Here is a 144,179-nt window from a genome sequence, read left to right on the forward strand (position 1 = left end):
CTTCCAAATGCATTAATGCATAATTTTTTTATTTTTGGGCTAATGTTTGAAATTCAATATTGTTATTTCAGTTAAAACGATGAAAGTAAAAATTTGCAGAAAAAGTAATAAGGACATGTATATATAAGGATATTGCTATTGTAAAATTTGCTCAAAAGTGCAATAGCTATAGATGATATTGTAGTAAACTGCACATGATTACCGGTAAATGTTAGGAAAGTAATTACATTTTAACTAGCTCAGTGCATAACAACATTGCTGATTAAGTGACAATTGTATAATGAAATCTTCTAGTTATTTGGTAAAAAGTAGATTTTGTTTCCTTTTTTTAACGGGGGGGGGGGGGGGGGGGGGGGTAATTGTGTCATTAAATTGTAAAAAGCAGTCAATTATATTTACATGTTAATCACTTTTTTTTATAATTTAAACTTTTACATTCCCTGTTGAAGATATACATATCATACTAGTGTGTCCTTTTCAAAGATTGCCATATAAGAAATCTAAAGCTGTGATACTTTTTTAACTGCTTAATATTACCGTCAACTAAAAATGTCAGCAATTTTTTAAAGATGTACTATAAATATATATGTACTTGTGCATAGAATTAGAACAATATTTCCCATTTTGCATTTTATATTGCCATCTAAACAATTTTATGGAATACAAATACTTATTACCAATTAACAACAATAATATTTAAATCATTTTGTTTCCATCATGATCGGACAATATTCTTTTATTTGAAACAAGAACAATACTATTTAATATATATTTGTATTGTTGATGTGTAGTGTTTCAAAAATTGTGTTCAATGTCTTAATAATCAGTGGGGCCATGTAGAATGTTGGTTATTATCTGTTGCAAGTCATATCTGTTGTGGGTTGGTAATTTTTGTTTGCTCAAGTCATATCTGTTGTGGGTTGGTAATTTTTGTCTGCTCATCTATAGTGCATAAATATACATAACATGTTTCTGTCATCTTGTCACTGGTTGTATTGTTCATTTAGTTTGTATAAATTCAAATTTTATCAAGGATATTTGTGATAATTGAGGTATGGCCATAAAAACCATAAACACGATTCCATACGTTTTGTAGTATATTTTACGTAATAAATTTGGCACAATGCTACTTGGTTTCTTCCTGATTTGTTTACAAGCAAGTTACACATTTTACGAATATCTACCTTAACAAATACATGTGTGAAACAAGAGCTGTCTCCATCAGAATACACATGCCCGTTTTTTTTCTAAACCTGAACGCAGATTTCGAAACCTTAACACGGACCCTAAATTCAAGGTCAAGGTCAAAATGTTCGTGCGTATGGAAATGCCTTGTCCATATACACATGCATACCAGATATGAAGGTTACATCTGAAGCAAGATAAAAGTTATGAGCATTTTTCGAAACCTAAACATAAAAGTGTGACGGACACAAAGACGGACGGATATACATACAGTCGGACAGTGTGTAGATTTTATGGCTTAACGCATTTGCATGAAGTGTGGCGAAGATCCTATGGCATTTGCTAGAGTTATTGAGCGGAAACGAGAAAAAACACAATTTTTCTATGATTTAAGGGCCGTAACTCAGAAGTGTCTGGGTCAATTTGGCTTATTATCAAACTTGACCTAGATGTAATTGCCTTTCACGTTTTCATGTAGTATTGTGAAGATACAATGACAATTGCTGGAGTTATTGAGCTGAAATGAGAAAAAACTCAATTTTTCGATGATAAAAGGGCCGTTACACAGGAGTGTCTGAGTCAATTTGGCGGGTTATGGAACTTGACCTAGATGTTATTGCCTAACGTATTTTCATGAAATTTGGCGAAGATCCTATGACATCTGCTTTATTGAGTGGAAACGAGAAAAAAAAACACAATTTTACAATGATTCAAGGGCCGTAACTCAGGAGTGTCTGGGTCAATTTGGCCAATTATCGAACTTGACCTAGATGTTATTGCCTTACACATGTTCATGAAGTTTGGTGAAGATCTGATGACAATTGCTCGAGTTATTGAGCGGAAACGAGACTAAACCCAATTTTATGATGATTCAACTTCCATAACTCAAGAGTGTCTGGGTCAATTTGGCTGATTACCGAACTTGACAGAGACGTTATTGCCTTACACATTTTCATGAAGTTTGGTGAAGATCTGATGACAATTGCTTGACTTATTAAGCAGAAACTAATCCGAATGGACGGTGTTCTGGGGGCATAATAAACATCCTTTACACATTTTTAACTCGCCAGAGTACAAAATGCTAATTGTTAGCTTTTGTGGTCACCTTATGTGTGTTGTGTGTTTTTCCTTGTGTGTTTTAAACTTGTTTCTTATTAACACTCTAGAGACCACATTTAAAACTTGGTCAGAACATTGTTCATGTTGATATAACAGCGAGTTTCCCACTCAGAGTAAAAGTGAAAATGGCTATGTGCAAACAACATAAAACCAGAAAAGCCTGCGAGGAACTAGCACTCTGTTTTATGCTGTTTGCAGGCTGCTATCAGTATCTTAGGGTTGAAAATGAAGCCTTTAAAACTTTAATCTAGTAAGAAAGGTCTTCCAATTAAATATGACTTTCCAAGGGACAACAAATCCGTGGAATAACGTATCTAAGAGGGAAAGGGTTAAACAGGGTCACATACTATCGTATATCACACGGTAAAAAAAACGAGAAAGCTTGCAAACATGAAAGAAGTCACATTTGTTTGCACAATATTCATGAAACTTGTTCAGAACATTAGTTATTATGGTATCTCCTGGTGAGGTATGGCTCAGCCTGTCAAAACACACAGCCAGCATGAGCAGGGAAATTTTCCACTAGTGGCTATTGTATAACCATTTGAAAACCCTAGAGGTCACATTTTTTACCCATTCATCATGAAACTTGCTTGGAGCATAAAACTCACTTGATGCCCCCCAACAGCATATCAAGCCAATTGTCAGTAATCCTTATATTTTTTTCAACAAGCTGAACCATGCACATGTTTGACCTTCGGCTTTATTTGTGACCTTGGTGTTTTTATTTCAAACTTTATCTTTGACCTTGACCTTTGCTTTGAGGCAGGGGCACATTTACTCGCGACACATCATCTTCTCAACATGGACATTGGTAGTAAGTTATTTTTAATTGTGAGGAGTAACAAAGTTACAGTACAAACAAGCTGTTACATGGCCAGATTTTACTTTGAATCTTCTAGTGTGACCTTGACCTTTGAGGTAGAGACTAATGTAACACGCGATATGCCATCTCCTCATGGAAGTCCTTTGTGGCAACTTATTTTTAAATTGCATGATGAATGACAAAGATATAGTTCAGAACGCCTTTGTATGGCCAAAGTTACTCCTACACTCAAAGTGTGACCTTGACCTCTGAGCTTGGGAGACAGTTGAATTCAAACAACAACACAGGTCAATTTCTTATAAGTTTCTTTTATCTTATGCTTACAATAAAACAAACCACTGGACAAGTTCTATTTCCTTCACACATGTATTAACCAACAATAAATATAAATTAATCATGAGTGTAATGCCTAACACAAACAATTTGCACATATTTGTTAAACATCTAGATTGGAATCAATCACAATTGAAACTTTTTCCTTACAGGACAATGGGGAGAGCATGATCATCTTCAAAACTAAAAGTTTCATTTAACAAATAGATTATAACAAAATATAATTGAAGTGTGTCTTGCAAAAACCTGCCTTAATGACATCACACAATAATAAAGTAAATTGATGTTATCCAGAGGCAAAATTGACCAAAATTATTGACAAAGATTTGTGTTCAAGACGTATTAAAATGCCTATTTTGTTTATGGCATTGAAATGTATTACAGCTGAGCCAGTCTCTGGGAAAACTGGGCTTAACGCATGTCAACATTGGCTAATCAGTGACCACATTTTCTCCCTAAAATGGGTTTATATATACCCGATCATTCGATCCGGGGGCATAAAAATTCCCTTAAAGCAGAAAGTGTTGTCCCTGATTGGCCTGTGCAGTCTGCACAGACTTATATGGGACAATACTTGTCACATGGGCATTAAGTTTGGTTTTCCCAGACAGCAGCTCAATAACGAATGTTCTTACATGAATATTTAGACATTTTACATTTCATAAACAAATCATGATATTACAAAATGGTAATGAAAAAAATCCATGAAAACAGAGTATATGGAATAGAGTAAAACAGGTAAATTCAATTGGATAAGCAAAATAACACACAAATCCAACATTCCTCAGAAATTAACATTTTGACAAATACCACACAAGTAAAAAACAAGGGACAAAATTGTCACAAAACCAGGTTTTCATTGTGAAAAAAAAATCTGATAAAGGGAGAAAACTCAAACTGAACTTTTGAAATGACCAAAAAAAATTAACCCCCTTTGTATTTAAAAAAAAATAAAAAAATCTATTTTTAGTCGTGGCGACCTTGACATTGGAGATATTGACGTGATTCTTTCGTGGGACACACCGTCCCATGATGGTGAACAAATGTGCCAAATGATTTTAAAATCTCACAATGAATGACATAGTTATGGCCAGGACAAGCTCATTTATGGCCATTTTTGACCTTTGAACTCAAAGTGTGACCTTGACCTTGGAGATATCGACGTAATTATTTCGCGCGACACACCGTCCAATGATGGTGAACAAATGTGCCAAATGATTTTAAAATCTGACAATGAACGGCATAGTTATGGCCCGGACAAGCTTATTCCGCCAGCCCGCCAGCCAGCCAGCCCGCCAGCCAGCCCGCCCGCATTCGCCAATCTAATAACCAGTTTTTTCCTTCGGAAAACCTGGTTAAAAAACACAATTACACGCTGACTAGGTTTTTTTATTAATTAAGAATTAGGTTTAAAAAAAACAAAAAATACAGATTTTTGCATATGTTTTATAGTGTTAAAAAACCTACAAAAAAAATCAATCATATAAAGTGAAGAAAAGTAACTAAATAAGTGAACACATTTTCCAAAGAAACAACAAGAAAAACTTCTGTATACAATGTTACTCTATCAACAAACATGTACTGCATACATTTCATATTATTTGTTTAAAATAAGAGAACTCTGTCTATTAGGTTTATATATATTTTTCACTCTCCACATATCAGAAGTACAATAAATATCAATGCCAAGGCGACCAGAAATATTAATCTGCAGACAACATAAATTTTGCAGATTTTGACAATTTTACATTTGGCTTATTTTCCAGCCATGTACTCTGTGCTAAACATGGTTGTGTATTTAACACAGGAAAAAAAGTTAAATAACACATCAAGGGGGGATCGTAAAATAATTTTACCTGCTTAAAAATGACTCGTTGAAAATATATTTATGGTGGACCAATAAAAAGAGTAGACCTCCCATAATAGACGTGTAATATTCCTTAGTTAAACTAAAACATTTTAAGTGCAAACTCAACATGTGATCCACAAGCAATCTGCACATGATTTCTGCCCTTTACTGATGATGGTACTCTAATTTTTATTCCGACCTCCAACGTTGCTAGGGTCATCACTAAGGTAGGGTCAACTGTCATGCTGTGTGGACACATTCTCCTGCATCTTGCGTATCAACTCCAGAACTTTTGTGTCTTGAAGTTGTTCCTGGCTCTGAGTGGTCTATAAGGAGAAGAAATCATGGTTTTAGGTTTGTTTGCTTGAATGGATTCCACTGCTTTCACTCATATTCTGATGGTCAGTGACCTTTTCACAATGTCTCTGGGTAAGCTGGTTCATCAGGGTTAACCCTTTGCATGCTGGGAAATTTGTAGTCTGCTAAAATGTCGTCTGATGAATTTCTAAAATAAGCATTTTCTTCGATTTTTTTCAAAGAATACTATCAGAATAGCAAACAATTTGGATCCTGATGAGACGCCATATTCTGTGGCGTCTCATCTGGATCCAAACTGTTTGCAAAGGCCTTCAAAATTCGGTTCCAGCACTCAAAGGGTTAACTCATTACGTATTATCAAACATTTGTAGTTCCTAAAGTTAAGTAGTGGGTGTGGGGGACACATGGTTAATGAACTCAATGGAGGTTTATATCCATTTTATTGCAGACGTAGACCAATATAGTCCATGACCGAAAAGACCAGGTTGAAATAAAACCATGAGGTTGGACTTGCGTCCACTAGACAGTCTTGGCAAATGCAAGCGTGGTCAGTAATTTCATAATGAAATCAACAGTTACATTTAAATGACCAATGAAAATCTTGCATCAGATCAATTCATTATTATGATTGGACATAACAACTTTTGCATCAGCCTGCATGGGTGAACAAACACTAGAGAGAGGACAGAATTTCCACAATAAAAGTAAAATGTGTATTATATGAAAAGGGAGATAAAAAATTGACCTGTACTACAGTTAAATTTAATAAAAAACCTTTCTTACTAGATTTAAGTTTTTAAGAATTCATTTCCAACCCTTAGATACTGATGAGCAGCAAACAGCATAAAACTTGAAAAGACTGCAAGTTACTTGCAGGCTCTTCTGGTTTTATGCTGGTTGCAAAAGCAATTTTCACTTTGCTTCTTATGGGGGAGAGGGTTTAGTGCACTGCACATATTAATGCCTGTAACTGACAACTGATCTTCTTAATCTGAGGTAGAAGAAGAGTGACTGTAGACATATTTTCATGACCAATTCCCTACACAAGTTATGTTAAGGACCTGCTACCCTATGCTTTGCAATCCTGCCCTCTACTAACTCATCTAGCCTTCTGCTGTTGTAATAATTGTTTATCATTAATTATAAGGTCCCATTTTTTCAACCATTTGAAATTAAACACAGTCTTTAGTCTTGATTGAAAGTCTAACACAAAAGTTTCAGACCACAGTGAAGAACTGGTACTTTCCAGCCAACTCAAGTGTTTCTATAGATATATTTACACTTATGAACTTAAAATTAAAAAAAAAGACTTTATTTTATGCACATTCTATCTCAGTAAATAATATTTAAACATTTCACTAGCCACCCGCATAAAAACTGTTCATAATGAGAACACATGAGCCTCATTCTGCGAAAACTGGGCTTAATGCATGTGCATTTAGTGTCGTCCCAGATAAGCCTGTGCTGTCAGCATCTAAGCTAATAAATCCATCTTAACTGGATATGTGTTTAGATGGGATTTTTTTTAAAAGAAAATTTCCATAAAACGTACTCACACACCTGGTACACTGTGACTCACATACCTGATATTTATCAATGATTTGCTCTGCAATCCACATGGCACACTGTGACTCACATACCTGGTATTTATCAATGATCTGCTCTGCAGCCCACATGGCACACTGTGACCCACATACCTGATATTTATCAATGATTTGCTCTGCAGCCCACATGGCACACTGTGACTCACATACCTGGTATTTATCAATGATCTGCTCTGCAGTACACTTGGCACACTGTTACTCACATACCTGGTATTTATCAATGATATGCTCTGCAATCCACATGGCACACTGTGACTCACATACCTGGTATTTATCAATGATCTGCTCTGCAGCCCACATGACTGTAACTCACATACCTGGTATTTATCAATGATCTGCTCTGCAGCCCACATGGCACACTGTGACTCACATACCTGGTATTTATCAATGATCTGCTCTGCAGCCCACATGGCACACTGTGACTCACATACCTGGTATTTATCAATGATTTGCTCTGCAGCCCACATGGCACACTGTGACTCACATACCTGGTATTTATCAATGATTTGCTCTGCAGCCCACATGGCACACTGTGACTCACATACCTGGTATTTATCAATGATTTGCTCTGCGGCCCACATGGCACACTGTGACTCACATACCTGGTATTTATCAATGATTTGCTCTGCAGCCCACATGGCACACTGTGACTCACATACCTGGTATTTATCAATGATTTGCTCTGCGGCCCACATGGCACACTGTGACTCACATACCTGGTATTTATCAATGATTTGCTCTGCAGCCCACATGGCACACTGTGACTCACATACCTGGTATTTATCAATGATTTGCTCTGCAGCCCACATGGCACACTGTGACTCACATACCTGGTATTTATCAATGATTTGCTCTGCAGCCCACATGGCACACTGTGGCTCACATACCTGGTATTTATCAATGATCTGCTCTGCAGCCCACATGGCACACTGTGACCCACATACCTGGTATTTATCAATGATTTGCTCTGCAGCCCACATGGCACATTTGGCGTTGACGCTGCGCTGACTTTTGTTGTAGCCTGTGGCTAGATTGCTGGACGTCTGCAAGTGGATGTTGAATTCAAGAAGTTGTTAACAAGCCATTGTGCAAATGTAATCATAACAACTCTTGATTAAACTATGTATGGAAGTGGACGTTGAAGTCAAGAAGTTGTTAACATGTAATTGTTACAATTGAAATAAAACCCCTCAAATTAACCATCATAGAACTTTGTCACAAAGGTGACTTATACCCTAGTCATGATCAAGGGCAAATAACTGGCTTCAATAAAACCTCATGACAGATCTCCATGCATTGTCTTTACATTTGGAGACTAAGACCGAGGAAAGCTAAAAAACAGTTTACACTAGTTGCTCACATTCACATGTACGCAGTAACAGCGTTAAATGGTCTCACCAAAAGAAGGCCAAACTGGGCTCTCATATTGTTGGGGTTGAGTTTACAGGCCTGAGCAAAGTAGGCCCTTGCTATCTCTAGATTCTCCATGCCTCCCTGTGTGTATTTGATCTGAAAAATAACAAGCAGGACTAAATGCAATGCATGTGCTTCTGCACAGGCTTATCATGGACCACACTTTCAGTCTAGACTTGATTTTTGTTTAAAGAGAATAATTTGTAACAAAACATTTCATGAAAGGGGGATGTGTAGTCCTGCGGGTATTTGATCAGAAACATGAGCCACAAAATGCAAAAATGGGTCTTAATGCAATATGCAGACAGTGAATCTCCTGAGCAGTGACATGCTTAATTGGACTTGTGTCATATGCGACCAGCAAAGCTCCAGACCAACGGCATGTTAAAATGGGTCTTATGCCGTGTGCTTTAGCGTCACTCAAGAACAGTCTGGTCAGGAGTCACGCTGTCCCCTATAAAGTCAAGCAAGGTTGAATGATCTAATTAGCCAACAGGGTATCTCCCGACCAGTCTGCCCTAGCGCTGGACTTGAGCCACGCTTGCCACATATAGCATGAGGCCCATTTTTGCATGGTGTAACTCAGATAACAGACACATTATAAACAAGAGATGTGTTTGTCAGAAACACAATGGCCCCTACTGCCCCACTTTAAGTCATATATTTGACCTTTGACCTTGAAGTATCACCTTGACCTTTTACGAATCAAAATGTGCAGCTCCATGAGATACACATGCATGCCAAATATCAAGTTGCTATTTTCAATATTGCAAAAGTTATGGGCAATGTTAAATTTTCGGACAGACGGACAGATTGACTGACGGACAGTTCAACTGCTATATGCCTCCCTACTGAGGGCATAAAAATAATACAAAAAGGATAATGGAAATATACATTAAATTGTGATTAAATACTCCTTGATCTGAAAGATTCCAAATTATACTGACTTAAGGTTGAAATAAGACTTGATATATATTATTATATCATACTTTTAGCTCTGCAAGATCAGAGAGGCATAATAAATATTATAAGGACTTTGGGTTTAAATAATTCTTATTGTAATTGAATACTGTTTAAGCTTAATGCTGAGAAAAATACAACATAAACCCAATTATGCCTAGTGGACTCTCCCATCCTTCTAAATAATATCAATTTATTTCCAAAATTAGGGATGTCTAGTATATTAATTTCTATATTTAGAATATTTCTTACAGAAATTCCTTTAAGCAAACAGTGCAGACCCTGATGAGACGCTGCATCATGCAGCGTCTCATCTGGGTCTATGCTGTTTGCCAAGGCCTTTTTTCTAGACGCTAGGCATAAATGGGTTAAAGGGACTACAAGATATTAAAACATATATAACATGATATACAATACAATTTAGTATGTGAGTATTGTACGTGTAAGAAAAAATGGCTGAATTTTACACTATTTTTTTTTACACACTTTCCTTTCAGAAATCCTCAAAATTGGACAAAAACTGTTTTGTGCGTAAATGCTTTTAAAAAATCAATGTTACTGCCAAGTTAATCATATGAGCCTCTTTCTGGTAAAAACTGGGCTGAATGCTTGTGCATAGTGTCTTACCAGATAAGCCTGTGCAATTCAAACAGGCTCATCAAGGACCACACCTTCTGCCTTCAATGGATTTTTTCTTACAAGAGATTTCCTTTTAACAAAAAATTCCATGAAAACAGAAACCGTTGTCCCAGATTAGCCTTTGCAGTCTCCTTACAACACAGACACTTTGCGCACATGCATTAACCCCATTTTCCCACAGGGCCCAGGTCAAGGGCCAATTATTCCACCCTGCTACCTCTGCGTATTTCTGATGGTACAGATGACTGTGAGGGTTGGACATGATAAGTTCCTCCAGACAGAACGCTGCCTTGCTGTATTCTTGATGTTGCAGATAGAGGTCACACAACTCCATCCATGCGTCAAAGTCTGTCATGAACCTGGGGCAAGAGAATCAAACATGATTCAAAGCGATCTAACAACTTCATCCACACATCAAAGTCAGTCATTAACCTTGGGGAGAAAATCAAACATAACACGCAGAGATCACACAACTCTACCCACACATCAAGGTCAATCATGAACCATGGCGACTTTTCAATTTTTACCTTGAATTGATGCCTCAATAATGAAGCCTGGTTAAAGACAATTCATCAAACAAAACAAAAGTCACTTCTACAAAGGTGTTTGAAAATCCATCAATGCTTGACAAATTATGCTCCAAAAATTTCCTCCTGCCTAACAGCAAACTAGATAACTAGATTTCATACATGTAGCATAAGTGGGAAAGATTCAAATACCATCACTTGCTTAATAACTGGAGTTTCCAACAAATGAGTTATTTTATGACAAGTGCTTCAAACTTTCACTTAACCTTTTCCTAATCATATGCAAATGAAAATTGCTATGTGCAAACAGCATAAAACCAGAACAGCCTGCGAGTAACTCGCAGTCTGTTTAGGTTTTATGCTGTTTGATGCTCATCAGTATCTAAGGGTTGGTAAGGGTTGGTAATGAAGCCTTAAAGACATAAATCTTTTAACAACGGTCTTTAATTTAATTTAACTTTCTAAGGGACTACAAATTTGTCAAAATACGTATCTAAATGGTAAAGAGTTAAAGGGGCCTTTTCACAGACTTTGGCATGTTTTGAAGTTTGTCATTAAATGCTTTATATAGATAAATGTAAACATTGGATCTAAAAAGCTCCAGTAAAAAATCAAGAATACAATTTAAAAAAGGAAAATAAAACTTTTAAAGTAGACTGCATCAGGGCTCAAACCAGTGACCCCCGGAGTCCTCGAGTAAAAACCAAATAGACCGCTCTGCCATCCTGCCAAGTATGTATGAAAGACGTATTTTATACTTTATAGAAGCAATCTTTGTAGTTTCACAAAATTAAACGACAACAACAGAACTCTCCAAATTATTCAATCGTTTTGCGTTGCAACGTTTTATAATTTTCAGGTTTTTAAATCGTCAAAAGATGCATATAATGGCTATATTAGACCATGGTAAATGTTCAGTATTACTGTTTCCTCACAAATATCATAAATAAAACGAAAATTTGGGAATCTGAAACAACTTTTTTCAATTTTGTCAATTCACCAAAACATGAAAAGATCCCTTTAACTCTGGAAGACTGTTTCCAGCCATGTCACACTTACGTTTCTAGGTATTTATTTAGCTGATTGACTGCCTCAGGTAGATCATTCTGTTCTTTAGACATGGCTATCTTCCGCTTTGCAGCAAACTGAAATAGGAGACCAAGACTCGGCTTCAAGCCATTTTTTTCTTCCTTTATAAAGTACCAGAAAACAGCACTTTCCCAATGAGGAAAAAAATACTCTTTTTTTTTAAATAAAGTGCAAAATTTAGTAAGTTTCCCTATGCAATGCAAAATTTAGTTAGTTTCCCTATGCAATGCAAAATTTAGTTAGTTTCCCTATGCAACTCTTTGGCTTGAACCTAAGTAAATATAATATTGACAACTTGACAACATTTTATTATCAATTTTTAAGTATTTTGGATCAAAAGCTCAAATACACCTATTTCCTAATATAAGAACTTCAAGACGCAATTTTTTTCAATTTCAGGGTTTTTGCGCAAAATTTTCTCTATTGGAATGGTACAGGTACTTTTCCCAATCGGGCTAAAAAATCGCTGGCTTCAAGAACAAATATCAATATAAGACATAACTTGATGACACAAGACTAACAATTTACCACCTGGATATTCATTTAAAGACCCTTAGAAAATCAATCAAATTAAATTGAGCACTTTTCTAAAAAAGAATTAAGTTTTAAAGGCTTCATTTTCCAACCCTACAATTCTCATTAGCATCAAAGAGTTACAAGTACTTGTTGGCTGTTCTGGTTTTATGCTTGTTGCGCATTACCTTTTCCACTTTTCTTTTGACAGGGAATGGAATAAGTGAAATATCTAACAAAGCATTATTGTTCAATATGCATGTTTTTTTACATAGGATTACGTGATTTGATGCATTATCTCTTTGTAAATGTTTGTTTTTTACATGAAAAATCAAAGTAACACAAATTCTTAGTGGTAAACAACATAATATTCCACTGTGGACTTATAGCGCAAGATTATTATATAAGCCCATTTCTGAGAAAACTGGGCATACTGTATTCTTTCCAGATTAGCCTGTAAAGTCTGAAAAGGCTTATCATGCATCATAACACTTACTGCTAGTCTCATCATGCATCATAACACTTACTGCTAGGCTCATCATGCATCATAACACTTACTGCTAGGCTTATCATGCATCATAACACTTACTGCTAGGCTTATCATGCATCATAACACTTACTGCTAGGCTTATCATGCATCATAACACTTACTGCTAGGCTTATCATGCATCATAACACTTACTGCTAGGCTCATCATGCATCATAACACTTACTGCTAGGCTCATCATGCATCATAACACTTACTGCTAGGCTTATCATGCATCATAACACTTACTGCTAGGCTTATCATGCATCATAACACTTACTGCTAGGCTTATCATGCATCATAACACTTACTGCTAGGCTTATCATGCATCATAACACTTACTGCTAGGCTTATCATGCATCATTAAACTTACTGCTAGGCTCATCATGCATCATAACACTTACTGCTAGGGCTAGGCTCATCATGCATCATAACACTTACTGCTAGGCTTATCATGCATCATAACACTTACTGCTAGGCTTATCATGCATCATAACACTTACTGCTAGGCTTATCATGCATCATAACACTTACTGCTAGGCTTATCATGCATCATTACACTTACTGCTAGGCTTATCATGCATCATAACACTTACTGCTAGGCTTATCATGCATCATAACACTTACTGCTAGGCTTATCATGCATCATAACACTTACTGCTAGGCTTATCATGCATCATAACACTTACTGCTAGGCTTATCATGCATCATAACACTTACTGCTAGGCTTATCATGCATCATAACACTTACTGCTAGGCTTATCATGCATCATTAAACTTACTGCTAGGCTCATCATGCATCATAACACTTACTGCTAGGGCTAGGCTCATCATGCATCATAACACTTACTGCTAGGCTTATCATGCATCATAACACTTACTGCTAGGCTTATCATGCATCATAACACTTACTGCTAGGCTCATCATGCATCATTACACTTACTGCTAGGCTCATCATGCATCATTACACTTACTGCTAGGCTCATCATGCATCATAACAGTTACTGCTAGGCTTATCATGCATCATAACACTTACTGCTAGGCTCATCATGCATCATAACACTTACTGCTAGGCTCATCATGCATCATAACACTTACTGCTAGGCTTATCATGCATCATAACACTTACTGCTAGGCTCATCATGCATTATAACAGTTACTGCTAGGCTCATCATGCATCATAACACTTACTGCTAGGCTTATCATGCATCATAACACTTACTGCTAGGCTTATCATGCATTATAACAGTTACTGCTAGGCTCATCATGCATCATTACACTTACTGCTAGGCTTATCATGCATCATAACACTTACTGCTTGGCTTATCATGCATCATTAAACTTACTGCTAGGCTTATCATGCATCATAACACTTACTGCTAGGCTTATCATGCATCATAACACTTACTGCTAGGCTTATCATGCATCATAACACTTACTGCTAGGCTTATCATGCATCATAACACTTACTGCTAGGCTCATCATGCATCATTACGCTTACTGCTAGGCTCATCATGCATCATAACAGTTACTGCTAGGCTTATCATGCATCATAACACTTACTGCTAGGCTCATCATGCATCATAACACTTACTGCTAGGCTCATCATGCATCATAACACTTACTGCTAGACTCATCATGCATCATTACACTTACTGCTAGGCTCATCATGCATCATAACAGTTACTGCTAGGCTCATCATGCATCATAACACTTACTGCTAGGCTTATCATGCATCATAACACTTACTGCTAGGCTTATCATGCATCATAACACTTACTGCTAGGCTTATCATGCATCATTAAACTTACTGCTAGGCTCATCATGCATCATAACACTTACTGCTAGGGCTAGGCTCATCATGCATCATAACAGTTACTGCTAGGCTCATCATGCATCATAACACTTACTGCTAGGCTCATCATGCATCATAACACTTACTGCTAGGCTCATCATGCATCATAACACTTACTGCTAGGCTCATCATGCATCATTACACTTACTGCTAGGCTCATCATGCATCATAACAGTTACTGCTAGGCTCATCATGCATCATAACACTTACTGCTAGGCTCATCATGCATCATTACACTTACTGCTAGGCTCATCATGCATCATAACAGTTACTGCTAGGCTTATCATGCATCATAACACTTACTGCTAGGCTCATCATGCATCATAACACTTACTGCTAGGCTCATCATGCATCATTACACTTACTGCTAGGCTCATCATGCATCATAACAGTTACTGCTAGGCTTATCATGCATCATAACACTTACTGCTAGGCTTATCATGCATCATAACACTTACTGCTTTTAAGAATTTTTCATTTAAAAGCTTTATCACTTAGATACATATATTGAAGCATTTGTAATTCCTTAGAAAGTCACTTTTAATTTAATACCTTTCTTACTTACATTCAACTTTTAAAGGCTTCATTTCCAACACTTACATGGAGTTACTGAAGAGCAGCAAACAGCATAAAACCTGAACAGACTGAGAGTTGCTCGCAGGCTGTTCTGGTTTTATGCTTTTTGCACATAGCCATTTCATTTTGCTTCTGAGTGGGCAAGGGTTAAAGAATGTCTATTCTAAAGAAACATCCTGTCTAGGTAAAAAGTATCATCCATGATAAGCCTGTGCAGAACTACTTTAAGCAGATGCATTAAGACCCGTTTTCCCTGTTGAACTACTTGAAGCAGATGCATTAAGACCTGTTTTCCCTGCGGAACTACTTGAAGCAGATGCATTAAGACCCGTTTTCCCTGCCGAACTACTTGAAGCAGATGCATTAAGACCGGTTTTCCCTGCGGAACTACTTGAAGCAGATGCATTAAGACCGGTTTTCCCTGCGGGACTACTTGAAACAGATGCATTAAGACCCGTTTTTCCTGCGGAACTACTTGAAGCAGATGCATTAAGACCGGTTTTCCCTGCGAAACTACTTTAAGCAGATGCAATAAGAACGGTTTTCCCTGCGGAACTACTTGAAGCAGATGCAATAAGACCGGTTTTCCCTGCGGAACTACTTGAAGCAGATGCATTAAGACCGGTTTTCCCAGAACGGTGTTCATATTTACCATGTTTGCTTTGTCTTCCTCCAGAATTTTGTCGTAACATTCATTGGCTTTGGTATACCTAGGAGATTAAACATATATATGTTTAGGTCTGCACAAGTAACACTCGTATTTGAAACATTATTTAAAGCAAACAAGAGGGACACTTTGCTCTACATTTTTTTAAGCCAAATTAACTGCAGAACATAGAAATTATTTTCACAGCAGACTGGTCATCTATTTTTCTATTTAAAAGAAAAAAAAATGTTTGGGGGGGGGGAGGGGGGATTCAAGGGTGGGATGGTTGGACGGTTTTTTGAATATATTAGTGTTTTTCAACCATGTTTGAAAAATAATAAAAAAATTTTGGGGGTGGGGTCGGGGAGAGAGGGGGGTTTAGTTTGAGAGTGTGACTCATTATTAGATCATCTTTCAAAAATAACAAAAAATGGAGAAAAAAATACTTTTGTTCCGGGGGTGGGGGTGTGTGTGGGATGGTTTGGGTGGAGTCTATTGTGGTATGTTGGGTAAGTGTTGTTTTGTCAAAGTCGCAATCCAATCTGATCATAAATAAAGAAGTTATGGCAATTTTAGCAAACATTAATAATTTGACCTTGAGAGTCAATGTCATTTAAAGGTCAAGGTCAAATTCAACTTGCCAGGTACAGTACCTTCATGATAGTAAGAAAGTATTTTAAGTTTGAAAGCAATTGTCTTGATACTTTAGAAGTAAAGTGGATCTAAACACAAAATTTAACCAAATATTCAAAGTTACTAAGTCAAAAAAGGGCCATAACTCCGTCAAAATAACAACCAGAGTTATGCAACTTGTCCTGTACAGTTCCCTTATGATAATTTGCGAGTGTTCCAAGTATGAAAGCAATAGCTATGATACTTTACTCCTAAAGTGGACCAAAACACAAAACTTTCAATTTTCTCTGTATAAAGGGGCCATAATTCTTTCAAAATGCCAGTCAGAGTTACATAACTTTGCCTGCACAGTCCCCTTATGATATTTAGTAAGTGTTGCAAGTATGAAAGCAATAGCTTTGATACTTTAGGAATAAAGTGGACCTTAACACAAAACTTAACCAAATTTTCAATTTTCTAAGTATAAAAAGGGCACATAATTCTGTCAAATGCCATCCAGATTTATCTAACTTTGCCTGCCCAGTCCCCTCCTGATAGTAAGTAAGTGTATTAAGTTTGAATGCAATAGCTTTGATACTTTATGAGAAAAGTGGACCTAAACACAAAACTTAACCAGACACCGACGCAAAGGTGATGATTATAGCTCATAATTTTTTTTCAAAAAAATAGATGAGCTAAAAATGTCATGCCAAATTTGCTCATTTGTAGTAATTAGCTTATATTTTTTTAGGGAAATGCTTAAATAAATCAGGGCTTCAATGGGTAAATTAAACATAAATCTTTCATTACCTACACACATGATTTTTTATTTTTTTTATATGGAGCCTTTTTCAGCTATTTCAACTGTTCAGTTAAAATTATCCCTTCCTAAAGCAAAATGGTACAAAATTTCCAAATTTTAGAAAATAAATATTTATTTATATATAGTTATTTTTAATAAATGTCTAAATGATTATTATATCTCAATTTAATTTAATTACCTCTAACAAAGTATTTAACTATAATTTACATGATTATGTTCTTATACTTTGAATTATTATTAACAGTTATATTAATTTAATCTTTCCCAAATAAGTTGACTTTTTGCACACAAAAACAATCCCAAATTATCATTTTCCCCAAAACAGCCCTGAAAAGGTCTGTTTTGAGTTACTTTGTATAAAACTCCAATGTAACATACTTTCCTTCTGCCTCATAGAACATTCCTTTCAAGCGCAGCACCCTCAGTGACCCAGGGAACTTGGAGTTCAGACAAGAGATGCATTCCTGTAATTGCCATGGACAAGACATGAGGGTGGAGCACCAGAATTATGCATGCATACACTGGGAAAACATTATTGGGTTTTAAAAAATCTAGATACCCAGGCCTCTTTCTTGCTCCATTTTTTTAACAAAATTTATCATAGTTAAATGTATTTCTATAATTTTGGACGGGTTTAATGAAGAAAACTCTGTAGCCAAATTGAAATTTCATCACACAAATTTGCTGATTATTAGCTATAAGCTACTTTGGCGAATGGCACTGTAAGCTTGGAATACTACTATTATTCAAATAAAGGAAATATCAAGAAGAAATGTATAGTCACTACAATTCTTAAAGGCCCTGTAAAGGTGACGATCCGTAATTATTTACCGATTTTTAAATATTTTTTTCATATTTTATTAACAAAGGTTATCAAAAAACAATATATATATATGCTATTGGACATTACCATAAACAAATGAGCAATACAACTTGTTTTGAGCTCAAAATACAGTGTCCTCTAAGTCAATCGTGTTTACAAACAATCAGTTTATTTACATCGCTGTTTACTTGGTTAAGTGAAAGTGACTCAGGTCACCAAAATATATCGTTGATTTTCCGGTATCACTCACAAAGTAGGCCTCTTCTAATTGGTTAAAACGTTTGTAGCGATCTAATAAGTTACTTTCTGCTAGTAAAAAGTTGTTTAAAATAGTATTAAAATTGAATTTTCTGTTGGCTATTTTAGCATACGTTACCGCTTTGAGGCTACACATCACGTTAGTTGTAAACATTTCTTCAAATTATGAAACGGGCATATCTTGCATAATACTTGACAACGTTTCACCTAAGCTGTGTTTTTTAGCATTTTTTATGCAAGAGTACTGATATCCGGTAAAAATTAGACCAGTTTATACGCATAATAATTGGATTTGTCACCTTTATAGGGCCTTTAAATAAACATTTGCTAACACAGTTAAAACAGGAAAAAAAAGACTCAAGTTAGGTTATCACATGAATTAAATTAAACACTGATGTAAGGGGTTTACTGTAACCATATCAGTGTTCCAGTCTGAATGACATTTTATGATTTTATAATCCATGGAAGAATTGCCCCAAAATACAACGAGAAACCCGAGACAAGTGAGACATTTGTATGGTAAAACCAGTCTTAATGCATGTGAAGGATCTCACTTATTAACCTGTGTAGTAAAACACAAGGAAACACTTTCAACTGCATTTAGCTATGAAAGAGACTTCCTTTAAATAAAACATATCATAAAGGTGGAAAATGTTGTCACTGATTAGCCGACTTCACAGGCTTATCTTGGAATATACTTTACACAATTTCCATTGTCCCAGCTTTCCCATACTGCAGCTTAAATTTAGCCTGAAGAGAACATCAAGGAGCATGAACTTACCTGGGCTAAGTCCAGGTTCTGACAATCCAGAGCTCCAATGGTGACTTGTTCTTGTACTGTCCAAACTGAATAAAAATCTCGTATTCGATTAAGTAATATCACACAACATATTGTGATAGGCGTGCTGATATCTATCCTCGGTCTAAGATATCATCTCTACTATAGGTTTCAGGGTGGTAAATTTTCAATCAGGATTTAAATTCTCATGCAGAAAAGCGTTACTAAATATTTTTTGATTTTTCATTAAGACAATGTTTAAATCATACAATATTAATTTCAAAAGCTTAAATATACAATATACAGTTTATTGCAAAAAAAATCTATCCTTTGTCTAAGACATCATCTCAACTCTAGGTTTCAGGGTGGTAAATTTTCAATCAGGAATTAAAATCTCTTGCAGAAAAGCGTTATTAAATATTTTTCGTTTTCATTAACTTAAGACAATGTTTAAATCATACAATATTAATTTTTAAAGCTTAAATATACAAAATACAGATTATTGCAAAAAAAGAGGAAACTCACTTGTAGTTATGCAGAAGAATGCGACATGGAGATAAAGAATTCACTATGCTTAAAGCTACATGTAGTCAAATAAAGGTCACGTCTTATTTTATCTACGAGTGTAAATAACTTCTGAAGCATCTTTATTCTGTAATTTGTCTGGCTGAAACCATGCAATTAATTCATACAAATGAACACTTTTATATATAGGCTTACCTTCATCCCCCAGTTTGTGGGCATAGTTGGACAGAATCTGCTTCCAGAGTCTCACAACACGTGGACCGTCCCTTACTTGGTCTTCACGCATTTTCCGCAAGGCATCACGAGCATCTGAACCAATACACATATGCCTAAATCTACATCAATCTTAAAATATTTATATAGGAGGTTTTTGCGTGACGTCACAAGAGGGGTTTTCCGTTACTAAAAATAGATTGGCCGTCACACCTCTTGATCGCGGCCATATATATTGTATTAGAGTAAAGATCGTCGGAAGACTAAATACTGTTAATTTCACAAAAAACCCGATAAATATCCGTATTCTTTCTTTAAGTAAGACTTAAATAAATGATAATTTAAAAATAATAAAACAAATAATAATTTGATTATAATTATAAAATTAAGTGGTGTGGATGCGATAGTGTTATTTTTCATCAGCGATAGAAATTTATTGTAAGAGGTGCATTGAATCAGTTAAGAAACAAAGCCCTAAAAAAGCGCTATACATTACAATCTTTCAATGTAGTTTTAATTTTCTTTTACATTGAATGAATTTTCGTTTCATTTTACATTGAATGAAAATATTAATAAATTTTAGCATTCAAATGGAGAAAAAAACACCTCCATATTTTAAAAATTGAACTGTTTTACATGTTTATTGAAAACACTTTACTAGTTTTAATGAGCGATAGAAATCTAGCATTTTATGATACCATAAATCTATACATTTAATTTATTTTACGCAAGTATTTTATATCCCTACTATGATCAAACATGATTGCTTGTTTTTATGATGATGTTTCGAACACCGCAGTAACGCACGATCTTTACACGTTATAGCAAAGTTTACATTTGCAGGTATCCGTTAAATACGTTAAGTGTGTAGCAGTAAATTAGTACAATATTTTAAATTTATAGTTCTTAAACACTTTATTGTAATGCTTAAACTGGCTTATATATATACCCTTTACAGTTCCAGTTAATCCATTTATGACATATGTATATTTTTTAAATATGTCAGGGGTTTTTCTGCCTATTTTGGGAAAAGGAGTCTGACCAAATTGGGAATTTTTTATCGACAAAATTGGCCATTTTGGGAATTTTTGCTTCGATTAAACGGCTCATTTGGGAAAAAATTGGGAATTTATATTGCTTAAATAATTCAGTGGTTTAACAAATAAATTTGTTTTTATTTGTTATTTTGTCTTCTTTATATAAACAGATGCAATATTGGGCATGTTCAACGTTTATTCAAGTACTGCAGTTTTGTTTTTCAGTTAGTTACACTCTGAGATAAGAACTGAACAGTCAAAACCTTATAGCAGATATTTTTTACCAAAACAAACACTTGTTAGTTACACAAGTTATTAGACACTTGATTCTTAAAAAAAAAAAAAAAAAAAAAAAAAAAATTTTTTTTTTTTTTTTGAAATTGGGATTTTTTTTTATAATTTCGGTTTGGGATCGGGTCCGATTGCTTTGGGAGTGCCTCCGTTTTGCGGACGCGCAGACAGTGCTGAAAAACCCCTGTATGTTCAAATATTTTATTGAAGCAACTGATAAATATTTGGCTTAAATGACTGCTCAATATGCCAAGAGATGACCTGGAGGTATCATAAATTGTGTTTAATGACCAGACACATGTGGTTTATTCGGGTTTATGACACTCTGTTTTCTTAGTAATTGAATAGACAGTACCCGATTATAACGATTATAACGAGATAGTCGGTTTGTGATGTACAAAGGTGCAATTGAACACTGGGGTCTAAATGCTGAAACAAAGAGTGTCCAAATTGGTGAGAACAATTAAATAAAAACAGTTACATTTATCAAGAGGATTTAGTTAATCTTTAACAAGGTAAGTTTTGACAGGCATATAGGTTCGAATCAGTTTCTGTATGTTGATTACATTAAATCAATCTATTGTTGTTTATTTTCGTCCTTATTTGTGTTCGTTCATTGAATTGAATTTATTCTGAAAGAGTTTCAATTTCTGAGTATTTTGTTGTTCTTAAAAAGGGTCGCAAATATGTGTCAAGTAGAGATTGTTATAATCTAATCACGATGCGGTTCATCAAATGCAAACAATAGCGAAATGGCCACAGTGTTGACGGCCAAAACTAGAGCATGCCCAAACGTGATTTTATTATCGGAATCCCCAAAACCTCCTATAAAATGTGGCTTTAAAAGCTGTGCACACAGTGTTGGGCATTTTTTCTGATGATATAGACGCTTTTCAGCCTTTTGGGTTAAGTCCAAATAATTAGACGTAAGCTACCCCGCTTACGTCTAAACGGCTACCGTCGTTTTCCTATAGCAAATTGAGTTCAACTTAAACTTCAGTTTTTCTCGTTAAATCTTTGCTTATGCATACAATTATCATTAATTAGACATAAATGTGAGCGATTACCTCTTAAATGTGTAAAAATTGTGCTTTTAAACCAGTTATGTACATTTTTAAAAATAAACATACACAACACACGAAGTGTGTTTGTCGTTTATAGAATTACATTGAATTATCTTGAACGAAATTATTTTTTGAATAGGTTACACATAACCAATTGTTGTTGTACAACAAACCACATCACTTTTTAGCTTTCTGTACTCTTTAATTAAATGAAACCTATATGTGTGTGTTAAAACTACCAGTTGTATCGCGGAGTGTATATTGATAAGAGATGAATCGAGTATTTGACCCTTACTGTAGTAAATTCAATCTTATGCAAAAACTATTCATCCGATTTTATTGGTTTATACGTTATCTTGTTGCTTATTAATTCCTCTTTCAAAAAATATACGTTTTAGTATATTCCCGTTGTTATTAATGGATTTATAGCGAGATAAACACAAGAAATACACATTTTATGTTTTACCACCGCGCGTTTTACCGTGTTGTGGCTATCGATCTTGTACAATTAGCGTACAGCGAAGCGCCGAGGTTATACATTTTGATGTACCCACTCACGTCTTTTGTTGAATTATAGTTTCATTTCTCGGCTGATTTTGACAAATTATATATCATTAGAAAGCTAACGTTACGTAGTAAACAGATATATAAATATATATTAAGTTTTTCTTCTGATTTCGACAGCCCGGCGAGTTATAACTTTAACTTTTGCAAATATCATACCGTTTTGGAGTTTAAGAATCCAGATTTACGGTTGACATGTTCGTACTTAATACCAATTTGTAGCGTTTATATTTGGAGTTCAGTTTTAAAAATTAGATCTTGCTTAGGAGAATAGAATTCTGTATACGATAGAAAAAAATGTTTAAAAATGAAAGTAATTAAGGAATGAAGGCGGAAGAAAGTAGCGCGCGTTCCTAACGCACTGAACTGATGCTACGGTCTTGGCGATTATGCTTTTGTTTAGAAACCGGCCATTGAATTTCCTTTGCCATGATTATTATATTTTTTATGGAATATATTGTAGTATTTTGTTCACGAAACATATCAATAAAGCTTATTATAAATTAATCTTAATAAATTAACGATTTCAGCTCTTGTTTATAACACAGAAAGGGTGTTAAATTTATGATGAAACAGCGTATATAGCGGACCCTCTCGATTTTATTCGGCTTTACATGCATACTTGAAATAAAATGGGTGTCAAAAACATTCATCGTTTGCTGTTAATTATCAACGAGGGAATTATGTATAATTATATGAAATGTTATTTACCTTAAATTATCAATTTATTAAAGATTCTTGAAAATCACGGTCGGTGTTACGCGGGTCATTTCGTATTTTGACATCAGGGCATCATGTCCAAATATTCAAAATCAGATTTTTTTTTCACTGGGACGATTACGGCTTAGATTTAGACAGGCAGACAGATAGTTTATTCAGACTTATACAACAATACATCGTGTTCAACTCAAATATATAAATTATTTTTACTTTTAAACGAATTGTTAGGTGATTACACATATAGCAGTGATGATTCTGAGAATGTTGCCATGTTTCTTATCCGTGTAATCTAGAGTCCGTGGTTTGAGCATTTTCATCGCGGTGTTCAATAAAAGATATCTCAATAATCTTGTTTATTGATAGATCTGTGGTTTTATTGCCCCTGTGTTCAGCACAAAGCAATTATCTCGTTATGATCAGACACTGTGCCGACCAATACTAAATAACACTATGGTGTCATACGCCACAGCAGGGACCTATACTTGTGATCATGGAGTCTAAGTGCAAGACTTAAAAAAGTATGTTGTTTTGCTTGCGGTTGTTAAATCCAAAACGGGGCTTCCCAGCTGGCACAGCTGCTGATATTCGAATCTGAATACTTAAACTTATTCAGACCTTATTCTTAACCGTTGCGCGTATTACGATATCGGATTTTAGGCGTGGATACAACTCAGTGAAACTATTCAATTTCTTATACAACATTTAGCATATTAACAGTTATTGAAATTAACAATATCAGCGACATCTTTTTAAAGACTAAACACCTTTTCAAGTATCGAATTTAACATGTCAATAAAATATATTAATACCAAAAAAGGTTTCATTTAATATTGTTCACATTAAACCTTTAAACGAAAGTGTCGCTTTAACTATTTTCAGTGTCTTATTAAGCCGCGAATCGTTTGCTAAAAACAGTTAACAAAAAGGGCTACACGTTTTAATTCTTAATGAAATACAAAAAAAAGTATGACATAATTAATAACGTCCATAAACACACACGGCAAGATCAAAGTTTTAATGGAAAACTAATATGACATTCCACGTAAATTATTATTTTCGTCTAAATCGAATACTATATATATAGAAACAATGTATTTATAACCGACCAATGAGGTAACATTATGCAACTTTCAATTTACACAGTGCTATATGGCAACAATATGGAATTTGAACAGTGGTAGTGTTTTAAGGTCTGGACTATCATTACTTGTAAGTTTGTATAAACATTTTTCTAATGCAATTAGTAAAATAATGTTTATATTTTATGTTTAATAATTTATTGCATGATTATTCTGTGCTGTTATATGAATTTGATGCCGTTAAAGCTTCCGACATGAATTCATGTCGGAACGATGCTATTGCAAAATAACGTTAAACGATATGAGGTCGATGTAAATCGACCTCATATTTATAGGAGTACTTTTGGGTTATGATCCAAATGGCAGTATTTTTTAATTCTCAGTTGATAGTTTGAATTTTAGTTGTTTAGAACAATAAGTTATCATATCAGAAAAAAGACATTCCATATTCGCACTGTCTTCCATCTACATTAGTAAAACCCCATTACAGAACATGACTGTTGAATATCAGTGTTTTGTAACCCACATATTGACCGCATCTGTTTTGTGAGAAAAGTACGAGAAGAACACTAAAACATAATTATTCTTTTGAAGTACAACATGCATCTTTTGATGAATTATTATTGTTTATATAAAAATGATCACATCATAGTTCATAAATTCGACTAAATCAAAAAAATACACAATGTTTACCTTCCCAAGACATGTTCACGTTTAAGTCTCACCGGAAATCGAATGCACGAGAGTTGAGACGCGACTAGAGTTTGCGCATGCTCACTAAGTGGTTACCAAGGCCACAAGTGTAAATTATCTTCGAAGTAAGTTGTGATAAAACTTCACATCGTAACAAAACAACAAAATGATTCCACCAAACGTTTCACTCGTCAAATATGACAACCCAGTTCTTGTTAGCAGAAATATGGATAAGAAAACACCAAAGGTAATGGCTTTCTTAATGCATCCTTTTTTATTTTCTATTTCAACTGTGGCCACAACAGGAGATCAATAAACCACTATGAATATGATATTGAAATTAAAACTTGTGTTTGGACAATATAGAGAATACTAGATCGGTGCCGAATAAAGCAAAGTTTATTTTGCGAGGCATAGAAAATCTGAACCACGAGTCTTGGCGAGTGGTTCAGATTTTCGTTCCGAGCAACATAAACTTTACTTTATTTGGCACCGACCAAGTATTCAATTTATCCCATCAATTTTCTTAGTCGTAAATTATTTCTTTAAAAATAAAATAGGAAAATCCAACTACACGGAAAATCCCAAAGTTATTTTAAGTAAACATTGTTTCATTATTTTAATCGTGCAGAGACTACCAGGCTTCCTGAAAAGGCCGGTCCTCCGGTCTTGTCCGGCAAAATTCTTTATGGTCCGGCGAAGTTTCTAATATCGCCGGTCCTTGTGACAGGCAAAAAAATGACTTAATACTGAAAAGTCATACTAGCCAAAAGAACGATAACACCCAATTAGATTAACTCTTTTCGTTAGTTTCGAGCCTTTTTGTAATTAAGAACACTATTGCGTCACTAGTTCTTAGGAGTGCTCTCCCTTTGTTTTTGTTTTTTGAGAACGTCAATTTGATTGGTCCGATTATTACCATCTATCCATTAACAAAGGTTGTAACAAAAAACTACACATGAACAAAATGTCGTTGCTAACAGACTTCGATGGTGCCAACATATCAAAGGATAATGGCAGACAAATGTACAGTACAGAGTCAGAGGCCCCATCCACCCACCGTGATTCGGATGATTGTGTTGACTTTCAAGACGAAGAATGCAACACCAATCTTGTTATGTCATTTTGTTCCGAGTCTAATTAGAAAGTGTTTTTGGTTTTACTCTATCAAGTGTACTGAAAAACAGGCTGCGCATTGTTTGTAATAAATATGAGTTAAACTTTACTAAATTCTTCAGTTATAAACTCACGCTGTTTGGACAGGTGAATTTTTGTCGGGACAGGCAAACTTTTCCAGCAGCCTGTCCTGTTGACAGGCACCTTTTGGAACTTTTCAGTAAGCCTGACTACTACATTACAAAAAGATCAATAAATAACCTGTTTTTCTGTTTATCATACCTCTATGTCCCCGATTTTTAAGAAATAATGGCAAAAAAACACTAAACAACTGCAGCTTTAGCGTTAAAGAAAATGCATTGTATTGTATGACGTGCTAATAATGACATCAAGAGTACGCGCACTTAATATTTGTAAATAATGTTTTTAGCTTTTTGAGTTGCATTATGTGTTAAAAATATATTACATCTTGGTATCAAATTGTTTGTTTTGTTGAATCTGATTGGATTTTCTAAAAATGATTACTTTATAGTTGATTCTGAGTAATATGACCATTCTCCGCCGCGCGTGACAGCTATATTTCAGCACTGCCGAAATAGAGGAAAATTTATTCCACGGTGGTTTATTTCGACAATGCTCGTCTGATGATGGGATAAAAATACTTCTCAAATAATGAAAATTTTTGATCACATGTAAGTTTAAGCTTGATTGTGAAGTTAACCTTGGGCTTGGGTGAAAATTGAACCCGTTTACAGGCAAGTCCATAAAAACGGCTCTTTGATGGCTCTGGTAGTCCATATGCGCCCATTCATGTACACAACAGCAGTTCTGCACAGCGATAAAGTCCGCATCATTGACATCATTCGTTACCAATTGAGGAAAGCGATGATTAAACTTCAAAAACACATTAAATTTACCTGAATGGCAAGTCTACATATGTAATCCTTTGCATGCAACCTGAAAACCCCTTTTATTCCTGCTGACATTTTTATATTGAAATTTGGAACAGTGCAAATAATCAATGTCTGTTCGACATTGTAATTGATGTCTGTTTGACATCGTTTTCTACTACATCAAACATCAAAATAAAAAAGATTGGTGTACTGCGACCTAACCGATCGCAACACTTTATGTCAGCAACATTAAGACAGTTTTCCAATATGGTAGATAGAGCATACAAAAGAATGAAAAAGTAAATTAAAGCAATTATTTCTTGCTTTAATGGTACCATTTGCATGAACTTGTGCTTTAGACGGGTAAACATTGCTTTTGCAGTATCAGTGTTGCTTAGCCCTTGCAGTGGTGATCAAATTGTGCACCTTAGGACAATAGGCGGTGCATTGCAACTGTCAGCAACCCTTTGGGCTATAAAGCTGAGAGTTGAATTATTGCAACTAGTTTACAGGCTTGAACCTTTGAGTGCAGGAACATTAGCTTGGCACTTTTGTAAATAAATTAACCAGGCAGCTACTTCTTACCCACTCACACTGCATTCCTCCTTTTAACATTAAGGTCAATCTCAAGCAGGGCCCTCGATTTGCACTTTTTACTGCTGAATATCGGCGGCTTCCCCCATGAAAAAAAGTATACATTTTTCCCCTATTTCAGCTAAAAACTCCCCCCTCCTACTTTTATACCTATGTTGCCAGCTGGTATCGTGCTATAAACCTTTGGGGGTCGGGGGCCTTAGAGGGAGGAATTTCGCGTTGTTTTGGGCGAAAAGGGGAATCTTAGAAGATCTTTCACCGACCATTCAACACTTAAAATTGCTATATTTTAATGTAATTTACATAAAATTACATTCAATCAAAATTTAATAGCACGATACCAGTTGGCAACAAAGATATACAAATAAAAAAAGGGGGGATTTTCAGCTGGAAAAAAGGGCCCCAAAACCGGCCAAACGAGGGCCCTGAGTAGCAACTTAAATTTGCATTTAACATCTGATTTATGAGACTAGGGTAGACCAAGCTGGTGTCTTGATATTTGGTGTATTAATAATTTGCCTAAGTTAGTGAGATGATCATAATAAGAATCTTCCCAGAAATTGTATAGGGATCATACCAGGGACCTTCCCGTGTCAAAATGGACACTTATATCCACTATGTAATGTGAACCATAAACTTATACAATTTAAATGTACCTGGTACACATGCACATATGTGTCCCATGTGTTCTTTCATTGGGCATGTCCATTTGAGTGCTATGAAGGTCAGACCACCTGGTTGGCCAGTGAAGCAAGAAGCCATATAAATGCAAATGTAGATCTTGTTAGTTGTACATTTTGTTAGCTGGGTACACAAAGACACTTGACCTTCACTTAATATTGTTGTCCACTTTAGGCCAGAGCGCTGAAAGCAAGTCCAGCACCTCCCACCTCCACTGGGCCGGTTCCAAACCCACCCCAAAAACAGAAACTGGCACCAGTAGATGCCAAGGCAGCACAGCAGACAGATGAAATTCTCAATTCAATTCTTCCACCAAGGTAATGTTAAATGCAGTAAATGGTTAATTTTAAGAGCTCTGAGTTTGTTTTGTGTTATTTTATTCATTGATTAGAAGCCCAAATATATTAGGTAATGTTTATTCTGACCAGAAGTTAATAGCAATAACAATAATATGTGAAGTATGCATTCAAAACAGCTATGAAATTCCAAGATAATACTGAATGCCTGTATACAAATACATGGATTATTTATATTTATATTTATTTATATATATATGAATCTCCACTAGTTTTATATACATCCATTGACAAGGCCCTTTCTTAAAGATTTCTAAATCATGACCTAAATCAATTGGCAAAGAAATGGCGGTTTAATTTAATTCTGTAAGATAGCATATTTTACCTATTTTAAAAAACACAAATAGTCAAAATTTAATGGTGAAAACACTCAATTATCCTTTGTAAAATTCCATAATCATATCAGTCTATAACACTAAGCAAAGACAGTCAGTGGGCAATACGCTTTGAAAGTATTTCCTAGTCTTCTTCCAAAGACTTCGGTCCATAGGATCACTTTGTTACCAGCTCAAGCGCAAAACTCTTTATCAAATAATGTTTCATGTTTAAGACCAATAATAAAATATGTTTCTATAGTCTGGAACAATATTATTGCACAAATGTAAAAAAGAATTACAGTATTAGATAAAATCCAACTGCAACGCCTGTTCAAATGTATACATATCAGGGATAGAAATTAGTGGTTTCCTGTTAGCCTGCGGTGATTTGATTCTGGACGTGGTAACTCAATTTCAAAAGTTGGTAGTCCAGCTTGCCAATAGGTATTATAAAGCTTTAAACAAGTCCATACGATGAATCATTGAACTAAAATCGGCGACTGTGAATTAAGGATACAAATAATAATATTTTTTAAGACAAATAAAATAATTCAATGCAGACATGTGTTGTTGTACTAGTATCTGTTATCTTATCTAAAGACAGTTATAGATGCACATGACATGTAAAGGGTTTTTGGCTCATTTGTTTTTGGCTGGCCTATAAAATTCTAAAAATAGTTTACTGTGAGGGAAACCAATATATAAAGTTAGTTTCTATCCCTGCATATATGTATATATACATGTACATGTAGTTGGATATGAACTAGCAATATTATAGTACTAATCTCTTTTTTTCTATGTCAGAGAGTGGACAGAGAGTGGTCAGTTGTGGGTCCAGCAGGTGTCTAGTACTCCGGCCACACGACTGGACGTTGTCAACTTACAGGAAGAGCTGGACCGTCGTCTTCAACAGAGACAGGCCCGCGAGACGGGAATCTGCCCTGTCAGACGTGAACTGTACTCTCAATGTTTTGGTGTGTTGAATATTAAGAGAAACTTTCTTATGAAGATGCTTGAGTCTTAAGTGTTGGGAGTGATTTTTGTCCTTGGGATGACATGTTAATGTATCCATAAAAGGTCATAATATAATCAGTTTGAAACTTAGTTATTGACAATCGTAACAAAAAATCTTTGTAAAAACAGCTAGAAAATATACATGCTTAATTTAAGAAATGTTTTAATAAAAAAGACGGGGAATTAGATATGCGTACAATTAATGTTTTAAAGAAAATCAGGATAACTTTATTTTTCTAACAATTGAAAAGAAATAGTCTGATGTATTTTCACATGTTTTGTTTGGCAATGAACATGTGTATTTTTGTTGTTGATCATAATAATCAAAATGTTGACTTTGAACAGTCAGCTAATTTGACCTAAGTTGCACAACACCAATAAATGTTGCCAATGCCAGTCACTAGTACTTATTGATTTATTGTTTTACATATCAAGTTGTATTGCCACTTTTTTCTGGTTATCTGTTGTTGTTTTTTTAAATATAAATTGATATGAAAGTTTTTGTGGTCACATTTGCGGACTGGGTAGCCCCTGACAATTGCCCATGCTGGTCTAGAGCTACGCTGGCCTCATATGGCATAAGACCCATTTGTCCAAAAAGCGGCTTATTCTGACATTATTTTCAGATGAGCTCATCCGTCAGGTGACCATTAACTGTGCAGAGAGAGGTCTCCTGCTGTTGAGAGTCCGAGACGAGATACGTATGACAATTGCGGCCTATCAGACGCTGTATGAGAGCAGTGTTGCCTTTGGTATGCGCAAAGCCCTGCAGGCGGAACAGGGCAAGGCAGATATGGAGAAGAAGGTAAGTGAAAAGATACATATGCCCTCGTCCTGGGAAAACTGGGCTTAATAAATATGCGTGAATTGTTGTCCCAGATTAGCCTGTGTAGTCTGCAGATGCTTATAAAGGACAACACTTTTACACTTTTATGGTATTTGTGTTTAAAGAAAGACTCTTCTAAACAAAAATCCAGTCAAAGTCATGTCATGTGCATAAAGTATTGTCCCTGGTAAGCCTGTGCAGACTGCACAGGCTTATTGGAGATGACCCATTATGCGCATGAATTTAGCCCAGTTTTCCTAGAGTGTGTCTCATGTATATTTGGACACACAGTTGACCAGTCTCTTAAATATTTAATGTTAATCTACTTAATTAAGTGTTTTATTTCATTATTTCATTCAGGCCAAGGTTGTTTGAGATACTACTGATCTTGTTTTTGACATAGAACCTGTACTTTGTGTCTTAATATCTGTCAGTAACAAGAGGATGGTTCAGTTACTTTATTTTATTTTAAACAAGAGTCAGAAACGGATCAAAAAGGAATCTGGATTGCATGAAACATAATAGTTCTTGCCCAGTTGGATAGAAAAAAATGTTTTTTTCTCCTATCACATTTCCAACTATTGTGAAACCCCATGATAATTAAGGCTAAATACAAATTAATAATGTTAGTAAAAATAAAACAACTATGTTGCAGTAGAAATACACTTTAGAAGTTAGTAAGCTATATTACAACATTAACTATTAGAGAACATTTTTGATTTTGTTCGATACATAAGACTACATTCTGGAAATAAGTATAGAGGCTGTGAATTGACTTTTCTATAGATGTAGGTGGGTTGGGTCAAGTGAAAATTGGTGTTATACCATATTAGGCAGGCGCCTCAACACCAGTTAAAATACCAGATAAAAATTGTGTGCAGTCTGACTAGTAGCTATGCAGTTTTCTATGATATAGTTGAAGGTTTCATGGTCTCATAAGCAGACAGGTTGATCATGAACACACTGGGTAAATGTCCAGACTGGTCTGGACTCTGGGGCTATGCTGGCTGCATATTGCAGAAGAACAAATACAGTATTTCTCTGTAATATGGATTACTGTTAGTCTCTTGTTAATAATATAAAATAATATAAAATAGTTTCCAAATACATTTGTAAAGCATCAATTAGTTTGAAATGTATAGGCTTCTAAAACGCTTACTTAAATAAGTCTATGCTGTATGCTAAAACTGATATAAACTGTTATAATAATATATCTATGGTATACACTGCTTCAACTTGTAGCATCATAGAATAACTACTAGTATTTCACTTTTGTTAGTTAATTGCATACAATTAAACTCTTATATATTGTCTTAATGAAATTTAAGTTTCATTTGCACGTTGGTTCAGAATGCATGTCCAATTTTCTTTTTTTTTCTTGCTGCACCATTTTAAGATCATAATGGAGTTTTTTTTTATTTTATCACAAGATTTTCATGTTTGCAACATTGTAATCCAGAAATTATATTCAAATTTGTTTTAACCTTTTTGTGGTAAAAATGCTTGTTATAATTATATTTTGATGGATTTCTGTAGGCATTGGAATTTCTATTATATATTTGAACTATTTTGATTTTATAATTTTTCTCATCTTACATGAATGTTGTAACCCTTAGACAGCTGTTGATTTGAAGGTAATGGTGTTATCAGCTCTCAAATGCACACTTGCATTTTACTGTATTGTTGTCTGTGACATCAAAACAACACAGAGTATTGTTGCTTTTCATTCTGGATTCTAAACAAAGTCGATGCATTCTTAAAAGAGTCAGGGTCATTCAGCGAACATAAATAGCTGCTCTTGATTAGATTGCCTCTTAATTATTTATTAACTAATTGAGGATAAAGGTAAGCAAATGTATCATGACAGTTTGTAAATAAGTTAGAAATATGTACTTTTGTTATTCATCTAGCATGAAAAGTATGCCTTATTTCTTAAATTGTATACATTTAGAACACTTAATTGTGCACCAAAGTTCTGTGCCCATAAAAGTTAAGAATACTGTAATATTTTGTATGATGCACTGACATCATCTTTGATCTAATTCTGAAGAATAGTGATTGCATGTGTCCCATTTACTATATTTGTTTTTATTGCAAACAGTCGTATCACTATCACACAAACATGTGAAATATATGTTTTATTGTATCCACCATGTTTAAATAATGTTGTAAGTGCAATAATCGTCAAATCTAAAAACACAATGTTCATTATGCAACAACCTGATACATGTTTGTACACTTGGTTCTTGTATCAGAGATCCCCCTCTATTGAGCAGGGTAAGAACTACTTAAATAAGTCAAAAACAACACAAATAGAATATAATTGAGCCATGCCCTGTGAAAAAGGGGTTTACTGCATGTGCATAAAGTATCATCCCAGACAAGCCTGAGCAGTCCACACAGGCTTATCAGGGACAACACTTTCCACTGGTATGATATTTTTTGTTTCAAGAAAAAAATCTTTCTTGTAAGCAAAAATCCAGGTTAGGCGGAGTGTGTCGTCCCTGATTAACTTGTGCGGTTTGCAAATGCTTATCTGGGAGGACACTTTAAGCACATGCATTAACCCTTACAGTGCGGGAACTGAATTTTGAATGCCTTTGCAAACAGTTTGGATCCAGATGAGATGCCTCAGAACGTGGCGTCTCATCAGGATCCAAACTGTTTGCTATTCTGATAATATTCTTTGAAAAAAAATCGAAGAAAATGCTAATTTTAGAAATTCTGCAGACGACATTGTAGCAGACGACAAATTTCCCAGCATGCAAAGGGTTAAACCCCCGTTTCACGGTGCACATCCAAATTGTAAGCAGCAGCAACAACACCATACTAAAAACTGCTACATAGAATGCTGCAATATGCAAACAAAATATTCATGGTACTTTTTTAAAAACATGCTTCAACATGTTCACAATTCTTTAGAAGAATAAAGATGCTACTACGATAAATAATGGTGAATTTCATTTGTGGAAAAAAAAAACATCCACAGGACATAAATCGATTGCAACATCAAGAAACTCCTGGTTTCTTTTAGTGTCCATTAATTAAGAAATTCCTAGAGATTGCACTAAATGTCATCAATTATTCAAAGATGTCTAAATTGTTCTTGCAAAGTGATATACAGATATTGTTTGTGTCAATAGATGTTTTGTTGTAGGTTTATAAGGCTTCAAATGGTATTTTTTATTTTCTTAAACAAATTGAATGCAATTAAATTAATTGGACATAATTAAACATCATCTAAAATTGTTAAAGTTCAGTTACAACTTATATTCAAATCTATGGGTTTTACTACAGTCAGTGTCAATTAAATTAATTGGACATAATTAAACATCATCTAAAATTGTTAAAGTTCAGTTACAACTTATATTCAAATCTATGGGTTTTACTACAGTCAGTGTCAATTAAATTAATTGGACATAATTAAACATCATCTAAAATTGTTAAAGTTCAGTTACAACTTATATTCAAATCTATGGGTTTTACTACAGTCAGTGTGGTATGGTATTGTGTGTGAAGTATGGTGTAGAATCATTGCTCATTTATCACTTTGGAACGATTCCAAAGGGGGTTTTGGGAACAAATATTGTCCATTATTAAATTGTTTTAAATCCAGGACAAATAGATTTAAATTATGCATGTAAGCAGAAAGATAAGGGTGGTCTCTTAGGTATTAGTTGTCTGCAAACTGTTCAATTTTAATTAATCTTTATAGGAAAAAAGTATTTATCTTAGTCACTTGCACATGTTTGCACATATGTCTCTCCTTTTCCTCTGATATTTCTCACACATTTTTCTTATATTGCTCTAACATTTCTCTAATATTGCTCTCACATTTCTCATTTTAGCTCATGTTCCTCTTTTTGTATCACATTTCTCTATTTTCCTTGCATATTTCACGTTTTGCTCAGGTTTCTCTATTTTGCCTACATTACTGTATTTCTCTGGCATCCCTCAGATTTATTTTCTATTTCTAATGTTTTTCTCTAACATTTCTCATATTTACCTCATGCTAATATTCATCCATTTCAGTAAAAGTTCCAATATTTCACTTACATTTCTTATTATTCTCCTCATATTTTTCTCACATTTGTTATTTTCTGGTTTCTCATGTTGTGGTCATACTTCATTTACATTTGTTCACTTCACTTACATTTCTCATATTTTGCGAATATTTCATTCACATTTCTCATAATTATTTCATTCACATTTCTTAAAGATGTATTTCACAAATATTTATCTTAAACTCCTCAAGTTTACCTCACATTTAGCTCACATGTATACGTACACACTCCTCACATTTCTCTCCTGTTCCCAGATTGAGGAGCTCGAGACTGAGAAGCGTGAGCTGGAGAAGACAGTCAATGAGCTGAAGGCCAAGTGTGAGCAGATCGAGAAGCGGGCACAGGAGCAGAAACTGGTGGAGGAAAAGAAGCACACCGAGGAAATACAGTTCCTCAAGAGGACCAACCAGCAGCTCAAGGTGGGCCAAAGTGAACTGCATTCTGGTGACGCGTTTGAGGTCCCTTAGAAAATCAAATTAAATTAAAGAGTTTTTTTAATAGATTCAAGTTGTAAAGGCCTCCTTTTTAACTCTAAAGATACTGATGAGCAGCAAAAGGCATAAAACCTTAACAGACTGTGAGTTACTCACAGGCTGTCCTGAATTTATTCTGGTCGCCTAAAGCCATATGCAACTGAGTGGGAAAGGGTTCATTGATCCTCATTTTGGTAAAACTGGGCTTAATTCATATGCATAGAGGGACGTCCTTGATCTGGTGCAGACTGCATAGACTAATCAGGGACGGCACATCCCACTTTTGTGGAATGTTTTTGTTAAATATATATTTATACACATATAAAGTTTGCATTTTTTAATGTTTTGAAGAAAAATGACATCATTTAAAATCGAAATAGCCAAAGATCACGACAAAAACTATAGTGTGTTGTTACATTAAAAAAAATGTATGAGGGAAATAAACTGTAGCTTGTCCTCCTGTCTTATCCTGCAAAATTTTGAGGTCAGGTGATAAACAATTGAAAAACTGAAGACAGAATAATTTTAACATCTGTAGTTTATTTTCCAGTAGTCACTACTTTTCCTTACTGTAAGTTTAAAAATAACATGGAACACCCTGTGGATGTGAAATTCTCACCAACATGTTTTGAAAACATTCAGGATGAAATAATGTCAGTTGTAAGTGAATTTCATCTCAGACGTGTTTGTTTTGTTAATTGCTTTCCAAACAATCAAAGCTCAATGTGTCACTCCTTATAAATTGCATGTTGTTTGCTACCTGTATATCATTGTGAGCCTCATATGAGTCGTGTTCTGTGAAAACTGGGCTTATTGCATGTGCGTAAAGTGTCATCCCATATTAGCCTGTGCAGTCGGCACAGGCTAATCAGGGACGACACTTTCCACCTAAACTTGATTTTCGTTAAGGAGGGAGTTCCTTAAAACTAAAAATACCATAAAACGGAAAGTGTCGTCCCTGATTAGCCAGTGCAGACTGCACAGGCTAATCAGGGACAACACTTCATGCACATGCATTAAGCCCCGTTTTCTCAGAGCAAGACACATATGATTATACAGCATGTTCTAGAATTCAAATGAATCGTATGGAAACTGTACAGAGGATGAAATTAATAGCACAAAAACTGTAGATATGGTGTGATTTATCACTGTAAATGTAAAATTAATCTTAAATAAAGACTTGAATCATTACGCTTGGATATCAGGAGTTTTGCAGTTCTATTATATTGTATTTTAAAAATATTGCCTATGATTTAAAAATGAAAATACGAAAAATGTGGATGTTCTTTGATGAATCAAATTTTTTTTTTTTTAAAGCCTTGTATCCAAAATCCATCTGTTGCAATAACTTAACCCTTTCAGTGCTGGAACCGAATTTTAAAGACCTTTGCAAACAGTTTGGATCCAGATCAGACGCCACAGAACGTGGCGTCTCATCATGATCCAAACTGTTTGGTATTCTGAAAGTATTCTTTGAACAAAATAGAGGAAAATGCTAATTTTAGAAATTCAGCAGACAACATTTTAGCAGAAGACAAATTTCCCAGCATGCAAAGGGTTAAATGTAAGCTGTGTTTATGTTTCAGACTCAGCTGGAAGGGATCATAGCACCTAAGAAGTAGAGTTATGGAATTACCGACTTTATGATAATGTATTTACTCTGTGTAACTGTGAGACATCAATTCTTGGGAAGCATTTTACAGTTAAAGTATTACGACGAATTCCGTATTTGATAAATAAAATGAGGATATCTGGACTGATGTTACATGTGGGGTTTTTCTCAATTAGATTATAATTATTTGACTTTCAATATTACAAACTTGAAACTGCTACTTGTTGTCAATTATTGAAACTGCTGTTAAGAAGTAAACAAAAAGTTATGTATGCAATTCTGCTTAAATTATGAAGAAAAATTAGGGCTTATCATTTTTTAGGAATATTGTAAGGGTTATTGTTTATGCAACATTCCGTCCATAATCAATGCTTTGCATTTGTATTTATATAATACATGTTATGTACTGCTGAGTATTATTTTATTTAAACAAAACTGCTGAAATCTGGTATTTTTTTTAAATACTGATGCAAACAAGATATGCACAATATTGCATTTGTTTGTGTTAAAAAACATAATTTTGATTCAGCAATGCATTACAATGTATTGGTTGACTGTGCAAATAAAATAGATATTTTCTTAACCACAACTAATAAAACATGGTTCTGCATCTTGTTTTCATAGTTATAATATTCATTGAAAAAATAAATCATTTAACAAATCTGAATGTTTCTTTGAATTGTTGAATCAACAATAGGTCTGAATTTGTATCCTCGAATGCAGTCATCGGTCTATACTTAATGCAGCCAGTAATCTACATTGAATGCAGTCATTGGTCTATATTTAATGCAGCCAGTAATCTACATTGAATGCAGTCATTGGTCTACATTGAATGCAGTCATTGGTCTACATTGAATGCAGTCATTGGTCTACATTGAATGCAGTCATTGGTCTACATTGAATGCAGTCATTGGTCTACATTAAATGCAGTCATTGGTCTACATTGAATGCAGTCATAGGTTAAAATTGAATGCAGTCATCGGTCTATATTTAATGCAGCCAGTAATCTACATTGAATGCAGTCATTGGTCTACATTGAATGCAGTCATTGGTCTACATTGAATGCAGTCATTGGTCTACATTGAATGCAGTCATTGGTCTACATTGAATGCAGTCATTGGTCTACATTGAATGCAGTCATTGGTCTACATTAAATGCAGTCATTGGTCTACATTGAATGCAGTCATAGGTTAAAATTGAATGCAGTCATCGGTCTATATTTAATGCAGCCAGTAATCTACATTGAATGCAGTCATTGGTCTACATTGAATGCAGTCATTGGTCTACATTGAATGCAGTCATTGGTCTACATTGAATGCAGTCATTGGTCTACATTGAATGCAGTCATTGGTCTACATTAAATGCAGTCATTGGTCTACATTGAATGCAGTCATAGGTTTACATTGAATGCAGTCATCGGTCTACATTTAATGCAGCTATTAATCTACATTGAATGCAGTCATTGGTCTACATTGAATGCAGCCATTGGTCTACATTGAATGCAGTCATTGGTCTACATTAAATGCAGTCATTGGTCTACATTGAATGCAGTAATTGGTATACATTAAATGCAGTAATTGGTCTACATTAAATGAAGTAATTGGTCTACATTGAATGCAGTCATTCATTTAAATTGAATGCAGTCATTCGTTTAAATTGAATGCAGTCATTGGTCTACATTGAATGCAGTCATTGGTCTACATTGAATGCAGTCATTTGTCTAAATTGAATGCAGTCATTGGTCTACATTGGATAAGTCATTGGTCTACATTGAATGCAGTCAGTGGTCTACATTGAATGCAGTCATTGGTCTACATTGAATGCAGTCATTAGTATATATTGAATGCAGCAATTGGTGTACAATAAATGCAGTCATTTGTCTACATTGAATGCAGTCATCGGTCTACATTGAATGCAGTCATTGGTCTACATTGAATGCAGTAATTGGTCTACATTGAATGCAGTCATTGGTCTACACTGAATGCAGTCATTGGTCTACATTGAATGCAGTAATTGGTCTACATTAAATGCAGTAATTGGTCTACATTGAATGCAGTCATTGGTTTAAATTGAATGCATTCATTGGTCTACATTGAATGCAGTCACTGGTCTACATTGAATGCAGTCATTGGTCTACTTTGAATGCAGCCATTGGTCTGCATTGAATGCAGCCATTGGTGTACATTGAATGCAGTCATTGGTCAACATTGAATGCAGTCATTGGCCTACATTGAATGCAGTCATTGGCCTACTTTGAATGCAGTCATTGGTCTGCATTGAATGCAGTCATTGGTCTACATTGAATGCAGTAATTGGTCTACATTAAATGCAGCAATTGGTCTACATTAAATGCAGTAATTGGTCTTCATTGAATGCAGTCATTGGTCTTCATTGAATGCAGTCATTGGTCTACATTGAATGCAGTCATTGGTCTACATTGAATGCAGCCATTGGTATACATTGAATGCAGCCATTGGTGTACATTGAATGAAGTCATTGGTGTACATTGAATGAAGTCATTGGTCTATATTGAATGCAGTCATTGGTCTACATTAAATGCAGTCATTGGACTACATTGAATGCAGCCATTGGTCTACATTGAATGCAGTCATTGGTCTACATTGAATGCAGTCATTGGTCTACATTGAAAGCAGTCATTGGTCTTCATTGAATGCAGTTATTTGTCTAAATTTAATGCAGTCATTGGTCTACATTGAATCAGTCATTGGTCTACATTGAATGCAGTTGGTGGTCTACATTGAATGCAGTCATTGGTCTACATTGAATGCAGTCATTGGTCTACATTGAATGCAGCCATTGGTGTACAATAAATGCAGTCATTTGTCTACATTGAATGCAGTCATTGGTCTACATTGAATGCAGTCATTGGTCTACATTAAATGCATTCATTAGTCTACACTGAATGCAGTCATTGGTCTACATTGAATGCAGTCATTGGTCTACATTAAATGCAGTAATTGGTCTACATTAAATGCAGTAATTGGTCTACATTGAATGCAGTCATTGGTTTAAATTGCATGCAGTTGATGGTCTGCATTGAATGCAGTCACTGGTCTACATTGAATGCAGTCATTGGTCTACATTGAATGCAGCTATTGGTCTTCATTGAATGCAGCCATTGGTGTACATTGAATGCAGTCATTGGTCTACATTGAATGCAGTCATTGGTCTACATTCAATGCAGTCATTGGTCTACACTGAATGCAGTCATTGGTCTACATTGAATGCAGTCATTGGTCTACATTGAATGCAGTCATTGGTCTATATTGAATGCAGTCATTGGTCTACATTGAAAGCAGTCATTGGTCTACATTGAATTTTAAAGGACAAGCTTTCTGTGGGTCATTTTGAATCTTATAAATGTAATCAAAGCGCTGAAGGCACTGAAGATGTTCGCTATTGCATAATTTAACACGCAATTCATTTTGGAAAATCAATCGCAAGTTTGAAAGAACACACGCCATTTAACTTTATAAAGTGTGTGTTATAGCGCATGGGTCGAGTTTTGTGTGCACTTTTTATCATCCTTATTATTTCATAGAAATAACTAAGACAAAATAAAAACAACATGCTTTTTGTAAGTTCTGAAAGCATAGAAAGTATGATGAAAATGGTAATGAGAACTTAATATAAAGAAAATTTGCAGTCACCATCATATTAAAGGAATATTTTTCTAATATCAAATGACTATCTCACCAAGAATATAAATTCATAATGACAGTTCCATGTACAAAACTTTTGATTTTTGACACCATATACACATTCAAAATATAATCTTCGTATCTTGTATATGGAGGAATAAAAGTATACATTGTATAAACATTGCTGTTTATGCTTTACTTGTTACCCGAGCAGTTCACACGGTGTCAACAACGCTAACATAAACATAGGTATAGAGCACTAATGCGCTTTTAGGCGTAGCTGTTTCAGTTTTCATCTTAGTGACTTTAACATAACGCCAACAGACACGCATGAATATTTTCGAATATTTAATAAGCTGATTTGAGATACAACCTCTGAATTTTTGCTACATCACTGCGCATGTGCTCAATTCAAAGGATGTAGCACTGTTCAGTGTATGCTCAAACAACACAAATTGTGGCCCTGTTACAATTGCGCATTACAATCCATCTTGCAGAATTTCACTTTCGCCTCCAAGATGAGAAAACAATCATTAGCGAAATAGTATAGTGTCACGATAAGAGAAAATCGTTTAATTATCCTACCACAATGTTTGCCGTACTTGGTCAGCACGTCTGGAAATCATTACTTAATGTGTGGATAGGCTGCCATTATTAACAAGTTTGCTATTTTGAATTCAATTTTGTATCAAAAAGCATTGTTCTTAAATGCGGCATTTTCAATTCGCAATGAGATTTGTAAGGACCCTCGTCATGCAAAAATGGGTCTTATTCCATATGCGCCCATCATATAAATAGCCCACTCAGCTATCCCTCCTTCTGGTAAGGAGAAACATAACATATTGAGTGATTTTTAAGCGAACAGCATCGCCTATGGCCTGACTGCGAAAAAGCACATGTTGGGTTTAACAAACGCTTGCCGAAACACATAAGACCCATTTTCGCATGACGGCGCTATTGACGTGTGATTTAAATGTGTCGAAAGAAAACTGCGTTTAAATCAAATATAAACATACGATATATTTCGATAGTGAAGAAAGATACTCATAACAAGGCATATGAGGACACATACGAAGTGCTCTCCCGTAGTATATTTTTTATTTACTCACACTAATGTGTGGTTTGACAATGCTAACACACATTTCATGCGGTGAATATGCAGCTTACAAGTGAAAAACACAACACAATAGTTTAAATTTTGTTTAATTGTATTTAATTATTTAGAAAAGTAAATTGCTAACTTTATTTCTAAGTCAGCGTATACGCCAACTACATTTTTAAAAGACATTTATTGTTATAAATATATTTAATATAATATATTTAGTTGTTTTCGGTTTTAGCGATTATAAAGCATTTTCGAGGTTGCCTGTAGTATGCCTGTAGTAATTGATGAACTCATATCCAACTGTCTATGTATTGAGAACTGTGACTATAAACAAGCTAAACCTTCTACTAACCTTCTACTATTGCGTTGCTAGCACCCGTAAATACAAAAGATCGCCGCTATCTGTTGAGAACCAAAGAACGTTTTCCAGAAATACCCGCTGTAGTAGCATGAACGAGGTAATGAAACAGGTCATTCGTATAATTATTATAAAAAATTGTTTGTTATATTCGGGTATAGCGATTATGAAACATTTTTTTTGTTTTTGTCAATCGTATCGCTGAAGTTATTGTTGAACTTATGTTCAACGTTTTATAAATTGAGAATATAAATAAGCGTCAACTTTTCCCCGAATCTCTCAATTTATGACCTGTACTACGTCATTGAGTTGTATGTGAGAGCGTAACCTATTGCGTTGTTATAACCTGTAAACTTTCCTTTGTTTATCGACAGGCGCATCTATTAATAGCCTCATATCATGAATGCCAAAACACCCGCGAAAAAAGAACCACGCGACCAAATAGGACGCTAAACGCAAATACCATGCGACTACGACTTTTATTATGTAAGAACGCTCCGCAATTCCTTTGAAGCCGGAGCCTTGTGATTGCTATTACGTAAAGAATTGACCTCTAACTGAAGTAAGCAAAGGAAAGGCAGCACCCAATTGACCCATTGCTTCTATGTGCGAAGGCAGATTGATTTTTACTAATGTATGGTTTGCCTATTATAACACACATTATAATGCTGTAAATATGCGACTAACAAGTAAAAAACACCATAATTAAACTTTTGTTTTGAATTAAGTTATTTAGAAACCAAAATTCCAAACCTTATTTCAAAACAGCAAGACTACATTTTTTAGAGAATATTCTTGTTATATTTAAATGTTTTTAACAGTTTTAGCGATAATGAAACATTTTTTATGTTGTCTATCGTATCCCTGTAATAATTGTTGAACTCGTGGTCAACGTATTATTAATTGAGACCTGTGAATATAAACAAGCGTAACCTTATACTAGTGCGTTATTCTCAATCGGACTCCCCTTTGTTTATCGCCAGCCGCAGAGTTATGAATGAGATGAGCGAAAATACTACGTCACGCAGACGCAGCAGAAAGTGGACTATTTTAATCATTCATAAACAATCTCCTCCGCGACACGTACAATACGATCATTGTTTTTTATTCTTTTCTATAAAACACCATTCGAAACTATTGCATTTAACACGTTATTAATATAATGTTTCCGTTTGTGAATAAACATAATTGGAGAACTCAAACCTCTTGCATAAATTATTCAACTCTTTCTTGCGCGTAGTAAGCGGGAATAGGGTTAATCATACCTAGGCCGTACCGACCTGAATTTTACACTTAGCACTTTAGACGGTCGCTAAAGCGACCATCTAAAAACTATGTCACACACTACAAAATTTGAATTTTAAATGGGAGAACTTTCATGTAAATTGAAAAAAAAAAAAGTTTTAAGAACAAATTATATCCAAGTTGGCCTGAATCTTGTCAATACAAAGGTGCACACTATTCATCTCAATGACAAGACAGATGAAGTTTCATGAAAATCTGCAGAATCAGGGTGCAGAATCAACAGGGTTATCAGGGGCTTACACATGGGCTGGACAGAATGTAAACACAATGTTGATGTTGTGATGTGTAGAATACAGATACTACTTCACAAACCACTGACTCATCAGCTGGGAACTGCCTATCATCAAGTGTTTCTATCCTTTAATCCCAGGACACTCTCCGGGCAGTGGATCCGTAGTGTTGGCCAAACACTACGGGTCAGTGGTTTAGCGTCCAGCTCTTCTCCTCTCGCATCATCCACAGCCAGTTGGATGCTTTTTCTGCAGCTTGTCCAAGTCTGCCTACAGCCCTCTTCCTGTCACCTCCCTTGATCCCAATGTTGCTGAGCATTCTCCATACTGATTGGGCTGGAAATCCTCTGCACCCTATTTCAACGGGGAACAGTCAGGCACTCCAACCACAACTTTTACACTGTTCTTGTAGCTCAGTGTACTTTCCCATTTTCCGCTCGTAGGCCTCATCACACCTAGTCTCCCAGGGTACAGTGAGTTCTATTATCACCAGTTTCTTGTCCTTGGGAGACCATATAACTATGTCTGGTCTCTGTGTGGTATGGACTATGTCTGGGAATACCAGCTGTTTTCCTATGTCGACCTTCATCTCCCAACGCTCTGATTCATCAAGGATAGATGTTGCTGCGGTTCTTGCCTTCTTTGCAGTTTGTCCTTCCTTGACGAATTTGATTGTTGGTACTGCCTTCTTGTTGGTAGGTCTTGTCTTCCTTCTCTCCCGCTCTAGTATGTCTGCTAGCTCCTTGAGGACTGTGTCGTGCCTCCATCTGTAGCGGCCTTGTGTTAGCGCTGTCTGGCAAGATGAGAGGGTGTGCTGCATGGTTCCTGGTTTGTCGCACAGCTGACACTTTGGGTCTTCCACTAACCCCCATCTGTGTAGATTGACTGGAGATGGCAGCAGATCATATACGGATCTCAGTAGGAATTTGAGTCGTAGTGGTTCGTAGTGCCAAATGTCTACCCATGTCAGGTGTCTTTCTGTGGTCTGCCATTGTGTCCATGCGCACTGCCCTCCCATCCCGACTGCTCTGGCGCGCCCGTCTTCCTCTTCTGAAAGCCTGATCTCATACTGGACCATTTGGCTTCTTTCTTTCTTACCGGCAGTGCTCCAGCGTTGTGGTTTTGAACTGCCCAGGCCTTGTCTTCCTACAGCTGTGGTGCCTACGATGTCTTTGTGTCGTAGCCTGCTCTCTTTCTTGGCGACTGCCTGGCTTGCTGACCACTTTCGCCCTGTGCGTGTCTCGATGCCTGTCTTCCATATCATGTCATCTGATGACTCTTTGAGGGTTACCACCAGTCTTCCTTTGGCAACCTTGAACTCTTCAACTAGTGAGGTCATTGGGAGTTGAAGTTGGTTGGTTCTGCCATACAGTCCAATGCTGGTGAAACTAGGAGGGACACCAAGCCATCTCCGGAGATGCCAGTTGATCACTCTCTCGAATCCTTCTACAGTGGTTGTAGCTATCTCGTACAGCATAAGGGGCCACATAAGCCTAGGTAGTAACCCATGTTGGTAGAGCCATGCCTTAAACTTGCCCGGGAGTCCTGTCTGGTCTATAAGCTTCAGGCCATCTTGGAGCTGGTATTTGACTCTAGTGATGTTGTTAGTGTCCTTCAGGCTGGCGTCGTACCACTTGCCGAGGCACTTGACTGGACTGTCAATAATGGATGGAATGTCTTCCCCTTGCACCTGTAGAGTGAATCTTTTGGTGTCCTTTCCCTTCTTGATGATCAGGCTCCTTGACTTCTTGGGTTTGAACTTCATTCGTGCCCATGTGACCGTGTCCTGTAGGGCTGTTAGTACCCAGCGGGCCTGTACATGTCTGGTGGTAGTGATGGTCAGGTCATCCATGAACCCCCTGCTGGATGAAAGGTGTAAACAACAGGCTGTTTTTAGTCCTCTAGTTTCCCTCTTCGCGGCATTGATGATCAAGTTCATGACCATCACGAATAGTACCACTGAGATGGTGCAGCCAGTTACTATCCTCTTCTCTAACCTCTGCCATGGCGTTGTCTGGTCACAGATTGAGAATAGAAGCTGTATGCCATCAAAGTAGCCATTTATGATCCCCTGTATATGCTCTGGGATATGATAGTGCTTCATTGCTTCTTCAATAAGCTTGTGTGGTATGGAGCCATAGGCGTTGGCGAGGTCTAACCAGACGACTGTGAGGTCATTGGCGTTCACCTTTGCTTCACGGATGATCTGACTGATGGCTCTGGAGTGTTCAATGCAGCCAGAGAAGCCCGGAATCCCCCCTTTCTGTACTGATGTGTCAATGTACTGATTGGTTGTCAGGAACGTGGTCATTCGTCTTGCCAGGACAGCGAAGAATATTTTCCCCTCCACATTCAACAGTGAAATGGTTCGGAATTCGGTCACATGTTTGGAGCCCTTTTCCTTTGGAGTAAATATTCCCTCTGCCTGTTGCCAACAATCTGGGACTTTTCCTTTCCTCCATATCACCTTAAGTAGGGTCCATAGTCTTCATAGTAGCATCGGGCACATCTTGTATACTTTATAGGGTATACCGTTTGGTCCTGGTGCGGAGCCGCTTCTTGCTGTCTTCACTACATCAGATACTTCCTTCATTGTGGGTTCTTTTATGTTTAGTGGAATTGTGGGTTCTGGGACTGGTTCAATTCTTGGACAGCTTCCAAATGGATTATCTCTTGCTGGATCGGAGTGTGTGTCCTTTAGATGCTGTTGTATCTCCTCCATACTGCTTTCAAGCTTCCCAGATTTTTCTTTGTCTAGGAGTCCTTTGGAAAACTTGTATGGATTGGCTATGAACTCAGCACGCCTCTTGGCTCGCTTCTTCCGCTTATTTCGGAGTTGTTGTGCCTTACGAAGATCGTTCAGTTTCTGTCTGAGTTCATCTCTAAGCTGCTGAAGTCCGGGTCTTTCCTCTATATTTGCTTTTTGGTAGGATTTCCTCAGTGACTTCAGCTCTTTTCTAATCTCTGTGATCTGTCGTCTTTTATTTGGCTGTGCAGGGGTTCTGGTGGGTTTCCGTTTCACCTCACCAAATTGTTCTTTGCCGATAGAGTGGACAAGGTTGGTCAGAGACTTCAGTTTCTTCTCTACTGGCCCTTGGAGTGTTGTTTCTAGGATGGTGTTGAGGTCTTCATCAAACTGTTTCCACAGGTTCCTGTCACTTGTCTTGGGCCATGTAATTCTAACCTTCTGAGCTGTGGCATTAGTATTAGAAGCTGTATTTCGGGTGTTGTGCCGTGTGTCTGTGTTTGGCCTCAGGTCTTCTGGAGTACCTAAAAGCTCTAGAAGAGGGTCATCTTCTTCGAAGATGTCGCTGACTTGCGAGACAATATCAGGATCTGCTTAATTGGTGCGTGGCTTCTCAGCTGCGTAGAGGTCCCCAGTACTGTGGGTTGACTCCTAACTAGGATCCTCCAACGTCTCACCAGATGTAAAATCTGAGCGTTGCCGCTGCCTTGCCGTGCTCCCTCATGCCGTTCTCCCTTGATGAATACGCAAGCCTCTAAGGTTCTTGCACACCTTTCCACATCTACACTTCACCTCTGCCTTTGTTCCGGTTAATGTCGATTGGACTAGCCGTGTCGTTGAATCCGTCTGATCGAGTCTCTCATCCTCCCCCCCTCTCGGGAGACTCTGGGGGTATTCTTCTGTATCGGAGTCTGTAGCTTGATAGTGGGTGTCTTCTCACGAAGACTGCAATCTGGGATGCTACCCCGTCATGCCCGGGTCCAGTCTGTTCCTGGTGTCATCATTGAGAACTTTATTTTATCTCAAGTTATAGAAATATATTTGCAAAAATCTTTAGGGCATAAAAGATAGTTTTTCTTGCAGTTTGTGCTTATATCTTAAGATTTAAGAATAAATCCTTTAATACGTGTGAAATCTGTTCCAAAATTTCACGTTGCATGCTGCATAACCATGTAGATATATGCTGTTATAAAATTGAAGAACTTGTTTGCATTACACGCATTTTATCTGAGATCACCACAAGTCATCCATTTTGAATTATATCTAAATTAAAACAACTTTTATTCACAAATCAAGAGCAGGAAGTTTTGTGTTTATTACCGTTAAACAAAAATTGAAAAGGAGTTTGAAAGATAAACATAACAAGATTTCAGCAGTCGGAGACATATGCCCCCCAAACAGGGTTTTGAACCAGTGACCCCAATTTCAATATGGTATCTACTGTCCAAGGCTAATACACATGTGAAGTATCAAGCCAATTGGTCAATTTTTGACGAGTTATTGATCTGAAACAAATTGGTCTACCGACAGACAGACCGACATCCAGCAAAACAATAAACCCACTTTTCTTCGAAGGGGGCATAATTAACAGACCTCCCAACTGACCATCACAAAACGTGACTGCAGTATACCCTGTTTCAAACAGTATTTTTGGGCTCATGCTTTCCATGCCTTGGAATTGTTGGAGAATTTTAGTGAAACTCTACAGAACACTGATTAACATGTGCTATTTAACTGATGGAGTTTGGTATTTTTTTTATATATTTTTTGTTTGGAGAAAAGAGCAATCAACACCAAAGAAGATATAGATCCATTTACATTTTATTCACATCAACAACAAGCATGTATATAATCTTTAAATCAAAGACAGTAATCCATTAATATCTCAAAACTACCCAACATACATGTCATATATCAAACAGTATTTACAAATAACATTGTGTTTCAAAAAACAGGATTTACAAATAACAATTTTAAACATTCACAGACATGCTTGAAGCCATAAAACAAAAGACTTGACTCAAAGGTAATTAGGTTGTGGATAAACCCATTTATCCAAAAGTGCATACAAAGCAGACATATTACCCTTTGCATGCAGGGAAATTTTGGTCTGCTAAAATGTTGTCTGCTGAATTTTTAAAATTAGCTTTTTTTTCAATTTTTGTTTCAAAGAATACTATCAGAATAGCAAACAGTTTGGATCCTGATGAGACGCCACATTTTGTGGCGTCTCATCTGGATCCAAACTGTTTGCAAAGTCCTTCAAAATTCGGTTCCAGCACTTAAAGGGTTAAAAATCTTTTCAAAATCACACAGTGCTCAACATTTTTCATTTGAATGCAACTATCAATAGTGGATTGAAATGAGTCAAACGGTCACCGTGAAGTCATGGGTTCCATCTCCACTGTGGAGCGTTCTTTAGATCTCCCCTAAGGCACCAAGTACTGGTTCTAGGCCTAGGAAACAGACTCCAAAGCATTTCAATAAGCCTGAGGCGATCCATGCAATCAAACTAAAATATATAGGTTTAAACTAATAAGATGTTTATCCAGAAATAGTGACGATCCAGACTACAACAACTTCACACAACAGATGTAGTTTCTATAGCAGTAAAGACAATTTAGAAACTGTATGCAGACAGCTTTTGTGTGCACATACATGTATAACTATTAGAATAGTCAATTAACATCTCATATTGAAACACATATGTTTGAAATGCATATAAGATATAAAATGAATTAATAAATATCAATGTTTATAGCATTAAATACAGGTTACTGTAAAAATTAGGTAACTGTACACATGCAGTATTGTGTGTTCATATATTTGAATTATCTATTTTTTCATCTCAAATAAAAACCGATGACTTTTTTCTGATAAACAACCCAATGAATTGATAAATAGTTATACATTTTGGCTGAATCATAGAACAAAGATATTTTTATTGTTGAACATTCCTATGAACAGTATTAATTTGAATTGCAAAAATCTAACAGAATAGATAAGCCCTGTCCTCAATCTATCCAGAGCTCCATGTGTGTACATGGAAACGATAACTAAGTGCAACTATATAATTAACATATACCGGTACTGCTATGATAATACTGAAAATACCAATAGTAATTTACTGCTTAATAATCTCCTTCAACATGACACAGTTATCAAACATACTACATGTACATAGATCCCTTAATTGGTAAAACTATAGTTTTTCACAAATGTGACTATCATCGTTGCACTGCTTTATATCGTGCATGAAAGGCCACGGCTAAGTAAGAGGGCACATAACTCTGGATAATTCGATCCCTTAAGGGGTAAATTGTAGTTTGCTCCACAAACTTATAAAATTATATTAAGATTGAAATTATCCAGTAGAAGCAGCGTGCATGTGGACGAGAATTGCAACACACCAATATATGGTTATAATCGGACATAATGCTCCCACATAGACGATATTACAAACACAACCAGAAGATTGTATTGGAAACACTCAGTTTTTTAAGCATCATGCAGATCTTTTTGTATTAAAAAAAATAATCTGACCTGCTGTCATAATTTGCAGCAATTAACTGCCATGGATCAGTTATATTAACCATCATATCACATTGGCATACTTTTCGTTGAAACATCAATTATTACTCAGTTTTACCAATATCCCAGGTTTATCACATGTCTTTTCTTCTCATAAATAATATTATAAAATACACACCTGTTTTTAACCTAAACATTTGGATACATCTTCAGGTTGTTGCAAGATCTATGAAAAGACAGGCCCCATGAGTACTAGGCTAAATAAATGTGCACTAAATGTCGTTCCAGATTAGCCTGTGCAGTCCACATACACCATCTTAGAGGGAAGACTTGGTTGCTAAGGCAACCTTAGAATGGGAAGGTCGACCAAGCACCTTGGAGATGAACTGTCCGGCCTCTATCACTTTCTGAATGTCCACACCCTGTGAAGGAAAGTGGGAAAGTAATGACAGAAAACACCAACATTAGAACAAAACATGAAAGAGAACATAAGTATTAGTACAAAACATGTAAGATAACATAAGCATGAGTACAAAACATATAAGAGAGCGTAATCATGGGTAACCCTGTACGAAAAAAGGGAATATAACATGTAAGAGAACATAGGCATAAGTACAAATTGAATTTCACACCCTGAAGAGAAAGAGAATTGAAACATGAAACAAAACATTAGCTTGATAACAAATCAAAAGTTGAAGTTTGCATATAGTTTTTGTCTAACTTTTGATGTCCAGACATTTGAGTTTGTTCTCTTTAAGAACATAAGCATCCATTTGAACTTGTTTCAAGAAAATTTTATTTTATTAATTCTTGCGTTGTTTTATACATCAGTAACTTTTTGTACCAATAATAATAAATACCCATATGATTGCTCTGCTTAACAACATATCTGCACATATTCCAGGATTTCACTTCTCAAATATAAAATTCAATTTACTTTTTATTTGAATAAATAATTTGTTGAAGACAAAAAGCCTATTGCAACATAGTATGATTGAAAGCATGTCTACTGGTAGCTCTTAATTTCTTAACAAGAGTGTCATGATGAACAAACCACTTTACTACAAATCAGCTTCAACAAACTGATAAACTGTTAATACCAGTTCGTCTCCAGTTTGATGAAAGTAAATTCTGCAAATATGCACGTAAAAATGTGGCTCAGACAAGTTTGGTATTTATTCTAATGGTAACCCATTTCTGTGCCTGTTCGGTGAAGATTGTGGCAACAGTACCGGTGTAACACCCCCTCTTCAGCTGTAAGTGAACTTCTGACAAAGTACAGACAAAGCACAGAAAGAAGTGGTTTTTTGTCACAAAATTCCAGCAATTTGTCAGCTTTGTTCGAGGTCCCATAACTTAGAAATGCAAGTGGATCACCAGGCATGACAAAAGTGTCTAGCAAATCTTCACTTCATGGTGATGACACACTAAACGTTTCCTATTTTTAATAGCTTGAGAAATGTTAACATTTTTTGTGGACGAACTGACTGACAACCGACCAAGAGAGTGACTCCAATATACCATCTACCTGTGGAGGAATAATTGGAACTAGTTAGGGGAAAATTGGGTTTTAATACATGTGCGTTAAGTAGCTAATCAAGGACGAAGCTTTTCAGTTTTATGGAATATTTCCTTTTAAGTAACTATTTTCTTAGCGAATAGGCTTAAAGTGTTGTACCTTATAAGCCTAGGCAGACTGCACAGGCTAATCTTGAAGGACACTTTATGCACATGCCTAGGACCCTGTTTTCTCAGACTGAGGTATAACGATAGCCATGTTACTCACTGTCTTGATATTGATTTCTCAGACTGAGGTATAATGATAGCCATGTTATTCACTGTCTTGATATTGATTTCTCAGACTTAGGTATAACGATAGCCATGTTACTCACGGTCTTGATATTGATTTCTCAGACTGAGGTATAACGATAGCCATGTCACTCATTGTCGTGATATTGATTTCTCAGACTGAGGTATAACGATAACCATGTTACTCACTGTCTTGATATTGATTTCTCAGATTGAGGTATAACGATAGCCATATTACTCACAGTCTTGATATTGATTTCTCAGACTGAGGTATAACGATAGCCATGTCACTCACTGTCTTGATATTGATTTCTCAGACTGAGGTATAACGATAGCCATATTACTCACAGTCTTGATATTGAGCCCATGCAGCATGTACACGACGTCCTCTGTGGATATGTTGCCACTGGCTCCCTTCGCGTAGGGACATCCACCCAACCCTGCCACCGAGCTGTCCACTACACTCACGCCCATCTGGAACACAGGGAACCAGCCATAAAAACATCAATAAACTTAGTCTGGCAGTGATTGCTCAAAACTTTAAAGTGCAGTTAAACATACGGTACAGCCATTATTTTTGGATCAAGTTATTTATGTGACTTAAATGTTCACCCTTTAATAAATGTGTTAATTGTAAACAAAATGGTATGCTTGAATAATTTACATATGTTTGATCATAGCGTCGCATTTAAAAATTGATCTTATTTGGGTCTGAAGTTAACAGACTATTACCTTAACTGGCTCTCAAAGGTTTGAGCAACCAAACCCTGAGACCATTAGTAAGTTCAGGGCTTTTTTTGGCCTGATTTTATAGCCAAAATTCGGCTATATTCCCAATTGCAAAAAGTATACGGTACTTTTTTCCCAAAATTTGCTAAAAAATTCCATATTGAAAAAAAAAACGCTAACGACATCGACTGTTTCGCTTTTTAACAAAGCATAGTCCGAACCGGTCTCATACCGGTTTTAGACTATACCTTGATTTGGATAACATCGGCATTATTTGTGTGCACGATATTCTCCGTTTTGTTCAGACGCTTATTATATTTGCGATGTAATTCAAGCGTTTTGTGATTCGGCTGAATGGAAAACAAAGATTTCACACAATTCAAAATATTATGTGAAAAAGATTCCTAAGCAAAAACCTGGCGGCAAAACAACCGTTGATTTTTTTAAGCAAGCGTCATTACATAAACAAACATCGTCACAAAGTACAAGTCTTCCCATTGAAACCCCTTCCACTGATGACTTTGTGTAAGCTTTTTATGTGGAAAACTGTTGATCATGATGGTGTTTGTGATTAAAGATGCTGAACTCATTCTTGTAGTTTTAAATCCCAATTTATTGTCCCACTTTCTTGAAAATGTCGATTGAATTCCAAAGCCATAGGCTATCTTGCCAAAAAGCTGAAAAAAGCCCTGAAGTTGGTGACGCCTGTCTTGTTAATTAAATGTTTCTTCTTTTAAAACAAAAGACAACCAGAGATTGCCATAACTTAACAAGAAATTAATTATTTAATTACAGCCAATATTGTGGATGGGACAACTCGAATTAAGCGACCTTTGTGTTATGCAACCACTTTAAATAGCCCCCAAGCATTTTAAGTCTATTGTAGTAAGCGACTTATGTCTTACACGGCCAGCAAGCACTGATTTTTTATGAAATTTGTTGTCGAAATCTTGGATTTAGCGACCATTCTCACCAATAAAAGGCCTCATTTGTCCAGCGATATACAGCGAAATTGTTCACTTTATCATGCTGATAAACCACTCGTTTAATAGCACATGCTTAGCTCCACCTTAGAATCTTTTAAAGATTACGAAGGTGGAGTTAAAGATAAATCAGCCTCAGCTTGGAAACAGTGAAATGCAGAGTAATTCCGATATACCAACTTCCAGTACATTTTTAAAAAATTGGAAAAGTTTGTGTTCACCAAATTCTTTAGCACATTTTTTATTGTCACTACTTTTTTGTTGTATTATTACCAGTTATCAAACTGCAAGGTAATGATATTTTTAACTACACTCATATCTTGATTATTTAATGTAATTAAAATGTTTTTCATGATAGTTATGTCACAGAATTGGTCTATGATATTAATACTGACGATGATTTTGCTTTCTTGCAGAATTGTCTTTTTTTTAAAGACCATTTTATTGAAAGACCACTTTTGGTTTCTCTCTTGATTGGTCGCTAAATACAAGATCGACTGTATTATGAGTTAACTCAAGTAGTTATGGCATACAAATGAATTAGTTTTCTTCCAAATATATCAAGTTTCATAAATCTCACACAGAAATGAGACTTTTCCGACCTGTAATGCAGCGAATATATTGGCGAGCGACTGTCCATACGTGTCATGACAATGCACTGCAAGCCTGTCCACTGGTACCACCTTGCTAACCACAGAGATCAGCTCACGCATTGCCCCCGGTGTACCCACGCCTATCGTGTCTCCTAGCGACACCTCATAGCAACCAAGGTCAATCAACTCCTGGCATACCTACAGGCAAACAAGATGGTCACAGGCCATAGGCTAAAGACAATTAGGCTAAAGGACCTAGCTGGCTCACCTGAGAACTGAAGGAACTGATTTAAGCAACTTTTGTGATGTTTGTATAATAAATGTGGCTAATATCCTCTATTTCGTACCTCGCCTTAGATATCATGAAAACAAATGTTTAAATAAAGTTGTAACCTTATTGGGCAAAACTAAGTCACTTTTACAGTGTTCACTAAGTTTGACTATAGCCATTAAAAGGAAACTGTCCTGCCCCATAACCATGTTTTTCATTACACTATAGCCATTATCACACTTGGCAAGATATTATTAGAACAAACGTGCCAGGTAAGTTTCATGAGGATTTGACAAAACATGAGACATCTACAGTATTCACAGGGAAAAGTTCTTCCATATAAGGAATATTACTACTCCTAGTGGCCTCCAAGTTTTTTAACACAAATTTTTCAAACTAGCCGATATCATAACAACAAATGTTCTGATTAAGTTGCATGAAAATTTGATACAAAATTTGACACCAGTGTTCAAAGGATCTTTCTTTAATTTTACCTAGTGACCTAGATTTAAACCCTATGAAACCTAGTTTCAAACATGGCCAAGATATCAATAGAACAAGTGGTCTTACAATGTTTCATGATGATTGGGCGATAAATGTCCCCTTTACAGTGTTCACAGGGTAAATGTTGATGATACAGACAACAATCAACAGACAAAAGGCAAATACAACAGCTTATCATTAACATGTTGTGCTCAGGTGAGCTAAAAATGAGAAATTTAAAGATGTTTTGTGTGTTTCTTCGGAATGTTCCACTTTTTCAGTTATAAAAGTTTGCGAGCCCTGCACTGGTAACTTTTAAACATGGATTACTCATATTTTTTGGCTTTCTGGGTAGGCAGATTTACCAAATCTAAGTGCACATTCTTATGCCAGTAATGGCCAACATGAATCAGACATAATGGGAGAATGGCTATACAAGAGATGTGTTTGTCAGAAACACAATGCCCCCTACTGCGCCGCTTTGATTTATTAATTGTTTTTTATCATTTGGCAGGTACAGATAATTATCTCCCTTTGAAGCTTATCACTTCCCTTGAAATTGTTGTTTTTACCTTTGACCTTGAAGGATTACCTTGACCTTTCACACTCAAAATGTGCAGCTCCATGAGATACAGATGCATGCCAAATATCAAGTTGCTATCTGAAGGGACATAGACCTTATGAGCATTTTTCGAAACCTAAACGCAGAAACCTAAATGCAAAGTGTGACGGAAAGACGGACAGACAGACAGATGGTCTGATCACTATATGCCCTCCTTTGAGGGCATAGTAAAAAGAAATTTCAACATTCTACAAGGACCATGATCTAAAATATGGATATATTGTATCTCATCTTACATCGAGACAGGGCTCAACATTAACCTAAAAACCAACTTGCCCTGCCAGGCAAGTACTTAAACAAGGGCTGATTGTAAAACATGCATGCCCCCCATATGGGCTGTCCGTTGTAGTGAGAGCCATTGTGTGAATATGTTTTTTGTCACTGTGACCTTGACCTTTGACCTAGTGACCTGAAAATCAATAGGGGTCATCTGCCAGTCATGATCAATGTACCTATGAAGTTTCATGATCCTAGCCATAAGCATTCTTGAGTTATCATCCGGACACCATTTTACTATTTCGGGTCACCGTGACCATGACCTTTGACCTAGTGACCTGAAAATCTATAGGGGTCATCTGCGAGTCATGATCAATCTACCTATCAAGTTTCATGATCCTAGGCCTAAGCGTTCTTGGGTTATCATCCGGAAACCATTTTACTATTTCGGGTCACCGTGACCTTGACCTTTGACCTAGTGACCTCAAAATCAATAGGGGTCATCTGCGAGTCATGATCAATGTACCTATGAAGTTTCATGATCCTAGGCCCAAGCGTTCTTGAGTAATTGTCTGACAACCACCTGGTGGACGGACCGATAGACCGACCGACATGAGCAAAGCAATATACCCCCTCTTCTTTGAAGGGGGGCATAAAAATCTACTTGCCCTGAACGTAAAGACACTTGCCCAAACATGATATATCACATTAACTGTAAAGCTCATATTTTTTTATTAAAGATCATAATTATATACCACAAAACCTTTTTTTTATTTTTGAACATTTAACAAAATGATTTCAGCAATTAAAGTCTAAATTACATTATAAATGCTCTTTGTTCATTTTTGCACTTTCCCAGGCGGACAACTAGATTATAAAATAACTTGCCCGGACCCAACTTTTACTTGCCAGGGGCAATAGGACAACCATTAATGTTGAGCCCTGCAAGACTGTTGGATAAAAAATGATGGAAAGCAACAGAATTGATATATAAATGTGCTTGCTTAATTTGAACTCTGATAAAGATTGTTGAAAGTATAAAAAGGTTTGGACAAGACATGGATGTGACACAACTACTAGAAGGTTTTATGGTTGCTTTTTTATCAAGCAAACTCATAGTAAGTTTATTTTAATATGCTTGGAAAAAAAATCCAATCTACGTACATGAGCGACTTTCTCTGCCTTCACTTCCCCCTCATATGGGCAGCCAAGCACACAGGATACATACCTGCAAACAAGAAGAGTTATAATAATTGGCAATTGAGCTTACAGAGTGACTATCACAACAAAGGCCAATTCAGCATACAGAGTGACTGTAACAATAATCAATATAATAGACGTGGTAACTATATCAACAACAGCTAAATGCATGGGTGTAAAGTATCATCCCAGATAAGCCAGTGTGTAAAGTATAATCCCAGATAAGCCCGGGTGTAAAGTATCATCCCAGATAAGCCAGTGTGTAAAGTATCATCCCAGATAAGCCCAGGTGTTAAGTATCATCCCAGACAAGCCAGTGTGTAAAGTATAATCCCAGAAAAGCATGGGTGTAAAGTATCATCCCAGATAAGCCTGGGTGTAAAGTATCATCCCAAATAAGCCCGGGTGTAAAGTATCATCCCAAATAAGCCCGGGTGTAAAGTATCATCCCAGATAAGCCAGTGTGTAAAGTATCATCCCAGATAAGCCAGTGTGTAAAGAATCATCACAGATAAGCCCAGGTGTTAAGTATCATCCCAGACAAGCCAGTGTGTAAAGTATAATCCCAGAAAAGCATGGGTGTAAAGTATCATCCCAGATAAGCCTGGGTGTAAAGTATCATCCCAAATAAGCCCGGGTGTAAAGTATCATCCCAGATAAGCCCGGGTGTAAAGTATCATCCCAAATAAGCCCGGGTGTAAAGTATCATCCCAGATAAGCCCGGGTGTAAAGTATCATCCCAGATAAGCCAGTGTGTAAAGTATCATCCCAGATAAGCCAGTGTGTAAAGTATCATCCCAGATAAGCCAGTGTGAAAAGTATCATCCCAGATAAGCCAGTGTGTAAAGTATCATCCCAAATAAGCCCGTGTGCAAAGTATCATCCCAGATAAGCCAGTGTGTAAAGTATAATCCCAGATAAGCCAGTGTGTAAAGTATCATCCCAGATAAGCCAGTGTGTAAAGTATCATCCCAGATAAGCCAAGGTGTAAAGTATCATCCCAGATAAGCCAGTGTGTAAAGTATAATCCCAGATAAGCATGGGTGTAAAGTATCATCCCAGATAAGCCTGGGTGTAAAGTATCATCTCAAATAAGCCCGGGTGTAAAGTATCATCCCAGATAAGCCCGGGTGTAAAGTATCATCCCAAATAAGCCCGGGTGTAAAGTATCATCAAAGATAAGCCCGGGTGTAAAGTATCATCCCAGATAAGCCAGTGTGTAAAGTATCATCCCAGATAAGCCAGTGTGTAAAGTATCATCCCAGATAAGCCAGTGTGTAAAGTATCATCCCAGATAAGCCAGTGTGTAAAGTATAATCCCAAATAAGCCCGTGTGCAAAGTATCATCCCAGATAAGCCAGTGTGTAAAGTATAATCCCAGATAAGCCCGGGTGTAAAGTATCATCCCAGATAAGCCAGTGTGTAAAGTATCATCCCAGATAAGCCAGTGTGTAAAGTATCATCCCAGATAAGCCAGTGTGTAAAGTATCATCACAGATAAGCCAGTGTGTAAAGTACCATCCCAGATAAGCCAGTGTGTAAAGTATAATCCCAAATAAGCCCTGCTGTAAAGTATCATCCCAGATTAGCCCGGGTGTAAAGTATAATCCCAGATAAGCCCGGGTGTAAAGTATCATCCCAAATAAGCATGGGTGTAAAGTATCATCCCAGATAAGCCCGGGTGTAAAGTATCATCCCAGATAAGCCCGTGTGTAAAGTATCATCCCAAATAAGCCCGGGTGTAAAGTATCATCCCAAATAAGCCCGGGTGTAAAGTATCATCCCAGATAAGCCCGGGTGTAAAGTATCATCCCAGATAAGCCCGGGTGTAAAGTATCATCCCAGATAAGCCCGGATGTAAAGTATCATCCCAGATAAGCATGGGTGCAAAGTATCATCCCAGATAAGCCCGGGTGTAAAGTATCATCCCAGATAAGCCCTGGTGTAAAGTATCATCCCAGATAAGCCCATGTGTAAAGTATCATCCCAAATAAGCCAGTGTGTGAAGTATCATCCCAGATAAGCCCGGGTGTAAAGCATCATCCCAAATAAGTAGGGTGTAAAGTATCATCCCAAATAAGCCCGGGTGTAAAGTATCATCCCAGATAAGCCCGTGTGTAAAGTATAATCCCAAATAAGCCCGTGTGCAAAGTATCATCCCAGATAAGCCAGTGTGTAAAGTATCATCCCAGATAAGCCCGGGTGTAAAGTATCATCCCAGATAAGCCAGTGTGTAAAGTATCATCCCAGATAAGCCAGTGTGTAAAGTATCATCCCAGATAAGCCAGTGTGTAAAGTATCATCACAGATAAGCAAGTGTGTTAAGTATCATCCCAGATAAGCCAGAGTGTAAAGTATCATCCCAAATAAGCCCGGTTGTAAAGTATCATCCCAAATAAGCCCGGTTGTAAAGTATCATCCCAGATAAGCCCGGGTGTAAAGTATCATCCCAGATTAGCCCGGGTGTAAAGTATCATCCCAGATTAGCCCGGGTGTAAAGTATCATCCCAGATAAGCCCGGGTGTAAAGTATCATCCCAGATAAGCCAGTGTGTAAAGTATCATCCCAGATAAGCCAGTGTGTAAAGTATCATCCCAGATAAGCCAGTGTGTAAAGTATCATCACAGATAAGCCAGTGTGTAAAGTATCATCCCAGATAAGCCAGTGTGTAAAGTATAATCCCAAATAAGCCCTGTTGTAAAGTATCATCCCAGATTAGCCCGGGTGTAAAGTATCATCCCAGATAAGCCCGGGTGTAAAGTATCATCCCAAATAAGCATGGGTGTAAAGTATCATCCCAGATAAGCCCGTGTGTAAAGTATCATCCCAGATAAGCCCGTGTGTAAAGTATCATCCCAAATAAGCCCGGGTGTAAAGTATCATCCCAAATAAGCCCGGGTGTAAAGTATCATCCCAGATAAGCCAGGGTGTAAAGTATCATCCCAGATAAGCCCGGGTGTAAAGTATCATCCCAGATAAGCCCGGGTGTAAAGTATCATCCCAGATAAGCATGGGTGCAAAGTATCATCCCAGATAAGCCCAGGTGTAAAGTATCATCCCAGATAAGCCCTGGTGTAAAGTATCATCCCAGATAAGCCCATGTGTAAAGTATCATCCCAAATAAGCCAGTGTGTGAAGTATCATCCCAGATAAGCCCGGGTGTAAAGTATCATCCCAAATAAGTAGGGTGTAAAGTATCATCCCAAATAAGCCCGGGTGTAAAGTATCATCCCAGATAAGCCCGTGTGTAAAGTATAATCCCAAATAAGCCCCTGTGCAAAGTATCATCCCAGATAAGCCAGTGTGTAAAGTATCATCCCAGATAAGCCCGGGTGTAAAGTATCATCCCAGATAAGCCAGTGTGTAAAGTATCATCCCAGATAAGCCAGTGTGTAAAGTATCATCCCAGATAAGCCAGTGTGTAAAGTATCATCACAGATAAGCAAGTGTGTTAAGTATCATCCCAGATAAGCCAGAGTGTAAAGTATCATCCCAAATAAGCCCGGTTGTAAAGTATCATCCCAGATAAGCCCGGGTGTAAAGTATCATCCCAGATTAGCCCGGGTGTAAAGTATCATCCCAGATTAGCCCGGGTGTAAAGTATCATCCCAGATAAGCCCGGGTGTAAAGTATCATCCCAGATAAGCCCGTGTGTAAAGTATCATCCCAAATAAGCCCGGGTGTAAAGTATCATCCCAAATAAGCCCGGGTGTAAAGTATCATCCCAGATAAGCCCGGGTGTAAAGTATCATCCCAGATAAGCCCGGGTGTAAAGTATCATCCCAGATAAGCCCGGGTGTAAAGTATCATCCCAGATAAGCATGGGTGCAAAGTATCATCCCAGATAAGCCCGGGTGTAAAGTATCATCCCAGATAAGCATGGGTGCAAAGTATCATCCCAGATAAGCCTGGGTGTAAACTATCATCCCAGATAAGCCCTGGTGTAAAATATCATCCCAGATAAGCCCGTGTGTAAAGTATCATCCCAAATAAGCCAGTGTGTGAAGTATCATCCCAGATAAGCCCGGGTGTAAAGTATCATCCCAAATAAGTAGGGTGTAAAGTATCATCCCAAATAAGCCCGGGTGTAAAGTATCATCCCAGATAAGCCCGTGTGTAAAGTATCATCCCAGATAAGCCAGTGTGTAAAGTATCATCCCAGATAAGCCAGTGTGTAAAGTATCATCCCAGATAAGCATGGGTGTAAAGTATCATCCCAGATAAGCCCGTGTGTAAAGTATCATCCCAAATAAGCCCGTGTGTAAAGTATCATCCCAAATAAGCCCGGATGTAAAGTATCATCCCAGATAAGCCTGGGTGTAAAGTATCATCCCAAATAAGCCCGGGTGTAAAGTATCATCCCAGATAAGCCCGGGTGTAAAGTATCATCCCAAATAAGCCCGGGTGTAAAGTATCATCCCAGATAAGCCAGTGTGTAAAGTATCATCCCAGATAAGCCAGTGTGTAAAGTATCATCCCAAATAAGCCCGGGTGTAAAGTATCATCCCAGATAAGCCAGTGTGTAAAGTATCATCCCAGATAAGCCAGTGTGTAAAGTATCATCCCAGATAAGCCTGGGTGTAAAGTATCATCCCAGACAAGCCCGGGTGTAAAGTATCATCCCAGACAAGCCCGGGTGTAAAGTATCATCCCAGATAAGCCAGTGTGTAAAGTATCATCCCAGATAAGACAGTGTGTAAAGTATCATCCCAGACAAGCCCGTGCAGTTCCCAAAGTCTCATTAGGGACAATATCTTATTCGTAAACTTGCTTTTGATTTAAAAAGAAACAACTTCATGCAAATGCAAAATTCCATAAAAGCTGAAAGTGTTGTCCCTTAAAAGCCTGCCCAGACTGCACAGGCTAATCTGGGATCATACTTTATACCCATGAATTAGGCCCAGTTTTTGAAAAGAGCGGCTTATTATTATTTTTTTTAATGAACTTGATATGCGTGCCTACACCACAAATATTGGTTGTCATAAAATTCGTTTCATGGTGAACAAAACTGTGCTAAAATCCAGGTGCACGTGCTTGAAGGCTTATTAATGTTAGTGTAGTTTCATTTCTTTTGCAACAATACCTGTTAGTTTTAACGTCCAAAAATGTCCCCATTTTTGCTTAAAAGGGTTATCATTATAAAAAGTTGTGCTAACACACCCCAAGTTAACATGGTGATTAATATTTGTGGTCTCCACACAGGTGAATCGGGTACGAAACTTCCCTTTTATGGTATATTTTGTTTGCAGGAAGTCCATTCATTGAGAAATTCAAGTTAAAGCGGAAAGTGTTGTCCCTCATAAGCATTTGTGGACTACACAGGCTTATCCGAGACAACAATTACCGTACTAGTATTAAGCTCCTTTATCCCAGAGCACGGCTCATTTGAGTCCTGCTCTGGGAAAACTGGGCTTAATGCATGTGCGAAAAGTGTCAACCCAGATTAGCCTGTGCAGTCTGCACAGGCTAATCAGGGATGACACTTTCCACCTAAACTTGATTTTTGGTAAGGAGGGACTTCCTTAAAACAAAAAATACCATACAAACGAAAAGTGTTGTTCCTGATAAGCCTGTGCACACTGCACAGGCTAATCTGGGACAACACTTTAACACATGCATTAAGCCAAGTTATCAAAGAGCACAGCTCATTTCTAATTTTGAGCAAACAAAGTTGACAATGCCATACACCTAACCCTCTCATGGGCAGCCTTGCAATCGTTGCAGCCTTCACCACGGCCTAAAACCTGTACTTACCCCCTCATGGGCAGCCTTGCAGACTTTGACACTGCTTCAAACCTGTACTTACCCCCTCATGGGCAGCCTTGCAATCATTGCAGACTTTGACACTGCCTCAAACCTGTACTTACCCCCTCATGGACAGCCTTGCAATCGTTGCAGCCTTCGACACTGCCTCAAACCTGTACTCACCATCTCATGGGCAGCCTTGCAATCGTTGCAGCCTTCGACACTGTCTCAAACCTGTACTTACCCCCTCATGGGCAGCCTTGCAATCATTGCAGCCTTCGACACTTCCTCAAACCTGTTATTACCCCCTCATGGGCAGCCTTGCAGTCATTGCAGCCTTCGACACTGCCTCAAACCTGTACTTACCCCCTCATGGGCAGCCTTGCAGTCGTTGCAGCCTTTGACACTGCCTCAAACCTGTGCTCATCCACTCATGGGCAGCCTTGCAGTCGTTGCAGCCTTTGACACTGCCTCAAACCTGTACTCACCCCCTCATGGACAGCCTTGCATTGTTGCAGCCTTTGACACTGCCTTAAACCTGTACTTACCCCCTCATGGGCAGCCTTGCAATCCTTGCAGCCTTTGACACTGCCTCAAACCTGTACTTACCCCCTCATTGGCAGCCTTGCAATCGTTGCAGCCTTCGACACTGCCTCAAACCTGTACTCACCATCTCATGGGCAGCCTTGCAATCTTTGCAGCCTTCGACACTGCCTCAAACCTGTACTTACCCTCTCATGGGCAGCCTGGCAATCTTTGCAGCCTTCGACACTGCCTCAAACCTGTACTCACCCTCTCATGGGCAGCCTTGCAATCGTTGCAGCCTTTGACATTGCCTCAAACCTGTACTTACCCCCTCATGCAGGTTTTTTTTTACCTTATATAACAGACGCGGAATATCCGCGTCTTCCCCAAGCAATCTAGGCTACTTTTTTCCCCTTTTCGGACCGAAAAATTTCCCAAGCGAAAGCTTTTCCCCTCCATAAAACAGTTCAAAACCATTGAATTTTACAACAAATTCGCTCGAAATCGTACATTCACCATTTGGTACCCGTTCAATTATGGTTCCCAACCCGTACACGCTGTTCTGTACTGTATAAATGTTACAACTATGATTACCTTCCTTGGCCGATTTACGATAACTGTCAACTCGCTTTACGTTAAATGTCACCAAAAAAGGCAAAATGTCGCATAACTGGCAAAATTACCGGAAAAAGCCCCCAAAAATTGCGAATAACACGGTTATTTCAGCTTTCTACACAAAAGTAAGTCCACTGCAGGAGTCTGTTTCTGAACGGTCTGAAACTGGATGCGTTAGTGGAGATGTTTAAAGGACAGAAAAACAGGGAAATGCCTATGTGAAATTGTGTAATAACATGTAAATTAACCACAAATATTGATGTATGAAGAAAATAACAGTCTTTTTTGTTTTATTAACCCAATTAACAGTAAAAGTAAGACCCTTAAAAATTTTCCCCTATAAAGGAAACAACGCGCGCTAATTTTTACCAAAAGTGGAAAATCGCGCCTGAAATTTCCCCAAAAGTGGAAAATCGCGTGTGCAAATTCCCCAACCTAAGGGCTAAAGGCCCCTTACCCTACAACCCAAAAAAAACCCTGTCATGGGCAGCCTTGCAGTCGTTGCAGCCTTTGACAATGCCTCAAACCTGTACTTACCTCTTCACGGGCAGCCTTGCAGTCGTTGCAGCCTTCAACACTGCCTCAAACCTGTACTCACCATCTCATGGGCAGCCTTGCAATTGTTGCAGCCTTTGAAACTGCCTCAAACCTGTACTTACCCCCTCATGGGCAGCCTTTTAGCCTTTGACACTTCCTCAAACCTGTACTTACCCCCTCATGGGCAGCCTTGCAATTGTTGCAGCCTTCAACACTGACTCAAACCTGTACTTACCCCCTCATGGGCAGCCTTGCAGCCTTTGACACTGCCTCAAACCTGTACTTACCCTCTCATGGGCAGCCTTGCAGCCTTTGACACTGCATCAAACCTGTACTTACCCCCTCATGGGCAGCCTTGCATTGTTGCGGCCTTTGACACTGCCTCAAACCTGTACTTACCCCCTCATGGGCAGCCTTGCAGCCTTTGACACTGCCTCAAACCTGTACTTACCCCCTCATGGGCAGCCTTGCAATCGTTGCAGCCTTTGACAATGCCTCAAACCTGTACTTACACCCTCATGGGCAGCCTTGCAATAGTTGCAGCCTTTGACAATGCCTCAAACCTTTACTCACCCTCTCATGGGCAGCCTTGCAATAGTTGCAGCCTTCGACACTGCCTCAAACCTGTACTTACCCCCTCATGGGCAGCCTTGCAATAGTTGCAGCCTTTGACACTGCCTCAAACCTGTACTTACCCTCTCATGGTCAGCCTTGCAATAGTTGCAGCCTTCGACACTGCCTCAAACCTGTACTTACCCCCTCACGGGCAGCCTTGCAATAGTTGCAGCCTTCGACACTGCCTCAAACCTGTACTCACCCCCTCATGGGCAGCCTTGCAATAGTTGCAGCCTTTGACACTGCCTCAAACCTGTACTCACCCCCTCATGGGCAGCCTTGCAAGAGTTGCAGCCTTTGACACTGCCTCAAACCTGTACTTACCCCCTCATGGGCAGCCTTGCAATAGTTGCAGCCTTTGACACTGCCTCAAACCTGTACTCACCCTCTCATGGGCAGCCTTGCAATCGTTGCAGCCTTTGACAATGCCTCAAACCTGTACTTACCCCCTCATGGGCAGCCTTGCAATAGTTGCAGCCTTTGACAATGCCTCAAACCTGTACTCACCCTCTCATGGGCAGCCTTGCAATAGTTGCAGCCTTCGACACTGCCTCAAACCTGTACTTACCTCCTCATGGGCAGCCTTGCAATAGTTGCAGCCTTTGACACTGCCTCAAACCTGTACTTACCCTCTCATGGGCAGCCTTGCAATAGTTGCAGCCTTCGACACTGCCTCAAACCTGTACTTACCCCCTCACGGGCAGCCTTGCAAGAGTTGCAGCCTTCGACACTGCCTCAAACCTGTACTCACCCCCTCATGGGCAGCCTTGCAATAGTTGCAGCCTTTGACACTGCCTCAAACCTGTACTTACCCTCTCATGGGCAGCCTTGCAATAGTTGCAGCCTTTGACAATGCCTCAAACCTGTACTCACCCCCTCATGGGCAGCCTTGCAAGAGTTGCAGCCTTTGACACTGCCTCAAACCTGTACTTACCCCCTCATGGGCAGCCTTGCAAGAGTTGCAGCCTTTGACACTGCCTCAAACCTTTACTCACCCCCTCATGGGCAGCCTTGCAAGAGTTGCAGCCTTTGACACTGCCTCAAACCTGTACTCACCCCCTCATGGGCAGCCTTGCAATAGTTGCAGGCCTTTGACAATGCCTCAAACCTGTACTCACCCCCTCATGGGCAGCCTTGCAATAGTTGCAGCCTTTGACAATGCCTCAAACCTGTACTTACCCCCTCATGGGCAGCCTTGCAGCCTTCGACACTGCCTCAAACCTGTACTTACCCCCTCACGGGCAGCCTTGCAAGAGTTGCAGCCTTTGACACTGCCTCAAACCTGTACTCACCCCCTCATGGGCAGCCTTGCAATAGTTGCAGCCTTTGACACTGCCTCAAACCTGTACTCACCCCCTCATGGGCAGCCTTGCAATAGTTGCAGCCTTTGACAATGCCTCAAACCTGTACTCACCCCCTCATGGGCAGCCTTGCAATAGTTGCAGCCTTTGACACTGCCTCAAACCTGTACTTACCCTCTCATGGGCAGCCTTGCAATAGTTGCAGCCTTCGACACTGCCTCAAACCTGTGCAGGCTCTCCTCTATGGAACAGTTGATGTTCTTCCTAAAGTGGATTAATACATCTAGATGGAGTTTGAAGCCATTGTATCTTACACACAAATGCCATGCTATTACATGTACATAGTCTCACATCCCACCCTTAAACTATTGATCGATTGTTGGGTTTGATCTACTGACTTTAAACTTATTATCAAATCGGTTAAAACCCCCAATTGCATTGCATTGACTGTTACAATGTGGTGGCCCCATTTTTATGTTTTATGTAGCGTAATACATACTTAATTGTATTGTAAAAGCAATAAGTAACTTGCCTTAAATAAACGACCACAAGAGGTTAACCAGAATTTCTCTCCTGATAAATGTTTCGGAGTTTAACTATTCCATAACATTTTATTTTAGAGATCTTGATTTTTTAAAAACTCAAATCATGAAATAAAATCTGATTTGGAATGGTAACCTTTTGGCAGTCACAAGTTTGCAAGGGCATTAGACTTAGATTTAGTGAGATTCATAGCATAGACGCAAGGTAAGAAACATTGTTGGTCATCTTACTGACTGAAGGTTTCTGATGCAGCTCCAAAGATAGCGACTTCATCTGCCCCTGCCGCAAGCTACAAGATAACAGGAGTAAACTTGAAATAAAATATAATGAAATTCATATGAAACATGCTATGAGAAAATATGGCTTAATGCATCTGCGTATATTGTTATCCTAGAGTAGAATGTGCAGTCCACAGACAATGGATTTTGTTTAGAAGAGACTCCATTTAAACCAAGGAATTCATGGAAGAGGAAAGTCAGCACAGGCTAATCTGGGACGACACTTTACGCACAGCAACATGAATTATACCTGGTTTTCCAAAGAGCAGCTAATAGTAAAATACTGATGTTACTTTGTATTAAGTGTGGCATTGTCATCAATGAAACTGTTAATATTCATTCTTTAAAACAAAACAAATTCAGGTACCAAAAATATTTCCTAACAGCAGCTAGCAAAGTGAAAATGGCTTTTGCCACCAGCATAAAACCAGATCAGCCTGCGAGTAACTCTCAGTCTGTTTAGGTTTTATGCTGTTTGCTGCTTATCAGTAACTAAGGGTTGGAAATGAAGCCTTTAAAACTTGAATTTAGTAAGAAAGGTATTTCATTAAATGTAACTTTCTAAGGGACTACAAATGCGTCAAAATACTTATCTAAGTGGTAAAGGGTTGAATACGTATCTAAGTGGTAAAGGGTTGAATACGTATCTAAGTGGTAAAGGATTGAATACGTATCTAAGTGGTTAAGGGTTGAATACATATCTAAGTGGTTAAGGGTTGAATATGTATCTAAGTGGTTAAGGGTTGAATACGTATCTAAGTGGTTAAGGGTTGAATACGTATCTAAGTGGTTTAGGGTTGAATATGTATCTAAGTGGTTAAGGGTTGAATACGTATCTAAGTGGTTAAGGGTTGAATATGTATCTAAGTGGTAAAGGGTTGAATACATATCTAAGTGGTTAAGGGTTGAATATGTATCTAAGTGGTAAAGGGTTGAATACATATCTAAGTGGTTAAGGGTTGAATACGTATCTAAGTGGTAAAGGGTTGAATACATATCTAAGTGGTTAAGGGTTGAATACGTATCTAAGTGGTTAAGGGTTGAATACGTATCTAAGTGGCAAAGGGTTGAACACGTATCTTAGTGGTAAAGGGTTGAATACGTATCTAAGTGGTAAAGGGTTGAATACATATCTAAGTGGTAAAGGGTTGAATACGTATCTAAGTGGTAAAGGGTTGAATACGTATCTAAGTGGTTAAGGGTTGATTATGTATCTAAGTGGTAAAGGGTTGAATACATATCTAAGTGGTTAAGGGTTGAATACGTATCTAAGTGGTTAAGGGTTGAATACGTATCTAAGTGGTAAAGGGTTGAACACGTATCTTAGTGGTAAAGGGTTGAATACATATCTAAGTGGTTAAGGGTTGAATACATATCTAGGTGGTAAAGGGTTGAATACGTATCTAAGTGGTTAAGGGTTGAATATGTATCTAAGTGGTAAAGGGTTGAATACATATCTAAGTGGTTAAGGGTTGAATACGTATCTAAGTGGTTAAGGGTTGAATACATATCTAAGTGGTAAAGGGTTGAATACGTATCTAAGTGGTTAAGGGTTGATTATGTATCTAAGTGGTAAAGGGTTGAATACATATCTAAGTGGTTAAGGGTTGAATACGTATCTAAGTGGTTAAGGGTTGAATACGTATCTAAGTGGTAAAGGGTTGAACACGTATCTTAGTGGTAAAGGGTTGAATACATATCTAAGTGGTTAAGGGTTGAATACATATCTAGGTGGTAAAGGGTTGAATACGTATCTAAGTGGTTAAGGGTTGAATATGTATCTAAGTGGTAAAGGGTTGAATACATATCTAAGTGGTTAAGGGTTGAATACGTATCTAAGTGGTTAAGGGTTGAATACGTATCTAAGTGGTAAAGGGTTGAATACATATCTAAGTGGTAAAGGGTTGAATACGTATCTAAGTGGTTAAGGGTTGAATATGTATCTAAGTGGTAAAGGGTTGAATACATATCTAAGTGGTTAAGGGTTGAATACGTATCTAAGTGGTAAAGGGTTGAATACATATCTAAGTGGTTATGGGTTGAATACGTATCTAAGTGGTTAAGGGTTGAATACGTATCTAAGTGGTAAAGGGTTGAATACGTATCTAAGTGGTAAAGGGTTGAATACGTATCTAAGTGGTAAAGGGTTGAATACATATCTAAGTGGTAAAGGGTTGAATACGTATCTAAGTGGTTAAGGGTTGAATACGTATCTAAGTGGTAAAGGGTTGAATACATATCTAAGTGGTTAAGGGTTGAATATGTATCTAAGTGGTAAAGGGTTGAATACGTATCTAAGTAGTAAAGGGTTGAATACATATCTAAGTGGTAAAGGGTTGAATACGTATCTAAGTGGAAAAGGGTTGAATACGTATCTAAGTGGTAAAGGGTTGAATACGTATCTAAGTGGTTAAGGGTTGAATATGTATCTAAGTGGTAAAGGGTTGAATACGTATCTAAGTGGTAAAGGGTTGAATACGTATCTAAGTGGAAAAGGGTTGAATACGTATCTAAGTGGTAAAGGGTTGAATATGTATCTTAGTGGTTAAGGGTTGAATACGTATCTAAGTGGTAAAGGGTTGAATACGTATCTAAGTGGTTAAGGGTTAAACATCAGCTAGCAAAGCAGAACAAGAGGGAAAGAGGCCTTTGGTTGCTCAACTGGGAACAAACTAAACTGCTATAAGCAGCTTGTGTGATGTTTGTATGATAAAAGTTGCTTGACTTTTACCCAGGCCCATTGTTGAGCTCAGTTGAAATGTTATTACAACAAATGTTTTGATTAAGTTTTATTATAATTGTGACTTCTACTGCGTTAAAAAGGTTTCATTACAGCTATACATGTACAAGGATTCACTGGTTTTGCTGCCTTGTTTTTCAAAGGACCAGAAACATTTTCCAACACAGAAGAGACATCATTTGAACAAAATTTAATTAATGGTCCAAGCAAGTTTTATGAAGATTAAGATTGGTTACAAAATTTGACTTCTAGATATCAACAAGATTTCACTATAGCCATAAGATAACTGCCCTGCGCGCAGCCCTAGCTGTTATTTTCAATGGGCTGGAACCATTTTCGGACGACATATCATGACCAAGTTTCCAGATGATTTGACAACAAATGTAACTTAAAGAGTGTTGACATGTATTAAAATTTATTTGAACTAGTGACCTAGTCTTTAACCACACATGACAAGTCTAAAATTGACCAAAATATCATTGCAACAAATATCCTGATCAAGTTGCATGAGTATTGGAAAAAAATACTTCTAGACTGTTCAAAAGCTTTGCTTTAATTTGACCTTGTGACCTAGTTGTTTACCGAACAAACCAAGATATTGGTGCCCAGAAAAAAAAATATGACCTTGTTTGATCCAGATTGGCCAATAAATTACTAACGTCTCTAGATTTTTCAAAAGATTAATGTTGACTACACAAAAGGCCATCAAAAGAGCTCAAATTAGCCCATTAATCTCTGGTGGACTTAAAACTTACTATTGCATTACTTATGCGCCTGGTTCTCTATCAAGGGCTTTAATGGGCTCAATGATTGACATGTATTACAAACATAAATAAAACAGCTTATCTTTGCCTACCGCCCCTTGAAAGCCTTTCAAGTTTGGTGTCAATGCTGAGTAGGTCACATTGGGGTAGCGGGTGATCCCTTTCAGCACCTCAGAATGGTCAGCCATCTGCAACAATAGGGGCTGCATTCTGGGAAAACTGGGCTTAATACATGTGTATACAGGGTCATCCCAGATTAGCCTGTGCAGTCTGCCAGGGCTAATCATGTACAACACTTTCCGCTTTTTATGATATTTTTTGTTTGAAGAAAGTCTCTTCTGAATGTATAATTATACAGTTTAAGCGGAAGGTGTTGTGTCTGATTAGTCAGTGAGGATTCCACAGATTTATATTAGCCCAAATTTCCTAGAATGAGGCTTATAGGGTTGTTTATAACTTAACCCATTTATGCCTAATGGATTCTCCCATCCTTCTAAATTGGATCAATTTATTTCCAAAATAAGGGATGTCTAGTATGTTAATTTCTATATTTCGAATATTTCTTACAGAAATTCCTTTAAGCAAACAGCGCAGACCCTGAATGGGACGCTGCATCATGCGGCGTCTCATCAGGGTCTATGCTGTTCGCCAAGGCCTTTTTTCTCGACGCAAGGCATAAATGGGTAAAAATTCTCAAACATTTTTTGAAAAAGGAACAACCCAAAAAGAAGACTGAACTTTTAAAGCGGCATACTAAATAAAAGATTTTCCATTTCTATGTCAAATTTGTTTGTCAGATCATTTCAGAACTTAAATTATTTGGCAACAATTTAACAACTAAAACAAGGGACAAAATTGTCAAAAAACCAGGTTTTCAGTTGAAAAAAGTCTGATAAAAGGAGACAATTCAAAATGTGTATTGTTAACCCCCTTGTGTAAAATTGACCTTGATTTCAATTAGAAAAAAAAGTCTGATAAAGAGAGACAACTCAAAATCAAAATGTGCATAGTTACATAGTTGTTTCAAAATCAATCTATTTTTAGTTGTGGCGACCTTGACCTTGGAGATATTGACGTAATTCTTTCGCGCGACACACCGTCTAATGATGGTGAACAAATGTGCTAAATGATTTTAAAATCTGACAATGAACAACAAAGTTATGGCCCGGACAAGCTTGTTCCGCCCGCCTGCCAGCCCACCAGCCCGCCCGCCGACATGGCCAATCTAATTACCAGTTTTTTCCTTCGGAAAACCTTGTTAATGGTTTGATTTGTGTGATTCAGTGTGACATTCTCTCTAAGTTTTTGGGCACAATTATTGTTTTTTTTTAGATGTTTTTATTTAATTTAAAAGCAAAAAGTGCAAAACTGCAAAGCAGCCAAACCTCTTTGATATTATTGTGAACATATATACCAGTACTGAGATTGCATGTAATGTTTTTAACTGAATAATGCATTATACAAATATGTTCACATTAGTCTTACTAATTGTATGTTGTATGGATCCATTAATCAATCTATCTCTCTAAAGTGATTTTTATTAGTAAAATTTATTTACAGGCTTTTGTGCAAGATTTTGTTAATTTCCCAAATACAGCTCTGTAAGTTGAACACTTTGATTCTCAATTTGAAAGAATATTTAGTTGATACAAAACCAAATACCCAATTTTAGTAAACAGAAGTTTGTCCCCACTCAAAAGCCCCTGGCCCCATTCCCACATGGTTAAACAAATATATTGCTGTATTTAAGTGTCATCATTTTAGAACGTTACCACACCTGCGGGACCCATTTGGGAGACACAAAGCTTGTAACTTCAATGGTTGGCAGTCCAGATTGTGACAGCAGATTGATCAGCTCTATCTTGGAATGTGTTGTAATGACTTCCTTCTCATTTTGCAACCCGTCCCTAGGTCCTACCTCTACAATCTTGACATAGGTTGGTAGACCTGCAATCTAAATTAAAGGGATCTTTTCACGCTTTGGTAAATTGACAAAATTGAAAAAAGTTGTTTCAGATTCGCAAATTTTCGTTTTAGTTATGATATTTGTGAGGAAACCGTAATACTGAACATTTACCATGGTCTTATATAGCCATTATATGCATCTTTTGACGATTTTAAAACCTAAAAATTATAAAGCGTTGCAACGCGAAACGATTGAATAATTTGGAGAGTTCTGTTTTTGTCGTTAAATTTTGTGAAACTACGAAGATTGCTTATATAACGTATAAAATACGTCAAGTATGTATACTCGGCGGAATAGCTCAGTAGGCTAGAGCGTTTTTACTTCAGGATTCTGGCAGGACTCCAGGGGTTACAAGTTCGAAACCTGGTCCGGGCAATGTTTTTTTCCTTTATTTAATTTTATTCTTGATTTTTTACTGGAGCTTTTACGATCCAATGTTTACATTTATCGATATAAAGCATTTAATTAATAAGTTGAAAAATGCCAAAATCTGTGAAAAGGCCCCTTTAAAACAAGAGCTGTCTCCATAGGATGACATATGCCCCCGAAAAACGATTTGATACAAGTTATGAGCATACATGTATTTCAAAACCTAAACGCAGATTTTGAAATCTAAACGCGGACCCTAAGTTCAAGGTCACAGAGGTCAAAATTTGTGTGCGTATGGAAAGGCGTTGCATACCAAATATGAAGGTTACATCTGAAGCAACTAGAAGTTATGAGCATTTTTTAAAACCTAAATGCAAAGTGTGACGGACAGTGCAATCAATATATGCCCTCCTTTGGGGGCATAACAAATATTGCAATGATAAAGGCTGAATTAAGTTTGGCAATTGACATTACATGTAAGAGGATTGCCCCAAAGGGAAGGGGGCTCTAACATTACGAACAAACTGAAACTGAATGATCATTGAGGAAGAGTTTCAGTGACCCTGATGGTTTTAGAAATTAATATTCGAATTTGACCATTGCAATTTATAATATGCACACAGCTGTGCCGCAAGACAAGACTGAGCTAAAGTAAAAGGGTAAAAGGGTAGTCCAACACCATTGCAACTAAGGCTGTTGGAAATGCTATTATTTCACTACATATAAGTATTTCATGATTGTTATAATTATTGACAAAATGTTATGCAGACATAGAAATTGTATAAATTTTAATATGAGAAAAAATACTAATGCTTGCGTGATATTTCTTCAGTAATGTTGTAACATAAATTGGTACGAAAGTTAATGGGTACGAACTGTGTTTTGACATCACTGTATAGTGTATTATTTTAAACGATAAATTGTACGTCACAATAATAAACTTACCGATGCTTTAGTGTAAGTTCTAGCCAATGTTTCTGCAAATCGCAGTGTGCGTTTTAATGTATGGAAACGCATGTGTGTTGCAAGAACATTCGAAGTCATCTTCGAGACTTCACTGCGACTAGGTTACACCACACTAAATTGTACAGCAGAGAGCTGAACATTTTCTATTGTTTATGAAATAGGTCTAATCAAACCAGTATAAAAGTATTTATCGCTTAATTATGATATTGATTGTTTTCTGAATTGCTCTGCCTAATTGGAAACGTCCCCAATTGATTGTGATTGCACTAAACCTGTGTCTACAATAGCTTTAGACATATTATCCAAGCACAGTAATTAATCAAGATAATACAGACAAGCTCCTATTGTTATCAAAATTACAGTCTTTTTTTGATAACTCAAATGGCTGTTCCATAAGAGCAGTGGTTGGTACATGTGCTTCAGGCCTGTTATACCCGGGTTCAGTCCCGGCAGCATGGTGGTCACCATACCAGATACGTGGGGTTTCCTCCAGGCACTCTGCCTTCCCCAAAAACCACAAGACCACATCAAAATTGAAAATATCTTTTAGCAAAAAATCAAATGGCTGGAAAGTGAACCCATAATTCAACAAGAGCTGTCCGTAGGACAGCATACTCGACTTTTCCCAGTCTTGATAGAGTAATAAATGCTTGATATTGGAGAAAAATTGAGTATCAAGAAAGACAGCATTTGGCTATTCGCATTTGTGACAGTAAATAAAACAAGAACTGTCAGAAGACAGCGCGCTCGACTATTCGAGTGCTTTACAGTATAACGTAAGCCATCATGGAGAGGGGGTATAATGTGGGTGTGTGGTCATTTAATAGATGATCTTTCAATAAAAAGAAAACCAGATTTTTTTATTTTTTTTTTTTTGGGGGGGGGGGGGGATTCTGGGGTGGGGCGTGGGGGATGGTTTGGGTGGAGTCCATTGTGGTTTGTCATGTAAGTGTTGTTTCGTCAAAGTATGAATCAAATGTGATCATAAATAAAGAAGTTATGACAATTTAAGCAACATTTATTAATTTGACCTTGAGAGTCAAGGTCATTCAAAGGTCAAGGTCAAATTCAACTTGCCAGGTACAGTAACATGATGATAGCAAGAGAGTATTTGATGTTTGAAAGCAATAGCCTTGAAACTTTAGAAGTAAAGTGGATCTTAACACAACATTTAACAAAATATTCAAAGTTACAAAGACAAAAAAGGGCCATAATTCTGTTAAAAAGCCAACCAGAGTAATGCAACTTGCCCTGTACAGTCCGCTTATGATAGTTAGCGAGTTTCCCAAGTCATGTTCTGTAATATCATGTAGATTATACATAAAATGCAATAATACAGGTAATCATATTGGATTGTACAAGCTTATAGTAGAAAGGTATAAAAAATATCTCATAATTCATTGATGATGAGCTTCACCAATAGTGTATGCTTTGTATTTATATTTTCATAAATCTTTATTAACAATAGCATTGATGTTAAAAATACTGCATTTGACATAAATATCTCCAAATCCTGAAAAATGCTAAAATGATATTGATAAATTTATGCAAACAGATTGAGAGATCTAGTAAATATTTTACCTTATTGACCTTCATCTTTTCATTCCAACGTTCACTTCATGTCATGCTATATAGACAGCTTTATGATCTGAGAAGTAAGACTCCAATACTCCACTTTTAAACTTTGGTACATATGTAAGATATCATCCGGAAAACATTTTACTATTTTGGGTCACCATGACCTTTGACCTAGTGACCTAAAAATCAATAGGGGTCATCTGCGAGTCATGATCAATGTACCAATAAAGTTTCATGATCCTAGGCATAAGCGTTCTTGAGTTATCATCCGGAAACCATTTTACTATTTCGGGTCACCATGACATTGACCTTTGACCTAGTGACCTTAAAATCAATAGGGTTCATCTACAAGTCATGATTAATGTACCTATGAAGTTTCATGATCCTAGGCCTAAGAGTTCTTGAGTTATCATCCGGAAACCATCTGGTGGACGGACGGACATAGGGACCGACATGAGCAAAACAATATACCCCCTCCTGTTCGAAGGGGGGCATAAAAAATTTAATGGGTTGTAGTGCTGAGACACATCCTGGTTCATCACATAATGCAGCCTCAGGACAGAAGGACCTAATAAACTTCCAAATACACACACACACTGTAATAACTCTCACCTTAAGAACAAATATGTAACCCACTAGAGCAGACGCAATCTCTATGGAGTTTCAATCCATGTTTCTCAGTTTCTATGCCAACACTCTACCATAAGGCAGTACATGTTTCTGATACTATCATCACATACAGTACACATTCATTCTTTATGTCATATCATTAAATTAAGTTTGTATATGTCACTTCCTATGTTTTTTGTTTTCATCAATACTTCTGATGAAGGCTATGGCGAAACATGTTTAGTATTCAAAACAAGAAATGTGTCCACAGGACACGGATGCCCCCAACTGTAACTTTGTCACTACATAAAAGTATAACTGTGTAAACGCTTGGTAGAAGTTATTAGCTTTTTTCAAATCCTAAACGCAGATTTCGAACCTAAACGCGGACCCTAAGTTCAAGGTCAAGGTCACAGGGGTAAAAATTTGTGTGCGTATGGAAAGGCCTTATCCATATACACATGCATGCCAAATATGAAATTGCTATCTGAAGCGACATAGAAGTTATGAGCATTTTTCGAAATTTAAACGCAAAGTGTGACGGACAGACGGATGGACAGACAAACGGACAGTCCGATCACTATATGCCCTCCTTTGAGGGCATAAAAATGTCTTAGAATATCAAAATAAATCAGAAAGTCACATAAACTAGAGAGCGGACAACATAATTAATCCTTGAAATGCACTAAGTGACCCCGTGACCTAGTTTTAGACCCGGCATGACCCATATTCGAACTTGACCTAGATATTGTCTTAATACAACTTCTTACCAAGTTTAGTAAAGATCAGATGAAAACAACTTCAATTAGAGAGCGGACACCATGCTAAATCCTTGAAATGCACTAAGTGACCCCGTGACCTAGTTTTTGACCCGGCATGACCCATATTCGAACTTGACCTAGATATTGTCTGGATACAACTTCTGACTAAGTTTGGTAAAGATCGGATTTAAACTATTTGAATTAGAGAGCGGACACGAAGTGTGACCGACCGACCGACGGACAGTGCGAAAACTATATACCCCCTTTTCTTCGAAATGGGGGCATAAAAATAATATTAACAAAAGTAACTTGATTGTACGGATTATTTTATTTGATTATAAGTTTCTATAAATTATATAATTCTTAACTAAGTCACACAGCATTACGAACTGCCGTTCTCCCCTAATCTAAGGTAGATTTTTTGTTTTCAGTTATCAGCACAATGGTGAATCATTCATTATAAGGCTGTGGCCATTAGTTACAACTATTTAATGAAGGCAATTCGTTATTTAACTACATGTGGTCAATTAATTTTGGCAACTCATCGTTAGACCCAGGTCAATCATTAATGTTATAAAACTGAACAAGAGCACCGCATAACGGGTGCCACGCTCGGCTGCGAAAGCTTGTCAGAATTTTTTTTTTAAGAGGTCACAGTGACCTTGACCTTTGACTTAGTGACCCAAAATGGGTGTGGCGTGTAGAGCTCATCAAGGTGCATCTACATATGAAGTTTCAAAGTTGTAAGTGGAAGCACTTTGATTTTAGAGGCAATGTTAAGGTTTTTGTTAGTTTTATATTAGAGGTCACAGTGACCTTGACCTTTGACCTAGTGACCCAAAAATGGGTGTGGCATGTAAAACTCATCAAGGTGCAATTACATATGAAGTTTCAAAGTTGTAGGTGCAAGTACTTTGATTTTAAAGCCTATGTTAAAGTTATATATTAAAGGTCACAGTGACCTTGACATTTGACCTAGTGACCCAAAAATGGGTGTGGCATGTAGAACTCATCAAGGTGCATCTACATATGAAGTTTCAAAGTTGTAGGTGGAAGCACTTTGATTTTAGAGCCAATGTTAAGGTTTTAGCACGACGCCTATGGCGTACGGCAGACAAAATGTCTATGACAAAGCTCGGGTTTTCTCAGAAAACAGCCTTGCTAAAAATTGCTGTCATCTTGATATTTATTGAGGTGTATTATTATTTAAATGTAGCCAATTAGCATGAGGTGAATCGTAATAGTAATAAACAGTAATTATGTATTCTAAACATACAGCGGGGATCGCTGTACATTAAACAGTAAGTTAACAGAATTTACAGAAAGGAAGAAAACACAACAAAATGCATAGAACAAGTAGGATTTTATTTACATAACATGTTCATTAGTTGTATATGTATTTTATTAAGGTATAATTCATGATATAAACTTAAATGGTAGCTCATCATCATTTTAATTGTGAGGAAGAAAAACACATAAAAATAAGACAATTCTTCTTATAAAGAAACAATCAATTTTAAAACTAACAGATAAAATGATAAAATTGTAAATACAGTCAACATAGGACTATGAGAACATTTATCAATGACATTATATTGTGGTAAACTTCGGTGAAATTTCTTATATAAGATATTTTAATATTTTCAAGCAGGTTCTTTTTTCAAAATAACATCAATGTGGGAGTGTGAGGAATAGATCGTTTGTTTTTCTATGCCAACACTCTTCCATAAGGCAGTACATGTTTCTGACACTATCATCACATACGGGTATGGCATGTGGGAGTGTGAGGAATAGATCGTTTGTTTTTCAAACAGCAACATTTAAAAATAACAATAACAAAATATCTAACAATCTTATGTACCTTTATTTAAATAAAACTGTCATGCATTAGTTCGTTTTATTGTACAAAGATGTAGCTAAATAACTACATTTTTAATGTGTCCCTTGTAAACTAATGAAATAAAAGCATTACAACTGAAATATTAGTATTATAACTAATGTGAGCTTTATTTAAAACAATATGAATTTATCAAATCTAAAAATAAAATTCATAAAATATTTACATATTAATGTCAATTTACAGAAAAATGATAATCAATATAACAAACACTAAGTACATGTAGCTATTAACATCCAGACAGTATAAAGTATTTATATGGTTCTGATTACTAATAATGAGCCTCTATTTCTAAGGACGATATTGTTTAAAAGAATTATGTTCGAGATAAAATGTAAAATGCTGAATTTGCCAACAATCCACAGACCACTTATTTGAAGTCAATGGTTGATGACAAACAACAGACCACATCTTATGGATGGTTACTGACCAAACTCTTGTATCCCTCACAAACAACAGACCACATCTTCTAGATGGTTACCAACCAAACTCTTGTATCCATGGTTACTGACCAAACTCTTGTATCCCTCACAAACAACAGACCACATCTTCTTCATGGTTACCAACCAAACTCTTGTATCCCTCACAAACAACAGACCACATCTTCTCGATGGTTACCAACCAAACTCTTGTATCCCTCACAAACAACAGACCACATCTTCTCGATGGTTATCAACCAAACTCTTGTATCCCTCACAAACAACAGACCACATCTTCTCGATGGTTACCAACCAGGCTCTTGTATCCCTCACAAACAACAGACCACATCTTCTCGATGGTTACCAACCAAACTCTTGTATCCCTCACAAACAACAGACCACATCTTCTCCATGGTTACCAACCAAGCTCTTGTATCTCTCACAAACAACAGACCACATCTTCTCGATGGTTACCAACCAAACTCTTGTATCCCTCACAAACAACAGACCACATCTTCTTGATGGTTACCGACCAAACTCTTGTATATCTCACAAACAACAGACCACATCTTCTCGATGGTTACCAACCAAACTCTTGCATCCCTCACAAACAACAAACCACATCTTCTCGATGGTTATAACCAAACTCTTGTATCCCACACAAACAACAGACCACATCTTTTCGATGGTTACCGACCAAACTCTTGTATCCCTCACAAACAACAGACCACATCTTCTCGATGGTTACCAACCAAACACTTGTATCCCACACAAACAACAGACCACATCTTCTTGATGGTTACCAACCAAACTCTTGTATCCCTCACAAACAACAGACCACATCTTCTCCGTGGTTACCAACCAAACTCTTGTATCCCTGACAAACAACAGACCACATCTTCTCGATGGTTACCAACCAAACTCTTGTATCCATGGTTACCAACCAAACTCTTGTATCCATGGTTACCAACCAAACTCTTGTATCCATGGTTACCAATCAAACTCTTGTATCCATGGTTACCAATCAAACTCTTGTATCCCTCAGCATTAGTCTTGCTCTAGGAAATACAGGCTTAATGCATCTGCATAAAGTGTCATTCCTGATAAGCCTGTGCAGTTCACAGTTCAGCAGTTTGCACAGGCTAATAAGGGACAACACTTTCCGATTTAATTGAAATTTTCCTTCAACAGAAGTCTCTTCTTTCCGGGATTTGCTAGAGCAGACTTCACAGACCAATCTGAGATGACATTTGACACAAATCAACTAGGCCCAATTGTCCCAGGGCAATGCATATTTCATTCTAGACAGAGCTGATCAGTAACAAATAACAATAGGCTTTCTTGTGAACCTGGCTTTGTTTTTACCCGCTGTATTAGTTCATTTAGAAGATAGGTTAACCCTTTACCACTTAGATATGTATTTTCACACATTTGAATCCCATAGAAAGTTCAATTTAATTTAATACTTTTCTTACTAGATTCAAGTTTTAAAGGGTTCTTTTTTTTGCCAACCCTTAGATACTGATGAGCAGCAAACAGCATAAAACCTGAACAGACTCGAGTTACTCGCATGCTGTTCTAGTTTTATGCTGTTTGCACATAGCCATTTACACTTCGCTTCTAAGTGGGAAAGGGTTAACCAGATGACATGGTATCAAATACAATACCATGGCATAAGGGACATTCAGGCAATTAAACAGGTGTCGTGTTCTGAGAAAACTGGGCATAATGCATGTGCGTAGTGTCGTCCCAGATTAGCCTGTGCAGTCTGCACAGGCTAATCAGGGACGACACTTTCCGCCTAAATTGGATTTTTGCTAAGAAGAGACTTCATTTAAATGAAAAAAGTCATAAGAGCGGAAAGTGTCGTCCCTGATTAGGCTGTGTGGACTGCACAAGCTAATCTGGGACGACACTTTACGCACATGCATTTTGCCCAGTTTTCTCTGAACAAGGCTCATATATCAACATGTTATCAAAACAACATTATGTCCATGTTGAAAGACCAAAGGCAAATTACCAAAATAATTAGTCTTTCTTCATGAATATGGAATCTTGCAACATCAAACAATCAATATAAACAACACCACTTTTTAACAAACAACGATATTTAAACTTTGAATCCATTAAAACTATATACAGCATGTCAAAAGATTTCTACTGGTTATCAACACTACCGGAAATGTAAGAATTTCACAATCCACAATCAAAGGAATGACTGGAACATTTCAACAATAACAGCGATAAGCTTGTTATTCTGCAAAACAATTAATTGTAATCCATGATATTAAATATGTATCTAAGTGGTAAAGGGTTAAATACGTATCTAAGTGGTAAAGGGTTAAATACGTATCTAAGTGGTAAAGGGTTAAATACGTATCTAAGTGGTAAAGGGTTAATAAGAATTACTGGGACTTCAAATGTAAGTTGCAATTTTAATTTGTAGCACGTGTCTGAATAAGTAATTATTGCATGCTCAACATTTTTGTTATCAAGCAAATGATAATAAACATAATACAAGAAGTCCCAAAGGGCCCTGGGTCGCTCACCTGAGAGACTTAGATGGAAAGAAACAAAGATTAAAACTTTTCAGCAAATATTTCAAATTATTAGTATGACAAGACTGACTTTAAAAATAAGGTGTTCCAAAGTATTCACAATAGGACTATATTGAAAATTACCCCACCCACCCTGGCTGCCATGTTTTTAATACCCAGATTAAAAAATATATATATATATAAGGAAAATGCTTCTTACAAACATATAGAGAAAACTGCCCCATCCAAGGAAAATGACCCCCCCCCCTCGCGGTCATGTTACTAGATGGATCAAAACCATTTTTGAACTCCACCGTCGTATCAGGAGGAAACAAGGGTTGTTAACGTTGTTTTGTGAAAAGAAGAGGTTTGCTGTTTCGGCAGATATATACATAATTATATGCGTTATCAGTAGTTTTGTGTGTGTGTTTAATTTTTAAAAAATAGACGTTTGTTACCCATTGCAACAAAGCTTTAATTATTTTGGATAAAAGTAATATGAGGACAGTAATTTAATAATGAGCATCAGCAAAAGAAAATGGAAGAACATTTTTCAACAAATTGTTGTCCAAATTTGAGATCATGAGATAAGCATCTCAGCATCTTATAGGGGATGACTGTTTACAATCTGTTTCGCAAGAACACTTTTAGATACTGAAAACAACCGTATTTGTTCAAGAGATTTTGTTTTTATATAATAGTTTTTGCATAATTAAATAAAATATGTTGAATTGTTTTCATATATCAAAGTCAGTTATAAAAAAGTAAATGAGTATGAGAATATGTACAGCTACTAGAAATTCAATATTGATCTTCTTTTATAGTACAAAACATCACTTGATCTTTCTTATAGTTATAAATGTGTGCAAATATAGAAGTAAACACACACAAGACATTTGAAAACATATCATATCAAAACAACTATCAAACTATTTGTAATTTAAATGCACAAAATATCTGTAGCATAAATATATTATTTTTGCAAAAACAAATGCAAATCAACTTTTCTTCAAACAGTTGTTTGTGCTTCTTAAAAGATGTGATAAGTTGTTGTTTTTTTACTACCAAATTGTTCAAATTTTTGGCAAAGTGTTTTTAAACAACTGGAACAATTTTAGGACTCGCCTTGAATTGATATTTCCAATTGAAAAAAACAATAAAACCTGCTAAAATCACAAATATTCATAATACACACAAACTACTGACTAACTGAAAATTATAAGGGTAAAACATTTCAAGTTGTAATGTCTTATCTACATGTATCTTATGAATGGTTTCCATCTGACATCAACACTAAGGTCTTTGATGAAAGTGACCAGTTAATGGGGGTCCATTTCCAGGTAGGTTACACAATTACCACCTGGCAACAATGCAGGCACAGGTATAAATGAGTTTTATAGAGAGTATCCTAGGATAAGTGAATGAAAAGTCAAATAAGATTCATATGTAACACTTCTTGTTGTTTTATTGGTTTTACCACTATGTTAAATTTCTGCAAGGATATAGATAACAATCATAAGTAATGGCAATAACTAATTTGAGTAATGCAATAATTTTAATTAGATATTTGGGTTTGACATTAATGTTTCTGAATCCATTACCATTATCATCATAATCATCATCATTATCATCATCATCATCGTCATCATCATCATCATTGTGCACCAACATCCGCATTACAACTAGAGTGTTAACATGGTTTTAATATAGTCATATTATGAAAACTACCGCTACCCTGGCGGCCATGTTTTTCAACAAACCGTAACTATTTTTGAACTCAGCCAAGCTATCAATACAACAAATCTTCGGACAAAGTTCCATGAAGATTGGGCTATAAATGTTACTTCTAGAGTGTAAACAAGGTTTCACTATAGCCATATAAGCAAAGCTGCCCTGCCCCCTGACGGCCATATTTTTTAACAGACCGAAACCATTTTCAAACTCAGCCTAGCTATCATAAAAACAAATGTTCAGACCAAGTTTCATGAAGATTGGACTATAAATGTGACTCCTAGAGTGTTAACAAGGATAAACTATAGCCATATAAGCAAAACTGCCCTGCCCACTGGCGGCCATGTTTTTTTTTACTGATCCTAACCATTTTCAAACTCAACCGTCGTATCCAGGAAATAAATGTTCTGACCAAATTTCATGAAGATTGGACCAAAAATGTGACTTCTAGAGCGTTCACATTTTTTCACTATATACATATAGAGAAAACTGCCCCGCCCCCAGGCGGCCATGTTTTTTCACCGATCTGGACCATTTTCGAACTCGTCCGAGATATCAATGAAACTAATGTTTTGACCAAGTTTCATGATGATTGGGCAAAAATTGTGACTTCTAGAGTGTTCACAATGTTTCTATATAGCCATATTAGGAATACTGCCCCGCCCCCTGGCAGCCATGTTTTTCAATGGACCAAAATCATTTTTGAACTCAACCAACATATCATAAAGACAAACATTTTGATAAAGTTACATGAAGATTGGGCATCAAATGTGACTTCTACAGTGTTCACAAGGTTTATCTTTTTTTTGACCTAGTGACCAAGTTTTTGACCCAGCATGACCCAGTTTCGAACTCGGTTGAGGTTTCATTGGGACAAACGTTCTCACCAAGTTTCATGAAGATCAGACAATAAATGTGGCCTCTAGAGTGTTCACAAGGCAAATGTTGACGACGGACGCACAACACACGACAGACAAAAGGCGATCACAAAACATGTAGCTCACCATGAGCACATTGTGCTCAGGTGAGCTAAAAATAAGTGAATTTTCAATAATTGTATAATGAGTAATTGCCATTTTAAAAAACGGTATCCCTTTATAGGTACATGCAGTTATAAAAAAGTACTAACAAGAGCACCGCCTTGTGGGTGCAGTCCGCTCATCTATTTTCTTTTTAAAGGTGAAGGTGAAGGGACTCTTTTCAATCACAAAGGAGGGAGGAGTGGAATGAAGAGGGGTGTATTCAATCACAAAGGAGGGAGGGGTGGAGTGAAGAGGGGTGTATAGTGTGGGGGTGTGGACATTTATTACATTATCTTCCAAAAATGCGCAAAAAAAAATGAAAAAAAAATAAAAATAAATTCGGGGGGGGGGGGGGGGAGGGCACGGGGGATGGTTTGGGTGGGGTCTATTGTGGTATGTCAGGTAAGGGTAGTTTTGTCAAAGTATCAATCAAATCTAATCATAAATAAAGAAGTTATGGCATTTTTTGCATAATTTAATAATTTGACCTTGAGAGTCAAGGTCATTCAAAGGTCAAGGTAAAATTCAACTTGCCAGGTACAGTAACCTCATGATAGCATGAAAGTATTTGAAGTTTGAAAGCAATAGCCTTGATACTTTAGAAGTAAAGTGGATCGAAACACAAAATTTAACCATATATTCAAAGTTACTAAGTCAAAAAAGGGCCATAATTCCGTAAAAATGACAACCAGAGTTATGCAACTTGTCCTTTTACTGTACCCTTATGATAGTTTGCGAGTGTTCCAAGTATGAAAGCAATATCTATGATACTTTAGCAGTAAAGTGGACCAAAACACAAAACTTAACAAAATTTTCAATTTTTTAAGTATAAAGGGCCCATTATTCCGTCCAAATGCCAGTCAGAGGTACATAACTTTGCCTGCACAGTCCCCTTATGATAGTCAATAAGTGTTGCAAGTATGAAAGCAATAGCTTTGATACTTTAGGAAAAAAGTGGACCTAAACACAAAACTTAACCAAATTTTCATTTTTCATTTTTCATAAAAAGCGCACATAATTCTGTCAAAATGCCAGTCAGAGTTACATTACTTTGCCTGCACAGTCCCCTTATGATAGTTAGTAAGTGTTGCAAGTATGAAAGCAATAGCTTTGATACTTAAGGAATAAAATGGACCTAAACACAAAACTTTACCAAAATTTTCAATTTTCTAAGTATAAAAAGGGCACATAATTCTGTCAAAATGCACGCCAGAGTTATCTGACTTTGCCTGCCCAGTCCCCTCATGATAGTAAGTAAGTGTACCAAGTATGAATGCAATAGCATTGATACTTTCTGAGAAAAGTGGACCTAAACGCAAAACTTAACCGGACGCCAACGCCGAAGCCAAGGTGATGACAATAGCTCATATTTTTTTTCCAAAAAATAGATGAGCTAAAAATGATATAAATCTTATCAACTTTTATGTAACATTCATTCATGTTGTTCAAATATTGATACAACAAAAAAGTATTGCATTTCAAATAAATGTATTCAATTACAAATTAATTACACTCGATACACTGTTTATACCAGTTATATAATTGCAAAAAGATCATAATCATGGTATAATCAACTTATTTACATTACATGTATTTGTTTTGTCATATTTGTTCACTTCTTTCTCCTAACAGATTAAAAAGAATTTTTTTCATGCTATAGCTTCATCAGAAAAACAGTTTTTTCCATACAGTATAATCAGAAAACAGTCACCCATACATTACACCAATAACTTGTTAGAAAAATGAAACCATTACTAAAGCATAAAAAACATTATTTCTATTAAAAACAAGTTAAATTTTTTTTTTAAAATGAATTCAAACTTTAACAACAATTTAAATTCATGAGATAGATGTACATATTTTACCTTTGCTAATATTATCAAGTTACACAACCAGCACAAATTATCAACAAGTTTACATACATGTTCATTTGATTGAAAATCAAATTATTAATTGAAAAGTAAATGGTCCAACAAAACCAATATACAATAATTACATTCATCTAGTTAATATGCAGACATATATGTACACATCCTGTAAAAACAAATAACAAGAGGCCCATGAGGCCTGAATCGGTCTACTGCTATAAACACTGTGCAAGTTTGGAAAGAATAAGAAGGAAACTGTGTACTTAATCGCGCAAACAAGGAGAATTTTCTCAAATTCAAGGGGAGATTATTGTGTACTTATTTCTCCGATACTGCTCATATTCAACAGGGTTCAAGTCCTCATTGATATAAAGATACTGTGCAAATTTGAAAATAATTGGATGAAAACTGTGGAATAAATTGCGTAAACAAGCGGGATTTTCAAAATTTTCTCATATTCAAGGGGAAGTCATTCTGGACTTATTGCTTCGATATTGCTCTTTTTAAACAAGGGCTGTTTGTAAAACATGCCCCATATGGGCTGTCAGTTGTAGTGGCAGCATTGTGTGAAAACGTTTCTGGTCACTGTGACCTTGACCTTTGACCAAGTGACCTGAAAATCAATAGGGGTCATCTGCCAGTCATGATCAATGGACCTATACAGTTTCATTATCCTAGGCCTTATTATTCTTGAGTTATCATGCGGAAACCATTTTACTGTTTTGAGTCACTGTGACCTTGACCTTTGACTTGAAAATTAATAGGGGTCATCTGCCAGTCATGAGTAATGTAACTATGTAGTTTCATGATCCTAGGCCTAAGCATTCTTGAGTTATCATCCGGAAACCATTTTACTATTTCGAGTCACTGTGACCTTGACCTTTGACCCAGTGACCTGAAAATCAATAGGGTTCGAGTCCTCATTAATATGAAGACACTGAACAAGTTTGAAAAGAATCGGATGAAAACTGTGGACTTTATCGGATAAACAAGAAAAGTCTAACACACGCACACACACAGACACCATGCCATCCCATAAGTTCTTCTGCCTTTGGCAGTAGAGCTAAAAACTAATATATACAGGTATGTCCACTGGCAACACTTGCATCACCAATGGGAAATAAAAGCAGAACAACATCATTCATTGTATTGTACCATCATGTGACTGCCATTCAAATGATTCTGTCACATGAAACAAATATAATAATCCAATTCAAACACAGATTGAAAAAAGTATATGCACAATTTACACTGCCATAAAAGCGCATAAATAAAAATAACCCAAACCAATGACTCATAAATTCCCTTTATGTTGTCAGCAAAGTCACATTCAAAACATACCAATATTTTAGCCAAGCTCTGAGAAAAACGGGATTCATGAATATGCGTAAAGTTTCATCCCAGATTAGCCTGTGCATTCTGTACAGGTTAATCAAAGTCAAAGTTGATTTTTGTTTGGAAGGGACTTCTTGTAAATGAAAAATACATGACAGCGGATAATATTGTCATTTATTAGCCTGTGCAGACTGCATTTAACCTAATTTTCCCAGAGCGAGGTTCATTTCTTTCCTTCAACTCTAAAGGACCAGTCAAGATCCTTCAACTCTAAAGGACCAGTCAAGATCAAGCACATTGCAAATGCCTGTATTCTTTAATTTTTCAACTTATAAATGTCATTTTAATATCACCCTTCAGTATTCAGCCCAAATGTGCATGCGACATGAACTCCATCAAACAAAACAGCTGAACAATCCTCAATAGTAGTTTACATTTACAGTGTCTACATGTCAAAAGACTCCACTATGCACATCCGGCAATTATATGTTAAAGTGTATCACCTAAATTAATTACCCATAGTTGACTTTTTATTCATAAGCTTTTCTCTCAAAGCAATAAGGTGTTCCTTCTTTTCTCTCAGTATCTCTAGCTGTTCTTTCACAACATTTACACCATCTTGAGCAGTGCTCTTAGTAATATAACCCAATTTAATAGGCACTTGATTTTCCACATTATGTAAATGGGCAAGATTCAAGCCACATCTCTCGCTCAGTATTTGATGTAAGTGATACAACGATTTGTGCCAGAAAATATTCCCGCACGACAAACAAATAGTAGGACCCCTTTTCTGCCCGCGCTGATGGAACCAAGAATGCTTGACCAGCTGCTCCTTGGTCTCAAAATAAAGTTTGATCCTCTGCTTGGTACACATGGTGCACACATATCGCACCTCCTGTTCCTCCTTGCTGAAATGCGACTGAACATGATGGTCGTTTGTTTCTCCACACACACCGCAGATGGCTTTGCTAAAATCAAACAGCATGATCAAATCGGGCACAGCAAGCATTCCAAGGTGGACATGCTTCTTCTGAAAATGCTTCTTAAATTTGTCTCTGTCATCAAACGCCCAATCGCATACCCTACATATGTACATCTTGATTTTGTTTCCAATGCTCCGACCAACATATTCTGAAACTGCACTCCTTGAAATGAATTTCACCTGGACAAAATTATCCAAGGATTTTATCATCTGATATCCAAAGTTTTTACTTAACTGAACACGTGGCAATCTTCGAGATTTGAGACATATATCACCTGGCTTTACAGAAGTTGGTGATGCAGACGTTAAACTAGGGTCCAGAACTTTTCCAGACTGACCAGCGTTCGACATCGAAAAATAGTTCACAATCTTTGGCAACGAAGAGGAGGTTGAATCTCCAACACGTGATAGGCCTGTTCCTGAAGCAGTAAGTGATTCTGATGATTGGATATGATATATAATTCCATTGCTGTAGGAAACAGCAAATGGATGTAGCGGGGGACCACAACCAACAACATGAGCTCTAGACTGGCTGTTCTGGACTGGCCCTGATGTAGGTGCAAACTGGTTTCTAACACCTGATGGGGGCGTATTCAATCTTAGCAAGGGACGAATGCCTGTGGATTGAGCAGCAGATGAGGGTGAAGTAAATCTAAACCAAGGACCAACAATGCTTGGTTGGAGGCTGGCAGGCAGGGGCAAGCAATGTGGAGAAACCAATCCAGTTGTCATGGGTACAGGTGATTTCAGCTCATCTTCCAAAGATGGGGCAGGATCCGTTGGTTCAGTTTTCACTGTGAGTTGCCTGTTTCCCTTCTCCAAAGCAATTCCGCTGGTACTTGGAAGGCAGGCTTCCTCCTCTATGTTAGGTTCAATCTTAACAGTTGCCCCTTGTACCACCTTATTTGGCCCAGAATTTGTAGAAGAGCCGTCACTGGTTGATGTTGTACAAGTTTTCAGTCGCTCTGATAGTTCCACGTTTTCTAGCATCACAAGATTGTGGAGTATGTTCATGTCTGTAGGACCGAGTCCTTGCTTATCTACAGTCAACCTGTTGTAAAAAGCCATGAGCATGTGACCCTGTATACTCAGGATATGCTTTAGAGCCTTGCTGTGCTGATTATCACACTGTTCAGTCAAAATCGGCCCATAACACTTATACAAGTCCGATTTCGTTTTCTGCAACAACCTGTATACCGTCTGAAAAACACACCTCTGCTTTGCAGGGACATCATGCCAAACGGACTTGTTAACATCCACCTTTGAATCAAGGAAAGTTTTCAACTTCTCTACACTGTGTCTATTTTCCACGACTGAATCTACTCCTAGTGAACTACCAGAACTTTGTTTAGGGGACAGTGACAACTCTTTGTTAGCAATGGTCTCAACATCACTGCTGCTTTTGATATAAGCAGCATAACTTGTGCTTTTGTCAGATGCTTCATTACTGAGATTGGTGGCACATTTGTAAGGGGGTTTAAACAATAAAGAACCATCTACTTGCTTTGTCCCTTGAACACCTTTTGTCTGTGTAATGTAGTCAACAAATGCTTTCTCTTGTTTTATTACTCCTTGCATCATTAGAAGTTCTTTTTCTTTTTTTTGTTGCATCAAAGCCTCTTTTTCTTTTCTATTATTTTCTGCTTGTTTCTGCTGCTCCTTATAGACTTCCTCTTGTTTTCTTACTCTTTGCATCATTAGATGTTCTTTTTCTTTTCTTTGTTGCATCAAAGCCTCCTTTTCTTTTCTATTATTTTCTGCTTGTTTCTGCTGCTCCTTATAGGCTAAATCTTCAAACATGTAGATTCGCTTTTGCCTGACTGCCTCTTTCCTGTGCTCAATCTTTTTGAACTTATCTATTACAAAAACCAAGTAGTGTAATGAACTTGCGTCCATAGCAAACTTTATGTTGCTTCCATTCACATTAAAAGTGATGCACTCTCCTTTATTATCCTTTACCTGATTTCTGACAAATCCTGGCAATATTGGATTAATTAAATCATACAGACTGGCCAATGCTACAAAAGTCTCGCCAAGTAAATATTCCAACAAATTCACCCACATATCATTTTCATGGAATATTCTATCCACTCTAATAATCAAATCCAAAATATGTGTCAGGCAATGTCGATATGCAGTATTAGACACAGAAGCATCAATGGTGTTTGTGTTTAGTACCCACATCTGCAACTTTTCCAACACTCTTCCCAGCTTATTTTCAATATTTTCCCAAACACCTCCTGCATTCTCCTTGTGGCAGGTAACATCAATAAGGTTGCTCTTCATGGTAGTAAAAATTGTATCCAAATTCATAATTAAATGAACCACACTATCTGAACGCAAATGAATGAGGTTAGTACAAGACTCTTCTTCAGATTCATGGGAAATTTGTTTGCATTTGCTTTGGGATTTAATAGAAATGCCTTCTGAGTCCTCACCTCCATCTTTATCTACATGCTCTGGATCAGTTTTTTCACCAGTTTGTTCACCTGACTCTTCCACCGCTTCAATGTTTGGATCTTTTATTTCCTCACAGCCTGCTTTTTGACCAACAGGATCAGATGTATCTTCTTCCATGCATTCCTCTTTTACTTGCCTATCACCAACAGCTTCACATTTATTTCCAGTGACATCCATTTTAGCATTTTGAATGTCAGATTCTAAGCAGAATTTTACTGCATCCACATCACTTCTATTGCTAAGCAGGATAGTCCCATGTCCACCTTCAATTTTCCTTTTATGTAGGTCAGTTTTAAATTCAATGTCAAAATTTTCTCCTTTTTTCAGTTCACTTATAGCTTTCTTCCCAATGACTTTTGCATTCTTATTGTCTTTTTTCTTAAGGTCAGATTCAATTATTTCCTTGTCATTTTCAATTCCTGTCCTCATATAAGTTTCAACTTTTTCTTTCTCAGTCTTAACTATTACCTCACCAACTTTGTCCACTGTCTTAAAATCACTCATTTTCATATCATAATTGTTGGCTTTATCCACATCAATTTTAAATTTGCGTTCATTATTGTCCACAATTATTTTATCAGTTTCAAGATTATCATCCTCATCAAGGGCATCTCTTTTCATGTAAGATTCACCTTTTCCTACATTACAACTGTCCAATCTGTTCACATCAGCTACAATTATATCAAGGTTATTCCCTGTATTCCCAACAGTATCTATTTCAGCTTCATTATCATCATTTTCTCCTTTCTCTTTATCCATTTCTAGGTCAATGTCAAGATTTCCTTTAGAGGTTCTGCCTGAAGTTTTACTGGCATGCTCTTCATCACATCTTTCCAAAGAAACACTACACTCGCCAAACGTAATTTTATGCCCTTTGGAGAACTTTGCTAGTATTTCCCGATCTTTCTGTGACAGTTCTGCCTTGCCTGAATTCTCCAGCATTGTAATAAGCCTCTTTTCCAGCTTACTATTCTTTTCCATCTTCAATATCACTTTTGTTTTTTTGAAGCACATTTTAATGATGGTTTTTTCCTTTACCTCACAGTATTTATCTTCTAACATCTTCCTGATCTTTTCTTGCTGAAAATTGAACTCACTTAGTCCTTTTCGCTTTCTTTGGCAAACAGGATACAGTGGCAACTTACCATCAGTGAGTGTCTTCACATTGTTGTTACTTTTATCACTTTCTAGCTTATCAACACCGTCTAACTTAAATGAATTTGCAAGTCTTTTTCTACATACACGCACATTATCACTTTCTAGTTCCATAAAGTTAACCTCACCTTCCCCAGTGTCACTTATCTGCGTATCAGAGTCCACATTTCTCACATCAGTTTCTACAATTACAACATGATCATCATCAAATGCCATATTTTCAGTTCCAGACACATCCTCCATTGTGTCACTCTTAATTAGCTTTTCTTTTTCCTCACTACCTGTATCATTATATTTGATACAATGTTCGACCCCAGGAACAGTCCCATTGCCACCATATTCACTTGTGATGCAGATTTCATCTTTCTCTTTGCCTCGACGTTCAGCATTACCATTGGATTCTTCATTGGCAACACATTCGGTCTTTTCTTTCTTTCTGTCTGATTTTTCAACACCGCAAAGCTTTTCATCTTCAATTCTATTAGACTTTTCAAAACATTCTGTTCTTTCTTTTTCCTCACAATCAATCTCTACAACACATTCTCTCTTTCTCTCTTCGACTGTAATATTTTCATCAGAAGAATTAATCATTTTAAAGACATCACTGTTCTCTTCTACTTCCATCTTTACATCATTCAGAATTTCACTGTCTGTTTGAAGTGGTTTTATTTCTGAATCTTTTATTACAATATTTTCTACACTGAAAACCGAATTTTCATCATCATCTGATCTTGTTGTCCCAGATGATTCCATTATTAAAATCTATAACTATTAGCTATAAGCAAGAATTAGAATGATCAATTAAGTAATTCAAAGATCATAACATTTAAATACGTACAAAAAAAGCATATTGGCAGACAATACCTCATGTTACAAGCAACCATAATAACCACATTAACAATATTAACCAAAACATTCGTACAAAAAATGCACTCACTGAGCAAATATGAAACAACAGGAATGTTTAGAATTTAAAATTTCAATTACCGGTTTACACTCTAAAGAAACAGCAGAATAACCTCTTCTGTATAATAAAAGAACAAGCCAAAGTTTTGTCTCTTTGATGAATGACACACTTTGTATAGAAACCTAATCTTATTCGACAGGTTCGCTTTTCACAAGCGACAAATCCACATCAGTGTCATGTGATGGGATAGACTTGATAGAGTTTATCACAGGGGCTTTCACGCGCAAAACTGTCATCTTTTTAGGCATTCTATTTAAATGTTTAGTTCTGGGTGCTGTTTTCGGACGATCCCTGGGCGAGGATTTTCCAGCTGAGTTGAAAGGTTCTGGAATAACAGGGAGGTCCGAAATTGTGTTACGTGAAAATTGCCCTGAAAAAAAAAAAAATTTTAATTGGCAGTCAATATAGAATGTCTGTTTTTGTAAAAAGCTAATTAAGCTTATTGCAGATTTTTCAATGTAATAAGTTTATTCTCCAAAATTGTAAGTGTGATTTGCTGTTAAGGCTGGTTATTAATAAAAATAAGATTGATTTGGCGATCAAAATAATAAAATATAGGCTTTATAATGTCTCAATCTCACTCTCTAATCTCAATACAAATTGCTTGCACTAAACTGTCCATTATAACGATGACAATATGTAAGCATCTATGCAACAACAAACAACCATCTTGACACTGTGAAGAAAGAACATTCGCAACAATTCAAACAATAAGTCATTTACTTTGTTAGAAACCAGCAGCAGGGGTGCCAAAATCAACTGTCAGTATTGTCCCACAGCAAAAATGGAGAATTAACAAGAGGGCCATTATGGCGAATGAAAGGTCACATTGTCAAAAAGATGTAACCCATTGACCTTGCTTTTGATCCCACTTGACCCAGACTCACATATGGCCTTGATATTGATATTGTCAACATAAATGTTTGTCCTTCTTTCACCATGATGAGTTATAAAGGCTTGCTTCTAGAGCGGTCATATGGTAATTCTAAGATTTGACCTTGTGACCTACATGTAGTTCTTAGACAAACGTAACCCAAATTCATACTTAACATAGATATAGTTCAGACAATCATTCTGGCCAAGCTTAAGCAAGATTGAGTCGTAAATGGGGCCTTTAGAAAGGAAACAACATTTGACACATTTAAAACAAGGGCTGTTTGTAAAACATGCATGCCCCCCATATGGGCTGTCCGTTGTAGTGGCAGCCATTGTGTGAATACGATTTTTGTCACTGTGACCTTGACCTTTGACCTAGTGACCTGAAAATCAATAGGAGTCATCTGCGGGTCACGATCAATGTACCTATGAAGTGTCATGATCCTAGGCAAAAGTGTTCTTGAGTTATCATCCGAAAATCATTTTACTATTTCGGGTCACCATGACCTTGACCTTTGACCTTGTGACCTCAAAATCAATAGGGGTAATCTGCAAGTCATGATCAATCTACCTATGAAGTTTCATGATCCTCGGCGTATGTGTTCTTGAGTTATCATCCGAAAACCATTTTACTATTTTGGGTCACCGTGACCTTGACCTTTGACCTAGTGACCTCAAAATCAATAGGGGTCATCTGCGAGTCATGATCAATCTACCCATGAAGTTTCATGATCCTAGGCGTATGCGTTCTTGAGTTATCATCCAGAAACCATTTTACTATTTCAAATCACCGTGACCTTGACCTTTGACCTAGTGACCTCAAAATCAATAGGGGTCATCTGCAAGTCATGATCAATCTACCCATAAAGTTTCATGATCCTAGGCGTATGCGTTCTTGAGTTATCATTCAAAAACCATTTTACTATTTCTGGTCACCGTGACCTTGACCTTTGACCTAGTGACCTCAAAATCTATAGGGGTCATCTGCGAGTCATGATCAATGTACCTATGAAGTTTCATGATCCTAGGCCCAAGCGTTCTTGAGTTATCCTCTGACAACCACCTGGTGGACGGACCGACCGACAGACCGACCGACCGACATTAGCAAAGCAATATACCCCCTCTTCTTCGAAGGGGGGAATAAAAAGAGATACCAAACTCGATCCATGTCGGTCATTTTAATATTTGGAATACATGTTGCACATTTTAATGAAATCCCTCATTCCATTCCTCAGAAGATATAATAACAAAAAACTAAAACCTAGGTCAGATGAAGATGTTGGGACGAGTAGAATATTTGGAATTTTCTCAGAAAAGAAGAACTAAAAATAGACCAAAGTTTGCTAACTAATTGCTTTGCTTACATATTACAAATAGAGTTTTCAAAATCAGAAAATTGAATCAATGAGATTTCCCAACCTCTTTATCAGTGATTAATAGGTAGGTTACATTAAACTAAGAATTACAATATTACTAATGAGGTTACATTCAAGTATGTTTAAGGCATTAATAAGATGATTACATTCAACTATGGATAATTGATTAAGAAGAAGATAACATTGAACTATATTCGTTCACACTTACTCTGAGAGGAGACTTCAAACTTGTGGATGATTTTACAATGTCTGTTCATAGTCCCCTGGTGGCTGAATGTCTTCTGGCATATTGGGCACTCAAATGGTTGCTCTCCTGAAATTGGGCATGAAAGGTGTGTGCTTGTAATAAATTCCATCTTGTTTGGGAAAAACTGGGCTTAATGCATGTGCGCAAAGAGTCACCCCAGTCTGCACAGGCTAATCAAGGGCAACAATTTCCACTTTTATGGAATTTTAAGGGTCGTCTCAAATAGGCTGTAAGGACTGCACAGGCTATTCTAGGACGACACTTTACACACATGCATTAAGCCCAGTTTTCCCAGAACAATGCTAAATTTAGCATCATATCAAATAAGAGACCTATTTTTGTAGTCTTTTTACAGTGGCCATGACCTTTCGGATTTTGTAAACAAGAGGGCCAAGATGGCCCTAGTTCACTCACCTGAGAGGAGTCGGTTCATTCAATCTTTACCAAATGTAAAACTTGACTTAGATATTGTCCGGACAAACATCCTGGTCAAGTTTCATCATTATTGAACCAAAACTCTGGCAAATGGAGTGTTATTGTTTTTGTAAGATTTGACCTGGTTACCTATATTTTGAGTTGACCCCCCTTACCAAACATCAAACTTAATTGCTTACAACAATAAATATTATGACCAAGATTTATAAAATCTGAAACAAAATTGTGACCTCTAGAGTCTTTACAAGGATGTTGTATAATATAATGAAAATTTGGATAATCTAAGGGCAATAATTATGGCATTAATTATGTGATTTTGCTCATTATCAAACTTGACTGAGATCTTTCAGCAACTTTGATAAAGAATGCTTAAGAAATGTGAATGCTAAAGTGTTTACAAACCAAATGTGGACGGACAGACGGCTGACAAAGACTAATCCTTAAACCTCACCTGAGCAATCAGGTGAGCTTAAGTGTGTTTCACCGATCTGAGCAATTTTCCAACTTGTCAGAGAAATCAATAAAACCAATGTATTTACTGAGTTTCACGATGATTAGGCAAAAAAAGTGACTTCTGTAGTGTTCGATCACAAGGTTTCTCTCTAGTCACATAAGGAAAACTGCCCCACCCCCTTGCGGCCATGTTTTTTTTATCGATCGGGAACATTTGCCAACTCATCTGAGATATATATAAAACCAATCTTTTCACCAAGTTTCAAGATGTTTGGGCAAATAATGTGACTTCTAGAGTGTTCACAAGCTTTTTTTACTATATAAATATAAGAAAACTGCCCCCGCCCCAGCAGCCATGTTATTCAACTGACCGGAACCATTTTTGAACTCAACTCTCGTATCAAGGAAACAAATGTGTTTACCAAATTTCATGAAAATTGGGCAAAAAATGTGACTTCTAGAGTGTTCACATGTTTTCACTATAAACATATAGAGAAAAATGCCCCGCCCACTGGCGGCCATGTTTTTTCACCGACCTGGACCATTTTCGAACTCGTCCAAGATATCAATAAAACCAATGTTTTGACCAACTCTCATGATGATTGGGCAAAAATTGTGACTTCAAGAGTGTTTACAAGGTTTCTCTATAGCCAAATAAGGAAATCTGCCCCGCCCACTGGCGGCCATGTTTTTCAGCGGACCGGAACCACTTTTGAACTCAATGAACATATCATTAAGGCAAACATTTTGACCAAATTTCATGAAAATTGGGCCAAAAATGTGACTTCTAGAGTGTTCACATGTTTTCACTATATACATATAGAGAAAATTGTGACTTCTAGAGTGTTTACAAGGTTTCTCTATAGCCAAATAGGGAAAACTGCCACTATAAACATATAGAGAACAAGATGTGTTTGTGGAACACAATGTCCCCCTATATGACGTTTGACCTTAAAGGATGACCTTGACCTTGACCCTTCACCACTCAAAATGTGCAGCTCCATGAGATACACATGCATTTTAAATATAAAATTGCTAGCTTCAATATTGCAGAAGTGACATTACATGAGCAATTTTGACCCATATATTTGACCTTGAAGGATGACCTTGACCTTTCACCACTCAAAATGTGCAGCTCCATGAGATACACATGCATGCCAAATATCAAGTTGCTATCTTCAATATTGCAAAAGTATACATAAAATAAGCGATTTGGGCCACATATATTTGACCTCTGACCTTGAAGGATGACCTTGACCTTTCACCACTCAAAATGTGCAGCTCCATGAGATACACATGCATGCCAAATATCAAGTTGCTATCTTCAATATTGCAAAAGTACTCATAAAATGAGCGATTTTGGCCACATATATTTGACATCTGACCTTGAAGGATGACCTTGACCTTTCACCACTCAAAATGTGCAGCTCCATGAGATACACATGCATGCCAAATATCAAGTTGCTATCTTGAACATTGAAATACTGCAAAAGTGTACATTAAATGAGCGATTTTGACCCATATATTTGACCTTTGACCTTGAAGGATGACCTTAACCTTGACCTTTCACCACGCAAAATGTGCAGCTCCATGAGATACATGTGCATGCCAAATATCAAGTTGCTATCTTCAATATTGCAAAAGTTATTGCAAATGTTAAAGTTGGCGCAAACCAACCAACCAACAGACCAACCAACAGACCAACAGACAGGGCAAAAACAATATGTCCCCCACTACTATAGTGGGGGACATAAAAATGCCCTGCCCACTAGCGGCCATGTTTTTTCACCAATCTAAACCATTTTCGAACTCGTCCAAGATATCAAACAAGAGTTCCGCGGTCGGAGATGACCGCATTGAAGCCGGATTTTTTATTTAAATGACAGGAAAGTACCTTTCGTGTTTTTGTCAATGCAATACTTAAATTACTGAAATATTGTTCAAAGGTCAAAATGAAATGTAAGTACTTTTCAAGGCATGAGCAAACCTTGTGTTATGTTTTGAATGCATATAACAATTTTAACATTTTAACATTGAAGGTCACAGTGACCTTGACCTTCAAATGAATGACATTGAAATGAGCAGTGGTGATCTTCTAGTACTGGCCAACCTTTATGTCAAGTTTGAAGACTCTAGGTACAAGCATACCAAAGTTATAACATGGAATAAGAACTTTAACATTTTTACCTACCAAAGTTATAAGAACTTTAACATTTTTACATTCAAGGTCACAGTGACCTTGACCTTAGAATGAATGACCTTGAAATGACCAGTGGTCATCTAAGTGTGCTTGCAAACCTTTATGTCAAGTTTGAAGACTCTATGTCCAAGCATACCAAAGTTATAACAATTGTAACATTTTAACATTTAAGGTCACAGTGACCTTGACCTTCAAATGAATGACATTGAAATGACCAGTGGTCATCTTCTAGTACTGGCCAATCTTTATTTCAAGTTTGAAGACTCTAGGTACAAGCATACCAAAGTTATAACATGAAATAAGAACTTTAACATTTTTACATTCAAGGTCACAGTGACCTTGACCTTCAAATGAATGACCTTGAAATGTCCAGTGGTTACTTACTAGTTCTGGCCAACCTTCATGTCAAGTTTCAAGACTCTAGGTCCAAGCATACCAAAGTTATAACAACTTTAACATTTTTACATTCAAGGTCACAGTGACCTTGACCTTCAAATGAATGACCTTGAAATGTCCAGTGGTTACTTACTAGTTCTGGCCAACCTTCATGTCAAGTTTCAAGACTCTAGGTCCAAGCATACCAAAGTTATAACAACTTTAACATTTTTATATTGAAGGTCACAGTGACCTTCACCTTCAAATGAATGACCTTGAAATGACCAGTGGTCATCTGTTAATCCTGGCCAACCTTCATGTCAAGTTTGAAGACTCTAGGTCCAAGCATACCAAAGTTATACCATGAAATAAGAACTTTAACATTTTTACATTCAAGGTCACAGTGACCTTGACCTTCAAATGAATGACCTTGAAATGACCAGTGGTTACTAACTAGTTATGGCCAACCTTCATGTCAAGTTTCAAGACTCTAGGTCCAAGCATACCAAAGTTATAACAACTTTAACATTTTTTATATTGAAGGTCACAGTGACCTTGACCTTCAAATGAATGACCTTGAAATGACCAGTGGTCATCTGTTAATCCTGGCCAACCTTCATGTCAAGTTTGAAGACTCTAGGTCCAAGCATACCAAAGTTATACCATGAAATAAGAACTTTAACATTTTCGAGCACGCCGCCACCCCGCCCGCCCGCCCGCCCGACAACATCAATCTATAAGCCGAGATTTTTTCGAAAAAAATCCGGCTAAAAAACTAATGTTTTGACCAACTTTCATGATGATTGGGCAAAATTGTGACTTCTAGGGTGTTTACAAGGTTTCTTTATAGCCAGACAGGGAAAACTGCCCCGCCCACTGGCGGCCATGTTTTTCAACGGACCCAAAGCACTTTTGAACTCAACCAACATATCATTAAGGCAAACATTTCCACAAAGTTACATGAAGATTGGGCATGAAATGTGACTTCTACAGTGTTTACAAGGTTTTTCTATTTTTTTACCTAGTGACCTAGTTTTTGACCCGACATGACCCAGTTTCAAACTCGACCGAGATTTTATTGGGACAAAGCTTCTGACCAAGTTTCATGAAGATCGGACAAGAAATGTGGCCTCTAGAGTGTTTACGAACAAATGTTAACGGGCGGACGACGGACAAAGACCGGTCACAAAAGCTCACCTGAGCAACCAGGTGAGCTTAAAAAGTATGTTTATAATAACTGGTATGATCATTTCCAAACAAAATTCGTATTTTTCAATTCCTTTCACGATTTCTTTCACATTTGGTCCAAGGTTGTTGGAATGTTGAAAATAAGTGATATGATGCCAGACTTTGAAAATAACAATTAACCTTAAAATATTAAAGTATTCTTTTTAGGTAAAATAATTCACATTTAATCAAACAGCGACTTAATGCATGAATTTATTCAAAACATTTCACATGTTGTAATCAAATGGGGATAAACTGAAAACCAAAACAAGACATGTGCTTGTCAGAAACACAATGCCCCCTATTGCACCGCTTTGAAGCCATAAATTTGACCTTTGACCTTGAAGGATGACCTTGACCTTTCACCACTAAAATTTGCAGCTCCATGAGATACACATGCATGCCAAATATCAAGTTGCTATCTTCAATATTGCAAAAGATATGAAGAAGGTTAAAGTTTTGGTTAAAGTTTTTGATTATTATTTTTTTACCTTTGACCTTGAAGGATGACATTGACCTTGACCTTCCACCACTCAAAATGTGCAGCTCCATGAGATACACATGCATGCCAAATATCAAGTTGCTATCTTGAATATTGCAAAAGTTATGACCAAGGTTAAAGCACGCTCGCAAGCTTTAAATTTAATTTAATCGATTTAAATTGATTTGAAATAAAATTAGAAGAAAACAAATTACTTTTAAAATACCAGCACATTTTCTCTTTATTAACATAGCACCCATCAAAGTAACCTTCTAATTCAAAATTGGCTAAAATTTTCCATTTTATGGATTTAAACAAATATGTACATACCTATGATTAACTTAAATTTAACATCCATTTTAGAGTTGAGTTGCTTAAATTTATTTTTTTCTGCTGCTCTTTGGCAGTCTTAGCAGAAAGTGATACAATTCTTAATTAGAGTGCAAAACAATTCTATAGCTCCCAAGTTTATTTTCCTAGTACCAGCACCATTCCAAAGAAGTGAGGAAAATTCCCTGCATGTTAAATATTAATTCCCAAATTTGTGCCACAATATTCATATCCAAATTTGTGCAACAATAATTGAACCTTAGTATGGGAAAACAGGGTTTAATGCATGTGGAAAGTGTTTAGCTTGTGCAGTCTACACAGCCCTATCAGGGATGACACTTTCTGCTTTTCCCATAATAGTTTTTAAAAGAAGTCCCTTTTTAGCAAAATCCAGGGTTCGTTAAAGAAAATCCAGTTAAGGGAAGAAAAGTGATGTCAATTGTTTATCTGGGACTACACTTTACACACATGTGTTAAGCCCCGTTTTCCCAGTGCAAAGCTAAATTATTGTTGCACAAATTTGGCAATGAATATTGTGGCACAAATTTGGGAATTAATGTTTAAATACAAGGTATTGTCCTCACTTCTTTAGGAATGGTACCAGCACCAGTAAAAAATAAATAACAAGGGACAAAATTGTCACAAAACCAGGTTTTCATTGTGAAACAAAAATCTGATAAAGGGAGAAAACTCAAACTGAACTTTTGAAATGAACAAACAAAATTAATCCCCTTTGTTAGTTTGTTTTAAAAAAAAATCTATTTTTAGTCGCGGCGACCTTGACATTGGAGATATTGACTAGATTCTTTCGTGCGACACACCGTCCCATGATGGTGAGCAAATGTGCCAAAATCTCACAATGAATGACATAGTTTTGGCCAGGACAAGCTCATTTATGGCCATTTTTGACCTTTGAACTCAAAGTGTGACCTTGACCTTGGAGATATCGACGTAATTATTTCGCGCGACACACCGTCCAATGATGGTGAACAAATGTGCCAAATGATTTTAAAATCTGACAATGAACGACATAGTTATGGCCCGGACAAGCTTGTTCCGCCCGCCCGCCAGCCAGCCAGCCAGCCCGCCCGCATTCGCCAATCTAATAACCAGTTTTTTCCTTTGGAAAACCTGGTTAAAAATCCTAGCATTAGTTATGGTACTACATTTGTAATGTTATCACTTTCAGCAATCACTGCATTAAGCCCCCTTTCCCAAAGCAAGGTTTAATAATTTTCATGTAACCTACCAGTGTGCCTGCGATAGTGTTCCTTGAGGTGCCACTTGTTGGTTGCAGCGTAGTCACACAGCTCACACTGGAAAGGGCGGGGCTTAGTCTCAGCGTGTACGTTCTCGATGTGACGTCGCAGCACGTGGACCGAGGAGTAGATCTTCCCACACAGCTTGCACTCGCTCTGCAACTCTCCTGTGAACATTTGAGGCTTGTTCTGAGAAAACTGGGCTTAATACATGTGCCGCAGTCTGCACGGGCTAATCAGGGACGACGATTTCCGCCCAAACTTGATTTTCGGTAAGGAGGGACTTTCTTGAAACTTACAATGGCTGTGTTCGTGAAACACAATGCCCCCCCCCCTACTGCGCTGCTTTGAAGCCATATATTTGACCTTTAACCTTGAAGGATGACCTTGACCTTTCACCACTCAAAAAGTGCAGCTCCATGAGATATGCATGCATGCATGCAAAATATGGAATTGCTATCTTCAATATTGCAAAATTTGACCTTTGACCTTGAAGGCTGACCTTGACCATTCACCACCCCAAAAATGTGCAGCTCCTTGAGATACGCATGCATGCCAAATATAGATTTGATAACTTAAATATTGCAAATTTTGACCTTTGACCTTGAAGGATGAACTTGACCTTTCAACACTTAAAATGTGCAGCTCCATGAGATACACATGCATGCCAAATATCAAGTTGCTATCTTCAATACTGCAACATTTTGACCTTTGATCTTGAAGTATGACCATAACTTTGACCTTTCAATTTAAGAATTGCTATTATCAATATTGCAAAATTTGACCTTTACCTTCAAGGATGACCTTTACCTTTTTCCACTCAAAATGTGCAGCTCCATGAAACACACATGCGTGCCAAATACAGAGTTGCTATTTTCAATATTGAAATTTTTACATTTTTCCTTGACCTTTGACTTTGAAGGATGACCTTGACCTTTCAACACTTAAAATGTGCAGCTCCATGAGATATGCATGAATGCCAAATATTGAGTTACTATCTTCAATATTGCAAAATTTAACCTTTGACCTTGAAGGATTACCTTAACCTTTCACCACTCAAAATGTTCAGCTCCATGAGATACACACGCATGCCAAATATCAAGTTGATATCTTCAATATTGAAAAGTTATGGGCAATGTTAAAGTTTTGGATGGACGGACGGACTGACGAACAGACAGATGGACGGACTGACTGACGAACAGACAGACGGATGGACTGATGGACATTTAAAAAACTATATGCCACCCTTCAGGGGCATAAAAAAGTTATGGCGTATGTTAAAGTTTTCGGACAGATGGACAGATGCCATATATTTCGTCTACTGAATGTAATAACTAGGGTAACTGACATTTTGTGAATTGTTCAGGAAAGCATATTTTCAGACATTTTCCAAGATACAGTAAGAGCACTTACGTTATTTTTTGCACTCAAAATATGTCAGTGTTGAAATAATGGTAACTGCTCCTTTCTTAATTTGTTATTGTTTGAAAAAGACATATCAATTTGGAGTTTTGTTTCGTTTTTCAAGTGTTATTATAATACTAATCAGAAAATTTGAATACAGAAAAATGTTTATTATTTTAATGACACATTTTTTTGCTTCTTCTGAAAATTTATCAAAGTGTCAGTTACATTCATAAAATGACAAGTGTTTGTTATGTCAATTTTCGAAAATTTGATAAAAACATTATTTTTACCAAAAAGGTCGACTTAATATGTAAACAGTTGATGTATGTCACCTCAATAAACACAAAAATGGAAAAAAGTAAAAATGTTAAAAAATGTCAGTTACATGACTTATTACATTTAGTAGGCGATTTGACCTTTGACCTTGAAGGATGACCTTGACCTTCCACCTTTCAAAATGTGCAGCTCGATGAGATACACATGCATGCCAAAATATCAAGTTGCTATCTTCAATATTGAACAAGTTATGGCCAATGTTAAAGTTTTCAGACGAACGGACAGACGCCATATATTTGACATCTGACATTGAAGGATGACCTTGACCTTCACCTTTCATCACTCAAAATATTCAGCTCCATGAGATACACATGCATGCCAAATATCAAGTTCAATATCTTCAATATTTAAAAGTTATGGCCAATATTAAAGTTTTCGGACAGACAGACAGAGGCCATATATTTGACATTTGACCTTGAAGGATGACCTTGACCTTCACCTTTTACCACTTAGAATGTGCAGCTCCATGAGATGCACATGCATGCCAAATATCAAGTTGCTATGTTCAATATTGAAAAAGTTATGGCCATTAAAGTTTTCGGACAGACGGACGGACAGACTGACTGACGGGACAGTTCAACTGCTATATGTCACCCTAGCGGGGGCATAAAAATACCATAACAAGAAACTGTCGGAGACGGGTGATGCTCCCCAAAGATTTTTTTGTCACAATATTGCACTATATATTCAGATAAAAGGAAACTTCTTGAGGACACAGTAGTTGGGGGGACAAGAATAAATTTATATAAAATTTCAATGGGCCATAAGTCTGTAAAAAATCATCCGACCAGAACCCGCTGATAATATGCACATCTCCTCTTAGTAGAGAAGCTTCCTATAAAGTTTCATTGAATTCCGGTAATCAGATGCTGAGAAATAGCCCGGACAAGAATTGCACCATATGTACAGTTAATGGAAAATTTCAAAGGGCCATAACTCTGTAAAAAAATCATCTGACCAGAACCCGCTGATAATATGCAATTCTCGACTTGGTAGTGAGCTTCCCATAAACTTTCATTGAATTCCAGTCATTAGTTGCTGAGAAATAGCCCAGACAAGAATTGCACTATATGTACAGTTAATGGAAAATTTCAAAGGGCCATAACTCTGTGAAAAATCTTCCGACCAGAACCCACTGATAATATGCACATCTCCTCTTGGTAGTGAAGCTTCCCATAAAGTTTCATTGAATTGCTGTCATTAGTTGCTGAGAAATAGCCCGGACAAGAATTGCACTATATGTACAGTTTATGGAAAATTTCAAAGGGCCATAACTCTGTAAATAAAATCATCTGACCAGAACCCGCTGATAATATGCAATGCTCGACTTGGTAGTGAGCTTCCCATAAACTTTCATTGAATTCCATCATTAGTTGCTGAGAAATAGCCCAGACAAGAATTGCACTATATGTACAGTTAATGGAAAATTTTCAAAGGGCCATAACTCTGTGAAAAATCTTCCGACCAGAACCCACTGATAATATGCACATCTCCTCTTGGTAGTGAAGCTTCCCATAAAGTTTCATTGAATTGTGGTCATTAGTTGCTGAGAAATAGCCCAGACAAGAAGTGCACTATATGTACAGTTAATTGAAAATTTCAAAGGGCCATAACTCTGTGAAAAATCATCCGACCAGAACCCGCTGATAATAAGCACATCTCCTCTTGGTAGTGGAGCTTCCCATAAAGTTACATTGAATTCTGGTCATTAGTTGCTGAGAAATAGCCCGGACAAAAATTGTGCACGGACGGACACAAGGACGGACGGACAGACGAAGCGGCGACTATATGCTCCCCACCAAATTTTTTCGGGGAACATAAAAACGGAAAGTGTCGTCCCTAATTAGCCTGTGCGGACTGCACTGGCTTATCTGGGATGACACTTTACGCACATGCATTAAGCCCAGTTTCTCAAAACAAGGCTCATATAGTATAAAAAGTACAGTTAAGGCCAAAAGTATCATCCCTGATTAGCGCCTGCATACTACACAGGCTAATCTGGGATGACACTTTAATGACTTTATGCATGTGCATTAAGCCCAGTTTTCCCAGAGCGCTGTGAACCAACAAGTAGATCTTGCCACACACCTTTAACTCGCTCTGTAGCTCTCCTGGCAATGTACAGTTTGTGAAACACACAGTTCCCAACTGCATCATTGCACGGGGCCTCTTTTTCTTCCCCCAAACCAAAAGGCCCTTCACCCTACAGAAATTTCTTCAAAATCATGCATTTTTCTCTAATTTTTCAGTCTACCTCAGTATTTTTCATTCCACAAAGCCAGAAAATTGTGCCTTTTTTACCCGGAAAAAAGGCTTTGGCCCTTTCCCATAGGTTGATTTGGCCCTAGAAGGGGGGGGGGGGGGGGAACCTCCAATTGAGAATTTTAGTCTGTCATTTAGGCAAAATATTTACTTTTTAAAATTAAGAATTTAACACGCACTCACAACACTGCTATCATACCTGTATGCTTCTTGGTGTGAGACACCAGCTCACTGCCGGAGTGGAAGTGACTAAAGCAGATAGGGCACTGGTACTTGTTGCCACTGATATACAGGTACAAGGGCTCCTCGTCTCTCGATCTAGCGTGCTCACGAAAGAAATGATCTTTCAAGGTTTTCCGGGCTCTATAGAACTTCCCGCACTGTTCACAAACATACACCGGCTCTATGAGTCCTTCGCTTGTTAACGGGAATCCGTTCTCAGTTCGCACTACACCAGTCACGGGTTTTGGCAACGCTCCAACCTGGTTCAGTAAGTCTCTGGCGCGGCGACCGTTCAATTCAGTGGTCGCGTGAAACAAGGCCCGCTTTCCTTTGTCCGCGTATTTGACCTCTTCACACAATATGTCGGAATCTTTAAGAATTGTACTTATGTATTCGTTGATATTTTCTTCAAATGAGTCTACGCTGGTCTCACGCTTGACCCTCTCGATATCAATATCGTCTTCGATTCCTTCACCACTTGCTTTGATTTTCTTTTTAACTTCCCTATGTGTCCCGTCTTTTTTTATTTCACCTTCATCAATTTCAAGCTTAGACTCTGAGTCAGAGTTTTCTATGTCCACATCTTCCTGTTCATGAGATTCAGAACTGTCATCAATCTGAGGATCCTTGTCCTTAACTTCTTCTACAACTGAACTATCATTAATCTTAACTGGAGTTGACTCTACAGAATGATCACTTGCATCATTCAACTCTGCCTCAACGTCTGACACTTTTCTATGAACACGAATCTTATGCCTATTTAGATACCTCCTCAACTTAAAGCTTCTGTTACACAGTTCACATGTCACTGGACCAGAAGAATCCTCAGGTACATCGTTGTTATTTTCGGAATCAGAGACGCCAGTTTCGTGAAGATTATTGACACTGTCTTTAGGGGGCTGAACTGTTACATTTACAGGCTTTGTTGCCGGCTTTAAACTGTTTGGTACAAGAAGACTGACGTAGCTCTGTGTGGCTGGTACAGGAGCTTGAGAAGGTGCAAGAGTGAACCTGACAGGTTTGTCCTGGCTAAGTCCAGTGCGTGCTAGGATAGTACTCTGAGTCAACACCACTGTATTGGCTGCGGCTGGCTTGAGCTCACTACCTTGCTTAGACCCACGGACCAACAAATTGTTGCCAGATATCTGTGAATTAGTAACAATTAGGCCTGATGGTAATGATATCTGTATCCCAGATACAGCTTTACTGCTGTTTCCCCCTTCAGCAGGCCCGTTGGATGTTTTCTCTGTCAATGAAATACTTCCTGCACTGCTGCCACTTTTGTCCTTTTTGTTGCTTTTCACGGAGAAAGACTGGATTGGTTTATTGTTGCAGAAGATCACAATTTTAACATCATTGTTTTCATCCTCTGCAAGTTTACTTTCTAGCGTTGTAGAGAGAGCTTTAGTTAGCACAGAATAATCTATAAGACTTCTCTTTTTTTGTGCGGGTCCTAATATCCTTTTCTCTTGGTTGGCCCCGTTTTCTGCAGTGGGCTTCTGCTGAATATTCACAATGTTTGTAAAACTCACAGCCTTGTCTTCTGCCACGCACACTTTCTTAGCAGCAGGAGTATTTGCTGCTTCTTCGATTGTTTTTCGCTTTAAAACCTCAGTCAAGTTCTCGATTTTTCTGAATTTCTTATTCTCGTCCCGACTGGCATCAGAGAAATCTTTAGATTTCCCTTTACTAGGGAAGTTATAGATGAGGTCACATACGGAGGTGGAGTCTCCGTGAATGGCCGCCTCATAAATATTGTCCAGAACCTCCTCTGGGTCCGGGCTCACACTCCGCTCTGAAACAACATGTCCAAGAAAATGTTTTTTAGAAATTCAATGGAATTCTGAAATGTCTCAACTGAGATAGTCATTATCTGTTTTACATTCAACATGATACTCACAGATTTTTCCTAGACAAGTAACCAATATACAATTCAAAATAAAAACATAGCATGTTAGAATCCAAACAGTATTTTTAGCCTCCATCTGGGACAACAGAGATTTCAAAAAAATGCCTAGTTTCATCCTAGATTAGCCTTGGCTATGCCTAGTTCATCCTAGATTAGCCTTGGCTATGCCTAGTTTCATCCTAGATTAGCCTTGGCTATGCCTAGTTTCGTCCTAGATAAGCCTTGACTATGCCTAGTTTCATCCTAGATTAGCCTTGGCTATGCCTAGTTTCATCCTAGATTAGCCTTGGCTATGCCTAGTTTCATCCTAGATTAGCCTTGGCTATGCCTAGTTTCATCCTAGATTAGCCTTGGCTATGCCTAGTTTCATCCTAGATTAGCCTTGGCTATGCCTAGTTTCATCCTAGATTAGCCTTGACTATGCCTAGTTTCATCCTAGATTAGCCTTGGCTATGCCTAGTTTCATCCTAGATTAGCCTTGGCTATGCCTAGTTTCATCCTAGATTAGCCTTGGCTATGCCTAGTTTCATCCAAGATTAGCCTTGGCTATGCCTAGTTTCATCCTAGATTAGCCTTGGCTATGCCTAGTTTCATCCTAGATTAGCATTGGCTATGCCTAGTTTCATCCTAGATTAGCCTTGGCTATGCCTAGTTTCATCCTAGATTAGCCTTGGCTATGCCTAGTTTCATCCTAGATTAGCCTTGGCTATGCCTAGTTTCATCCTAGATTAGCCTTGACTATGCCTAGTTTCATCCTAGATTAGCCTTGGCTATGCCTAGTTTCATCCTAGATTAGCCTTGGCTATGCCTAGTTTCATCCTAGATTAGCCTTGGCTATGCCTAGTTTCATCCTAGATTAGCCTTGGCTATGCCTAGTTTCATCCTAGATTAGCCTTGACTATGCCTAGTTTCATCCTAGATTAGCCTTGGCAGTCTGCACAGGCTTATCACTGACCAGACTTTCAGTGTTAACACTTTACCACTTAGATACTATTTTGATATATTTGTAGTCCCATAGAGAGTTAAATTTAATTAAAGACCTTTCTTACTGTATTCAAGTTTTAAAGACTTCATTTCTAACTCTAAGATACGGTCACATGATGAGCAGCAAACAGCATAAAACTTGAACAGACTGCGAGTTACTGACAGGCTGTTCTGGTTTTATGCTGTTTGCACATAGCCATTTTCACTTTGCCTCTCAGTGGGAAAGGTTTCACTGAATTTTCCCTAAGAAGGGAGACTTTCTTTTAACAAAAATGCCATTAAAAGCAAAATACATGTATGTCGTCCTTGATTTGCCTGTGCACACTGCACAGGCTTATCTGGGACAACACTGAACACACATGCATTAAGCCCTGTTTTTTCAGAGTGAGCCTCAAATGTACCATTTTTGTTTTTAATGGCCTGTAGAAACCTTCTAGACTTTTTGCATGTCATGTTCTACATTATTAATTACCAAACTGTTGGAAAAATAAGTGCCAGCTGATGTACAAAATTTATATCATCGATCATATAGTTAATACCATATATTACATCATATCTACCAGGATATTTGGCGCCAACAATATATACTGTTTCCATTTTTCAAATCTGTTTGTCCCGTGAATAAACCTATTTCTGACAATAAATGTTTGAAAAGTTCCAAAGTTTACCTGGAAGGCAAGCAACAAATCATACCTTTAGAAGGTGAATTATTTGGAGAGAACTCAAACTCAATAAATTCTGAAGTGTCTTCTTCGTCTACTGCAGCATTCTACAAGTAGAAGCACACAAAAACCTTAAACTGAGCTGCATTAACCCTTTACATGCTGCAAAATTTGTTGTCTGTTAAAATGTCGTCTGCTGAATTTCTTAAATTAGCATTTTCTTCGATTTTTTTCAAAGAATACTATCAGAATAGCAAATAGTTTGGATCCTGATGAGACGCCACGTTCTGTGGCATCTCATCTGGATCCAATCTGTTTGCAAAGGCCTTCAAAAATTGGTTCCAGCACTGAAAGAGTTTTTAATGGGCTTTGGGATGTATAACTCCTAATTTTTCCCCTAGACTCTCTAAATTGAAGATAATAAAACTACAGTTTCTTTTTAAAATTAACTTCTAATGCTCATGAAACTGCAGAATTCTACGTTTAGACTCACACATAAACCTATAACATTGCTTTCTTTAAAGCACTCTCAATAACAGGTTTTTGTTACAAGACTTTGAAATGTCCAGAACTTTTACAATACTGAGAGAGTAGTTCCATCATGGTGAACATAATGAAAGACAAACAAGCTGTGCTCTTGGAAAAGGTGTATGCTGATCAGGACCAACACGGTCAGCTTTTCAGGGTCAGGGTCACGGTCAGGGATTTTTATTTATAAAAGGAAGTCTCTACTTAACAAAAATCCAGTCAAGGCGGAATGTGGCCTCCCTGATAAGCCTGTGCAAACTGCACAGGCAAATCTGGGACAATACTTGACACACACACAGAGTAAGGCTAAAAAATACAGTGTTATGTTTATGTTTACATTGCGTTTGTTTCAGGTAATAATTAACTGTTGTTGTTTTTTAAATACACTTTGTTTCAACTTACAAATGAATTTTGACATAAAGACAAAATTTACATAATTTAAGGACCATTCCACAATTTCTGCGATGATATAGCTTAAGAATGTAAATTCCTTATATGTCATTATTATTACATTTTTTTATTTATATAAAATAAATGTAAGATCAGTTGAAGACTGTTGGACTAAAAGAGGATGAACATGCAGCTTAAGTGTCCCTTGGCCGACTATTCAAGGGCCGAAATTCAAGAATTCTGGGAAATACAAAATTTAATGAAGCGATTAACATGGGCCAGTTGTCACAAGCATCTTTGGAAAACGCAGGGGATTTTTTAAAATTTATATGATTCATGAAATCTCTCACAAGTTAAAAGATTATTTATTGAAATTTGAAGTAAGTAAATATTGCTTAAATTACTTTATTTTCACCTTTTGTAAGCAGAAACAATGAAAGTTGCACATAAAATTTACCAGAAATTTCTTTATATTATCAGTCAAAATGTTCATAAGAAGTTTTGTGAATAGCTGCCCAAACCTTGTGGAAGAGAGTATAATTTTCTATTTTGAGGGTAAATATATAAAAACAAGAGGCCCATGAGGGCCTGAATCGCTCTACTGCTATAAACACTGTGCAAGTTTGGAAAGAATAAGGTGGAAACTGTGTACTTAATTGCGCAAACAAGGGAGAATTTTTCTCAAATTCAAGGGGAGATTATTGTGTACTTATTTCTTCGATACTGCTCATATTCAATATGGTTCAAGTCCTCATTGATATAAAGATACTGTGCAAATTTGGAAATAATTGGATGAAAACTGTGGAATTAATTGTGTAAACACGCGGGATTTCAATTTTTTTTCATATTCAAGGGGTAGTCATTCTGGACTTATTGCTTTGATATTGCTCTTTTTACAAAAGGGTTTGAGTCCTAATTGATACAAAGACACTGTGCAAGTTTGCCAAGAATTGGATAAAAATTATGGACTTTGTCACATAAAACAAAAGGGCCTGAAAGGCCCAAAGTCCCTCACCTGAGATAACAAGATATTATTGGGACAAATCTTCTGACCAAGTTTCACGAAGATCGGAAAATAAATGTGGCCTCTAGAGTGTTAACAAGGTTTTACTATAGCCATATAAGGAGAAATGCCTCGCCCTCTGGCAGCCATGTTTTTCAACCAACCGGCATCATTTTTGAACTCGTCCAAGATATTATCGGGATGAATCTTCTGGCCAAGTTTCATGAAGATCAGACAGTAAATGTGGCCTCTAGAGTGTTAACAAGATTTTACTATAGCTATATAAGGAAAAATGCCCTGCCCCTTGGAAGCCATTTTTTTCAAGCAAACATAATTATTTTTGAACTCATCCAAGTTGTAACCAATCTTCTGACTAAATGTCATGAAGATTGGACAATAATTGTGGCCTCTAGAGTGTTAACAAGGTTTTACTATAGCCATATATATATCCATATAAGGACAAATGCCCCGCCCCTGGTGGCCATGTTTTTAAAGCAACCAAAACCATTTTGGAACTCATCCAAGATCTCATTGGGACAAATCTTCTTACCAAGTTTCATGACGATCGGAAAATAAATGTGACCTCTAGAGTGTTAACAAGGTTTTACTATAGCCATATAAGGAAAATAGCCCCGCCCCCTTGGTGGCCATGATTATCAACCAACCGGCATCATTTTCGAACTCGTCCAAGATATCATTGGGATGAATCTTCTGACCAAGTTTTATGAGGATCGGACAATAAATGTGGCCTCTAAAGTGTTAACAAGATTTTACTATAGCTATATAAGGAAATATGCCTCGCCCCTTGGCAGCCATGTTTTTCAAGCAAACATAACAATTTTCGAACTCATCCAAGATATCATTGAAATCAATCTTCTGACCAAATTTCATGAAGATTGGACAATAAATGTGGCCTCTAGAGAGTGAAGAAGGCAAATGTTGACGTCGAACAACGAACGACGGACAACGGACAAAAGTCGATCACAAAAGCTCATGAGCACGTTGTGGTCAGGTGAGCTAAAAACTGAATTTTCATGTTTTTCTCAAATTCAAGGGGAGATAATTCTGGACTCATAACTCCGATTTTGCTCATTTTCAATAAGGTTTGACTCATCATTCAGATAAAGACACTGTGCAAGTTGGGAAAAAGTTGGATGAAAACTGTGGACTTTATTTTGTAAACAAGCTGTGAGAAATGTCGCTGAGAAAGTACTACGCGTCTTAACCGTTCGATCCTTTATTTACTCTATTTAAATCATAACAATAACAATGACGTCACCGTCATCGACGGCTGACGTTAACGCGCCATGGCGGCAAAGCATGACGTTACATATTCTCAACATTCTGGGGGCCGCGAAAAGTAATAAATAGAAAACAATATAACGTTTGACAAAATCATCAAATAGTTATGTAAATTATCATTTAAAGCAAAGTAAATGGAAAAATCATTTTTAAATCATGCTTTTCGATCATGAATGTTATTTAAGAAATTAAAATCCTGAACATGTCCTTTTCAATTATTTCGAATGCAATCAAAATCACATTACAAATTCAAAATGTGTCTATGGGCACTCAATTGGATAAAGTCTTGTAATTGGGCGCGTCAACACTCCTTGGCTGGAACGAACAACTGCAGTGCGTACACATCTTTCGTTACCAGGAAACAGCTGTTTAACAACCCCGAGTTTCCACTTCAAGCGCGGACCGTTGTCTTGGATATGTTGATTATCGTACCGCAAATCATGGTTAAGGTCGTCGTATTCCGCTTCCTGTCCGTCGTATTCTTCGAGCTTGACGTCGGCGCGCGTGACTTCTTTCTGCAATGGCATCACCCGCGATAGTCCTATCTGAATCCCAGGACTTCGGGGCAGCAACATCGTGTCAAATGCTTCGACATTCCCTTCGATTACCATGCCCTCAGCGTGAGTTATTGACGGAATAGGAAAGAAATCTGTTTGGGTGCTGTCTTCTAAATATTTTGAGGTTTTCTTGCTCGCAATATTGAGATTTTCTTTCTTTTTCTTGTTCAGCTGTTCTGGTTTCCTTAGACAACTGATCTGGGTGGACGGCGTCCGGAGGTTCTGTCGCATAGCCGGCACGGAGTCCGTGTTGCCTTATGCGTTGACGGCGTCAGTGTCGCAAGACTCGTGCTGGGTGCGCGATGTACGGAGTTGCGCTAGACCCCATTCTGCGATAGGTTTGTTGCGCTGCGCTGCAGAGACTTCATTGGAGACTTTGAAGGTTCAAATCACGAAAACATGCATTTCACATTTTGGGAATGGGCTCTTTCTCTTCCCAGAACATAGCTCGTCCGTAGAGAAAATCCAAACTCTTATCTGCAGATTTCATAAGATCTCGCTCTGTATCCGTGGTTGTTTTCTTAACATGGTCCAAGTACTTATTGTCCGTATATAGCTCCTCTAGCAGTCTTTGTGCCTGAGTTCTGAAAGCAGTCGCTTCGATGTATCCATGTCCATACTCTCCATACCGTTCGCCTTGTCCTCAAAGGCTTCCTTCCACGCCCTGGGATTCTCCTTCCGGTGGATGTGCGCAAGGGAGGGGATGCATGGTGGAGGCAGGGGGCATTGTGGGCATGGGCGCGGATAATTCTTCTTCTAGTGCGGTGGGCAAGTGCGTGAGTCTAGCTGGGGTAAACCTAGTATGTTATGGCATTGATGAGGATAGAGGGTTCGGGACGTGAGATGATCGATCTCTCGCTCGAGTTTGAGTGACGGGTTGCGGAGGATCTCTAGCATACCAGTTGCAGTTTAATGAAGACGAATGACCAGTCGGATAAACAGGCTGTCCAGTAGGCGCTGCAGTGGAAGTGTGTATCCTAGAAGGAAACTCAGTTGAAGTCGACTGTAGCTCAAATGGTGTGATCAAGGACGTCAGGGGTACCCAAGATGGCGCCGTGGCCGTAATAGTTGATTTCCCTGATTGCGCGGTTTCGAAACTTTGTAAATGCCATACTGGCATTGTAGCGGAAGTCTGCAGTGACCAAGTCTGCTTGGTTGCAGTGTTTTGCGGTGGTCCAGTAAGTTGAGTAACTACATCAACAGGCGTTGGTTGTAGCCCGTAGGGCGCGTGTGCGGTGGAATTTGACGAAAGTTCATATAGTGCTTCGGCGGATGCTCGTGATACAAGTGTGCTTTCATCAGTGGCGACTGAAGCCGACGACAGACCTGGGAGGTAAACTGTAATTTAATTTATGTAACTTTCGTTAAAGCTGATTTGTGAACGTGGCTGTTTCCGTCATCTCTTCGGGAATTCGCTCAACTTCTGTTTGATTTAAAATTTTCTCATCAATCGCTTTTAACGAGTCCAATACTTCTGAAATGTTGTTCAAAACACACTAGTTTCTGTAAATCTTGTTTCATTGTCATTTTTCGTCACGGCACCATAATTTGTGAGAAATGTTGCTCAGAAAGTACTACGCGTCTTAACGGTTTGATCTGGTGTCAGAAGTGAAAGTACAGAAACAATTCAGCTCGCGACATTCAGTGGTTTGAACAAGCAAGTACAGCATGTTGACACCGCAACTGTGTATCTGCAGACGGACGACAAAGACAAGGTTCCTATCCATGTACTTAAAGTGCCAAAGATTGCCGCCCCTATTGAGAACTGTGTTACTTCTGCAGTTAGACAGTTACCCCATCTCTATGGTTTGAAATTAGCGCATCCCATCCATGAACATAGTCACATGAACATCTGTTTTCTTATTGGTGCTGACTTTTATTGGGACATAGTGGAAGATTGTGTGATAGGCGGAAATGGCCCAACTGCTGTAAAATCGAAAATCGGATACCTTTTGTCTGGACCAATACCGCATGACACTACTCAACGACCTGTGCATTACGTCTTCAGCATCATCAAATGTGATTAATACCACCCTTAAAAAGTTTTGGTCGCTAGAGAGTATGGGTATTAATGATTCCACAACTAAGCGAAATCTCCAGGACGCATTGGAACAATATCAGGACAGCAGCATACAGTTCTGCGATGGTAGATATGTTGCCAAATTGCCATGGAAAGACGACCATCTGGATCTCCCTTCGAACCTTGATATCGCCCTATGAGCACAATTAGGAGACTCCGACATGAACCGGAAATGCTAAAAGCGTACAGCTCAATCATACAAGATCAAGAAAGAAGTGGCTTCATTGAAAAGGTTCCAGACGATTCCCAGGCTCCAGTACATTATATACCTCATAACGCAGTGAAAAAAGATTTGATAACCACCCCTTTAAGAATCGTGTATGATTGCAGCTGCAGACAGTCAAGTAATGATTCAAGCCTGAATGATTGCCTTCAGTCAACCCCCGCCAATTCTTAATGAACTAACTGCCATACTAATGCACTTTAGAATGCATTGGTTTGCTATGATGATGGACATTGAAAAAGCGTTTCTACACGTTGGTTTACATGAGAAAGATCGGGATATGACGCGTTTTTTCTGGCTTGAAGACCCCAATAACCCGTTAAGCCGTTTGATTGCTTACAGATTCAGTTCTATTTGGCGCCATGTGTTCACCGTTTATTCTGAATGCCACGCTTATGAAACACCTGAGTACCAACACCAAAAACGGAGCGTCTGCTATCATACTTCAGGACTTATATGTCAACAATATTATATCAAGTTTCGAGAATGAAGAAGACATGATACATTTCTTTCACAATTGGAGAAAGTTGATTGGAAATGCTGGGATGACTCTCAGATCTTGGACATCAAACAGCATTAATCTGAAAGAAGTTGTCACTTCCGGTTGTATAGAAGAAAAGAATACTGATGTCAAGGTCCTTGGAATGCTCTGGAACACTACTGAGTGCTCATCGACAGCCGACGTTAACGCGCCATGGCGGCAAAGCATGCGTTACATATTCTTAACACAAGCCTTATTTCACAATTTTCTCTAATTCAAGGGGAGATAAGTCTGGACTTTTTACTCTGATGTAACACATTTTCAATAGGGTTCGAGTCCTCATAAGTATAAAGACACTGAACAAGTTTGAAAAGAATCGGATGAAAACTGTGAACTTTATCGTATAAACAAGAAAAAGTCTAACGCACGCACGGACAGACGACAGAAACCATGCCATGACATAAGCTCTTCAGGCCTTCGCCAGTAGAGCTTAAAACTGAGACAGGCCTTTTCAAGTCTGTTTAAGAAAAAAATGCGCTTTCGGAATTGTAATTTGTTCAGTTAAAAGTCAGCTTATTTGGGTAAAACTTATTTCATACCTACCTACCTTGTGTCTTCTAGGGACTTTCAATAGCTCTTACAGCTAGTTGATCCCTTTAAACTTCAATTTAAATTTCAATGTCTCCACTCCGGTCTGATTTTTGTTTGTTGTAAATAAGACAATTTATTTAAATTGCTTTAATTAGTACACTTCTGATATGTCAAAACGCTTATCCAACCATAATTTGTCTAGTTGAGTCTTGAACGAGTTTACTGTATCACATGTCACAATGTCTTGTGGTAAGTTGTTCCAAACTGAGACTGTGCAATGTCCAAAAGAATGGAGCATAACTGACTTGTGCGCTTTCGGCTATGCAAGTTTTAAACAATGGCCTCTTGTCCCACTATTTTCAGCATAATCGAAAAAATTTCCAGCATCAATATCATCAATTTTATGGATTATCTTAAATACTTGAATCATGTCGAATCTTTTACGTCGATAGTCCATTGAAGGAAGAGTAAATTCAGCCAAAGATCTTGATATGATAGTTCACGGATTTCAGGTACTAATCTGGTGGCCCTACGCTGTGCATTTTCAATTATTTGTTTACATTTCTTTGTGTGAGGATAATAAACCAAGTCCCCATAGTCCATATGAGATCTAATGAGCGACTTGTAAAGTGTCAAAAACAAGGATTTGTCCATGTGGGTGAATTTTCTCCTGATTAGTCCAATAATTCTGTTGACTTTATTAACTGTGCTACTTATGTGACTCTCAAAATTCAAATTTGACGAGTATACCAAGGTCCTTCTCAGAATCATCTCTGGTTAGATTTTGAGCATTTCCATCACCATCCAATATGGTATAGTTGAAATGAAATTGTTCATTTCAGTAAGACACAATTTTACATTTGCTAATGTTGAAATTTAACATCCATCCCGAAACCATTTTACTGGTTTGAGTCACCGTGACCTTGACCTTTGACCTAGTGACCTGAAAATTAATGGGGGTCATCTGCCAGTCATGATCAATGTACCTATGAAGTTTCATGATACTAGGCGTAAGCTTTCTTGAGTTATCACCCGGAAACCATTTTACTGTGTCAAGTCACCGTGACCTTTGACCTAGTGACCTGAAAATCAATAGGGGTCATCTGCGAGTCATGATCAATGTACCTATGAAGATTCATGATCCTAGGTTTAAGCGTTCTTGAGTTATCATCCGGAAACCATTTTTCTGTGTCGAGGCATCGTGACCTTGACCTTTGACCTAGTGACCTGAAAATCAATAGGGGTCATCTGCGAGTCATGATCAATGTACATACAAAGTTTCATGATCCTAGGCATAAGCGGTCTTGAGTTATCATCCCGAAACCATTTTACTGGTCCGAGTCACCATGATCTTGACCTTTGACCTAGTGACCTGAAAATCAATAGGGGTCATCTGCGAGTCATGATCAATGTACCTATGAAGTTTCATGATCCTAGGCATAAGCCTTCTTGAGTTATCATCCGGAAACTATTCGGTGGACGGATGGACGGACCGACATGTGCAAAAACAATATACCCCCTCTTCGAAGGGGGGCAGGGGTTTTTCTGCCTACTTTGGGAAAAGGAGTCTGACCAAATTAGGAATTTTTTATTGACAAAATTGCCCATTTTGGGAATTTTTGTTTCGTGAAACGGCTCATTTTGGGAAAAAAAAATGAATTAATCATGCTTAAATAAGTCTGTGGTTTAACAATTTTCTTTATATAAACACATGCAAAACAAACACTGCCCAAACACAAGTTACAGCAACATTTTTTGCCGAGCTAAAATAGAGCCATGGGTATTTCATTTCATACTTTAATGTATTAAATGACGATTGAACTAAAACTTTCTTACAAGGCTCTAAGCATTCAGTTGCCTATTTTGTGATTGACGGCCCTGGCATTACTTCTGTTGCTGTTACATTTTGCTGTGTATCGTCCGAGCCTGTCTGTTCAGGGTTACTGGCGGCAGTAATTTCGGAAGATTCTGAGCGTTTCGAAAACATCTATGATATCGTTACACATCCTTTAGCGTCTATTTTTCGTGTTTTTTTAATGTAATATTTACTATTGTGTGAAGCCATGATTGAAAATAAGCGTCTACAGATATGGTTTAGAATGTGTATTGTGCGGCTCTATATACTTGTATATAATGCGGAACAGTTCGAACATCATCGCTGAGAGTAAATGCATCCGGCAAATTCACCAAAAAATCTGTGTAACTAAAGGCTTTATTACGTCGTGAATGAAGGGAAGTCACTCTTTCTATAAAAATTATGTTTACTTTTTACGATTTTGGAAGATTTTATTTTTTGGAATTGGGAAAAATGCAATCAAAATTCGATTGGGAACGGTTCCGTTTGCTTTGGGAATGCATCCGTTTCCCGGAGGCGCAGACAGTGCTGAAAAACCCCTGGGGGCATAATATAATGAAAAGTACTGGCCCAAAAATAGAATCCTGAGGAATCCCAGATAAAACACTCTGCCAACTGGATTTCTGTCCATCAATAACTACTCTTTGCTTCTGGTTATATAAAAAATCTTTAAGCCAATTCAAAATGGAGCTTGAAATGCCATATCCTTTTACTTTTTTCAGAAGTCTCTTGTGGTACACTATCGAACGCCTTCCTAAAATCTAAATATATAGTGTCAACTTGAAGGTTATTATCTAGGGCATCCGTCCAGTCCTCCAGTACAGCTAGCAATTGTAACACAGTATTTCTATTCTTTCTAAATCCAAATTGACAGTCTGACATTAGATTATGGATAGTGAAATGCTGGACAATAGAGAGTTTAATTATTTTCTCCAGAATTTTACAAACAACCGAAGTTAAAGATACTGGACGATAATTTCCTGGTTCACATTTTTTGTCACCTTTCTTAAAGATGCAAGTTACATTAGCTAGTTTCCACTCGCTGGGCAATGTACCAGTGGATATTGATTGCTGAAATAGATCACTGAGGGATATTTTTAAGTTCCTCTGCACAAGTCTTCAGGAAAAAAGGGTGACAGTCATCTGGACTAGGGCTGTAACGAATACACTAGATGACGAATACGATATGTATCACGAATACAGGGTGGCGAATACGAATATTTATTCGCGAATATGAATTTTAATGAACAAAAGTAATACTGACAACTTGACATGACAAAGTAGTATGAAACTATGAGTATTTATAATTTGATTAATTGAGTAGCATTGCATACTGAAAATATGAAATATACCACTTTGAAATAACAAAACACTGACTAGAACCGCTTAAACTTCAAACACAGTTTTGAAATTTGTCTTTTGAGAAAACATGACTAGTACGGATAAAATCCTTGAGTAGAAGAATTAGGAGTCAACAGTTGAAACATTAGTGAAAGTACCCATTCACATTTTTTAATGAGCATATGCCAGATAGGTGATATGGATGATATTTCAATGTCACATCTTTGACGTATACTCATTTGATATATTGAATAAAAACAATCAATGTCGTAAAGATAAACCAAAAAGAAATTCCATCTGCTAATCCTTTGTGTGTATGTTTGAGCATCAAATCACTCGTATTTACCTTAATAAACATAAAAAACCATCAAAAGATTTTTTTATTCCAATGTCGTAAATATTCAACCGGTGCCCGCCATTTTTGTTGATAATCTCACTGTGTAACATAGTGGGTGGGGTAAACATGATGAAAAATGCCGGAATAAGGAGAAGAACATTTAAATATAGGGGTTTAATTATAATTGTATGAACCTTCATTTGTAAGGTATAAGATAAGATGATTATACTTTCAAACTCGAAACAACGTTGTTTGTATTCGTCAAATATTCGGTTCGGGAGGGGAAGAATAACGAATACGATTCGTCCACAGCCGTATTCGAGTAATTCGAATGTATCGTTACAGCCCTAATCTGGACCACAGGCTTTTGAAGTTTTTAAAGCACTCAAATGTTTAAAAACAGAATCTTGAGAAATCATAATGTCTGACAAGAACTGTGTTTGGTCCAATTTATCTGGAAAGCCAGGCAATGCAGAATCCTGCGTAAGCAACGATGCAAAAAAAGTCATTCAACACAATTGCTTTATCACTACAATAATTTTGATAGTCACCATAACTACGTCTGTAGGTAAACCGTTTCCAGGCTTGATACTTTTTCTTTACCTTCCTAACACAATAATAATCCATCCATTTAGGTTTGTGTATTTCCTTTTTTTCCAAATTTAGAAATGAAATTTTCCTCACAATGTTTAATATGTTTTTGAAAAAACACACATGAATCTTCTACATACATCTCTACCATTTCACTCCAATCCACAACGCTCAAATAGTTCTTTATTTTAGTATAGTCTCCATTGAAATAGTTTGCCCTGCTTATTTGTTGAACATTCTTTTTTCCAATGAAAGGAATCTCAAACAAGAGCACCGTATAACGGGTGCCAACGCTCTGCTGCGGATGCAGTCTTGAATAAATGAAAGCTTTTCAGAATTTTTTTAGAGGTCACAGTGACCTTGACCTTCGACCTTGTGACCCAAAAATGGGTGTGGCATGTAGAACTCATCAAGATGCATCTACATATGTAAGTTTCAAAGTTGTAGGTGGAAGCACTTTGATTTTAGAGCCAATGTTAAGGTTTTATCACGGCGGACGGCAGACACCTTGGGTTTTCTCCCGAGCTAAAAATACTGAAACATGATCAGTGGCACCTAATTTGCTATTTAGTGATAGATTTTCAATTTCTGTTTGATTGTCAGTTAATAAAAATCTCTTTAAAATAATTCAAATAATAAGAATAAAATCATATAAATAAAGAAACATACTTTGTTAGATGTCATTCAAATACAATTGAGATATTATAATCTTTTAACACTTATTTAAAGAAAAACAAGAGATGTATTTGAAGCCATATATTTGATCTTTGACCTTGAAGGATGACCTTGACCTTTCACCACTCAAAATGTGCAGCTCCATGAGATACACATGCATGCAAAATATCAAGTTGCTACCTGAAGCGACATAGAAGTTATGAGCATTTTTCAAAACCTAAATGCAAAACCTAAACGCAAAGTGTGACGGAAAGACAGACAGACGGACGGACGGTCCGATCACATGGGAAGTATTTTTCTCACATTGGAAATTTGTTAACCATTTTGCTTAGGGTATGGGTCTTTTTCATGGACTTGTACATACGCTAGGAAAAGGTCTGAAAAGCCCCTGCTTGTATTGCATAGTACCTGTAGAGCTGGAGGTTTCAAGTCCCTCTCATGGTTGCCAGCAGTCACTGTTTCCATGGAGGCAAGGGAGACAAACCAGGCTGGAGGTCAGCTCTCCACATTGGAGTGAGTCAATAGGACAGCCGGAAATGTCTGCAAAAAGCTGAAATGGTAAACAAAGTTTCAATATGAAATATGATGCGACTGAACAAAATAGAATATCTGGTATTTGGCCAGTAGACAAACATGTATAGCAATGCCTTTTAATGTCTGTCCAAGGGTTTGCAGTATATTATGATAAAACCATAATATTGATTAAATATTTTCTCATACCACATTTTGGGAAATTTGCTTTCCACTATTGTAAATATCGTTCAGTTTCAGGTAGAAAATTAAGGAAAAAAAACAATGTGATACTGACATTAAAATAGCTCATACCCCAGTTTCATATACATGTAGCATGTTGGTTTGAAATCTCAGAGAAAAAAAATCCCCATTGCCAGAAACTTGACAAATAAACAAGAGCTGTCAGAAGACAGCGCGCTCGACTATTCGAGTGCTTGACAGTATAACTTAAGCCAACATGGGGGAATTTGTTCATATTCAATAAGGTAAAGGTAATATAGTCATATTCTAAGTGGAAGAGGACCATAATTGAAACATATTGATTAGCTTATGTTTTAAATTTGTACTTTATAGACGATATTGAGTTCAGATATATTTTCCACATTCTATTGAACATTTGTAAAGACATAAAACAAACTAATAAGATTTTATTTCAAGTTTGATAGCAATAGCTTGGGTGGGATGGTTGGACAGTCCTTCAAAAATAAAATAAATATTTGTGGTTTTTTTACCATGTCAAAAACAATCTTTTTGGGTGGGGGTGGGGATGGAGAGGGGGGTTTAATGTGGGTGTGTGGTAATTTATTAGATGATATTTAAAAAATAACAACAAAAAACGAAAAAAAACTAGTGACCTGAAAATCAATAGGGGTCATCTGCGAGTCACGATCAATGTACCTATGAAGTGTCATGATCCTAGGCAAAAGCATTCTTGAGTTATCGTCTGACAACCACCTGGTGGACGGACCGACAGACCGACCGACATGAGACAAGCAATATACCCCCTCTTCTTCAAAGGGGGGCATAAAATTGGGGGGGGGGGGGGGGGGGGGGATTCTGGGGTGGGGCGTGGGGGTGGTTTGGGTGAAGTCCATTGTGGTATGTCAGGTAAGTGTTAACTTGTTTTCTCAAAGTATGCATCAACTCTGATCATAAATAAAGAAGTTATGGCAATTTAAGCAAAATTTATTAATTTGAACTTAAGTCAAGGTCATTTAAAGGTCAAGGTCAAATTCAACTTACCAGGTACAGTTCCCTCATGATAGTAAGAAAGGTTTTGAAGTTTGAAAGCAATAGCCTTGATACTTTAGAAGTAAAGTGTAGCTAAACACAAACTTTAACAAAATATTCAAAGTTACTAAGACAAAAAAGGGCCATAATTCTGTTAAAAAGCCAACCAGAGTTATGCAACTTGCCCTGAACAGTCCCCTTATGATAGTTAGTCAGTTTTCCAAGTCTGAAAGCAAAAGCTATGCTACTTTAGGAGTAAATGGACCAAAACACAAAACTTAAACAAATGTTCAATTATCTGAGTATTATAGGGGCCATAATTCTGTCAAAATGCATGTCAGAGTTACATACATGTAACTTTGCCTGCACAGTCCCCTAATGATAGTTAATAAGTGTTGCAAGTATGAAAGCAATAGCTTTGATACTTTAGGAATAAAGTGAACCTTAATACAAAACTGAACCAAATTTACAATTTATAAGTATAAAAAGGGCACATAATTCTTACAAAATGCTTGATACAGTTGTCTGCTCGTGTTTATAGATTGGGGTCATGTTGGTAAAAGAAGTACGCAAAATAATGTTGGTAAAAGAAGCATGCAAAATATAAAAACAATATGTCAAGGGACATAGGAAATATTTGAGGTGGTACACAAACTTTAACATTAACGCTCACGGTAACGCTGACGCCGGGGTGAGAGTAGGATAGCTCCAATATATATATATATACACCGTAAAACGCTGTGTATAACGCGCATTTATGTATAACGCGCATCTACTTTTTTAAGCTAAAAAATCGGAAAAAAGTTTTTGAAGCAAAAAAATCGGGGGAAAAATTCCGTATCACAGGCTAACTGAAAATTGTTATATTTACATTGCCGATCTTCCGTGTTCTTTTATTGCTTCAATTATTAATTATTTTAAAGAGGATAACGACACAACTAATTTGTGTTTTTTTTAAATCGTATTATGCGTAAAAATGAATGTTTTGATTTAAATGAATTATGCATGAAATGCACACTTTCCACGAAACCATCAAGGTTTTCATCATATGTCTCCGAAGTAACTGTCCACGATTTTATTGTGGAGGAGTACACATAACGGAAGAATTAGTTATAACTACGAAACTGACATTATCGATTGGTATTGTCACGTGGTTATTCATGCATGACTTATTCACAACCGCGCGTTTATTTACATTGCTGATATCATGCGTTATTTTCGAGTGTCTATAATTGACAGGAGACTTTAACGACTCAAACTTCTCAACACCACTACGACATGACCGGCGATAAACAAACAATTGAGGTGTGAAGCTGTTTGCCGGTTCGCATGTTTTGATAATAGCCCAGCTACACAAAACTTGACAGGTGACGCAAATTGCTCGATAACCACATCCTCAATCTTGACAAGACGTATGAAAACGTGTAAACAAACACAACATCAATTTTATTAACACATTTGAAAAGCAAGAAAAATAATCAAAAATATATCGGGGAAAGACCTTGACGACATGTTATTGTAAATCGACAAGTGTCCCCAAATAAATTTTGTAACCCTAGTACAGTAGGGTATAATATTGTGGGAAAACAATAAAATTTCAATAAAAATGGCTTCCTTGTTTTTCATTCTCTTCTTCAAATTTATTTGATTTCAATGCTCTGTACGTACCTGAAAAAGCTAGAAAATATTTATGTTAACTTTATAATGTTTGTCCATCTTATTCAGATCGTAAATATAACACTATTATTAACATAGTTACAGTTTAAACAACGCGAAACAGAATGATACGAATTACCGCAACTGGTTAACTGACAGGGAAAAAATGTCTTGGCATGGCTGTAGTTGTGCATAACGCCCATTAAGTTTTTAAAATGAAATTTTGGGGTAAAAAAGTGCGCCTTATACACAACTTGTTACGTAATATATGTATATATATATATATAGTCGAGCTAAAAACAAATCCATTTGACACTGAAAATATGTTACAATTCTTAAGTTTCCAGTTATGGATGATAATAAACATTTGTCAGACAGTTCCAAGTCCATATAGATTTCCTCCCAAACTAATTCACTATAGATTTAACCTGCGAATTACACCCACCTGCAAATAATGACCAGAGGTCGCCATTTTACATGGACTTAAGTTAAAGGGGCCTTTTCACAGATTTTGGCATGTATTGAAGTTTGTCATTAAATGCTTTATATTGATAAATGTAAACATTGGATCTAAAAAGCTCCAGTAAAAAAATAAAGAACAAGGGCTGTTTGTAAAACATGCATGCCCCCCTATATGGGCTATAAGTTGTAGTAGCAGCCATTGTCTGAATACGTTTTTTGTCACTGTGGTGGTGGTGATGGTGGTGGCGGCGGTGGTGGTGGTGTTGGTGGGGTAGTAGTGGTGGTAGTAGTAGTAGTAGTAGTAGTAGTAGTAGTAGTAGTAGTAGTAGTAGTAGTAGTAGTAGTAGTAGCAGCAGCAGCAGCAGCAGCATTACAATACCAATACTTAAGAATGATCAAATGGGAAAAGGTAACCTAGCACTGGCAGTAAATATGGGGCTCATTTACAGGTCAGATTTGGAATCTCTGCTGTAAAATGAGATTTTAAATGAATTAAAGGGAGGCAAATGCTGTAATAAAAAGAACATGCATAAACGGTAGTTGTTTCCCTTGTTTGAACCATGCTAAATCCTTAAAATGCCTATTTCCAGTAACTGTGACCTTCACCTGTGACCTTGACCTTTGACCGAGTGACCTCAAAATCAATAGGGGTCATCTGCGAGTCATGATCAATGTACCTATGAAGTTTCATGATCCTAGCCCCAAGCGTTCTTGAGTTATCATCCGGAAACCACCTGGTGGACGGACCGACCGACCGACATGAGCAAAGCAATATACCCCCTCTTCTTCGAAGGGAGGCATAATAAAATTTAAATAAAAGGGAAAAAAAAAACAGGGCTGGAACCACTGACCCATGGAGTCCTGGAGTAAAAGTCTACGACTTAGACCACTCCGCCATCCGTGAGGGATGTATTTTATACTTTTTATAAGCAATCCTCACAGTTTCACAAAATATAACGACAACAAGTCAACAAGTTAACAACAGAACTCTCTAAATTATTCAATTGTTTCGTGTTGCAACGTTTTTGTAATTTTCAGGTTTTTAAATCATCAAAAGATGCATATTATGGCTATTTTAGAGCATGGTAAATGTTCAGTATTACTGTTTCCTAACAAATATAATATCTAAAACAAACATTTGCGAATCTGAAACAACTTTTTTTAATTTTGTCAATTACCAAAACATGAAAAGGCCCCTTAAAGTCCATTTTGATAACTAACTAGTAACAACAACCACCTGAATTATATAAATCAACAATTCCACAACTTTTAATAAAACAATGGCTGAAACGATGCTGTGATAGTCTTGTGATAAAAATCATACCAGTACACGCACCAGTAGCTATGGAGATATTGGCAAGTGACTGTTAACTGAACTCAATAGCTTTTTTTATTTAAAACATATTGCTTATTGGAAGCCACCTGCTTCTTTTATGCATTTGACAGTTTGTCAAAAGTGTAAGAAGTTGGCTTTTTATTTTAGAGGCTCGCAATTAGTGTATTAATTGCTGAAAATATCAACAAACAGTTTGAGTATTACATCAGCTACGTCATTTGTTGTGTTATGACTCTTAAAAACAACAACTATAAAGTCATCGATAAAGATATATCAGTGCCCCAGCTAATTATATGGAATACAGGGTTTTCACCCATTGATTTTGAAAAATAGGGTGATTTCACTCTTGAAATAGGGTGAAATGAGTTATAAAAATGCAAACCTTAAAATCATCGCTGCTTAACTTCAGTTGAAGCTGCACCCTTGTATTGATTCAATAAAACTGTAAACTAATATAAATAACTGAAATAAACTGATGCTTCATAGCGTCTTTAATCCTTGGAACTGTCCATATATAAATATAAACTTTATAAAAAAAACCCTGATGTTTACTGACATCTTTGTAACTGTCAAACATATCGACTGATATTTTGGCGCGACTATCGCGGACGTCTTTCAACCTCTCTTAGACATTTTTATTTCGCATCATAAAGAGAAAATACCGAAAATGAGCAAAGCATTTTCGACGAAGCTATTGTATTGTACGTATTAAGTTTGACGTTTTTTGCGTAAAAGTCAAATTGGTTGCATTTTCAATTCGCATGATATTGTATTTCTTTGCGTTTTTAAACATTTTAATAAGGTGAAAGACGCAGATACGCACCTTATCTGGGGCACTGATATATTTATAAAAAAAATAAAAAATTAAACCTGTTTCTGTTCAGATAGTATTATACCGACTCAAACGATTCCCCAATACATCCGAATCAATCTGACTATTAGTGCATACTTACTTTTCCAGTTTCTTTTCATAACCCGATAATCCTTCACTTTCACTACAGATTATACTTTAAACCACGACAGGTGTTCCCCGGTTATCACTGACCTGAACAATGCAAACAAACGAGTTCCGCAGAGCGGATAAATTGCATTTGATTTAAAATTAAGGTAAAATCTTTGTTGTTATTGATCTTACACACGTGCGGAACAATTTAAATATGAAAAAAGGGACACAATATGTGAAAACGGGGGTCCGTACCTTTAGCAAAACCCCAGTGGTTTGGCTAGAGGTACGAATCCGTACCTCTAGAACCAGATTCAAGATGTACCAATCCCTACCTGTAAACCCTTAGTGCAAATCGTTGTGATCACCTTCACGCGAAAACACATGCACTTCAATGCTTTCTGTACAGCGAGGCTAAAACCTCGTGACCCAAACAATGTGTCGTGTACCTTTACGGTGACAAATTTCTCGTGTAATGAATCAAAACTCTGCATAAAACGATCTGCATACCTAGTAAACAATCCCTGATCAATCCAGTGTCAATAAAACATTGTTAACTATGCCACAATAAATACCAATAAACAACGTGAATCTCGTGCAAAATTTACACTTGGAAACAGAAAATCAATGGGCGCTCCGTGTATATCACTTCCCGTGGCTGTTAGAGCGCGTGTATTGCACGGATGAATGTTTCATTTCACCAGGTTGTATTCAGTACGCGTAAACTTCCATACCAAAGTTTAACCTATGCCATGGAATTTGAAAGGGATGGATTTAAGTTTTAAGCTATATATGAAATTAACTTGTAGCATTATTTTCAAAATGTATTATTATCTTATACTTAAACATGATGTAACACAGCAAAGAAAATTCCTAGACCACAATTGGGCGGACACTCTACCATGTCTCTATAAATAGCTCATATAGCAAGGCAGTATAAGCTCTCCTTATACAGAACTTTACTGCAATTTTATTTCTACAGGCAGAAAAGGCGAAAAAATAAAACTAATTACAAATACATTACCAAAAAATCAAATGATGATATTCCTGATTTAGAAACCATTGAAATATGTTGCAATATTAGTCCATTAATTTCATTAAACGTACTTGTAAATTCATATAATGATAATGATTGTAATTGATTTTATCAACAGAAATATAGATCATGTCCCTGTGTAGATAATATAGTAATTTACGATACATGTATAGCTGGTAAGTTAGTATCCTACTATAATTGGGTTTAGTTAAGTTGCTTCAATTTCTTAGCGACTTGTCTCTCTTTTTAAATTTCGTCAAGGTAGATTTTTTATAACTCTAATCATCAAGGCCAAAGACCTATAAAATAAAATACATGTATTCTATAGGTCTTTGTCAAGGCGAACAGATCCACCACCAGTCCGATTTAGTGTGCAATATTTATCACTTTACACGGGGAACACACCACTTTACACGTACATGTTCCACGTTCCGATTGCATATATCAAGCGTTTCGCAACTACAGACTGCCTTTCGAGCGTTTGTCAAGCAAGACTGACCTTGGCAAGATGGGCATACTCAGCAGAGTTGTTAGTAAGTCAAAATGTTGATGGATTGTGATGATTGAAGGTGTTTGATTTCATTTAGTCATGGTTATCATGAATATTTTTTACTGATTTTAAATGGTTGAACGTGACTTGTTGAGGTGCATCGATTTGTACCCGGACAAGTTCATCCCATATCTTTTGACTTGTTTTCAATATAAAAAATACTTTTTGCGTGTATGTATATCTCTATTAAATGTACACTCACACTCTGTTCTAAGCTTTTTCTAAACTAATCATAACAATCCAGGGTTTTCCTTTGACCCGAGCTCCCAGGTTTTGACGCTTGAAAATTACAGAAGACCCTAGTTTGACTCGTGAGAAATTATGTCATGTGTCACATTTGACCTGGGGGAATATACCGACTTGCGTCAACAAAAGTTGATAAAACTAAGCGATAATTGGCTTGGGGCGGAGTATCTCTTTTGGTAGACGCAAACAGTCATCGCCCGTTTTAATCATTGAAGCAAAAGTCCGTCCAGTAGGCAGAGTTTGGCCCATTGAGAAATCTAGTAATTACCAATTAAAACACTGCTGGTGCTATGACGCGTGTATCAACGTTCCATTATTAATCTGAGCGCTTGTTATCAGCTGTTTGCTGAAGACATGTATTAAACCCACCAAAACAGATTGGACTCACCTGCGTCAGTTTTAATAATATCCAATATATAATAATAACATTCATATCCACAATAGAATGTAAAGCATATTTTAAGAAATACTTCCACAATATGTCAGAATCTAGTTACAAAGCTGAATACACCCAACCCTGTTTTACTTCATGTTTGCTCCGTTCTAAAACGCGCTAAAAGTTATGCTGGCATTTTTTATTTTTTTATGTACATGCTACATGTACAACGTCACATTACACGCTTTGCATCAGAGTTGCTAAAAATAACCATAGAACCGGTCTAGCTGACCTTGTGGCAAAGTGATAGATTTTGATGCTACATGTGCTAATTGATTACACCATAGGCATAATCATTGACCATTTGAGACGGCATAGAAAAACGGCGTGTTTGTTGCACGTCTTCGGTGAAGATGGCAAATGAAATAATTAAATACAGATTTGAGCCGTTCAGGGTTGATTTTGAGTTGAATGTAAATCCGATGAGTTAGTTTAAGGCGGGGGAGGGGCTATTTATTTCTGATTTTTAGCGGTAAGCGGCTTGCACTGGGACGAGCAGTAACTGCCGAAACATCTTCGCTACTTTCCGAAAAACCGTACCATTCTACGAACGTTGCTTATGTCCGCCATCTATAAATTATCTATAAGCAAAGTAAAGCACTGCAACCTTATATTTTAAAACAATATGTCAACCGAATTATATATTGATTGCGTATTTGCTAGGTTACTTATTACTGGCTGTTTTCGGATACGGTATGGTTCGTCGATTTTAATTTATTGTCAACGATCTTTATAACATTTTTATAGAATGATGAATACACATGCGGTGTTACGGATGGTCTGATTGATAACATTTCGCATTGTACTCACAAGAAATTGCACATAGAAAGAAAATAAAAATAAACAATAAGCTAGGGCTCGAGGGGCTCTGCCCTCTATTTTCTATATCTTACGGTCTCAGACTCTCTGCTTAATTTTCCGGATATCGAATTTGGGACAATTGACACCCCTGATATATTTTGTCAGTACCAGTGCGTGTGTTTTATGTCCCCCACCACTATAGTGGGGGACATATTGTTTTTGCCCTGTCTGTTGGTTTGTTTGTGTGTTTGCTCTAAATTTAACATTTTGGAATAACTTTTGCAATATTGAAGATAGCAACTTCATATTTGGCATGCATGTGTATCTCATGGAGCTGCACATTTTGAGTGGTGAAAGGTCAAGGTCATCCTTCAAGGTCGAAGGTCAAATATATAGCTTCATAGCGGCGCAAAAGGGGACATAGTGTTTCTGACAAACACATATATCTTGTTTTTGTATTGATTTCACTATGCTCACAATGTTGGTCACAATGTTTGTTTACATTGTGTCTTTTATTGACTGGAATATAAGAAATAAATGTTAAGATATTTGTTAATTTGTTGCATTTTATATATTATATCTCAGTAATTTGCTTAAATTACAAAAGATCATTGACTCTGCTGCGTTATTATTATGACTCGTACAAATTTGATTTTAACTCTTTAAAATATGGTCCAGAGAGTCATTGAGATTTGAGGTCTAAGGAAAGCCTGTAATCATAAGAGAAAAATTAAATCCTTTTTGTCACATATATATTTACTTATTTAGGAAAGGGATAATCTACCCATGTTGAATGTATATGAAATGTTACATAACTAAAGCCCAATAGGTGATCAACTATGTAAGCAGTTTGAAAAGCTCACTTGGTAGAGACTCACCTTGATAGTGAGAGTTTCTGGGTGTAAGTCCCTTACTGGCCGCACAGTTTTCACTACCTACCTACATACACCCTTAAATGTGCTGTGAAACAAAGTGTTCTCTGATAAGACAGGATATAACTGTGCTAGTTTTTCTTGAATGCTCTGAGCTTTTATAAGGACATAGGTACAGCTCGGAGTTCTTCTTGTTAACAATTTTTTTAACGTAAAAAATATGTCTCACCTATGTCTATGAAATCGAGTTCAATCAACCTAATGCATTGTAACAAACACAATACCTGTTAATACTGACATCAATTTGCAAGTGATTCGTGGAGAAATACTCAAAAGAAAAACTTACAATACAAAAACCATTATCAAACCAAAAGCCACAATACAAAAACCATTATCAAACCAAAAGCCGGAGCAGGGACCGCATTTAACCTATTAACTCACTTGATTTTTTTGCAGGTTGATTTTTTTTATTGCAAAATGAAAAACTTACTTGCAATTCAGGATTTTTTTATATGATTGATGACAGTTTTTGATCGTGCAGACGTAAAGATTTTTAGAAAGTCACGATCACTGAGACGCTTATAAGCCCCAAGCGCCTAGCATACCATAGCATATTACAAGAGTAGCTTCCCTTGAATCTAACAACAAGAGCAACAATGGCGGCCGAATGTGTTTATGCAATTCTTTAACACTTTAATCGTTTGTTTTAAGCAAGATTTTGATCTTGAAAATGGGAGTTGTGAATATAGAAAGTAATTATGTCTCAATTATGGAAAGCCTTGACTGTCTTATAGTACTAAAACTTGTGATATTACGTCAATCTGACTGTGCATGAATGCCTGCAACCATTATATATATGCATAATCACAATATATAAATACATAATTCAGATATATACTTATAAAGCATTAATATATAAAGATATAATTTTCTTATATATAGATAAAATGTAAAAATATACAGATACGAATGTATTATATACAGATAATCTTCCATTATATAAAGGCATTACCGTATTTTACCATGCATAGCGCGCAGTTTTTTACCTTCAAATTTCAAAATAAAAATTCAGTGCGCGTAATACATTGACACAACGCTTTCCTGGTTGCTAAATTGCAAAAAATCCATTTCGTGATCGTAAATCTTCACAATTGCTGCCATTTTTTTATTGCAGAAAACTACACCCTATAATGTTATAGACTGAAGGGGCCGTTGTCGAAACAACACAAAGCGGGAAAGGGTAGGAATGAACGGGGTAGTAACAGTTTTGACAAAAATTAAAAGATGAAAAAATGTCTTTGTTGGTGTTTTCACACATCTTCATTGATTGTTCATTAAAAAAAATCGAGGTATATCGATCCCCGCGTCGTCGCGGTTTGTTTGTTAAAGTTTTTGTTGTCATTAAAACTTGTTGATTTACAACGCGAAACGTATTATTTGAACTGACGCTAATTATTTCAATCATATTTCTCAACTTCGCTTTTGCTTTATTTTAATAATTTAATCCAAGTTTAATGTTAGCAATTCTGAAAGTTTGCACTCTATGTGAATTGACAGTTTGACGTCATCAAAGGAAAGCCGCTTCCTGTCTGAAGCAATAAGGCGACAAGTTTCTCGCCGACAAAATTGGCTTCTTTTGTCTAGCAATCAACGTGCCGAACCAATCGTGTGTTTGTTCCTCAATGGCAATCGTCCAATTAAATAATAGCACGTGCAAAGCTCCGCCTTCGAACCTTTTGCAGAGAACGGAGGTGGAGTTTAACGGTTAATTGAGCAAGTGTTATACGTAAGTTGAGTTCCGATTTGCCGAAATTTCTCGGCCCTAAGCATTGAAACGACGAATACATTTATTAATGATTTTCCGATCTCTGCATTAATATGCTACCGTGCGAGTATACTACCTAGGTTACAAACCAACAATAGAGATATAGACTCGTTTTAATTTCTTTCAATTGAGTCAAGCAAATGATATTTGTCTAATGGCTTTACGCCGATAACGCCAACTGTATGGAATTGAGCGTTCGGGTGTATTGTTTGTCTCACTATAAATACTGATCAACTAGAGGCAGCGAAGGCGCGAAATACCGGGTCAAACTGGATTTAATGGGAAGCATCTCTTAATGGGGAAATATTTACGTCTATGAAAAATAAAATGGGATCCACGGACGATTTGCGTAAAATTGGACATTACGATGTTGCGGGTCTGCAGAAGACTATGTCATACGATGTTGTGAGCGGCAGGTAATGAAAATGTTCACTGTTCAAATGTGAGGAATAGGTAATAGTGGTTCGAATTTAACGCGCAGGGGTCTTGAAAAAACACGCGCAGTGCGCGGCAATAAGGACATATACGGTGTTCTCGAGAGAATAATCTTAAAAATTGTCGAAAATATAGTGCTATGCAACCCATGCTCCTGATCGTATAAACGCTCCCTACTTTAAAACAAAAAATTAAGCGCCTGAAAAACTCAGATTAAATGATTGCGCAATATAAGAATGGCGGCCATTTTCAGCCCAATTTTCAAGTTTTTGGTCTTGAATTCTTTTTTTTCTCCATTTTGGCTTTAAAAAATCGCATGCGCGTTATACATGGGAGCGCGCTATACATGGTAAAATACGGTACTTCTTTATATGAAGGGCCAGGCAAAAGATCTTTTAATTAATGCCTGTAACCACTATATATACATGTATGCATAATAACAATATATAAATACATATTTTGAATATATAAAGATAAAGCATTAATATATAAAGATATAATTTTCTTATATATAGATATATAATCTTCCATTATATAAAGGCATTACTTCTTTATATGAAGGCAAAAGATCTTTATATGAACATAAATTAGTATTATGTTACCACAGATTACTCCGGTAACAAACACATTCAACACGTAATCTTAACTTTGTATGGATTTATGTAATAACGTAATTATCTTAATAAAACAACTTTTTAGGATCATACAAAACATTAAAATCTTTCTGTACTATAAATTTATCTTTACGTGTTGAGATTACATATTTACATAAATTAATTTAAGATTTTTAACGTATTTCTCATTGTATCTGCATATAAAGACGACATGTGTTTATATAATTACGATTTATGTTTGTATAAAGGTATTTTGCCTTTATATAAACAAGTTACGCCTCTATATAATGAGAAAAGATTCGTTATCATTACTACATAACGATTTATGTTCATATAAAGATATTTGGCCTTCATATAAAGAAGTGATGCCTTTATACAATGGAAGATTATCTGTGTATAATACTTTCGTATCTGTATATTTTTGCGTTTTATCTATATATAAGAAAATTATATCTTTATATATTAATGCTTTATCTGTATATACTCAAATTATGTATTTATAAATTGTGATTATGCAAATATATAATTGTTACAGGCATTCATACACAGTCAGATTGACGTAATATCACAAGTTTTGGTATTATAAGACAGTGTTGGCGTTCAATACTCAATACTTATAGGATTTATGAAAAAACAAATTTGAGAAATCTGAAATTTCTACTCGCAGAAAATTGCAAGCTTTATATTTTTATGCCCCCCTTCAAAGAAGAGGGGGTATATTGTTTTGCACATGTCGGTCGGTCGGTCTGTCGGTCCGTCCACCAGATGGTTTCCGGATGATAACTCAAGAAGGCTTAGGCCTAGGATCATGAAACTTTATAGGTACATTGATCATGACTGTCAGATGACCCCTTATAGATTTTCAGATCACTAGGTCAAAGGTCAAGGTCACAGTGACTCGAAATAGTAAAATGGTTTCCGGATGATATCTCAAGAATGCTTATGCCTAGGATCATGAAACTTCATATGTACATTGATCATGACTGGCAGATGACCCCTATTGATTTTCAGGTCACTAGGTCAAAGGTCAAGGTCACAGTGACTCGAAATAGTAAAATGGTTTCCGAATGATAACTCAAGAATGCTTAGGCCTAGGATCATGAATCTTCATAGGTACATTCATCATGACTGGCAGATGACCCCTATTGATTTTCAGGTCACTAGGTCAAAGGTCAAGGTCACAGTGACTCGAAACAGTAAAATGGTTTCCGGATGATTACTCAAGAATGCTATACGCCTAGGATCATGAAACTTAATAGGAATATTGATCATGACTGGCAGATGACCCCTATTGATTTTCAGGTCATTAGGTCAAAGGTCAAGGTCACAGTGACTCAAAATAGTAAAATGGTTTCCAGATGATAACTCAATAATTAGGCCTAGGATCATGAAACGTCATACATGTAGGTACATTGATCATGACTGGCAGATGACCCCTATTTATTTTTAGGTCACTAGGTCAAAGGCCAAGGTCACAGTGACAAAAAACATATTCACACAATGGCTGCCACTACAACTGACAGCCCATATGGGGGGCATGCATGTTTTACAAACAGCCCTTGTTCTACTTGCTATCCATAAATCTTGATTGCATTTTAAGAATATGCGAGCTGAGTTTCGGTCCCTGCGAAGTCTTGAATTGACGATTTGATCTATCTAACAGGTGTTCCGGAGATAGTCGGTATAGTACGATTGGACCATTGGTAGATAAGACAAGAGATCTTTTTCGCCAAGGATTCCGGGAAAAGTCCACAGCGTATTTTCGAATTCGGTAATTTCGGAATACTCAGCTTTGTCAATTGCAAAAACATACACATTTCAATGAACTTTTGACGTGTTTGAAACTTTGGATTAATATCAATATTATTTGAGCATACCATATCTTGAAGTTGTTTTAATTTGCTTATTATGGATATATTTACGATCTATATGTGTTTATTTATACCAGAAAATAGTTTATGCGGCTAATATTTCCGATTAAAATGCCACATGGATTCGTGGCGGCATCTTTACATGAATAAACGTGTAATCAGTTGCAACTCCAAGGGACCCAGAGGGTCAAAAGCTGGGAGTTTGATTATTTCAACTAATAACTGTGTGTGTTTAGATTTGTATGAGGTCCGACCACGTCCAAGACTTCATTTTGTGATGACCCAGACCGGAGTTGCAATGAATGACCACTTTTTTCCATGGAAAGTTGCCACCTGGAAATCAAAACAACGTAATATAGTGTGCTCGCATAATAATAATTATCCAAAGTTTTAAACACAATACTTTAACAGTTCATGAAAAGTTTTTGCAACTGGACATAGCCCAGTATTCCAAATTCAAAAATATGTGATCTACTATCTCCGGAATTGTTAGCGAGATAGATCTCGTGTCAAATCAACCAAACGTAATACACCCACTATAACATGTATTTAAAAAAAGCAACGTTTTGCAATTTATTATTGCTGCTACATGTACATGTAGCTTCATGTTTTTGTGTAAACACTTAAATTATTTCACTAAGCACTTACATGTAGAACATGTTAATTTTGTATTTCAGACAGTATTCCAGGCCTTAGTGGTTTAATATGGAGAACTGCAGAGTTTCCTAAGCTGGGTAGGTATTAAATCCATTTGCTAAAAATTTGATGCAATGAATGTAAAGAAATTAAATTTCCACTAGCTTTACTTTAGAGATGTTTGCAGTTCTGCTTCCTTAAATTTAACTTCACTAAATCGAGACCTTCATTCTAGTGGTTATTTAAATAATACAGAAATCTGACATGTGTGTACAATATGACAGCAGAATCAATTGAATAACATGTTAAGTGTTGATGTACTCTTTATATTTATTAATTGATTATTTGATCAGAATCTTAATTTTTAGCTCGACTGTTATATATGAAATATATATAGTGGAGCTATCCTACTCAACCCGGCGTTAGTGTCAGCGTACAAATGTTGAAGTTTTCGTGCTACCCCAATTATTTTCATTGTCTCTTGACATAGTGCTTTCATACTTTGCATACCAACATGACCCCAACCTGTAAACAAGAGCAGACAACACTTTCAAGCATATTGCAGTCTTCGAAATTAGCACATGGCAGATCGCCCGTGGCGAGTAAAATTTATGCCGGGCGCATACAAAAATTCACGTTTGTGGCCCGCCAGGCATGTTAATTATTGAAGCCAATTGACAGTTTATAAAATTTTTTCGTAAGTTCTTGATATTTGCAAATCTATTTTTCAATTTTGGAAGTTGTAAAACAATGAAATTCGATTGGTATAACAACACGCACGTGCTTGCTCACGTCATCGTTATTGTTTTTGACCGATGCATTTCGGTCACATTCAGTTCTTATCGACAGTTTCTTTAGAAAGTAATAGAGTAGATGCTTTTTGAATTGATTATTTCAATCAAGTAATACGCTTCCGTTTTCGTCAATGTCAACAAATGTCATTGTCGACATAGAGGCTATGTAGTATCTATTGTATGTTGATGGAGCTAAGCCCGGTAAAGCACTTCCAAAATAGAAAATTGACAATGATTAATAGAAAAAGGAAGCCAAAGAACTGTACGAGGACACCAGAGAACGCTCTTTCCAAGCGCTCTGGTGTAACGATCGACCGTCTTCATTCTAGTGACTGATTAGATGTCATTGTATTCACTACTGTTGAAACAAATGTTCTGCTTTACTATGTGTAGCATTTAAGTGCAAACATGTTGTGGTTTGTTACATTTTGGGTTAAAAAAGTTTGGGCATGTAAAAAATATGTTGGGCATGTAAAAATTCTTAAGTAACTGGTTCGACTGGCATGTAACTTTTCAAAGCTAATTTCGAAGACTGATATTGTCATATTTATGGCCCCTTTTCCACTTAGAATTGTAGCAAATGTTAAAGTTTGCGTACTACCCCAAATATTTTCGATGTCCCTTGACATATTGCTTTCATATGTTGCATACTTGTTTACCATCATAACCCCATCCTATAAAGAAGAGCAGACAACTGTATCAAGCATTTTGACAGAATTATTGCCCCTTTTTTACTTATAATATGCATATTATTGATAAATCTATGTTAAAGTTTGCGTACTACCCCAAATATTTCCTATATCCTTTGATATATTGCTTTTATATTGTGCATACTTGTTTACCAACATGACCCCATCCTATAAACAAGAGCAGACAACTGTATCAAGCATTTTGACAGAATTATTGCCCCTTTTTTACTTAGAATATGCATATTATTGATAAATCTATGTTAAAGTTTGCGTACTACCCCAAATATATCCTATATCCTTTGATATATTGCTTTTATATTGTGCATACTTGTTTACCAACATGACCCCAACCTATAAACAAGAGCAGACCACTGTATCAAGCATTTTGACATAATTATGGCCCCTTTTACACTTAGATAATTGAACATTTTGCTTACATTGCCATTTATAACATCTTTATTTATGATCACATTTTATTATTACTTTGACAAAACAACCATTACCTGAATACCACAATGGATTCCACCCAAACAATACCCCCCGCCCCTACCCAGAATCCCTCCCCCCCCCCCAACCTACCCCACCCCCCCCCCTCCGCTATTTTCAGAAAAGTTTCAAGGCAAAAGACTGAATTTACCGAGTTATTTATGAATACTCCAATCATGTAGAACATTTTTTCATTGGTTGCATTTCTTGTATGACGTAAGTGCATGTGCAGTATCCGAAGATTATTGCTGCGTCGCCAATGCAAATTACACACTACGTCATCACTATACGAGTACATTTGCAAAGGGAGACAATCGATACTATTTGAATTTGGTTCTCATTATGTCCGATTAATTCGTAAGCAAGCCGGATATTAACTCAGGTAATTGTGATCTTCCCGCGATCTGTCAACAGCTACACGGGAGTTCGAAGCGATCTGTTAATATCTATAATGGGGTTCGAAGGAAAACAGAGCATCCAGATATATAACTGGTGATTTCGTTTTCATTATATTTTTAAATAGCTTTAAATGTTTCCATTGAAATTTGGTGAAGGAGCCAAACCAAACTCTCTCATGATGATCAAACTTAGCACTGCAGATGTTACAGCTAATGACCCTTCAGCAGCTGTAGACAAGTGGCTGGTAAGATTCCATGGTTTTATGTAATATTAAATATTGAATGAGGTTGTTAAGTAACAAACTCAAACCTACATACAGGACCAACAAAGTTTTATCCCTTAATTAAAAAAAAAATCATCCAGTATTTTCTCAAAAGCATTGGGATTGACTTTAAGACTGGTATAATATTACTAGTATAAGGTATGCTTGCCTACAACAGCTTTGCAAAATGATTTGTATTTTAGGCTCATGATACGGGATGATGGTCTACATTGACTAAATAATTATCATCGTCCATCCAAGGCTATGTCTGATGGTTATCCAACGAAAGAAGAAGAAAAGTCAGAGGATGTGTCTTCAGACAAGGATTCAGACATTCGGGATGAAGAGACACATGCTAAAGCAGTCTTGGCAATGCATAACTAATAAATGCATTATTTGTATATTAATATGATAATATTAACATATTGTTAAAAATCTCATCTTTGTTTTCGTCGTCATTTTTCCTTTTTGGGCCTGAAATGATCAGTCCGGGCCGGAAATGGCTGAATGATTATAGGACCTCATGGCCGGCAATAAATTATTATTTTGGGAAGGACTGCATCTAATAATTCTCCCCACCCCACATCATACCCTACCCCCCTCTCTCCCCCCAACCCCCCCCCCCCCCCTTTGAAAGATCCTCTAATAAATGACCACACCCCACATTATACCCCCTCTTAACCCCCCCCCCCCCCACCGATTTTTTTTTTTTTTTTTTTTTTTTTTTTTTAAAGATCGTCTAATAAATTATTGGATATGAACAATTTACCCATGATGGCTTGGGTTATACTGTCAAGCACTCGTATAGTCGAGCGCGCTGTCCTCTGACAGCTCTTGTTGTTTTCACTGTGATTACACAAAATAACGCAACACTTCTAGTGCTAATAATGAGAAAGCAAAGCTAATTTTATTAAATTTTGTTATCAATTATTGTCATTGTCAAAGCCACAAAACATTCTATATTAATCTTTCAATCCATACGTGAGTCGTGTTCTGAGAAAACTGGGCTTAATGCATGTGCGTAAAGTGTCCTCCCAGATTAGCCTGTGCAGTTAATCAGGGAAAACACTTTCCGCTTTTATGACATTTTTCGTTAAAATGAAGTCTCTTAGCAAAAATCCAATTAAGGCGGAAAGTGTCGTCCCTGATTAGCCTGTGTGGACTGCACAGGCTAATCTGGGACGACACTACGCACATGCAGTATGCCCAGTTTTGTCAGAACGCGACACAAATGGTTGCCTTTCTCCTACCTGCCAGGCCTGATGATCCACGACTTGTACTGTCCAATCAAGAGTCCGGTAGTGAAGGAGGCGATAAAACGTCTTCCTGAGCGGGTAGCTGTGGAGAGGCAACTCAGAATCAGTCGGGCTATTACTCTTGGCATGGCCCATAAACACCTTCCCCAGGAAGAGTGGATGACCCCAGAGAAAGTATGAAGTCTTGTAAGAATGTGAGCCTAGCTCTAGGAAAACTGGGCTTAATCCTTTGCATGCTGGGAAATTTGTCGTCTGCAAAAATATTGTCTGCTGAATTTCTAAAATTAGCATTTTCTTTGATTTTTTTTTAAAGAATACTTTCAGAATAGCAAACACGTTCTGTGGCGTCTCATCTGGATCCAAACTGTTTGGAAAGGCCTTTAAAATTAGATTCCAGCACTGAAAGGGTTAATCAGCGCTTCCGTTAGCTTTTAAAAGTTGGAAGACCTGACTTCCGATTTACTGTTGACATTTGTACGTGTTGTGTATTAGAAAATAATGTACATGCGGATTATCGGACGTCCAAGGAACTTCCATTATTTGCGTAATGGACTTACGACTGCCGTTTTCGGGGGTAATTTACGCCCGGACATCCACTAACGGAAGTGCTGGCTTAATGCCTGTGCGTAAAGAGTCATCCCAGATTAGCCTGTGCAGATTGCACAGACTTATGAGGGATAACACTTTCAGCCTCTATGGTATTTTTCGGTTGAAGGATTTTTTTATGAATGAAAATCAAGTTTAGATAGCAAGTGTCGTCCCTGATAAGCCTGTGTGGACTGCACAGGCTAATCTTGGACGATTCTTGAGGCATATCCATTTAGCCCCGTTTTCTCAGAACGTGGTTCATGATCTTTTGCCTTGGGCCCATGTTTAAAACAAAAGAAAAGACCTTCAAAAAAGCATATGAATGTATTTGAAGACTCAAGAATACATTGCACAAATATACTCAACAATCATGAGAAATGATATGTGCTCAGGCTTCATGATGTGATTTTCTGTTTCCTTGATGCATATTTAGAATTGTGCATCATTCTCATAACATGGTCATATATATATTTGTCTTCTGAACAAGTGATACTCAATATAAAAACAGATAAATTTTTATCTCACTTGTCACGAAGTGACATGGTGAGCTTATGTGACCGTGTGATGTCTGGCGTCCGTATGTGCGTGCGTGCGTCCGTCCGTCAACAATTTGTTTGTGTAGACAGTAGAGGTCACAGTTTTCATCCAATCTTTATGAAATTTGGTCAGAATGTTTATATTGATTAAATCTGGGTTGGGATTGTATTTGGGTTATCTGGGGTCAAAAACTAGGTCACTAGGTCAAAAACTAGGTCAAATAATAGAAAAATCTTGTGTAGCAAATTGCCTTAATTTTATTATTATTGCATTAACTCATGTTAAAATTGCTATTTTTATAGCAAATATCCTAATTTTTATATTACATTGCTATTTTATATAGCAAATTGCCTCAGTTTTACTGTCTAATTGTTAATTGTTAAAATTGCTACTTTTATAGCAAATATCCTAATTTTTATATTAAATTGCTATTTTATATAGCAAATTGCCTCGGTTTTACTGTCTAATTGTCATCTTGGATACCATATAAGGTACTTTAGTACTATTTCTTCCAATGTTATCATCAGTATACTAATAATATTGGATAGATTAGAGCTTTTAGGGTTTATCTTAATGCATCTAGGTAATATTTTGTCTTTTTACCATTTTACATCTTACCATTATCAATTTTCCTTCAATAGTATACAAACTATTTTTTATTGACCGTGCACTCCCTCTGGTCCAGGGGAAACAACCATTGTAGACTTCATCATCATAATTACCTCCCTTGTACAACTGAGTGACACCACCCCTGCTGGCTCTTCTTTTCCCCCACCCATATCGGCCTACACTTCCATAAAATCTCTCCTTCTTTCAACCCTCCAGGGTGGCAACATATATTTTAAATATATAAATGCATATAGTCCCGTACATATTGTAAATAATGTACATCTTGTACAAATTTAGCTGTCTGTCTTATTTTTAACTGTAAAGTACATTGTCTTACCCTTAATTTTTATGTGGCCCTATGAAGGTGACCGTTTGGAGACACGTAAGTTATTGCCCTTAACATAAGGGTTTATTACTAAACCCACTTTTAAAATATTGTTTTATTGCCACTCTGGGGGGATCTCTCTTTCCTATAGCCCAATCCTCCTTAAGTTCCATACAGACAGGGTCTTATGTTGGAGCATTACGGCTATATTCCCTGTCTGCAAGTGTTCAACATTGAGCCACATA

At 37.1% G+C, this 144,179-nt stretch overlaps 6 protein-coding genes across 22 annotated transcripts in view; 2 read left to right on the plus strand and 4 right to left on the minus strand.

Moving 5' to 3' along the window:
* Positions 1-4,886: 4,886 nt before the first annotated feature.
* LOC127857987 (ER membrane protein complex subunit 2-like) lies at positions 4,887-25,533 on the minus strand. Of its 10 annotated transcripts, none has more exons than XM_052394801.1 (13): positions 25,459-25,533; positions 19,993-20,106; positions 19,276-19,340; positions 17,792-17,877; positions 15,985-16,042; positions 11,833-11,918; positions 10,464-10,605; positions 8,633-8,743; positions 8,122-8,277; positions 7,951-8,007; positions 7,837-7,893; positions 7,723-7,779; positions 4,887-5,638 (listed from the first exon to the last, which is right to left on the minus strand). In XM_052394801.1, exons 1-13 carry the CDS (start codon positions 25,469-25,471, stop codon positions 5,546-5,548), a joined length of 1,095 nt encoding a protein of 364 aa, XP_052250761.1. In that variant the 5' UTR covers positions 25,472-25,533; the 3' UTR covers positions 4,887-5,545. The 10 variants fall into 10 exon arrangements, with proteins under 10 accessions (XP_052250761.1, XP_052250759.1, XP_052250764.1 ...); XM_052394799.1 differs by having other exon boundaries at positions 7,951-8,064; XM_052394804.1 differs by lacking the exon at positions 7,951-8,007.
* Positions 25,534-25,537: 4 nt separating this feature from the next.
* Positions 25,538-38,071, plus strand: LOC127857989 (33 kDa inner dynein arm light chain, axonemal). Its single transcript, XM_052394810.1, has 6 exons — positions 25,538-25,705; positions 28,917-29,059; positions 30,220-30,389; positions 31,056-31,234; positions 35,574-35,738; positions 37,379-38,071. Exons 1-6 carry the CDS (start codon positions 25,625-25,627, stop codon positions 37,412-37,414), a joined length of 774 nt encoding a protein of 257 aa, XP_052250770.1. The 5' UTR covers positions 25,538-25,624; the 3' UTR covers positions 37,415-38,071.
* Positions 38,072-44,251: 6,180 nt separating this feature from the next.
* Positions 44,252-48,479, minus strand: LOC127857407 (uncharacterized). The gene is made up of 4 exons (XM_052393802.1): positions 48,404-48,479; positions 46,597-47,400; positions 44,452-46,485; positions 44,252-44,418 (listed from the first exon to the last, which is right to left on the minus strand). The coding sequence occupies exons 1-4, from the start codon at positions 48,477-48,479 to the stop codon at positions 44,252-44,254; spliced, it is 3,081 nt and encodes a 1,026-aa protein (XP_052249762.1).
* A 136-nt stretch (positions 48,480-48,615) lies between these two features.
* Positions 48,616-74,354, minus strand: LOC127857017 (hydroxymethylglutaryl-CoA lyase, mitochondrial-like). Of its 7 annotated transcripts, none has more exons than XM_052393276.1 (10): positions 74,191-74,354; positions 72,688-72,864; positions 71,003-71,098; positions 67,359-67,417; positions 66,811-66,849; positions 65,304-65,354; positions 57,212-57,275; positions 54,465-54,653; positions 52,499-52,624; positions 48,616-50,763 (listed from the first exon to the last, which is right to left on the minus strand). In XM_052393276.1, the coding sequence occupies exons 1-10, from the start codon at positions 74,287-74,289 to the stop codon at positions 50,659-50,661; spliced, it is 1,005 nt and encodes a 334-aa protein (XP_052249236.1). In that variant the 5' UTR covers positions 74,290-74,354; the 3' UTR covers positions 48,616-50,658. The 7 variants fall into 7 exon arrangements, with proteins under 7 accessions (XP_052249236.1, XP_052249237.1, XP_052249235.1 ...); XM_052393277.1 differs by lacking the exon at positions 65,304-65,354 and adding an exon at positions 65,487-65,537; XM_052393275.1 differs by lacking the exon at positions 65,304-65,354 and adding an exon at positions 65,609-65,659.
* A 19,293-nt stretch (positions 74,355-93,647) lies between these two features.
* LOC127857016 (E3 ubiquitin-protein ligase ZFP91-like) lies at positions 93,648-129,326 on the minus strand. Of its 2 annotated transcripts, none has more exons than XM_052393272.1 (7): positions 129,178-129,326; positions 122,936-123,077; positions 110,605-110,680; positions 106,996-108,813; positions 102,782-102,958; positions 95,993-96,097; positions 93,648-93,902 (listed from the first exon to the last, which is right to left on the minus strand). In XM_052393272.1, the coding sequence occupies exons 2-7, from the start codon at positions 122,990-122,992 to the stop codon at positions 93,661-93,663; spliced, it is 2,475 nt and encodes an 824-aa protein (XP_052249232.1). In that variant the 5' UTR covers positions 122,993-123,077; positions 129,178-129,326; the 3' UTR covers positions 93,648-93,660. The 2 variants fall into 2 exon arrangements, with proteins under 2 accessions (XP_052249232.1, XP_052249231.1); XM_052393271.1 differs by lacking the exon at positions 129,178-129,326 and adding an exon at positions 129,003-129,162.
* An 803-nt stretch (positions 129,327-130,129) lies between these two features.
* Positions 130,130-144,179, plus strand: part of LOC127858132 (cytochrome b-c1 complex subunit 7-like) — a 19,330-nt gene continuing 5,280 nt past the window's right edge. The window contains exons 1-3 of the mRNA XM_052395033.1: positions 130,130-130,236; positions 138,031-138,087; positions 141,877-142,049. Coding sequence (XP_052250993.1) covers positions 130,212-130,236; positions 138,031-138,087; positions 141,877-142,049 — 255 coding nt within the window. The 5' untranslated portion in view covers positions 130,130-130,211. The remainder of the gene's footprint in view (positions 130,237-138,030; positions 138,088-141,876; positions 142,050-144,179) is intronic.

Source organism: Dreissena polymorpha, chromosome 14 (assembly GCF_020536995.1).
Source record: "Dreissena polymorpha isolate Duluth1 chromosome 14, UMN_Dpol_1.0, whole genome shotgun sequence".
NCBI classification, from domain to species: Eukaryota; Metazoa; Mollusca; class Bivalvia; order Myida; family Dreissenidae; genus Dreissena; species Dreissena polymorpha.

Excerpts from the sequence above, each read along its gene's own strand:
- LOC127857016 (XM_052393272.1), bottom strand. The coding sequence starts at position 122,992 with ATGGAAACAGTGACTGCTGGCAACCATGAGAGGGACTTGAAACCTCCA. Across the intron at positions 110,681-122,935 it reads TGAAACCTCCAGCTCTACAG|AATGCTGCAGTAGACGAAGA; the intron begins GTACTATGCAAT and ends TTCTACTTGTAG. Across the intron at positions 96,098-102,781 it reads ACACTATCGCAGGCACACTG|GAGAGCAACCATTTGAGTGC; the intron begins GTAGGTTACATG and ends GCCCAATTTCAG.
- LOC127857017 (XM_052393276.1), bottom strand. The coding sequence starts at position 74,289 with ATGACTTCGAATGTTCTTGCAACACACATGCGTTTCCATACATTAAAA. Across the intron at positions 67,418-71,002 it reads TGAAAGGCTTTCAAGGGGCG|CTTGCGGCAGGGGCAGATGA; the intron begins GTAGGCAAAGAT and ends GTTATCTTGTAG. Across the intron at positions 50,764-52,498 it reads ATGGGCTCAATATCAAGACT|GGTGTGGACATTCAGAAAGT; the intron begins GTGAGTAATATG and ends TTTCCTTCACAG.
- LOC127857407 (XM_052393802.1), bottom strand. The coding sequence starts at position 48,479 with ATGGAAAGCATGAGCCCAAAAATACTGTTTGAAACAGGGTATACTGCA. Across the intron at positions 47,401-48,403 it reads TTGTGATGGTCAGTTGGGAG|ATCCTGATATTGTCTCGCAA; the intron begins GTCTGTTAATTA and ends CCAATTAAGCAG. Across the intron at positions 46,486-46,596 it reads CTCCGCACCAGGACCAAACG|AGGGAATATTTACTCCAAAG; the intron begins GTATACCCTATA and ends GGCAACAGGCAG.
- LOC127857989 (XM_052394810.1), top strand. The coding sequence starts at position 25,625 with ATGATTCCACCAAACGTTTCACTCGTCAAATATGACAACCCAGTTCTT. Across the intron at positions 25,706-28,916 it reads TGGATAAGAAAACACCAAAG|GCCAGAGCGCTGAAAGCAAG; the intron begins GTAATGGCTTTC and ends TGTCCACTTTAG. Across the intron at positions 30,390-31,055 it reads ACTGTACTCTCAATGTTTTG|ATGAGCTCATCCGTCAGGTG; the intron begins GTGTGTTGAATA and ends CATTATTTTCAG.
- LOC127857987 (XM_052394799.1), bottom strand. Across the intron at positions 19,341-19,992 it reads CCACAAACTGGGGGATGAAG|TTTGGACAGTACAAGAACAA; the intron begins GTAAGCCTATAT and ends ATTTTTATTCAG. Across the intron at positions 5,639-7,722 it reads AAATCATTGATAAATACCAG|ACCACTCAGAGCCAGGAACA; the intron begins GTATGTGAGTCA and ends TTCTCCTTATAG.